Source organism: Erithacus rubecula (genome assembly GCF_903797595.1).
Source record: "Erithacus rubecula genome assembly, chromosome: 2".
NCBI classification, from domain to species: Eukaryota; Metazoa; Chordata; class Aves; order Passeriformes; family Muscicapidae; genus Erithacus; species Erithacus rubecula.
The window spans coordinates 54,313,820-54,457,998 of NC_136685.1; the positions used below are offsets into that span (position 1 = coordinate 54,313,820).

The 144,179-nt window shown below is 38.3% G+C and overlaps 2 protein-coding genes and 1 long non-coding RNA gene across 4 annotated transcripts; 1 reads left to right on the plus strand and 2 right to left on the minus strand.

Annotated features, from left to right (window-relative positions):
- Window positions 1-29,062: 29,062 nt before the first annotated feature.
- Window positions 29,063-40,255, minus strand: ALDH8A1 (aldehyde dehydrogenase 8 family member A1). The gene is made up of 7 exons (XM_079330241.1): window positions 39,981-40,255; window positions 35,853-36,000; window positions 35,328-35,483; window positions 33,417-33,566; window positions 32,579-32,835; window positions 31,654-31,815; window positions 29,063-30,228 (listed from the first exon to the last, which is right to left on the minus strand). Exons 1-7 carry the CDS (start codon window positions 40,116-40,118, stop codon window positions 29,776-29,778), a joined length of 1,464 nt encoding a protein of 487 aa, XP_079186367.1. The 5' UTR covers window positions 40,119-40,255; the 3' UTR covers window positions 29,063-29,775.
- Window positions 40,256-42,515: 2,260 nt separating this feature from the next.
- Window positions 42,516-106,206, minus strand: HBS1L (HBS1 like translational GTPase). Of its 2 annotated transcripts, XM_079297955.1 has the most exons (18): window positions 106,035-106,192; window positions 103,568-103,633; window positions 101,669-101,806; window positions 99,341-99,535; window positions 73,536-73,644; window positions 66,043-66,299; window positions 65,421-65,586; window positions 64,281-64,398; window positions 61,620-61,766; window positions 60,901-60,975; window positions 60,025-60,142; window positions 59,774-59,842; window positions 49,594-49,698; window positions 47,511-47,601; window positions 45,765-45,873; window positions 45,196-45,296; window positions 44,140-44,284; window positions 42,516-43,180 (listed from the first exon to the last, which is right to left on the minus strand). In XM_079297955.1, the coding sequence occupies exons 1-18, from the start codon at window positions 106,075-106,077 to the stop codon at window positions 43,169-43,171; spliced, it is 2,064 nt and encodes a 687-aa protein (XP_079154081.1). In that variant the 5' UTR covers window positions 106,078-106,192; the 3' UTR covers window positions 42,516-43,168. The 2 variants fall into 2 exon arrangements, with proteins under 2 accessions (XP_079154081.1, XP_079154082.1); XM_079297956.1 differs by lacking the exons at window positions 42,516-43,180; window positions 44,140-44,284; window positions 45,196-45,296; ... (9 more) ...; window positions 66,043-66,299; window positions 73,536-73,644 and adding an exon at window positions 95,716-98,670 and having other exon boundaries at window positions 106,035-106,206.
- A 231-nt stretch (window positions 106,207-106,437) lies between these two features.
- Window positions 106,438-110,886, plus strand: LOC306798444. Its single transcript, XR_013773354.1, has 3 exons — window positions 106,438-106,569; window positions 108,299-108,434; window positions 110,730-110,886. It is a non-coding gene; the product is annotated as an uncharacterized lncRNA (long non-coding RNA).
- The last annotated feature ends 33,293 nt before the right edge of the window (window positions 110,887-144,179 follow it).

Consider the following 144,179-nt stretch of genomic DNA (forward strand, 5'->3'; position numbering starts at 1 on the left):
CTCCAGAGCTAGTCAGGAGAGAAAAATGTCACTTAATTTAGAAAGCAGATTCTGCAAGAGGACTGTGTGATCCACACAAAAGACAAATAAAAGATCCCCTAATCCCAGTATGTGACAACAGAAGTGAGGAATACAGTGCTGTTACAAGAGCTGAGTTCAGACAGTGACCAAACAGAAAAGCAGAAGAATAAATGGGCAAAATCTACTCTGTCTTCATGCAAAATCTGCATAAATAAAAACAAAAAAGCAGCAGGAAGGACTGTGAAGATATTTAGGCAAAATTGTTCAACAGGAGTGCATTTGACAGACTCAGCAAGTCTTTGATAACAGCACTCTCACTCTTCAGGACGTATGTCGAGTGAATGGCAAAGTTCGATGTAGCCTTTTCTAGAACTTCTCAGTCCCTTCATCCACTTGAGCAATGAGTAGCATTACTCATTCATATGCTATCATGTCAATAATTCAGTGTGGGTATTATTACAACTGCTGGGCAACTTCCCAACAAAATAGGGTTTTTTTTGAGACTATTGACCAGACAAAATCAAGACATTTTAGGCAAATTGTAGTGAAAGACAGAAGCTTGTCCAGAATTTGTCTGCCACTTTTCCTTTGGGGCATCTAATGATATTAAAAGTTCCAGTATCTCAACTTCCTGAGCATTTTGCCATAACCAGCACTACCTCACCCACCAGGTCTCAAGCTTTCAGTCTCCTTGAATTGATTTTGGATTGTAAGAGCCTCAACTACCAGATCTCTATCAATTTTTCTTCCCCTGCCTGTTTCCCTTGCATAGTCTATAAAAAAGGTATCCCAGATGATCACCTTTACTTATTTCACAATGCATTTCACATTGTATTTCACTTTTTCAGGTCTGCATTTTAGTTTTAGGAACAACCTATGCTGCTAAAATAACAGAGACACTACAATTTGTATAAAGCAAGGAGCTTTCTACTTGAGAGCAAGTTGCCTCCCAAGACATTGAAGGACAAAAATTGAGAAGGCTTCTCATTTCACTTTATGACAGTGTAATCTTAGTTGCAAATATCTGAAGAAACAATTTCCTCTTCTCAAGATGAACACTAAAACCTGATGGGCAATATTCTGACCAAAATAAAACCACACAGCCATATAAAGCACTCTAAAGGCAAATGAGCTCTGCTTGTTAGGCATGCTGTTGAAAGAACTAGAATGAGAATTAGAAGTGTTTTAAGACATTCCCTCAGGGCTAAAAAGAACAAGCTGAATTGAATTTGACTTGTACCATGAAAAGTATACACTACCTAGAGCCCTAGAAGCAGAAAGTCAGTAAATGAAAGCCATGCTACGTTTGGGCACTACAGGAGAAACAGAAAAAATGTGGAGCAGATTAATTATGTCTGTGTAATTGATCATTAATTGAAAAGAGAGAAGTGATGTTCATCATTCATCTACTTCAACATATGACAATAGAATAAATCAACAGTTTCATAAGCTTGACAAATCTGGGGAAGAAAACATTGTGTTCTCAAACAGAGAAAGCCTGCAGATTCTAATCCAACCCATACCAGTGAGTGACAGAGGACAAACACAAGTGTTTGATGCCCTGAGAATTGGAATAAATCAAGGGCATAACGGGAAAAACAAGGAGGGCTTCAGCATTCTTCACTGTGTTTAGATTACAACAGGAGGAAAAAAGACATCTGAGTTTTGATCTTAAGGAAAAATTGACAACTTCATCCAACTATGCACTTTGCAATATTATTATTATTATTATTATTATTATTATTATTATTATTATTATTATTATTATTATTATTATTATTTATATTATTATTTATATTATTAGTTTTATTCCTGTTCTCAGGTGTTGATATAAAACAGAAAGAGAAGAATAGAAAATCAAAGTTATCATCCTGGAGTCAAGAAAGTTGGCTCCAACTGTCACCACGTTTTACTACACATACAACTATGACACAGTAAAAATCAATTGCTTGTTAATAGCATCACTGTATAAAAACAGAGTGACTACAAGCCTCTTGGTAAATCTTCTGAGGATTATAGTTCTCCTCATGTAAGTTGTTAAGATGTGAAGCTGAAACCTACAAGCCAAAGCTCTTAAGGAGGCTCCTACTTATTTGTCAGGTGGCATCAAATAAACAATCAACACTTCAAATTATTTCCCCATATTCTAAGGGAATATCAGTGTGAAAAAAAACTCAACATTGGATTTCTTTTCAAATACTGACCAATTCAGACCTCTCTTCGTATGTGCATCCCCAAAAAGAAGGAAATTAAAGTTTTAAAATCCCAGCCTTTGAATATAAGTTTGCCATTAAAAAAAAAAAAAAAAGGAAAGGAAAGGAAAAAAACCCAGTAGTTTCAGCTAGAGAGAAGTGCTGGTTTTCAAAAGATGAAAGTTATTTTGGTATTTCTGTTATGAAGAGATGTGTTTTCAAGACATCATCAATATTGCAGTTCTTAACAGGAGGAGACCTTTCATTGTTCTGCTGCCAGTTTACTGATCCTAACTTCTTCCATAGCCCCCATCACACATCTCTGTACACTACAAAATCTTTTAATCTATTTATCCTTATGGCACCCCTAAGAAACAGCAAAGCACTGTTATCCCCATCTGCCAGGTGAGCTGATGAAGGGAATCCAGTCCCTTGTGAACTCACCATGAGCAGACCAAAGTCCAAGGGCAGAGCACTATCTGAAGTGGCAGGAGATTTAATTCACGGCTAAGATACCCCACCAGATGAGGAAGATTTTGAGTCTTTGCTCCAAGTTACACAAAGAACTGAATTCTTTTCTTTGCTTGGAGGGGCCCTGAAGGACTCAGATCTTGTAGCACTGAGGAGAAAACCTGAGTACAGCACCACTGAGTCATCTGCCAATAGTAATAGGAAAAAGGTGGTTGAACATGAAGTGGAGATATAAATTTATGCATTCCTGACTTCACTTGTAAATTCTGGTGTTCCAACCCCTGGACTATCCTCACTGCTGGTCCACATAGATTTTTGAAAGATGAGAAACATTCCTTCCCTGACCAACCAGAACTTTTATCCAGGAATACATTAAAAATCTCTTGACCATCTGTCAACAAGATGAGCACACATGGGTTGGGAATGTTAATCCATGGCATTATCTTCCTTCACCTCCTCCAACTGACACCTGGAGTATACAGCTATGTGAGTCTGATTTATGCAGAAAGAATAAAATCATTATGCACAGTTAACTTGACTGAAAAACTTCTAAGATCAAGGTAAATGTAAGTATTTGGAAGACATAAAAATTAAGTAAGGAAGTTAACTGGGTAAATTAATCTGAAGGAGTGGAAATTATTATATATGGTGAAGGTTAAGTACTGTCTATTTTTATACTAGATTAATATGAGATTAAAATTGCAAAAAACCCTGTTTTCACGTATAGGTCCCAATAAGACGTACTGCTGGAGTAAGAGTGCTGTCTGAGTTTCAGTATCTGGCTCAAAAAGTGCATAAATAAAGGACAAGTGTATGGCAGAGATGAAGGGATTTGACCTCTGGACCAATATACTAAAGTCCCAAATTGCTGCCTGCAAGTTTTCCACCTAAAGGCAAAAAGGGCTGTAGCCATCCCTATTTGCTACTTTGCCACATTTCACAGCTCAGTCAGCATAAACCCCACAGGCTCCTGCATTTACATTGAAGCAAACACTTCTGTCTATCTCACCACAATATTACAGATTTGCTTTCCTCCTTCTTCATTCTATTCTCTGTTGTTTCTGTTGTATTTCACAGAATCACAGGCTGGTCAAGGTTGAATGGAAACTCTGGAAGTGATTTTGTCCAAGCCCTCTGTTTAAACAGGGTCATCTAGAGTTGGTTGCCTAAGTCTACACCCAGATGTCTTTTGAATAAATTTATTTATATGGTCTAAGATCTTTAATCAGCAGTAAAGTCTAAAACAAATTAAAACAAGTTGCAGATGTCCTTGGAGAGCCCACATTTGGAAACTATCCACCTACACAAATTTGAATATTGACTGTTACTGACTGTCATCTAAGTTAGATTCCCTTCATGTTCAGTCTAAAACAATATAGTGGATGAACAGAAGATCTGCCCCTGTGGAAGTCATTTGAGATTTTAGGTAATATTGATGGATTGGACCTGAATCTCTGTCCCAAGATGTTACAGTGTAAACAAAGCTAACAAACATGAAAAGGGAGAGCCAAGAGTAGGAAGAGCACAACAGGCCACAGGTTTCCATCAGGTTTCTACATAACACGCACTGCTTGCTTTATGAAAGATTGACTGATAAGACAAATGTGCCTCCTGAGCCAGAGGAGAACATTTGCAATAAACTTTCTGTGCAAGCACAGGCAGTGGCTATAAAGTGCACACTAATGGAACAGAGTCAACAGGGATCTCACAATCCATGAACTGACTAAGCAAATGTCCTCTGATGATTTACTTGAGCCATTCTAAGCACAGCCTAAACACAAAGCACGTGGAGTTTTCCAGATGTGAATGAGACTCTACTAAACATCTAGACACTTTCTTCTTGGGGGTGTTTTTCTCCAGCACATTTGACTTTCTCAAACCAGTCTAAGTTAAAGGTGCAATTGCCACTGGAATGAGGAGCCAGCTAGTTGGTATCCTTTAGAAACAATGCTTTTCTTCAAATATGACAGAAAGGAAAAAACAAGTGCATTATGAAGCTTGGAGGGTAGCTATTGTAAATATTGATGCTGAAAAGGATCATTTCAAGCTACAGATTCATGCACCTATAAAAGATTACAATTTGGCTTTTTTGTTGTTTTTGTTTTGGGTTGTGGTGACTTTTTGGGTTTTTTTGGGGGAGGGGGTTGTTTGTTTTCTTGTTTGTTTGTTTGTTTGTTTTTGGGGTCCCAGACAGTTAGTTTTAAATGTAGAATCATGCATAGTACATAAAGCTAATATAATGCTAGAAATTGTGAGGCAGAAGTACATTACTGTGGATGCCCAGTTCACATTCCTGCAGCTTATGTACAAACCCTCCTTCCCTCTTTAACCAAGCATATATTCTTTTGCAGCATATGCAGACACTCCACAGCATGTACCTGTCCAGTTAAAGCCCCAGTCCTTCAGTATTTCTGGCACTCACATAACAGATGGCAAGGTCTGAGCTTTGCCATCCATGGTCTGCATGCAACAAATGGTATCAAAAATTCTTCCATGGTGAATTTGAGGCAAGTGGCAGCAACAGTTCTTGACACTGGCTGCACAGATGTTTCCTCAGGAGCTGCTGGATAAATCACCCATGTTTCTCACAGAGCAACTGGAGTTGAAATAATTGGCAACCAGCACAACCATGCCTTTAATGCAAATGCCAAGAACTTGGTAGAATAAGGTAGGGATCATTGGATTAGGATGGAAGGAAGGCTAGATCATATCTATCCCTGAGGTGAAAGAAGAAGAGCAATTAAGAAAGAAGGATAGGATTGGATTCCTTATTTTGGCAGACAGGAAAAGAAGGGAAGGAAGAAGCCAGAGAGTGAACTGCTGCTTAAGGGTGTGTAAAAGGAAGGAAAGAGCTTAAAATTGAGAAGGGAAGATAGGTGGGAGTGAAGTCCTGTTTTGGAAAGCAAGCAGGACATGCAACTTGCCCTGAAAGCTAGGACTACCTGGAGTAGTGCTTCCCAGACAGAGTAGGAAGTGAATTTCAGGACAAAAGATTCATGGCAGAGAACCCACTGCCCATTCTCCCATCCCTTCTCTTTTGAAGGAAGAGGAATCAAGAGAAGAGCTCAGCTTTGGAAACATGGCTCCACTCCCAGTCCAACTAGTGTCAGGACCAACACCCCAAAGTGCACTCCACTCCAGGGAACCAGAACAGCTCTGGACAGGGTATCTATCCCAAATTCCCTCTTAGGTTTGTTGCCTGCTGACATGAGGATTTTCCAATGACACCGAACTACTAAGAGAGTACTGTGGAGCAGCTTCCAGGTGTATGACAGCAGAGATAACATTTGCAGTAAAAAAACCAACCAACCAAAAAAACACCACAAAAACCAAAACCCAAACTCACAACATGTGTACACTAGAAATAATGGCAGGGAATGGCAGTCCTCAATTTTTTTCCTTTTTTTTTTTTTTTTCATTGATCAGTAATGCACATTACAAAAATTTTATAATACTGAAGAAAAACTCTCCCACAAATTTTTAGATGTAATTTGGCCTAGTTAAGCAGGCTGTTTTTAGCCCTGACTTCAACAGAAATCATTGATTAAAGTTAAACTTACCCGTAAACATCTGCAGGATCAGAGACTCTGCCCTTTTAGGCAGCTTTTCCCAGTACAATTCATAGCATTGCTAGAGAATCATATTCAAGACTCTATTTTAGTATATCCCATCTATTTAGCTGATAAGTTGTGCATCTCAGAATAGATATTTTCCACTAAATATTGTTGAAGACTTGCTTTTCTGACTCCCAGTTGTCCTGGTAGTCTGCTTTCTTTTTTGTCAAGATGTGATTCATTAAACTGATTTAAATGCACTTTGATTTTTTAATGTTTACATCAATCACATTCACTGAATTCCATATTTGCATTATTTGTGATATGCATAACGTTTAGAAACACATGAACAATGCACCCACTAAGGATGGAAATTACCAGCTCCAAAGGCAAGAAAATTGAGCTCATTCCATTATCTTGATTCACCAACAGAAATCTCATAGATGAACTCTATTCTAATACACAGCCAGATAAGCAATCTTCTTATCTCATAATGATTTTTTCTCATTTAGATTTCCATTACTTCTGCCATCTCACTTTCATGTAATTTCCTTTTTACAGATGCTTTTATGTTAAATTTCCCCAAGCAGACAATAGATATTACATTTTCTTGATATCTATTTCAAAGCCTTTTATGTGCAATGAAAATAAGTGTAGAGAAGTTACAGGAAGGTTTTGTGTTCTCCTACACTCCCAAACTGCATATATTCTACACTCCAAACTCCCTCTAGATGGAAACCACACTCCTCCTTCTTAGAAACAATCCCATTCCCAAAGGTAAGGATTAGGAAGCTAAGTTCCAGACTTAAAAAAGTTTTAATTTGATATAATATTATTGCTTATAATACTGGGGAAAAAAATAAAAAAAATCCAGAATGTCCCTACAGCTTATCAGCTGAATCATATTCCACAGATCTGATGCAACAATATCATCCTTGAATTCATTACTACCCTCCAGTAAAAATTTTTCCTCTAACAATCCTATGAACCTCACCACCTTTGTCTTATCAAGGTACAGGTTCTGGAATCTGTCTCTAAAAGATGGAGTGAAACCAAACCTGAATTAAGTGCAACTTGTCATTGGAACTACACATCAACCAGACTAAACTGATAATTTTTCTCTGTGAACTGGCTGAGGCTGGACTTGATGCCCTCATCCAGACCATCAGTAAAGATGTTAAACAGGGCTGGGCCAATTCCTGAGCCTTGGGGAACCCACACTGGTGATCAGTCCCCAGCTGGATGCAGCCCCACTCACCACCACTCTCTGAGCCCAGCCATCCAGCCAGTTCCTAGCCCAGCACAGAGTGCTGCTATCCAAGCCAGGGGCTAACAGCCTCTCAGGAGAGTGCTGTGGTGACAGTACTGGATTACAGGTAGACAGCATCCACAGCCTTTCCTTCATCCACCAGGTGGGTCACCTGCTCATAGAAGATCAGGTTGGTAAAGAAGGACCTGCTTTCCTAAACTCATGCTGGCTGGGTCTGATCCCCTGCTCGTCCTGTATGTGCCACATGAGAGCACTCAGCCTGTTCCATAACCTTCCCTAGCACCAAGGTCAGGGTCACACCCTGTAATTCTTTGGATCCTCCTTCCAGCCCTTCTTGTGGATGGGTGTCACACTGGCCAGATTCCAGTCATCTGGGACCTCCCTGGTTAGCCAGAACTGATGATAAATGATGGACAGGGACTTGGCAAACTCTTCCACCACTTCCCTCAATACCGCCACATGGATCCCATCCAACCCTGGAGACTTTTGAGTGCCTAAGTGGCCCAGCAGGTCACTGAGTACCTCCTCCTGGATCACAGGAGGTCCATTCTGCTCTCCATCTCTGCCTACCCTCTCAGGGGCCAGTTGCCCTAAGGATAACTGGTCTTTCTGTTAAAAACTGAGGCAAAGAAGGTATTAAGCACTTTAGTCTTTTCCTCATCCATGGAGACAATGTCCCACCCCCTGCTTCCAATAAAGAATGGAAGTTTTCCTTGGCCCTCCTTTTTTGTTAATGTATTTATAAAAGCATTTTTATTGTCTTTCATAAAGTGCTCTGTGATCCAAAAACACCTTTGTACTCTTCCTGAGTTGCCTGCCCTTTCCTCTAAAGGTCAGAAACTCTCTTTTTTTCCCCCTAAGTTCCTGTGAAAATTCCCTGTTCAACCAGGGCAATCTTCCCTGGTGTCTTCTCTTACAGCACATAGGGATGGGCTGCCTCTGCCCCTCTTAAAATACGCCTGGCCTTCCTAAACCACTTCATTATTAAGAGCTGTTTCCTAGGGGACTCTCTGAATTAGTGTCCTGAACAGGCCAAAATCCACAAATCCAAGGTAGAGGCTTTGTTGACCACTTCCTCAATCCATCAAGAACCAAAAAGTCCTATACCTTTGTGGGAACTCTGCCTCTTCTTCCTTGCCTGTCCCCTCTGAAGAGGGGCACCCCAGCCATGACAGTAACCCCACACATTCCCTGATGGTGACTACATCACAGCTTTCCTGTTGCACAATGGCCTCCAGATCTCCTGTTTGTTACTGCAGGCACTGGGGTAGATGCAATTGTGACTGCTCCACTCTCCTCCAAAATCAGCTTCTTTGTGTCTCAGCTTCTGCACCCAAAGGGAATTGGAAGCATTTGAAATAATGGTTCTTAACTCAATGAATAATTCTAACCACTGCATGCTGCTGAAAAACAAGAGTGTGTATGACTCAGATAAGTTCATGTATGTATCTTGAGACTCAGAAGAGAAGGGGTTTTGAACTAACAGGTTAGAGAAACGGTATGAAGAACATCCTGAGGGCAAATGATCTAACCATTGTGTCATGTCATGTATTTTAGTAGGAAAAATTATTAACTGCCATGGTGAACTAAGTGATCATTTAGACATTTGCAGACAAAAGAACTACTGTACAGCTGAATTTTTAATGACTTGAGAACAAAAGCATCTCCATTTAGACACCAGAAGCATCTGACCCTCACAACCCACTGTTCCTGTGGTCACTGGGTTGTGCCAATACTTCCCTTCTGGTTCAGTGTTCAAGTGAAACCTTGACTGTCCTAATTCACCATCTGTCAGTTGGATTTGCAGTGTGGTTTTAGCATATTCAAGCTAGATTATCCAAGCAAGGAACTCATCCAAAAGCTCTTCTCCATTCACCCATGCACTATATTTGCCCCCGTCTGTAATGGAGACCATAGGCGGCTACATCAATGACTTGTCCTTCAAGCCTCAAACTACTGAATGATCAAGGCTGCTGTGAGAATTAAAAGATATCAAAACTTACAAGGACAAGAGACCAGGTTTGAGTTGCCCATCCCAGTTTGCACAGGCAGATGTTCAGAAATGTAGGTTGCATTTCAGCCTTGGGAATTGTTCTCAGTGTTCCTATTATAAAATTCTAATGGATGTCTCCATCTCATCTGTCTAGCACTTACTATAACTTTATAGCTAGACATGCCTGGGTTTTCTCCCTCAACAGTCAGTCTAGAATTACTCTTGCAGTAGTGCAAAGTTGGGTCATTTCTGATTCCTGTTCCATCCTGTCCATTTCAGCTGCAGCACAGAATCATGCCAGCTGCAGACCATGTAACTGCTTATCCACATGGAAGGTGAGTAACCTCACAAAACACATAATGCAGGATCCAAATGGGGCTGCCTAATGCCAAGGTACCCCTGCACCAAAGTACTAGGACACCTTTCCTTGCTGCTGCTTCTCTGTGTGCCTCTATTCTGAGCTCTTCCTGCACCCCAATGTGCTCAGTATGACTATACTTTGCAACTGAGCAAAGCTTGAACTCCTTGTGCCCATAGCTCTCCTTCCTTTCTTGTGCTCAACATGACAGTCTCATCATCATCCATTTTTCCCCTGAATACTTCTCCAGACTGCCTTAGCCCAGACTCTCTTGGCTTGGGTCTGGGACAGCTTGGGACAGGCTGTGCCCTGGAATGGGAAAGCACCATAATGCACCTGCAGCAATCACACAGACACAAAGCACAGGTCTCTGCAGCACCAGGTGTCCAACACAACCTGTAGCAGTTCCAGGCATGCTCAAAGCTTAGTGACCACTGAAAAAGCCCTCTTCCATGATAATTCTTGGCTGCAGCCCTAGGAAGTACCATCCATGGGAGCTCCAGGTGAGAATAATGCAGGGCATTGTGAGGGCAGACTACTGCAGCTGCCTTCCCAGCTGCTGTGTGCCAGGCTGCACCTTGCTTGACCCATTTACAGTTGCCATGGAGAGAATGAACCGTATAGAATCACCACTCCTCCAACTGCAATGAGTTCTCATAGAAATAAACATCTATTTGTGAATTTAAGGGGGAAATACAATAAAATAATTATGAAAATCTATATCTGGTGACTGCAGACAAGCATGCATTATTTGACAAAGCTAATCTATGATCCTTTGTTGTCAGCAGGCTGCAGCTCTAGCCTAACCAACCCTCTTAATAAGAGACGAAATTGGGCACTGTTGTGGTACCATTCTTTCAAGACTTTCACATTCAAAACTCAAATACTTTTCATCTTAATGGTCTTGTAACACAAAAATGGATTGAAATAGCATTAAGCCAGGAATCACACTTTTATATGCAGTGCAATTTCTTGCAAATTCCATGAATAGGTTGGTCTCCCTCCCAACAATTAGATTTCTTCCCTCTGTAATTTTGTTGCAGCTACAGCAGCTACTAAAGAGAACAGCACAGTGTGACAGATTCTCTGATTGCAAAGAAGAGCTGCTTCCAAGTGCTACTACTCAGCAAGATTTCTTAAAGGAAGAAACACCTCTATATAAAGGTTCATTGAGTTGATAGGAAATGACCAAAAATATTTCATTTAGACTTCAGTAAACATTTTATACATCTTAATGATTTTTTCATTAGTTTATTCTCTTTTTCTGCTAAACTGTGAGTTTATGAATTTCAAGGATGTATAAAAATGTTAAGCTGTTGCAAGCAACTCTGCAGTCATGAGACAGCTCAATTTTGCAAGCTTGGTGGTTGAAGGTAATTTTGGCCAAGCCTCTGGTTAAGGTTATTTTGCAGCACATTTATTGAAACTACGGCTCAGTGAACAATGTTATCTACACTCATGTGTCAGTGGATGGCCCTTGATTAGCCATTTAAACACATGTAGTTAAGCACATTTATTAGTTTTTATTTTCATTTGTTTAAAGAACTTGGAAGCCTAGCTGGGGATCAGCATTCCCAAGCATCAATCGTATTTGGAGGAGATTAGTTTTATATTAGATATCTGATCCCCCTTTTTTTCAGTGGGCCTTCTGATTATTTTACATTTGTGGTAGCAGGGAGAGAAAAACGAGCTAAAAGAACAGAGTACAAAAATAAAGGCATATAAAGTCTGTTATTCTAACCAGAATGTCCCACAGAGAAATGATTCAGGGCTAGCAACCCTGAAGACAGAGGAGGGGAAACCGTGCTAAAGCACATTTTAGTGACACAGACTCGAGCTGTGGGTTTGTGGGGGTTTGGGTTTGGTATTTTTTTAGTTTGTTTCCTGGCAAAGATTAAAGCAGACAGCTGAAAACTCAGAGGTAGGCAATATCTTTCATCCATCTTAAAGACAGAGGGAGCTGGATTGTCCCACGGTAACACAGTGCCATCTACTGATTCCTTTATTTAGGGAAAAAAAAAGGGCAAAAAGAAAACCACACTAAATTATATCTACATGTTAAAAAAAAAACAAAAACACAAAACCTAAATTGCCCCTCGTGGTAGGGCAGATATAATCAGTAGCTGCAGTGCCAAATGACAACTGTCCTGACTCTTACTGGGAGGTTTGCATCACTGCAGCTTACCTGTCTCGACTCCCCATAGTTAACTACAGCTAAGCCCAAAATATTTATTTCACAGGTGTCAAAAACCACAAAAATGGGAAGGAAACCTTTTTTTAAAGAAAATAAACCCAGGATTTCTCATCACAGAAGACTTCATGACATGCAGGGATCTCTGGATGCTGGCAGTTACTCTAAATCTGATTTATGCCCATTCTGTGAGTTGAGGTTCAGGTGCAGGTGCCTTCCAGAAGCCACACATTCCCATGAGCTAAGTGCTGGGCTACACGCCGGGAAATTCCACGTATTTCATTTCTGCTCCCATTTGGCCTCTAGAAACCCATCCCTCTGTATTGCTGTGTAGCTGCCCTTGGCCAGGAGAAGCTGCAGGCTGCACATAAAGGTGAGGAATGGGATGCAGCTGCATGGTCAGGACTTTGGCATGTGACCACCACGTGTGTCCACTGCTCAAGTAGGTGCTATATGGGACTGCTACCTTTCCCTCACCAGCAAATCTATGTTTTATCTTCTTTATTCCTAACCGAGAGAAGACCAGACAACAAGCCTGGGGTTTAGAAGTGCCAAATACAGCCCATAGCTTCTCACAGATGGGTTTTTTTCCATTTTCTTTCAGTAAGAAGGAGCAATTCCTAATGCAAAACCAAAGAGAAACTTTTGCACATTTTTGATTGAACAAGTTTTTATGCACTGGTGCAGTGTTTACCTTTCCTCCAAAATAATTTTTTTCCCCATCAACTCAAAATACTATCCTGAAAAATTATTGTTTGCATATTGGGCCTTAACAACACGATGAACATACAAAGTCTGAGATGGTGTATTAAAAACATTGCTGAGCAGGCTTCTAGAATAGTAGAACAGATCCTGAGAGCTTTAATAGTTCAAAGCTGATCTAAATTCACCACTAACGTAATTTCCAACTTACATGGCATGTAGGAAGTAGTTCTTTTTCCCTATTTTGCCCTGACAAGCTCTCACTTGGATAGCATAGCCAGGATTTGGTGCCACCTTCACAATGTGTGCGAAGAGATCCAGTAGGAAGCAGTGAACAATGAGAGATCCAGAAAGCATGGCATGCAAGGAAGGCTTGCATGAGGTAACATCACCTAAAAATATATCAAAAGCTACTGAAAAGAGAAGTAAGAAAATTTTCCTGCCCATCAGATGGGAGGAAGATGTAATGGCCTTCACTCATAGGTAGGAATGTGAATGCAGGTTGCTGCTAGCAAAAAACACTTCAGCAGCAGAGGTGGAGAAAAGGGAGTAGGGTGCCTGAGAGGCTGTGCACTCCCTTCAACCACAGGTCCTTGCTGACAACCTTAATAAAAATACAGGTATAATTAGTCTGGCCAAATGCAAAGCCTAGACAAGTTCATGAGATTCTCAAACCCTCCTGGCTCCTATATTAAAATTCTAACCTAGTAAAAAAATGAGCTTCCTTCCAACCACTATCACAAAGTCAAAATACAAGTACAGCCTGATTTCACACATACTGGTGTAAATCAGGAGGTACTAAACTAGGGGCAGTGGAATTATGATGTTGTAAAGCCAAAAAAGATGGCCTTTAAGATCATTAAGCTGTTTTACTGTAACAAAAGGCAATTTCTAGAATTTTTGTATCTATTCTGGTTCCTTTGTTATGTTCTATTCTAGGTTTTATAGCAATAATGATATCATCACCTCATTGCCCTAGGTAGGGTAACAGGTGAAAAAAATATTAGCCAGGAGAAAGATAAATTGATTTTATGCCCCTGCACCATATTTTAAACCTACCAAAAGAAGAATGGAAATTAATATATTCTTTATATTAAACCCTACTTAGTAAACCAGTTTCTCTGCCTTTGTGGCTAACAGTTTCACACAACTTTCTTTTTTAAGCTGGCTAATTTTGAACAGGAAAAGTCTTAATTAAAAAATAAACAAAGGGCTTAACTAAATCTTTGATTTTCTCTATGCCCTAGTTGCTCACCTGTAACAGAGAGATCGAAGTTTCCTCTCCCCAGACATCTGCTGTGTGATTCATTAAGATTTGTAGGGTGGTTTGTACATTCCCAAGTTTTTAAAATAGATCACAGTAGACAATGCAAACACTACATCAGAAATTAATTCCCCTTGACTGGACTTTTGACAGAATTCAGAAAATGACTGGAAGATCTGTGTTTTTTCTTCCAAAATATACAGTCAGCCAGTGTGACTGCCCACGCTGAGCCCAGCAAATAAATCTCTCAGCAGTTTCAGTGGAAATGAGATCATCTCATAATTTCCCCACTTTTTCTCCAGGAAGCCTGACACCTTACTGACACAATGAGCACCCTCCAAGAGGGACCTCTACTTCTACATTTGCATCCTCTCCCAGTGAATCGCCCTTTCTAGCACCTCCCAAAAAGCTGGTCCACTACTTTGTACCTGGACAAACAGTTTTTATTGCACACAAGAGTATTTAAATGTCCTTTCTATTTAGCATGAAGAGCAAGCAGTCAGTACAACTTTGGTTTTGAGGTAATTTACTCATTGACAAGGATCAGCCTAATATAATCTATTGCTGCAGTGAAATAAGTTCTCTTTGGGGTAAAGGAGATGTTCTTCATGGCTGGCTGCATGAAGAGCATCATCCCTTGTGGTTGTGATAACATTTAACTCCCCATGTGTGGACACTCTTATCATGGGAGTAACAAGTGTATTTTCATGTTTAATCCACTTCTGAAGATAAATGCTGAGTGTGAGTAAACTAAGACACTCATGTGCCAGGAGCTGATAAAGCCAAGTTTAGCAGACTCAACACAAAAAGACACACCTGAAGCTGTGGATATCAAAAGCCCAGGTTACAGACATGAACAAATCACCTTAAAACATTTGACCATACAAGAGTAGCAGCAAACCAGGAAATAGGTATTTGGAAATGTGAGGCAATGGCCACTAATTTGCCAAGGGTATCTGGGACAAAGTGTCCTCACTTTCAACTCTTTCAACTCTTGATGCCATTGACCTCAGACAGCGTGTCATGGGTGAAGCTGTTCACTTCCCCATAGCTGAGAGGGTACCAAGCAAGGACAGCTTCCACTGAACACTACAGCAATGCTCTTGCTATAGCAATATCTTTGCTATTTCTCACATTATTTGATAATTGTGTCCTATAGTTTTGCTCTAGTAACGCTCCTTATTTTCCACTGTTTCCACATATAATTCTGAAATAAGGAAGCCTTAACTTTGTGTTATTAACTTTGAATGCCAAATTACGATTTCCTTTATTTATTACCACAACAGAGGCATCTCCACCTATCTAAAGGTAAAATTTTGTCGTCAGGCATAATAATATCTCTGGGAGCTGCTAAGCTCTAGTAAGTATTTACATATATATTTAAATTAAAGTATGCAAGTTGTCCTCTGATGTCAGCCAGAATTTTGTTTAAAAGTAAATTTGTTATTAACTCACTACAGACTTTTTTCTTCTTTCCCTCAATATAACACAGTTGCTATAGCAATGATCGGCAGCAGAGCACTTGTGGTGAAATGTTTTGATTGTCAAGTGAAGATTCACACCTTTAGAATTAAATTCTTTTGCTAGCTGCTTCTGTTCCTCCTGCTGGCTCAACAGACTGCAGTGAGTCTTTATAACCTCAGATAAGCAGCACCAAGACAATGATTGTCCAGCTTGCTCTGAAAGGCCACTTAGCACTGAAGAATCAACAAGGCATTCATTCCCTGTACAAACAAACATCCCAGAGATGTTACTACAGAACAGGTGTGCAATCTACAAGGAAACTTCCTTTTGCTTGGTAAGGAAATCTTTTAATTAACTTCCTCTATAAAGAACACCTGATGGACTCTATTACGCAAATGCTAATCATGATCAAAGCAGTTATAAGAAGGGATATCCAATCCATGATCATAAATCTATAGTCTTCTTGTGTGTGCAGAGTATATTTGATTTTTATCAGTTTCTTGAAGCAAAGAACAAATATAGCACCAACTTGTCCACCAAGAACAGAAAAATATCCTCAGCTAGTTAGATGGAAAAACAGATACGTGGGAAAGAATGAATGAAAAGGTGTCAAAGCAAAAAGAATAGGAAGACAGAAAGTGCTGGTTAGCTTTGAGGTTACACACTTTGTAACAATTTCTGAAATTATTTGTATGCTGAAAAACCTGAGACCTCTTAAAACACTTGCTTTTATAAAGTGCTCTCAAGGCTGGTCCTGAACAAATTCTTGGGAATTTCAGGAGGAAAACTCCATTCCTCAACAGCATCATCATGACTGAAGCTGAAGCACAGTTGGGTTTTTGCTACTTCCAGCTATTCCCTCTGCCCTTTCAGCTACCATGCCCAGAATAAAGAAGTTAGATGTCTTTCCTTGAGGTCACTGTAGGATAATCAAGGACCCAGTGCCTTGCTACCACTTTCCACAAAGGTGCATGGCCTTCATGTGCAATATAAATACAAGCTGCTACAAAAGGCAACATCCACACTGAGGTCCCAAGGGTGTCCTGGGATTAAGCAGGCTCTGATGCTCTCTTTCCAAAGTAGAGCACAGACAGCATCCCTGAAATTCATTGCAAATAGTTCTCTGATAGCAAGAAACACACTAAGACTTTGAGACTATAGCTGGGGGAAGGCAGGTACTTTCCATAGCATTTTCCTGCAGAATCTGTATTTATTCTAGCAGTTTTCATGTAAAAGAATGGTCACATGTTAATATAGGAAAGTAAATAAGTAAAAAGACTGAACATTAAGTAAGAGCTACTTTGCAGTGGATCTGAAAAGCTACTTTATTTGCTTAACTCTGAAGTGGAAACACACCAGTGGAAATTTTTTTTTGCCTCTGCTACCTATTTTTGGACTTGTCAATAACATATCACCTAGATTTTTCTAGTTTTCAGCTGATAAAATGCTTGTTACTTTTCCCTATATACTTTCATACCTCTGTGCTTTTTCATGCACAGTAACTGAGCTTGCCTTACCCCAGCCAAACCCTGTCTTATAAAGCCTGATGCCTATGATCCATTTCATAATGTTAGTCAGGTCTTACACAGCTCTAAATGTCCTACACCCTTCCATTTAAAAGCTACTAGTTTAAAGTCTCATCATAGAAAGTGGAATCTGAAAGGAAACCCAACAGAATCTGCCACTAGAAGTGGCTGGACCTTTTCACAGGCACAGGCTGACATCAATTTCAGGCAAATATCAAAATATTTGATATTTCAAAGTATATCACATCTGGATCTAGTCTAGTACCTGAGTCTGAAACCTTAAGTACATGGGTTTGTCACAGGAACAACTTTTCTTCTACCTTTTTAGTGCTTTGTCTTTTTGATGTATTGTACTTCAAAATTGCAGAGGCAAAGGTAAAACAGTCACTTAAAAAAGGTGAGAGCAAAGGGAGTTTTTAATAATCAGAACAAAATTTAATTTTCAGAAGTTGGTGAGCTTTAGTGATTAATTTTTTTAAATTCTTATTTATGATTTTGAAATATGTTTGAAGACTTTCACTGTCTTTAACACTGGACACTGACCCCAGTGATAAAGACAAATAAGCTTTGAGATGGAAACCAATATCTTCTCCTTGTTCAGAGAAATGCCTGAGAACTACTTGCTGGGAAATCATCTGTGACAGGCACATAGGAAAGCCCTGTGAAGATGCTCTTCACAAATGAGTATCTCACTCAAAAGTAGGGAGGCCCTCCAGCCATACACCTTCCACAGTTTGAAATGAGTGACCCAGTATGAGAACTTGATGTTCCTTTTGTTTAAACATTAACCAGCTTTTGCAGAAATAGCAGAGCAGTTTCATTCATTCTCTTTTCAATTTATATAAATATTAGATTTGTAAATACATAAAAAATCACTTTGCCCTTATAAAACTTAAATTACTACAAACCTGAAGTGTAGTTTCATAAAGTACTTGAAAAAAAAATAACAAAAGCAGGAGGGAAATACCTGAGAATATTTTCCTCTCCTAATATATATGATCAGTCAGATAGGATTTCTACACCTATCAACAAATTTGCTTCAAGATTTCATTTGCAGTTCAGCACTATTAAAATGCCCCTAAACTTAGTTCTCCTCACTATGTATTTCCACAGAAGCTTACAAGTGTCAGAGTTTTTGCTCAAGCAAAAATCATGAAAATACATATACCACCATCACTCCCTGCAAATTATTATTTTCATAAATTTTTTGTTGTGCTTAAGGTAAGGGATATAAAAACACCTTAATTCTCCAGACTAAATCAAACCATTCCTCCAGTAAAGAAGAAAGGAAAATTCCTTTCTTGGCTCAGAAGTTTGTGAATGCTGAGAAGGAGAGAAGACCTCTGTGAGCAGGGTAGTTCCTCAGCCTCCTCCCATCCCATCCAAATCAATCAGCAGGACAGCTCTACACACCCTTCAGGGCTGGTTTATATTTAGAACTTAATAAAGAATAAAAAATAGCAAATCATACACCCACTCTGCTTTGGGGAAACAACTGTGCTAGTCAAGGGAAGATATAAATAATAGCATGATGACACAACGAAACGCCTCATCCGGTGGCTTCAGCACAAGCTGCTGTCCAGGGCCAGCTGAGCTGCTGGATGGACTCCATTCATCTCTTTTGCAAAGTGATGAATTTCTTTTTTGGGAGCAAGCCTAGTTCACAGAGGAGTCATTTTTTCCCCCTCAGCTGAGATCAGCCATCAGTAAGTCATCACTTCTCATCCAACCCGTGCTCTTCACTTGTAGCTGAGACTTTCCAGCAATGATTCCACAGCTGGCCTCCAGGAAACAGCCCTGAACTCCCTATTCATAGTCTGGGAAGGGCAGAGGAAGGAGAGAGCAGGCAATCAGATACAGAGAGATAGGAAAAGTGTGACCTTCCTTTCCCTCCATAGGGACACCATTTTCTCCCTCAGCTTTAACCTTTTAAAAACATTCAAGAAGCCATGTGGAAAGTCACAACCTCAATACATTCTAGACATAGCAACTGCAAATTTTAGGATTCAAAAGAAAGTGTTAGGTATAGATACTAGTTCACCAGAGAAGGTGAACATGATCAACAGCTCCAGGGAAGAGCCATTCTGGGTTATTACTCCACCAACTAGAGGCACTTCTATTTAAAAATGGTTTTATGTTTCATTAAATAAGTTGGACATGCTGTTCTGGGAGCAAGAAAACAGGAGTTCTGTGTACCTAGCTCTCCCACTGTGACAGTTTACCTTTAGGGAATGTATGAAAAATAAATCTTTATTAAGGACTTCCATGCCCCCTCCCTGCCAGCTGCAGTCATGATTGTTCTAGATACTCACATGAAGGGATTGAGAACCCTGGAACATTCAGATGCTAAATGCAGAGAGGATGCAAGGATGCACAGAGGATGGCAAGTTTATAGGGTGGTTAAGCAGGGGCCTGGGAAATTGCAGTGAAAGTTACCGAGTGTCTTGCCTTGTCCATCCAAAGCTGGCTCTGTAAGTCTACTCGACTGCACAAGAACTTGCAGGCAGACATGACTGGAGGTGTACAGGGACAGAAGAGCAAAAAAATTGGGATGAGCTTATAGGGAGGGAACTAGATGTTTACAGCTTTCCAGCTGCCTTACAAGAAAAGAGTGCTTGATGGCAGGCTTGTGCTCTCAGGGTGGTCCACAGCAGGGTGCAAAATTGTTGGGGAGTTTATTTACATGCTCAGTCACTCTCTCTGACCTCTAATAGGAGCAAAAGCAGCGTGAAATGAGGTCCCAGCTACTGTGAAGAATTGCCAGATAATGGGATTTATGGAAGAGTAAACATGTTTATACACATCCCTCGGCAGTTAACCACTGTATCAAGCAAAAGACACGCTTCCACTTCAAGAGTTAAAACAGATTCATAATTAGAAGGGAGGCTACAAGACCCTGGTGCAATCCTGCTGTGCAGGACAAGGAGGAGGTTGGTGAGTGTGTACACACACCTCCTTCTGCTCACAGCAACAATATTTTTATTTGCTTTCCCAGATAACAGAATCCAAGAATCATAGAGTAGTTTGGGTTTGGAAGGAACCTTTAGAGGTCATCTAGTCCAATCCCCCTATCATGAGCAGGGACACCTGCATTTAGATCAGGTTGCTCAGAACCCCTTTCAACCTGGCCTTGAATGTTCCCAAGGACCTTAGAGCAGCTATAAATCACAGAATTGTTAGCTGGGCTATCACTGCAGTACTGATTCAAGTTAGTGCTGTAGCTCAAAGCCTGTGCTGCCCAGTGCCTCTTTAAGGAGCAGCACCAAGTGAATGAGTTTGATCCAACCCTTGGCCTTAACACAGCTGCCAGCACCTTTGCTGGCAGTTTCTGGGAACACAAAATGAGTTTCTTCTTCTTGGTCCTAACAGGGCAGAGCTGAGGCACTACTACAGAAGACATTGCTTGATCTGTCTCCATTTGGGGAGGAATGAATGTCAGTCTCTTGGGCTGTAAATTCTACCAGCATTTCTCTGTATTTCACCTATGGTTTTCTCAGAATTAGGGGTGGTGGAGGAAACAACTCTAAATGACCACAATATAAATATTTTACAGTAGAAAGCACCACCCTAAAAATGGCACAGAGCCATCATTTAAAATTACACAGGGCAAAAGCAATGCCCCTTTGGAAATTGTCATTTCAAGGAAACAGGGTGTTGAGGAAAGAGTGTGTGACCCTGCCCATAACTATCCTTATGAGTAGTTGGGGACGTGTCACGAATCCTTGTTACCAGCCTGAGCTTCTCCTCATTCCCACATGGCAAGCTCTGCATTGCCACCAAGGGACAAAGCACAGCTGCCACCACAGCTGCTATGCAGGAGCAGCTCACAGCCAGGTTATCACTGTGAACCTGCAGCAGGGAGCCAGCAGTGCCAAAATACAGGAATAGCAGCACTCCTTTTATCACCCAAGGTTTCACAACGCACAATACAGAGCCAAAAGGTCCATGGATAGGGTGGGGAGATTCCCCTCACCTTTTCCCAGGGCTCATCACTCAGTCTTGACACTTAAAAGAACTGTAAGAAAAGGTTTCTCATTTCCAGGTGTAGCAACATGACCCTCACCTCTCAGTTCAGGCTCTGGTCTTTACAAAGACTGGACTGCACAGGATGCATCCTGAGGAAAGGGTGCAGTGCCACCCTGTGTGACTGCTGCCTGAGACATGAACTGTATTAACCTTCTGGGGGAAAGGGGGAAAACGAGCCTGAGATACACAGTCACCTTTAAACAATACTTTGGCCACACAGCCTAATGACTGTCTCTTTACCTTTGTTCCACCCCACTCCAGGGAGAATTGCAGCTCTAAGTGGAAAGTTAAGAGCTGGAGCTGTGCTTGGCCAAACTTCTGTTGTGATGACCAGTAGCCAAATAATGAGAATAAGCTGAGTCCTCCCAGCTCTGCAGGGCTGGTCTGAGCTCACACTCACGCTTACCCATTCAGAGCAAAACTGTCCTTAATGGTAAAAAGGGATTCATTGAAGTTGGAAGAACAAAAGGCTGCATTCAACATCTTCCCTAGGTTTAGAGAGCACTCTCCTCATTCACATTCTTCCATCAACAAAATATGCATCAGTCTGCCCTATGGAGAAATAAGAGTTATTACCATTCTGATGCTTCAGATACCAAGTGTTCTGCATGGAGATCTGCAGGACCACAAATCTTATCTATTCAAAGCATGGCAAATTGTTCAGGGCCACATAGAAAAAAAAACCAACCAAATTTCACATGAGGTTTGTGAAACCTCAGGCAGCTTCCTGTTTAGTTAAGACAGTCCTGATTTGGCATGCCTAATGCACCTGCTGCTCTGATCATGCTGGGCTTAGTCCATGCACAATCACTGCTTTGAGTGTTCACATTTCTTAAGTTTAACTCAGAGGTAGCTAAGTAGCCACATGTGGAAAGAGTGCTGTGAATTAATCATAAAAATTACCTGACTAGCTTCAAGTTGCAGAGCTCTTTCAAGAGCACTCAAAATCTGACAGCATCTCAGTGACAACTGAGTACAACTCTAGCCCTTAATGGCTGTTTCATAAAAACAAGTTAAGTTCCTATACTACTTCATGGCGGTGAAATCCAAAAGAAAATTTTGCATTGTTCAGAATAATAAATTGCCGTAGATTTATTATTTTCCTGTGCACAGATTAGTGTCAACAATGGCTTTTTCTCTTTGTACATGACTGGAATGACCTCAAATGCAAAAGCCAACACCTCCTATAGAAGTTATTTGATTTTTTTTCTTTTCTGAGCTTCACCTGGGTCCAGTCCTCACTTATACTCAGCTTCTTTACATCTGCTGTTACTTTAAGTATCTCTGTTATTTAGAGGTATATAAATTGATTTGCAAGACTCATCTATAGTGAAACAAGAACTAACCAGCCTTCCCAAATTAAAGAGTCTGACCTCCCAGTGATGCACACTGAAATCTTTCACACTTCCTACTTCAGCTCTACTCTAAGTCAACTTACCAGACACCCACCACCCAGAGTACACACTAGATGACACCTTTCTCCTGGAGTTCCAGCAGTTAGTTTTCCAGGATGCCTAAAGAGAACATAAATCCTATTACCAACAAAGAAAGGAACAAGCAAGAAAATTTCAGCCAGGAACATTCTGCCTCTCCCTTACACAGCAACTTTCCTCTCTGGTGAGATTAGTCAAACCATTCAGAACATGGAGGGAAAGTTGAGGTAAAGGTTTACCCTCAACTCACTTTGAAGAAATGTCTTGCAGGCATTACAGTATAGTCTGTCCTTAAATTGCCTCAGCAGCAAGAGGAAAAATGCTTCACATTTCCAGATGCAAGATGTGCAAAGAAGGTTAATTAACTAAAGTTCATATACTGCTTTGAAGGTGGAAAGAGCTCTAAAGGAAGCGTTAAGAACAGATAACCAGAATCCATCTTTTCCCGCCCCATAAAAAGCAGATTGATGGTCCACAGAACATGTATAACAGAGAAATTGTCCAAATGTAGGATTATTAATCTAAGTTTTACTTGGAGCCTAAGGTGTTGCTTAGAAATTGCTGTTTCCCAATGGTATTTCAGTCAGAGCTGTGATTTCACTACTTCTTTTGACAGGTAACCCAAATGGGACATTAGAGTAAATCTGGCTGGAACATTATGACATTTTCTTCAGCATTCAGGGCTCATAGTTTTGATGTTTAAAAAGCAGATTTCTGACAGCTCCCTCAAAAAGTATTTTTTTTTCCCTGTATCTGTCCAAGCACATGACAGGTCAGCTAAAAATGCTGTTTCTGCAGCACAGTATGCCCATTAAATAATTCAGATCACTGACTAACACCAGTGAGAAGTGGTATGTAGTAGCAAAACAACAAGTGAATCTGAGTACATGACAGCACATTTCTAAATATTAACTAGGAAAGAAAGAATGAGCATATTTAAAAATCAAACCCAAATGTACTTCTTGCTGCATTTAGTCCTTAGAACATTATCATCCTTACATCCAAGCTTCATGAACTGCAATAACTTAGCCAAACCTCAGGGAGAACAATAGGAGGAATTACTTTCCTCCCCCAATGGTGAACAGCTACATCTCTGAGGCAAAGAAGCACAATTTGCTTTGGCAAACAATGTTCTAATTCCACTGTGGAAAAGAGGCATTGGTCAGACCCTGGGAAGAAAAATAAGTCTTAGGCAGGATGACAGCAAAACCAGAACCAAACCATCAGTTGACTATGAAAAGTAGACATTGATTTGTATCAGCTGAGAGGAATGTGACCTCCCCTGAACCCTTGTTCCCAAAATAATGTGGTTCTATTATTTAGATAAGTGGATGTTGTTAAACACTACAAATACATAGCATGTTGTGCTATAAAGAGCTCAGGAATCTAAAAAACTTGTTTTCTTTCTGGCTGCTCGTGGAAATAAACTGAACAGGAAAGTAAGGTCTCACACCAAATGAGATTTTCTTTGGAAGCTCTTGGACCAATGTCTCAGCTTGCCCTTCTAACTGAAGGACACAGTATAGAAACTGCAGATCTAAACAGTTATGCATACACATATTTATTTTTTAAACATAAAGCAAAGGTTTCAAAACATATCACCAACAGAGGAAGCAGCCTGATGCTCCTTGCAGGGGTCAACTGATTAGAAGAATCTCACAGTGCTGTAACAGCAAATTTCCCTCTGAATCACCAACAAACTCTGGTGCATGTGGCTATTGCAGGATGCTGTTTTTCACCCCTGTCCCATATGACTCAAAGCCACAAAGGCCAGGGATACATTTGCCCTTCCAAAAAAATCTCTCCACACTATGCATTTGAATAGGCAAAACTGACAACTCTGGGAAAAAATGATTAACTGTAGGAATATAATTATGGGTTACAAAAGTATCCTTTCCATCCTCAAAAAGCTTAGTGCAGGTCTGGAAGCAAACCAGCACAGGAAGGAGGTAATTTCCTAATCAAACTTCTAAGGCTATCTTATCATACCTACTCAATGTCCTTTACTTGGAAAACTGGCTACAGTGTCTCCTTGGAAAAGGGTGACTGAAATACAGCCATTCAGCAGGAGTGAAATCACCCACCTTCAGCAAACAAGTGCTCATGTGAAAATATGGACATTTCACCACAAGAATCCCAGAGAGAGTCCCAGACAGACATTCTGCTGTTTCCACCAACAAACATTTTGGCATTCATCCTGTGCACAAAAGTGCGTATCTTCATCTGTTAAACACTGTCAATTCACTGCAGTGCAGCCAAGTAAGTGTAAACAAACCAGTTTTTAAAAATTAAGGCAACATTAGGAAATGTTCCTTTTCATTTATTTTTTATGTTTTGTTATAAGTCAACCCTTGAAAATGCCATTTTACAGCTGCAGAAAATGTAACTTTGCCTGACTTTTTTGTTGGGTCAGCCAAACTTGAAGAAAAACATGAAATCTCTCTGTAACCAAGGATAGACCATTACTTTAATAGGAACTGTTCCCAAAGGAAGAGAAAATCCAATTACTGAAATGGTAGCATAATCTTTTCATTATTATTTCAGGAACTCAAAGTTAATTGGACAAGTTTAGCACCCTGTGAATGAATGTGTGTCCTCACTTCACAAAAAATAGTCTGTAATTGCTTCCATTTCTGTGAAACCAGGAGATAGCTCTCATTAGCAATACCCTGGAAAAAGCCTTTTGCAGGTTTGGGCACTATTACAAACCTCATCATTATCATATCTGGGCTCCACAGAAGCTCTTATACAGAGGGAAATGTTCCTATTTCATTTTTCTTGTAACTGCACAAAGTCCCCACATGCCTACACAGGGGAAGCTGCACAAGAGCTTTTGCCTCAGCCTCCACTGCAGCCCAGCATCTTTCTGTCACCTCCTGTCCCAGTGCACTCCTTGGACCAGGCACTGCCTTCACTTGAGCCAAGCTGAAAGGTCCAGCACATCTTCCCAAAGCTCAGGACAAAAACACATCCAGGTGAGAAACCCTGGCCTGATCTACCTGACAGGTCACAACTCCCTCTTTCCACCTTAAACAACTGCCCATCCAGAACCCCTGTGCTGCCTTCAGTGGGATCTTCTACAGTTTCTAGGATATTATTAAGGACACCTGGTGCCAGAGAGAAACTCCAAAAGGCAGGCTGTGTTGTGGTTAACTCATCACCCACCAGAGAACACACCTGTCAGGTGTGCTCCACCACCTCCTGTGTTTTAAGAGACAAAACTTGCTTTTCAACACAGCAATCCAAGAGTGTGCATCTGCCCCTCTGGACCCATCACTTGCAACTGCTCCCCTGCATATGAACATGAACACACACACACACACACACCAGTTGTCTTGGCAAAACAGGCATTTGTGAAGCCAAAAGGTGTTGCAACACATCATCCAAGTCCCACACTAGAAGGACTTTTTTCAGAATTCAGAGTAATTTCCCTCTCTCCAAATCTCTATGTTAAAGAAAACAGAAATAGATGCACAACATGACAGTAATATTACATACAAAGGTAAAAATTATTTGCAGATTTAGCACAGTTCTGCTTATTCTCTCCAGGATCCTGCCGGCTCTCTTGTTAATTGCAATGATGTAGCAAAGCTCAGGCTGAGCCCTACACTGTTGGGCTGCTTTGGCTGAACTGTTATTCTCACACTGATTGAGCTTTCCCTCATAATCTCGAAATCCATTTCAGCTGCTCATTTTCAGGAGGCACATAGCTTCTGGCTGCATAACTAGCCCTCAGTTGCAATAAGATGCATAACACTGCAAGGCTTCCCTCTTTTTCTCTTTATACCCCTATCTTCACCTAAATTACACTGTTACCAACAGAGATTTGATGCATTCTAGAAAAAAAACCTTGTGCATTGTTATCCCTTAAGTACAAACATCACCCTCCAGGCACAAAAACAAATGCTTGGAAAGGAGTGGAACAGAATTCAATGAAGAAAATGTCCCAGAATTTCCTGCAACTGTTGTTGGTTTCCTTTATTCATTATATTTAGCTTTCTATAGCATATTTAATTACCATTTAGGGTGGAAAGTGAGACCCTGTTCTTACTCTAAGACTAACAATATTTCATTCCATTTCCATTTTTCACTCTCCCACCACACAGAAAATCCATTAATTTAGTAAGAAGCTTGAGGACAAGTACTTGGACACTTCAGCCAGCATGCCTTCTAGAGCTGAGATAGGTGTTGAGCTCAAGCTTCAAGCCTCAGCAAAAACTTAAACCTCAGCCCTGAAGATAAGCCTGGAAAGAAACTCCTCACAGTTTCCTCCCTCACAATCCCACTATAGGTTTTTTTTTTTTTCTTTTTCCTTTTTCTGTTGTTGTTATTAAGAGGAAAGTCGTAAGTATCTGACTCTACCTGTGAAGTTGAATATTAAGGTATAGCTTTCTGAAGTTTGAAAATTCAAAGCTTGAGTTTTAAAACCAGTCTAGCTTACATTCCTGTTCTGCACATTTAAGTTAGGCACAAAACTTTCTCTGACCCAAAAAGTCAAGTCTGTTTTCATCCCTGAGAGTTTTACAAATACGTCTTGCTTTTCCTAAGTTACAAACACTGTAGGAACATGGACATAGCCTGATTTGAGTATAAACATTAGAGCTGATGTGTCCCCTCTCTAAACTACATGCAGAGTCTCCCTAAGCAAAGCTGCTTTCAGGCATTATACAGTAACAGGGTACAGACATAAATAGGCTGAGAAAAGATCTGAAATAGAACAAAAATATCCCTATGCTAATTGAGAGCTGCAAAGGATGGCAAATATATTAATACCTCCCCCATGTAATCATCTCACACCAGTGAGATAATCTTCTAGTGTTAAACAGGACTGTACTCGCTCCATCAGTAAGAATTAACAGATGGAGCAACTCTTTGAGATTTACGTAACAGTAATTAAACAAATCCTCACAATGGCCACATGATTCCATGCACAAGCCAGGGCAGTCTGCAAAAAGAAAAGCTTTTCTGTCATGTTGGAAAATTCCAGGAGGCACAGCCTGAAGAGCTCTGCAAGAGCTGTCAGCCCCATAACTTGGATCAGCCTGCTTCATCCTCCAGGATATCTCTTCACTGTCCACTTAGAGTGAGAGCAGAAAACTGAGAAATAAAGCAGCTGTAATAGACAACGTCATTATCTGTAAGAACTCCTTGGACTGCTTCATCTGTAAGAGGAGAAAGTTATCCATACATATTGCTACACTGAATAAAAAACATGGGAAAGCTCATAGCTCTTAGTATGTAGGAAAATTCTGTGTGCCCACAGAGAGCTCCATGGCACCTGTTTCACTGCCACAAACACCAGTAGTTCCCTTTGGGGCTAGGACCTGAGGCTGGAGGCAGGCATGGGAAATGCAGAATTACCCATTACCCCAGCAGGAAATTTCCCCACTGAGAAACATCCTCACATCTGTACATGTGTGATTGTCTAGTAATCTAAAAGGGCAAGAAATAACAGATTAAGCAAGTTACTTGAACTGCACATTTACCAGAGAAGGAAGGAATCCACCCATAAGAGATGGAAAATGCAGAAAGGGACAATATTTTGTATCTTCACATGGGCTCTCCCTCCTGCCCAAAAGTCAGCAGCATCATTAGCACCAGCAGACCTCCCTTACTGCTCTGAGATGCTGGACACAGGGATGATGGAATGGGGCTCTCCAGAAGCTCAACTCTGAGAAACCTCCATAGCCATGCTGGACACAGAGCTGCCACCTCCATACTCCACACCTGGGGGTCCTGCAGAGGTCTGTCCCCACCCCGCTCACTACTCCACCTCTGATGTCTTGGGCCAGAATCACATAGATGACACACAGACCTTTGTCTGTGTGAAATACATCCAGAAATCTCCCATCACATCTAATGCAAAGATAAAACCAACCCCTGAAAGCAAATTCATCTCATTAAACCCTAACCTAGACCAGATCCAGGTGGGGGAAGGTAGCCACTGATTTCTACAATTGTGCAATATTCCATCTGCTGCTGCTGAAAATGTCTGTCTCCCCACATCCCCCATCACCCTGCAACTAATAACTGTTTCACAGCTTTTGGGTTCTTGTGCTCTTCCAAACAGGATGTGTAAATAGAACAGAAATTGGTAGAATGAAACATGCACTGATATGGTTGTTCATTCCCTTCCCAACTGAGTGACTGAGGATTAAAACACCAAAGCAGGTGTTCTGCTGCCACCATATGGTCATTAATAGATCTAGGCATTTTTAAAATAAAATGTTCATGCTTCTTCAGAATACATCAATTCACTAAGCCTATCTTTTTTTTATGTATTTCCTTAACATGCCTTAAACTTCTTGTACCAAATAAATCCATCAAATGCCCACAAGTTCCAACCTGACTCCTAGGTCTGCCCTGCAACCAGGTGGGATCCAGAGATGTGGAGGTGTATCCAGGTCTATTTCTCTTTTTTCTGAAAGCAAAAAAGTTTGTGAGATACCCAATTAAAAAATCTCTGCAAATAAATGAAGAATAGTTGGAAGTGGTTTTATATTTTGGTGACAGACATTTGCAACAGTTTGCTCTCAGGAATAAATTCTAGGTTTTATTAATGAAGAGTGACACTGTGATGCAGCCATAATTTTGTGCAGGGATGTAAAAACCACCACCACTGAGGTCTCAAAGTGACAGAAGGCTTTAATTTCAAAATAGTCAGAGAACAGGTATTAGGATGATTCAGCTCTTTCCCATGAAGAAGGTTATAATGAAAACATTGATTATCTCTGTGAATACCAAGAGAGTATAATGACCCCATGGTTTAAAACCACTTAGTAGGTTAAAGATAGTTCCTCAGGCTTTCAGTGTAGTGTAGTATCAATCTTTGGCCACTATCAGTGAAGTGCAATATGGGCAGATGTGTGGACCCCACACTGTTTAGAGTGGAAATTTGCTGATTCCCCTTCACAATATCAGTCTCACCACATGCTTGCTACTTTGTCCTTCAAGGTAATTCACCAACCAGAGCAACTGTCATATATTACTCCTTCTCCAATCTGCCTTAGAGGGACAGATTTTTGAGGCAGGAATATCAAAAATATCAAAAATACTTAGGATCTGTAAGACAGGCAAGTCATCTGGCTTGGAATGGGTTGACTGTGGAGTCCACACTGATTTCATTCAACATGAAAGCTGACTTTAACATTAGCATTTGGGATGATAATTTTCAGCTGTCATCAATATTACTTGACCAAAGTCCAAGAAAGGATTGGCCACACTAGCAGTCTGTGTTCTAAGGAGCCATTTTTCAAATTGCTCAAATAGTTGTCATTTATTTCACTCTAAAATACTTCCATTGACATACATCAGTGCTTTATTGTGATGGTTTTGACCTCAGTGAAGAACTCGTAGGAATCCTTTGCTCCCTCCCTGCCTATGCCTGAGGCCTTCATCCCACCAAAAGGCAAGTTCAGGTCTCTCACAAGCCAGCAGTTTGTCCACACCAGCCCAGACTGCAGCCTGTGTGCCACCCTGTGAACACGCCCCACGTTGCTGGACCACACTGTGGCTGCCAAGCCGTATTTCACACTGTTGGCTCTTCTGATCACCTCTTCTTCTGTATCAAATGGTACCACACATGTCACAGGACCAAAGATCTCTTCTTGCATGCAACAGGATTCATCCTTGACTTCAGCAATAACTGTGGGCAACATGAAATAGCCTTTCTGGTTGCCAGGTGGGAGAGCTAAAGGATCCACTCCCTCTCCACAGAGGACTCTGGCTCCTTCAGCCTGGGCTTTCTTCACATAGTTCCTTACCTAGGGAAGCAGCAGAAGAACACCATTGCTAAAGGACATCAAATCCCAGGGGTTCACACACCAGCAGGAGCCCCTGAATACCTCCAGCTGGAACATGCTGCCCTCCTACAACAGAGGGCAGCATTCCCCAACTTTTGGTGTTAGGTTTCTTTGTATGCAAAGCTGTATTCTTCTTGCTGAAAAAAATAATTGTTTTCTCTTTCCTAACACTTACTAGCCTAGCAGACAACACTGCTGGCCCTTCCCACTAAGTATTGTCAAAAGAGTAGAGCCCTTGATGCAAACACAAGTGGTCCCAGAGCCTCTGTCCCTTCTCCCAGGAGCCTGGGCAGTTTGCCATGTATCTCATGCCATGGTTCACTCATTTACTCCAAGGCATCAGTAGTATTTTCCTGCCTCGCAGGCAAGGCTTTTAAAATGTTTACATGCCACTAGGCTGATGAAGCCATGAATGCTGCAGAAAATCTCATCAATAAATGATTAAAGATGTTTCCATAGCTGCAGCTACCATATGCTTGCTACCTTGAACACATAGGAGGTACTGTTGATCTGCTTCTGCTGTTCTGCAATTGCTGCCTGGTTTGCCTCCTTACAGAAAGACCACAGAGATACCACAGGACTTTCTTATCTTTTTCTCCTTTTAGCCACCTTGGTAGGTAAAACTTGGAAGTTCTCTGTGGTGCCACAGACTAAGGATCTCAGGAAGTGGGCGTTTCCACCACTTTACTTCAGAAAAGAGAAGCTGGAGAACCTTCTGAGGCATCAGGAAGCATATCAAAGATCTGGCTTTCTCTCACTCTGTGGTTTTTCGGTCTGCTTCTTGCGTCACAGAGTTCTGGGATATGAGCATCTGCTCTCCCTGAACTCTAACACCACAACTTTCATTTAATATAAGCCACTAAAGCAGGTTGTGTCTAACTGTGCACGATCTCAGCTGCTCTCCACACACAGACCATTACAAATTACTGCAAGCATTCCTAGGAAACTGTTTTGTACAAGCCAGAATTTTCCAGAGTGATAGAAAAATAAAAATTTTACCTTCACAACTAACTTATTAAGCAAATTAGTGATCTTAGCAAATGCACTATTAAAATCCAAGAAAATGTTGTTGAACTCTAAGATTTGTGGGTATAATTTCAGGACTTAGAATTATTAGAATTTTCTCATTCAAACAGGAGGAAATATTCTTTTGTCATTTTAAATTATTTATCCCAGGGAGTTTGGTTTTTTTTCAGAGTAATCACATGATCCCAAGCCACAGGCAACAGAAACCTCATTAGAAAGATACCCTATAATGGCTTTGAGTTATCATCCCTCAGAGCTTATACTGGAGATGATAAGATCCTTTCCCACATACTCCTGAAACTACCTTTTGTAGCCCTCTAAAAGATGAGATTAAATCACATAAACTCTATGTAACATCACCTTTTCTAGATGCTCTTTACTGATTAGTGCTCCCACATTTATTGAAGGATCTGAGGGATTCCCAGTCTTCCACTTCTTGGTCTCTTCCACAAACCTCTTCAAAAACTCACTGTATATTCCCCTCTGAACAAAGATCCTGGAGGTGCAGAGACAGATCTCGCCCTACCAAAAGGAAAGAAACAAGCAAGAAATCACCAATACTGGTTCATATTACATTGCACTATTGACATGTACTGGGAATTACAACCCAGTTCACTTGTCTCTGCATCCTCGGGAGTGCAAACTACGTTAACCAGCACTGCAAAGTGGGATTTTTTTCCAGATAAAAATCAAAAGAAGAAAAGGCAAAACAGTATCAGTATCATTCAATGAATATCATAAGTAAATTTGATTTTATCAATTACATGTTTTCTTCTCCAACATTTCTCTCTCTTCATTTCCTGATAAGCTCTCTCTGATACCAAACTATTTTTCTCACATTTGCCCAGATACAATTTTCTGGCTTTGGTGCTCTCTCCTGAGGGTGGTGATGAGGGAAGAATAATCTTGGTAAAATTTTGGGGTAAGTCCCCTAATTTAATTCTAACAAATCAACAAGCTTCCCACTTACTTGTGCAGTGTGACTTAAAGCTGTTGCTTCCCTGAGAGATAAGAAATGTATCTATTCTGAGAGGAGTAATAACACCTTGTTATCTTCTGATGGAGTGTGTGAAGAAGAGCCTTTTATTACTTAGTTTCCCTCCTTGGGGAATAAAGAAACCTTTTCATATCTTTCTGCTTAGGGTTTTCTCAAACAGGATCTTGAAATAGACCTGAATGGCTTGAGATTCAGATCCAAAGGTAGGCGCACGCATGCACCCATGCCCTCAAACATGTGTCCCTCCTGCTGCCAGTGGGGTTTATGTGTTACAGGGGTGGGAGGCACCTGGTTGGCAAAGCTGGACCTCACGGTGGTGGGGATGCAGTGGCCCAGGTCGGCATCATCGAAGACGATGGCGGGGTTTTTGCCTCCCAGCTCCAGCGAAAGGCGCTTGCAGTGGGGAGCGCTTTTCTCCGTGATGCGCTGGGCTGTCAGCGTGCTGCCCGTGAAGGAGATCAGAGGCACGGCGGGGTGGCACACCAGGGCCTCTCCTGCCTTGGCACCCGTTCCAAACACCACATTCACCACCCCAGGAGGCACTCCTGATGGGAACAAAGACAGTCATTGTACCCTCCTGTCGCCGGAGGGTGTCACTTCACTTTGTTTTGTCCCTGAAGTTAAGAAAGTTACCAGCAGCTCCAGGGTGAAAAACACTTACCCTTAACTTCAGTAGAAGTGGAAATCCACAATGTTACCCATCTTTATGGGACACGGGTTAAATGATAAAACCAGTTCCACTAATCAAGCTTGTCTGACATGCATCATCAGAGATGCAGTGTACAGTCATTTAGGGAACAAGCAACTGTTCTCCCAGTTTTAATTAATAGTGCACCAAATACAGCTGTGACACAGTTACCAAGAGCCCATTCTCACTCCTTCATTCTCTCATGGCTCCTTTGCTTGCACCACAGACTTAGGCAATCCTTAAGTAGAGTACAGGAACGGCAAAACTTTTCATCAGAAGATGGTTGAAAAAAAATGAGCAATAGCTGGACTGGGGATACAGGATAGTATGAGGGCAGAGAAAGCCTTTTACCCTCTGATTTCTGCAGCTGAATAAAAGCTGATGCACAGACAAGCATTTCCACTCTGTTCCTGCTCTGTAGCATGCTACAGGACTTACCTGCTTTATCCAAGAGCTTGCACATCATCCAGGCTGTGACAGATGTCATCTCACTTGGCTTGGCAACCACAGTATTTCCACATGCAATAGCAGGAGCTATTTTCCAGGTCAACAAATACAGTGGCAAATTCCAAGGACTGATTAAACCAGCTACAAAGCAAAACCACAAAGACAAGAGGTCAGTCTGCTGGGACACAAAACTCATTTCTCTGACCTCAAGAAGTTACATGCTAATTCAAATCTGTGAAGGGAATTCAGCCATGGGTTTTATTTCCAGACAAATGTACAAGAAATTTGCACCAATTTTCACAATAATAACCTCTTAAAACATCTGTGCAAATGATTTTAAAACTGATCAGCTGAACTCTCAGAATAAGTTTTGCTGCTTCTTCAGAGCAGAATCTTATATTCTCAGGAAGTTTTTTAGTGTTTTGCAGGAACATTAGTGCAAGGTTAGCCATAACAATAATTTACAATTGGTCTGCAGAAATACTTGGTGTTAGCACAAAGCAAGTGAAAGTAATTATGGAATAGTTTGGGTTGAGAGGGTCCTAAAGATCATCTGGTTCCAACCCTCCAGGGATACCTTTCACTAGACCAGGTTGCTGAAAGCCCCATCCAACCTGCCCTTGAACACTGCCAGGGTCAGGGCATTGTCCATTTCTTCAGGCAACCTCAGCACCTCATCACCCTCACACTAAATAATTTCTTCCTAACATCTAATCTAAACCTCCCCTCATTCGGTTTGAAGCCATCACTCCTTGTCCAACATCTAATCTAAACCTCCCCTCATTCAATTTGAAGCCATCATCCCTTGTCCTATCACTACATGTCCTTGTAAAAATCCCTCTTAGGCTCTCTTGTAGGTCTCCCAAGAGCTTTCTCTTCCCCAGGCTGAATGTGCTGGTTCAGACCATAGTGCTGCTTTCTCTTGCCCTTTAAAGCAGTTTTTTAGTTTTCAATTTTAATATTAAACAAATCCTGTATAACATGTAGTAGAGTTCCCAGATAAATTTTAGTCTATCATATGAGTGCCAAAATTTATCACTGCATAAACTGTTGTTCCCATGAATCGCTGAATGACCAGTAATTTTCAGTAATTGCCTGTAGGAATATTTTCACTTTGCATATTAATAGAAAATTATGAAAAAAATCTGTCATTGCTGCATGTGACTCCTTACAAAAGTCACGGAATTTCTTTCTGTTTGATGGAGTAGGTTCAGCAAGGGACTTTTCCTTATGAATATAATTTTAACAGGAAAAGTCATGCTCTCCACTGCTCAAGAAAAACTTTAAAGAGGCCCTCTAAGTTAGCCACTTCTGTGTTTTAAGTAATTCAAGTGTAAATGTGGAGAACTCACATATATTTAATGTTATATGTTATTTTTATTATATATATAACATAAACTAATAATGAAATCATTACAACATTATTACTTGTCAGCTCAGGACAACTGCTTTATTTTCTGAAGCAGCAGCAGCAGCATCTAGTGGCCTAGCTCAGAATTCCCCAGCTAGAGTGGTTTATTAACTCAGATCACCAACTACCACTGCTTTTACAAAGAAGAGGAGGATCCTGCTCTTGCCCCTGCAGCAGGAGCTCAGTTCTCTGCACATCTCACTGATGCACATCTGTAATGCTCACCCACAGACACACATGGAAAAAACACAAGAGAGACTGTGAAGGTGAGAGCAACAGATTAAACCTTTCAGGCATGCAATTTTTTTTTTCCCATGAAGTAGTATAACTGATTTTACATAGAGCTGCTGATGCTTTAGAAGACAAACCCATGTTTAGCACATGACTCAGAGACAATAAACACTAAAAAAAAAATATAAATATTTTCTTTGCTGAGCCCCTACTGAGGCAGACATTCTGAAAAGCTTTTCAGGATGTGAGGATCATCATACCAACTCCCACAGGTGCCCTGGAGGTGTAGTGCACACAGCCCATGGTTGGCATTTCAGTGCACTCTGTGACATGATGAAGGATGGAAGAGGCAAAGAATCGAAAGTTGTGCACGGCCCGAGGGATGTCCACCGTTCTGGCAAATGTAATAGTTTTTCCTGAAACAAAAACAAACATCATGGAAAGAAACAGTGCTTTATAGTCTGCTGTGAAAGTTGATTTGCTGCCTTTTGGGAAATGTCTTTTATTCTGTGCCCAAGTAATCCCCAGCACAGTGCAGCCACAGTCAAAGACAACAGCTCTTCTCTAGTAATGCTTCCAAATATCTGACAACTGAAGTCAAAGTCAGCAATTCTGAAAAGCAAGAATGCCCCAGGAATCCCAAACCCAAAATCTCCTAAAGGATCATGCACATCAACTCCAATTTGCTCCAACAGTTCATACCATACAAAAAATTTAATCCAAATCCTCCATTTCAATATTCAGCAAGGCACACTATGTTTGAGATCAACAGTTCCCGTTCATACCCTGATCCTTTGACTCTGCTTGTGCAAATGCTTCCAGGTCATGTTCAATCAGGTCTGCCAATTTGTTCAGTATCTGAGATCTTTCCAATGGACTTTTTGAGGACCAAATTGGGAAGGCTTCTTTGGCAGCTTTGACAGCAGCTTCCACCTAAAAAATCAAATTAGGGATGATGAATGCTAATGAAAGGCTTAAGAAAATATTAAACATTCAGCATTTGAATTCGTATTTCAGAGACTAATGATCTAGACCACATTGCTGGGAAGATAACTCCTCAGAGCTTCACCCTTGTTATCAAAACACTACCCCATAGCTCAAGAAGTCTTTCTGAAAGAGAATACCTAGAAAAGAAACTTCCACTGGAACTCTTGTTTTCCTCCAAATTACAGCAACTAGTGGGCCACCCTCCAGGCCTGGAAGAAATGCTGGACCAGCAGGTGCCAGTGGCCAAAACAAAAAAGAATGTTTCTCATGGAGGAAAGAGCAAGAATCTCCCCAGAGCAAATGCAGCTTTAGTCTAAACATGCACAACCCTTGCAACACAAGACTTCAGCCACACCAGGTAATGATGAAAGTAAGGGGTTGAGGAAGAAATGGATTGGATGCTCTGCTAAGCTCTTGATTTCCACCATTTGGTTCAAGCAAGGACTGAGAATATATTTAGGGAACGGACACTCAGAGAAAAAAAAATTATCTTACCTGATCACAGCTAGATTGTCATTAATGCCCTCAGAGGAAAGAAAAAGTTCGTTTTTAAATTCTGGGGGTTTTGTCAGTTCTCTTACCAGACACCTAACAAAGCCTACAGATAAGAATCATTATACACATTTATACAGATGCACTCCACTCCTATCAGTATTTTGCTTGAGATGTACATGACTGCTGCATGGCCCTTCAGCCTGACATTTCTGAACAGTGGCAGATTACCAGCACTTTTCTGAAGCAGACTCATCTTCAAAGGATTAAAATTCAGCAGCAGGGTTTCTGTCCCATCAGTCATTTCATCTGGGCTCTTAAATGGAAGTTACCTGCATCATTCACCTGTTGATTTATAAGCAGTTCCTATTTCATGTTTACCAGTCTCACACTAACTACAGATGGTTATCAATATCCTTCCATATTTTAATTGCCCTCTTTATCAATTTTTGCTTCCTATGTATCACTTATTCAATACTCCCAATGTCTAATATATGCATCAAAGTGGTGTTTTAGTCAAAGCTGTCTTAGCTGAGTTCCTAAAATTCTGCTCATATGATTTCTTCAGTTTTGGAAATCTGCCAAAATCAATAGCTAGGAGGATGCTGATATAATATTAATCAGACCATTATGACCTCTCTGAATGTTGCCATATTGCTAGTTCCCATGAAGTCACTGAAGGCTCCTTTTCACCAATTCCAAATTTATTCCTTCAGACTGTGATGAGTCTTTTAACACCATCACAAAATAATTTGCAGGTACTCTAAAGACATTTTACTAATGAAAGCACAAAAGTTCAAGCAAGCAAAAAAAAAAAAAAATCTATCTACCCCTTCTCCTTCCCCCTCCCACACACATCACAGTTTTTGGGCCCCATAAAAATAGCACCCAGAGTTTGAAAGCCAGAACAGCCCCAGTGCAGGGGGCAAGGTGGGAAATGAACCTGCATGCAGAGGGTCACGTTGATTACTGGCCAAGCTCAGAAACTTCGACTCTTCTAGTTTGAGTGTAGCTCAACAACCTCCTGCTCAAGTGCCTATGGCAACAGGCTGTCAGACACTGAGGCAGGACCAAACCAGGCCTGGGAAAGGGGAACTGCAGCTTCCTGAGTGAGTCCAGGGCAGAAACCATGCCCTGAAAATGTTCACCCTCTGTGAAACCATACCACTCTCACTAATTAACTTGTTCTTCCACCCTCCCATCCTGAGGAGCTGCTGCTGCTCATCTGTCCTCTCCTCTGTGGCCTTTTCCACCAGGTGTTGCCAAGAGAGGAGATAGTTAATATTGTCTGCATTTTTAACCCTTCAGTGTGTTTAGAAGGAGGACAGAAATACTGGGGTTTTTTTTCACAAAATAGCAGAAGAGAAAACTAGCAAATGAAGGAATTAAGTGGCAGTAGATTAATCTAAGAAAAAGTAAGAGGAAAAAAGGAGAGAGATTTGTAGAGAAGAACTAAGCTTACAAAAGTTAAACAGTTAGTTATTCTGACTAGCAAAAACCAGCAAAGAAAGTCAAGCCACAAAGAAAACATGCATAAGAATTCAACTATGAACTCCTGTGTCTGAAATACTTCCTTCTGCTTTCCTCTTCTGCACAAGACAGACACAGAGAAGCAACTCACAATCCAGAGTCATCAAAATACCCTAGGCTGAACTGCCTTGAGGACAAGATGTCTGCTTTTGCAGGGGATGATGTGCCATCACATCAGGAGTCAGGATCTTTAAAGAGAAGAGTTTTTAAAGTAGATATTCACCAGCACTAATTAGTCCTTGTCAGCCTGTCTTTTGGATATACAGGGCACCTGCTCCTCTTGCTGTGGTACCACTATGCAGAACTTAAGATACCTAGCTGGGCAACAAACTAACCCCTAGAAAAAAATACATTCAGTGCTTTTGGCAGAAAGTGGCAAAAATGGCCACAGCAGCTGACCTGGTGTTAAACTGCAGGGTCAGCAACAGATCCACTGTCACCCCTTGTTTCACCTTCTAACTTCCCAGTAAAAATAACCAAGATAATATGCACCTGGACATTGAGCCTTACTAGAAACCAACCAGTCCTTTGCTGAACTCTGGTCCAGATGCTTACTTTGGTATCTCTGGATAACCTCAAGTAGCATGTGATTGCATTTTCTTCAGCATATTCCATCAGTCACCAGTGCATGCCAGCTCTGTAGAGCACAACCTTCTTGTACAGTTGTCTAAAGGCAGGACTAAAGCATTCACCAAATTTACAGGTCTTTAAACTGGGTTCCCATTGCTACACACAAACACTGACTCAGAAAGCTGAAAGAGAAAAGCATTGCTCTTAGGATATTTCAATTGTATCTCTGGAGTGGCCAGTAGCCTGTCATTCTCAGATCTCTCTGGTTTTAATTATTTTGCAAATGAATGGACAGGAAGATTTGCACCAGCACATCAAAGAGCAAACTTTTCAGGCATAATTAGGATTGGAATGAACTTACATAGATGTATTCCAACAAATTCAAGCTGTTACTCTTTAACCCTTGGTCATCAGCATCTAGCAAATATTTACCCAGTTGAAATTACAGTGCAAAGGTTTCTGCTGAGAGAAGCTGTCAATAAGGCTAAAATGCAAGAGAAGGGAACAGCTACACATTGTAGCAGTTTGTTTCAAAAAACATTTTCAACATGCTGTTCACTATTTGACAATATTTTCCAAGCCCTCTGTGCTATCCAAGCTTTTCCAGTGACATCCCACTTCAATAAGTCTGAAACACTGTTTTAGACACAGACGTGTAGGTCCCCTATAAAGCAGTATCAATGAAACTACAGCTCCCCTAATGAACATCATTGCCCATCCACACCTGAATATGTACAAGGTTCCAGGAAACATTCACCCCAGCAGAGAGCACAAGACCAGGAAACCCTATGGATGCAGAGGATAGGGTAGGTTATAAGGAAACACATTTATCACAGCCACTCATTATCCAACTGCTAATATCGAAACCAGAGAGGTCTGAAGGCTTTTTACCATCCCCAGAGAAGAGACACCAAGCCAAAAACCCTTTTCAATGAAAATTGCAAATCATCAAAACACTAAGGGAGAGCACAGTTGCATATGATGCCTCTATATCTATTTACAGAAGAGATCAATAAACACTGTTCTCACTTACAGATTGTTTATATTTACAGCCTGTCTGGGTGTTATTGTTTCATGCAAGTTACTGAAGCTTTGTTGATTCACACGTTTAGAATCCAGGCCATAACTTTCTAATAGCAAAATGTAAAAAAATGATAGCATTTGCTGCCGCAGCAGTGGATTACACAATACTACAATATAATCAAGAATTTACTTGTTTAAGCATTGAAGTGATCATTTTTCTGTTCTCTCACCTCCTGCCTCTCTCACTCAAAAGGTTATTGTTACATGCATTTAACTATTTTCTCTTTTTTGTTCATGGGGATAGTACTCACCTCTTCTTTGCCACTGTCTGGAACCCTGCAATAAACATCTCCAGTGGATGGATTATAGGAGTCTATGTAGGAGGAACAAGGAACAAATTTGCCACCTATGAAGTTTTCCAGCACTAATAGAGCTTTTGAGTGAGCCATTGCTGGCTGCTTGCTTCACCTGTGATTTTTTTTCAATGAGGCATCAATTGAGATTAGTATGTCTGTGTGTATTTGCACAGTGAGTCCGAACTCCTCCCCCGCCTCTCCGTCTTCCCTGCACCACTTGTTTACAAGTGGGAACAAACCCTGGCAACAACAGCAGGAAAGAGGAAAGGGGAAAAAATTGGCATTTCTCTGACACTTGGCTCCTTTTTAGGAGTTGAAGCAAGGAGGGAAGAACAGCACAGTTGCTGGAAACCAGCTTTTCTCTGTCTGTAGGAAACAAAACACTGGAAAAAAAAAGAGAGAAAAAAAATGGTTTGACAAGGGAATTTATACCTGTAACAATTTTTGAAGTTACAGTTTGAAGACATTTTGTGACAACTAAAAAAAACAATTAACCACTCAAACACCTAGCCAGGAACCTACTTCTAAGTGTCAGCAGATAAAAGGAAAGACACTTAAGATCAGCATGTTTACAGCTCATGTTCATTGTTTTGTCATTATCAATACTTTTCCTTGTATCCCCAAAACCAATGCACCTATCAAACCAAAAGATTTTAAGCACTAAAAAACTTTTCCACCATTATCCATAAACATCAAACAATACAAGCAGCTGAGTGACTCCTCAATTCAAACAATTGATGAGCACAATCCTACCTGGTACATTGTTACACGTTGATAGAAATTCATCAGATTCCCCCCCACCCAAAAAAGAGCAAGACCCTGGCTGTCATGCTTTCCCTTCTGTAGATATGCCAGAGGAAGCCACCTTAATACAGAGAAAGCTGTTACTGCAAGTTTTTCATTAACTTCCCAAGACCCTGAACTGCCAGTAAGAGCTGTGTAAAAGATATTTTCCTCAAGACAATGCTGAGGACTATCAAATTGCTTTAAGAGTGCATGCCACCTCCTTGTTCTCCAGAGATATTCAAAACACTACACCCAGAGAGCAGTATGTTCTCACCAAGAGATTGTGAATATTTCAATCAGCAGTTCAGGAAGGCTTTGCATCCTAGACAGCTGCCAAGACATCAAGTTTCACATGGATCAACATGCAATCATATTTTGATTGAAGAAAGGTGATATGCTTCTATTGCACAACAACAGATCATTTATGTTTCAACCAAGTGGCACCTCTGGGCAGAGTTCAAATCCGTGCTGAAAGGTAGTACAGTCACATTGAAACTGGATTATGTAATACCTCTGCTTCTCCCAAGCTGCAAACTGGGAAAGCATGCAAGTAGCTTTTCTGTCATCACAGAAAAGTGATCCTCAAAATTTAATCAGAAACTATTAATGAGAAGAATTATCAGAGGTTTACCCTGTATCACACTTCCTTGTCCATAAACAGTAAGGAATTTATGTAAGTCCTAGAACTGAAGACCATAACTGTCCCCTGACTTAAGGACAACCTAATCAAAGCTTGAAGGCAATCTCAAGTGGAAGAGTTTAAATGGAGGAGCTTGGCAGTATAAACCTCTGGAACCCAGAGGGCACCTAAACCTTCACAGTGGCATGTTGAAACTGGCAAATATTTACGTGCAATTTTTGGTCTATAAAAAGACATAAGAAATAATGGTAATTCATAAACTTGACAGTAACAGTTTTCCAGTATTCCAGATTCATAAGCTTTTACAAAAGTAATTTCCACAATCCATGGACTGTACACGTACAAATGCAGTCAGCAGTACAATTCACCTATGTGGTCAAGTGCAGATACCTGCTGAAATGGGGCTAAAGCACCCAAGTGCAAAAAAAGTTATGTAGGAGGAGTAGACCATACAGGACTGTGAACTAAATAACAACCAGAGCATTTTTGTGTTCTTCACTACTCTGGACACAGCTTTACTTCAGTTAACCCCATAGATTGATGCTCTGGAGCAAGTGCTTCAGTTCTTGCCTCCCACTACTAACTCTGGGCAAAGGTGAATTGTCTCCACTCTGCACTCACATACAGGTCCTGAAATAACTGAGGTCCTCTCAAAATTCCTACTGAAAAAAATTCCAAGTTATAGTAAAGTGTGTCTGTCCTGGGCTGGAGGTGGCAGAAGGACCCTCCTTCAGCTGGGAGGTATAATCTGCCTCATTACTGAAAAGCAGGAAAGAGTTACAGGCCTAAGTCAGCACAATTTGTCTTTAGCAGACACCACAAGATTAAACTGTCAGCCTTTGTTCAAAAGAGCAGTAAGTATGGATGAAAGAGATGTGTATGTGCAGTGGCTGCACTGAGTTACATGAGAAAAACTGAAATTATTTCTTCAGAAAGCCAAGTTGGATGCCAGTTTCGCATTTTAACTCATAAGTTTACTCTGAAACTTCTCAGTTATGATAAGTGAAGAATGATTTAACACAATTTAGGAGTGTTTAAATAACAAAAGATGAGAGAGACAAAAATGCTCAGACAAGTTTATTTTATTATTCTTACTGTTTAAAAATAAAATTAGCCAAAGTTGGCACAGCTTCCACTACACAGCAAAAGAAAATTTCTTTTTTCTTAAATAAATTTTGGGACAGGGAAAACAATTCCATGATAATACTACATGCCATTCTCCTGAAAACAAGGTAAATAGTTCTTTTTTCTCCCTGAATATGCATTAAACTCAAAACTAAAAATATTTCAGACCAATAAAGTTACTTTACTGAACTAATGTGCAGCAAAAAAGCAATCAAAGAAAATATGTAAACAATTTATATCTGGAAGTAAGGGGTTTGTTTCATGATAATTCATCATCTTTTCCTCCAATGCAACTTTCTAATATTTTCCCATCAACTTCTCTAAGGGCTAAATTCCACATGGAGGAACTGATGAGATTTGTGAGATCAAGAAGTGCAACACTTGCAGTTCCTTGTCAGTTGGCATATTGTTCTGCAGCAGGAGAGACTGATGAAGGGATCCCCAGATGTCTCACACAATTTGACTTTTGTCACCACCATCTTCTCCCCTGTTAATTGCACTTGTTCCTTCAACTGAAATTATTGGATTCTTAAATAGAAGATTGGATATCTGATAGAGTTTTGCTTGGACGGTGGAAATTCTGTCACCACTGTCATTCTTTAATCTAAAAATACAAGCAAACAGAAAAAACTCTATGGTGAAAAATTAAGTATTAAGTAAAATGATCTCAGTGTTTTTCAGTATTATATAGTTGTGGAAAAAATAATTGCTTTTCCACTTAAATTCTTGGAACAAGAAAACAATACTAAAATAACAATTCACAAATAACATATCAAAAAGATTATTTAGTCCCAATTCCACAAACATCAGTTTATCTCTAAACATTGCAAATCTAAATAAAATCCCACTCGCCTCAATTTAAATTTAATGAAAAATGGGTGCAATCCATCCTATTTCTGGATCTTATTTAAGACCAGAAAGATTTTTAGGAGCATTATACATCCTTAAGGCCTCTGGCTGACCTAGGACATCATTCCTATGCATACACAGAGAAACCAGAAATGCTCATGCTCTAATTCTAGGTTTTGACATTAAATGACTCAGCCTTAAGTTCTCAGTACCAGAACTTGGTTAAGTTCTTGTGCAAGATTTTTTAAAGGGACAGATAGAGGGACATTCATATTTTTTGCTTCCAGTAGAAGATACAACATTTATGTTTAGCCCCACAGTCTTTGCTTCCTCTTACAGAGGACCAGAAAATGTTTTTAGGCATCAGGAATAATCAAATGTACAATTGTCTTTAATTTTAACAGAAAAATACATTGGACTCAACCTAGACAGTTAAAATGGCCAACACTTTTTATTTACAAACTGCTTCCAGTATATGCACACAGGCAGATTTTGAAAAGACTGATTTATATTAAGTAAAGGAGAAAGAGGCAAAATCCTAAACAGGGTGATTTTTGCTCCTAATAAATTAAACAGAATCACAAGTTTTCTTTGCATCTTGCTGAAGCACTGCCTCTTTTTTTAGAAGAAAAAATTCACTTTTTGGGCTAGAGGGTGTAAAACCATAACATCATTTCTCTGCAGTACAGACAGTCTATTATGAAGATGCCATACCTCTGTAACAACTCCTGCAGCAATAGTGGAGCCACTGTAGCGTAACATAAACCTTCCCAGCTCTTTAAAATCTTTGTACAACTCTAGAGCAACAGGTCTTTGAGTCTGCAGTTCTATTAGAGCATTCTGGCCTTTAGCCAAGAACCTGCCGGTAAAAAAGCAGAAAACTCTATTAGAAATGTATGCATGGATAAATGAAGAAAAGAACACTGAATACATGGAAAAAATCATTTTGGATGGCCCAGAGTATAATTATCAAGCTTGATTTCAAGTATAACCCAAGCCATGAGACAGAAAACTGATTTGCCTGGAGTATACATTTTAATAAGGCATCTAAGTTTTCTTCAAAAATTTCTTGGCACTCACCACAGTATTTAATAAATTACTTTAAATCTAATTATCTCATTAACACCTGGTTTTTTTTTACTATGTCAAGTGGAAATCAAGTCTTGTTTCAATCCCACAACTAAAGAGCCAATTCATTATTTTGCAGAAGTCTGCAACAGTTTCAGCCATGAAATTTCTGGAAAAGGACTACTCTGAAAATGTTGTATGTATCAAATACCATTTCTAGCCAAATCCAGCTTTAAGTAACTAGAGGGATGTTATTGTAATTGTATGGGAAGACTCCCTAAATTTCTTTTGCACTGACACACTGTCTAGTCAAGTGTGTTTTAGACAGTTAGCCATCTCCACAATTATGTAAGGATCCCACGCTTTAAGAGTAAGAGAAGAAACACTTTAAAAAAAAAAAAAAGGAAGAGAGAGAGAAAAAAAGTCCTTTAAGTGAAGGGCTGGTGAGTTAGGATACATTCCCAATTCTGCAAGTGACCTTAGGCCTAAGTCATTGTACTTCTCAGGTGCTCTGCATTTATCAAGAGGGCAGGAGGTTTTTCGGTTTGTAAAGCACATTGAAATCCAAACACGAAACCAACTAAAACAATAAAAGCATATTCTTATAACATACAATTGATTCATAGTAGAACCTGTTTGATATAATGTGTATTAAACATCAACCCACTTCTTGAGTAATTATTAACTATTCATAACACTTACTTAGGTTTTTTCTTTGTCACTTCACCAGTGCTTTTGTGCAGGACACTCAACAGTCTTGTAATAGTAGCAGGTTCACTTACTGTTTGATAGTGTAAAAGCACCTGAAAATATTTTCTGCAGTTATTAAACATCCTACAATAATCAGCAATCCTAGGTGTTAAGAGTTGAAAACAGATTAAGACTGATTTTTTTAAACAAATAGTTATAAAACTTCTGCTTTTGCCACATCTGTGCAGTTCTGTAGCATGAACTGATATTTAATTTCTTTTAAAAGGTATCTTATACTTAAGTGTATCATTCTATTTCCACAAGATGTAAGCTTCTAAAGCCTAGCTGTGGTGGAACTCACATTCTTTGAAATGGTTCAGCTATATATAAACAGCCAAAAAGAATAAGCACAAACAGTCACAGTAGCCCCATCTAACCACCAAAAAATTACAGAAGAATCTGTTTCCTCTGGAGACAGAACCACTTCTGGCTTCGAAATGTGTCTCGTATTCAGGAAGTCAAATAGTGAGAGGAAAAGCCCTGAGTAACTTGCCATGAACACAGTTTTTACAGAGACTTACAGGAAATCCTTTAGTGATTGGAACCTCAATATTGAAGATGAGAACCCGAGCTCTGAACCGAGTGCAAACTTTAATGGGTTCCTTGGGATCACAAAATACACAGCCCACACTACAAGAGAACAGGAAAAAAAAAAAAATCAAACAAACACATATCTCTTCACATAGAAGTGTTAAATAATTATCCTTTCCCAATGCAGTGAGTAGGACAAGCAAAGGAAAAGCAACATCACTTTAATATAACCTGGGTTGTGTGGGGGGGAGAGTAGGTGCATGGACGTCCAGGAACACTGTATTAAAACCTGTAACAAAAAGCGTTCCTAGACAATGTCTACCTTGTTTTGTGTGTATGCATGAAGGGCTCTGTCTAGTTCAGTGAACAATTACGTCCACTGCTAATCAGTTTCTGAAAATGTCATTGTTTCCTGTGTGTAGATATTTTTAAGAATTAGACTTTCATTCAGAGATTCAGGGTTTCCGTTCAACAGCATAAAATACTGCAGGGTGCCCAAAATTGCAGTACTGCCGCCTGCAGCTCAAATATTTTCTGGATAATAAGGGATTATCATGATCAGGACTCAAAACCTGAGCTTCCAGCAATACTCATTTCCAAAAAATTCTACATGGAGTCACAAGAATGCTGCTTGTTACAAATTGTTAAGTAGACTAGACACAGCTTTTTCACAGGGGCTAGTTTTAGCCATCTGAAATGAAAGGAAAATTATTTCCACACAGGAAAACACAATGGAAGAGAAAAAACATCATATATATAAAAACATATATATGTATATAAACACATAGATCAAATTTCATCAATATCAAGAGGACTTGAAAAATTCATAGCTTTTCTTGACAACTCTAAGAGAACTCCAAAGATGAATGATATCAAGGTAACAAATTGACTCAAGACATCATACAACAACTAGAGTGAGACTTCCCTCAGCCTTTCAACCTCTGAGAATCCCACCCCATTATGAAATGGCAACACAGTATACCTGTACTTTTCCCTTAAATCAGAGCATAGATTTGAAAAACTATCAATGCAAGGAGATCTTCAAAGAGTAGCTTGAAAGTTTTCTGTCTGAAGTCCAACTGGAATGTAAAAAAAGGTGAACAAATTGTGGATCCAATTATCTGGCTTGAACAACAACTGACACTTAAAAGCTTGAGGCTAATGAATCCTATGGACTGGAAAAGACACAAAGAGATTTGCTGTGCCTCTGCACCCCTATCAGAGTATCAGACCACTCCTTAGCAAAACACTTAATAAAATAAATCTTACAAGCAGCTAAATGTGTTGAATAAACAGTTTCCATCAATCTCACTTGTACAGATTTATTTATTAGTACAAAATGGCAGTTGTTTGCATGTGTCCTGTTAGATTGATTGATAATTTGAGAAGCTCTTTAAAAATGTTCTGTTTTATTTTGCAACATGGGTTGAATTTATTTGGCAACTAAAATGTCCAAGGAGTAGTCTAAAAGCAAAGGGCTTGGAAGGTTACTGGTGTCAGCACTAGGGCAAAGGATGAAAACTGACAGTATTCTTCTGAGGCTGCCGTTGCACATGCTGCAGATGTTTCCAACGTTTGTACATGCAAGCCAGGTGATATGCATCACTTTGGTTTTAAATATCCTGGTAGCCACATCATTCTTCAAGTAAACCGCTGTAATATAGCCCAGTGTAAGAGTTATACAGCTTTTCATTAAAAACAAACCGTTACTTAGACTGAAACCCAGTTTTGCTCACTTGATTTTGATGATATCCATGCCGGTCAAAGTGAGACTAACGTGATCTCCTGCTGCAGCCCAATCAACTGGTTCATCGTGCAGTGTGATTCCTGGAAATGAGTAAGAACAGAACCTCACAGTGAAGTACCTAGGTTCTGAGCTACAAACAAACAGCTCTGTTTGGGCCATTTGTGCTTCATCAACCATTACTCATCAATTTTCAGTATGAATGGGTTAAGAGTAAAAGCTTTTTAACTGAGAAGACTGAGGAAGCTTTTTTTTCCCCTTGGTGAGGATTCACTATTCTCTCTCACCGCACCCTGCACCATAACATGGCCTTATTCAAGCCAGAGGAGGGGACCTGGCCCTTGTCACCAGCGCAGATGACGCAATCCTGAAAACGCTGTAGTACTAATATCTCCATATCTGCCCCACCCATCCTTTGAGGCACACGCACACCCTAGACCGCATCTTTCATATACTTTAATGGTACTGTGTCAACTTTCATTTACCTTAAGTGGCTTTGCTGACTCTTTCATAAAAAAGCATAACTGAAGCCTTTCAGACGCAACATCATGTCTATTAGAAAGCACCTTTACAAGCAATTTAATTATGATTTGTATATATTTTAATTTGTTTAAAAGACAACCTGGTTGATGGGTGATGACAAGACTAGTTAGCTTTGATTGAACATCCTGAGGTTTCCGGTGGACGCCAAGAGAGAAAGAAAAAAAACCTCTTTTTTTAGAAATACTGCATGTATTTATAGGATCTAGTTCTCTTTTGCTGCAGATTGTTCCCCTACACTTGTAGATTTGTTCCCAAAACCACTGGCCAAAAACATGCCAGAAAGCATGATTCAACTATTTTTAAGCAGTGCTGATAATTATCTGATATATCTGCCATTATCACAAAAGGAAAGAAATTTAGCCTCTTGAAATGAACAACTTGAATCCTAATGTGCACACCACCTTAAGTAAATACTGTATGCTGTATTAAATTATCACTTCTTTACATTAAATATAAATGGTATATGCTTAATGAACTTTTGTGCCCAACCTACATATGCATTTCAGTCATAGGAGGGGCAGCACAAGTGAAAAACCATAGAATCATGCTGCTGGAGATACTCAGATAAAATACATCTTTTTCCATGGCACTTCCTCCACCCTCCACACAGAGGAGTGACTACAGTGGTCTGCTACCCAAATTCATCCACATTACTGTAACATTCCTATGCATGTGAATAATGTGCATAGAACTGTAGAAGTTGACAGACTGAAGAGCTTCCCAAATTAGCACTGAACAAGCTGGGTTTGGAATAGAACAGACAACTAAACCAACACATGGCTGAATTCAGTCTAAATACTTAGATGCAAAAAGCTATTCATATCTCAAGGACTCCGTTTTTTATTTACTGGCCAATGTAAGAAAATCATGATTTTATCTTTCTATCTGCATATGAAACAAAACCAACTCTGCAGTACAAAGACAGCAAGCTTAAGCAGGAAACAGCTAAGCACTTAATGTCTAGCTATTCCTTTTCAGAAATCAAATACATTGAAATTTAAATCAAATTTTCTTCTCTTTTCCAGTTCCTCAAGACAACTATATCCTGAAAGTTTGATACTATGAAAGGATCAGTGACAAACCTTCCAACATCAAACAGGAGCGATGACTGAATTCTCAAGCTTTTTCAAAACCAATTTGTAAGATTAATTTCTAAAGGTTGTTCAACATCCTCACACTTCCTAAAAGCAGAAACACTCCACAGTAAATCTGAATACTAATGATTCCTGTAGTGAATATCTTTATAGACATTGCTGGAATTCAAATGCTTTTACAGGCTCTTCATAAAACAATGTAAAAAGCCACAAGGCTATAACTTTTGGATTATCTGGTAAGGTAAAAAAAGCATGTAAGATTTCACATACTCCTCACAGACATATTTATACAGACACAGTCACATCTAAAGAAATTCGTTTTATGCTTTCACAATTTATGTTTGACAGTTAGTATCAGTTTGACAGTCTGTTACCATTTCAGTAACTGTTTCTAGCCCAGTATTGACCTGAAAGTAAACATACTTCTGAAGACTGTACCTTTTGCAGTGCAAGTTTCATTGGGAGGCATTGCCAGAAGTCGTTCTCCAACCTGAATATAGCCTGCTTCAATTTTACCAGTCACACAAAATCCTGAACCTTGGTCTGTAATAAACACAAAAACAATTTAAAAAACCTTCATAATACAGTCAGTTCCCCATCACAAGTTAGTCCTTCACCAATACACAGACAAGTTTTTAATATAATGAAGATTTTTTTTTCCCTTCTCAGCAGTGTTCAGTACTTGCAAGTTAGCCAGCTGTGCATCATAATGAAAATGAAATATTGAATTCAAAACCCCTAGATCTTTTGTTTATCACAACTAAGGAAGAAATATTCTTCTTTAAACAAATGTAGGTACATAAAAAATATTTTTTAGTTTTTTTCAGTATTAGACTAAGCCCCTTAATTTCTAGCAATATTATTTAATTCAGGACTTTCTCACTATAATTACAGATAATAGGAATATGACAGACCTCTCATAATAATTCTCATGCATACAGGTGCAAATTCTTATGCCATTTACTGTTTAACTGAATCAGAATCCTAAGACTCTGTCTGCACATTACTTTTTACTCCTGGAAAAGTCAAAGATTTATTCAGTTTTATTTACTATGAGAAACAATTATAACAGGAGATTATTTAACTATTTCTGTATAAAAGATTGGTAAAGTTTTTGTCTTCAATGTCCTAAAAGTCTGTTCATCATTTGAATAATATGACAATTATTTTCTCACATATGCTACACATGTACTTTCATGCACATACACCTTAACAAATGCCTCATACTCTTAGCATGTGTTTGCAGGTGTGCTTAAAAAGAACTCTCTGAACTGATTCTACAATGTCATTTTCAATATCCACACAAACAGTAAATAATCTTTTGCTGAACATCAGAATTCAGTTATATAAGCAAGCATCTTAGTATTTTGTGTCTCACATTAAATTAAAAGCTAAATTTAAAGCTGTATTTGAAAGAACAAGTTGATCTCAAATCTTGAGGTCACTTACTACCAACTTGCTCTTTGCATTAATCGCAGCTATTGATGAAGGCTTCTGTGTAATGAATGCTTCCACCTTTCTATCTGGAAAAATATTAGCAGTATGTCTGCATGCTAATTTCCCTCTATTCATTCCAGAAAATGAGATGAAACACAGACAATTAACAGATTGTGGGAGTCCAGGGTTTTTCCCTGGCTCCTTTGGGGGTGCAAAAACCTCCCTGGCAGACCCCTCAGAGACCCCTGAGTGCTGCCCAGGAGCTGCAGGGGCTGGATTTGGCTCCTTGGGAGAACCTGCCCACATTGAGAGAAGAGACACAGAAAATAATGATGAGTAGAGTGCAAATTAGAATGTTAGAACGTAGATAAATAGGTTTTCTTGAATGTTTATGATAAGGGACACGTGGCCAAGATGGAGAATTTGGGGGGTGGACACCTTTTCCTCCTTCTTCTCCATGTCATCCATGTTGGGTGACACATTGGCCTCTTGGATTGGTTGGGGTCAGGGCTGGACCATTTAATAAAATTGTATTGTATTGGTAAAATTTTGTAAACATATAATACGTAGTACTAACTATATAAGATAAGCCCTGCCTTGACCAGGCAGATTCCACCATGGATGCCAGGCTGAGCAGACCGCTGCTGGCCAGGCAAAGTGTCCCAGAGATAAGAAACAATAAACTGTCCTTGGAAAAAGAGAAAACTGTCTCCGGCAGTCTCTCTCCAGTCTCTTCGGGGAAAACCAGGTTTTGAACCACCTTCGTGTCCCTCTGGGGTGATCTCGGGGCAGAGGAGGAACCCCAGACTGGGACACCTGGCGTCCCTGGCTGAGCATTGACATCTGGCATCCCCCTGGCTGGGCAGTGACATCTGACGTCTCTGGATGCACCGCAGCCCACAAAGGTGGGTGCGGACCCCCAGAAGGGCAAGCTCAAGAAGACGCACAGAGATGGAGGAGACCCCCCCAGGCAGAGACATTTGGCACGGACCCTGGTGGATCCTTGTAGCCTGCAAAGGCAGGTACAGACCCCCAAAAGACAGAACTTCAGAAGAGGCACGCTGTTGAAAAGGACTTTGGAGGAGATTTATGGCCCTCTGCCAAGAAAAGCCGAGTTCCAGACGCGAGTCGGAGAGGAGGTGTCCCGGGAAGCCTCGCTCCTGTGCACTGCTGGTCGGTTTCAGGAACCTCCGAATCGATTTTGGACGGATTGCTTTTGGGTAAGATGGTTCAGAATCAGACACATCATAGGATTCCCACCTAGCCATGAGCAGGGGGTGGGAGGTTTACGGCTGCCTTGCTATCAGCAGGCGGAGAAAGCAATTAAAGTTCCTCAGAGACTGGGGAAGGATTCTCACCTAGCTATGAGCTGGGGGAGGGAAGTTTATGACTGCCTTGCCAGCAGCAGGTGGTTCAGCAAGGGCCTTGCCATCAGCAAGGCCAGGGGAAAAATTAAGTTAGAAATATTTCCAAGTGAGTTGCAGGACATACATTTTTGCTATTTCACCCCTTCAGAAACCCTGACCCCAGAAGGCGGGAGGGCGCTGCAGGCGACTCCCCGGGCGTGGGGGACAGAGGGGAGGGGGACGGGACCACGGAAAAATGCGGGCTCAGTGCCGCAGGGATGTCCAGGGAGGGGCAACCTGCGGGAACTGGGACGCAGAAGGACAGGACCATGCGGGCGGCTCTCAGCCCAAAAGGGGGAGGGAGCGGCAGCCTTCACACTGACCGGGACAAAAACAGGAAAAAAGCTCGAGTTCGGTGCATTTAGCTGCAAGGGATGTCCAGGGAGGGGCAACCTGTGGCAATGGCTGGGACGCAGGAAAGCGAGAATTGTGAAAAGACACAGACAGACCTGTCTCCAGCTGTCAGAAATGCTGGGGGAGGAGATGAATGCCCTGTTTCAGGGAAACCTGAGTTGTCCACATTAGAACTGGCAGATTCTAATGGGGAGAGAAATTTATGCTTTTTAATTCAAAGATGAAAAAATTAACAACTTTGAAGCAATTGCAGGCAGCTGCCCGGACAGAGCCGGACAGAGCAAACCCAGGCACAGCAGCGTGAGGTCACAGCCCAGGCTCACCGAGAGAGGGGGGGGAGGCACAGCCACCCTGCTCCAGAGGCTCCAGCAGCACCCCCACTGCTCCCCCTGTGCCTGCACAGACCCAGTGCTGCAGACGGGAGGGGAATGGGGCATGGAGAGAGGCCAAGAGCTGCTTTTTATCTATACTGTGGAGAACAAACAGAACAAGGGAACAGGACAAGAGAGTCAGTTTTATTTTCAGTTCTTGTATGTTAAACTAAAGGTGTTTGTTTTTGCAATTTTGTTAAAAAAAATAGCTGAAACTTTAAGAATGGTAAAGGTATTTTAATAGTATTAGGTATTTTAATAATTGAAGGTATAATAAGGTATTTTGTATTTTATTTGAATATATATCATCTATATTTAGTGATTTGTTATTGGTCAGATATGAGTGGACATTTATTTAAATGTCAACATTGAGTTTTAATTTTCCTATAGTTAATGGTTTTAGAGAAGCCAGTTTATAAGTATTTGCAATATTGTCAATATAAATCAATAGATTTTGAGTTGGATTTTAAAATTTAAATTTAGTTTCTGTATTTAATTTTAAAAACACTGTAATAAGATTGTATGAATTCTATATTATAGAATGATTTTGTTTTCTGTTTCATTGTTTAATTTGAAATCTTTCAATACTTTAAGTAAGTTTTGGAAAGCCTCCAGATACGTCCTTGAATCAAATGTATGAAGATAATCAACTAAGTTGTGAACTTAATGTTTCTTTATTTTCCTTTTATTAATTCTCTCTTTTATTTTGGCAGGTCTTTTGTGACCTGACACTTTGATATCTTATGGTTTTGAATATTTTGCAGAATTCCAGAAAATTATTTGAGCTTCATTCTCAGAAAAAAAATTTTAATGTTATGGTTTTCCTAAGTTGTTATCATAGAAGCACTGCAGTGTCTTGCCATGTTCAAAGTATCTTACTCTAAAGATGAATTTTAGAGAAAATGAGTTGCCAGAGGAGTTTGATTTCTTTTTGAAATGTTTAATTGCAACTTTGTTGTTAAGAGTTGTGGTTTATTTCTTTAATAAGAAGATGTCAGGGAGTTCTCTTCCAATTAGAGTTTAGGCTCTGGCCAAGCCTTAATTCTGACTGAAAGAGAAATTGTGTAAACCCAGGTGTTTTCTGCATCAAAATAATATTCCAATCGTTTGGATTGACAATTTGACTTATCAATATAACAGCTGAAGCTGACTTTGAAGTGAATTTGGTGTTCATTTTCCGGAGATGACCATCTAATTCCTCATTGAATCAAGGTTTGTCAGCTGTCTGCAGACCCTGAGGTGATGACACAGTTTGTTTTTTTTAAATTGATAATCATCTAATCTTGTAAATGTATGCCTGTTGTTTAAAGTACTGTTAATTATTGTATTGTGATTACTTGCAGAAGATTGTAAACATTGGGTTTGTTTTTTTGTTAGATAATAGTTGAAATAATAATTGAGGGAAAATTTTCCAGTTTTGATCAAAAATATAGAGACAGAGAAAGTTGAAAAGCTTACAAAGTAAGCATTTGGGGGAAGGGTTCTGTTTTTGTCTCCACAGAGAGAGGACGGAGATGGTTGAAGCCTGCAGCAAGATTGGAACACCACAACATATAGCTTCAGTTGTCAAGGAGCAAATGACGGAAGTTCTTCAAGAACAACATGAAAAGATTTTTGCAAATTTTAAGAAGAAAAAGAATCCATCTAAAGGACAATGCTACGACTGTGGAATTTTTGGACATTTTAGGAAAAATTGTCCTCAATCCAGAAAGACTTCCAAGCCAACAGAACTTTACCCTAGATGTCGCAGAGGAAGACATCTGGCAAGTGAATGTTATTCTCTGACGGATGTGGACAGAAAACCATTGCCACTGCCAAAAAACACGAAGTGCAGGATCATCTTGTGCTACGACAGAAATGATGGCAGTGCAACAAGGAACAGCAACAACACCGGCACAGACAATACAGTTGTCGGGGAGCGTCAATCTGACTCCCTCAGCAGGGCGTTAGGGGACATCCCCTGTGACAGAGATTTGCTGCCCAGGAACGCAGTACATCCTGTCAGCTTCAAAAATGACTTGTTTTTTTGAATGAAGAACCTGCATCTATACGTACAGGACTGAAAGCACCGTGCCGAAAGAGACAAGATTTTTTGATAATGGGCAGAGACCGGTGCAGCAATTTTGGACTGACAATGTATCCTACTGTTGTTTCAGTAGACTGTTTCGAAGAGATGACAATTTTAGCAAGGGCTCTTCGACCCCCATTGACAATTCCACAAAATACTCAACTGGCAAAAGCGAGTTGCATCCATTGGAGCATCAAGCAATGCTGGTGATGGGCGAAGGGCATCCACACTACAATGACCATGTCGAAGTACACACGTTATGGTTGAAGTACATAACCCGTGAACAGCCAACTATTACTTGGGACTTGATAGACCATAACAGGAAAACATCCATCACAGGGATGGTGAACACCGGACGTGACAGTGATTTCATATATTTTCTGACCTCGAGAATGGAACTTGATTGTACCTTTGGATCAAATCACAGGCATTGGAGGAAGTTCTGTATGCCTCCAAAGTGAAAATTCAATAACATTCACAGGACCCGGACAGAAGACAGCTATTACTCGTGTAAAAGCCATTCACTGTATGGGGAAGAGATCTCCTTTCACAGTGGAACATGTACCTGACAATGGATTTTTAGTAGGACTTACTGTGGCACTCGCCACTCCACACCAATACGTGGACTTTTTACCATTCCATTTAGTAGTGTTGGGAGAAGAAACACAGCTATATGGTTTGATTTTTCATTGGGACGAACACAAAAAAGACACTCTTTTAATTATAGAATGGGTTTTCCTACCTTACAGATCTCCAAGGACAATTCTTACAGATTCAGAAATGACAGTACAAGTGATAATAAAGGGAAGAACAAGGTTGATGACAATAATGGGCAAGGACTTTTCAATGAATAATGCGGCAAGGACCACAGATTTCTACAATACCAATGAATCAAAAAATGGATGAGGCAGCAGCTTGGCCTCAATCTCAACAAGTAATACCTTTGAACAGACAAATTCCTACAGAGACACACAGACCTGCAACAGCAGCTCAAGATACTTTAGTTGATTGGACAAATATTCGAATGGACTTGACAAGAAGCAGAAAATGTCCTGCAATTGGGACTGGTGAAATAGCCATGCCAGTGAATTATGACTCACAAGGACAAAACCAAAGATGGCAAAAATTAAATAATGATTTAGTTAAAGATTCAATTAAGACAATTAGAGACTATGGACTGCAATCTTCATATTTTAAACAGTTTTTAAAAGGTATTCTCAATGAATATGACTTGACTTCATGTGACATGAAATCTCTTGTGTCATTGATACTTACTGACACACAAGGACTTATATGGGAGCGCAGATGGAGAAGAGCTTTGAAGGAGCTGCGAAAGAAATACCAAGGTGGTGCTCATGCTAACCTCACCATGGCAGAATTAGCAGGAGACCCTCCTCACAATGATCCAGTACAACAAGCCGCCAAGATTCCAAGGGGAGTGTTGGCAGACATCAAGAAAAAAGGATGTGAACTTCTCTTCAAACAAGATTTAAAAGACTTAAGGACTGACAGTGAAAAATGATTGTTTATATGCTGTTGTATCTTATTTTTTGTCAACTGTATTAGGTGAAAAAGAGGATTTACCAGTGATGCAGCCAAGGGAGAATGTTTGGGAAAGTTTAGTATGAACAGTGGGGTTGGAAACAATTTGTTTGAGGCATTCCAGGCAAAAAAGCTATTTTCAACATGTCTGGTGGGATTGACAGTGAAAGAATGGTCCATTCCGGAGGGCATCCCTTCATGGGTGATGTGAGTTGTGACAACTCCTGTGAATGGATGACATGTGTGGGTTCAATTTGTCCCTGTGGCTGTTTTCAAACCAAAAGAATTAGAAATTTTTGCTTCAACAATGGATTTTGGAATTGTATGTGATGTTTTAGGGGTGAAAAAGAACCAAACAATGGATGTTACTCCGAATTAGAATGTATATAGCAATTATATTGTAGTCTCAAACAAACCATCCTTCTGAGTTCTAGCACAGTTATTGTGCCTGGATGGTCTGTTTGACCTTTTTGATCTTTTACGTTTGTAAAAAGAAATTTTGAAAGTAGGTTTTTATATATTAGTGGAGCTTGTTACTATTCTCGTTGCTTTGCCATGCATCATCCCATGCACCCAGCACGCCTTGAACAAAGCTGTGAAAAGGGCTCTGGACAAAACCATGAAGGAGGTCTTTTTGCTGCAAACAGAGGGGGGAGATGTGGGAGTCCAGGGTTTTTCCCTGGCTCCTTTGGGGGTGCAAAAACCTCCCTGGCAGACCCCTCAGAGACCCCTGAGTGCTGCCCAGGAGCTGCAGGGGCTGGATTTGGCTCCTTGGGAGAACCTGCCCACATTGAGAGAAGAGACACAGAAAATAATGATGAGTAGAGTGCAAATTAGAATGTTAGAACGTAGATAAATAGGTTTTCTTGAATGTTTATGATAAGGGACACGTGGCCAAGATGGAGAATTTGGGGGGTGGACACCTTTTCCTCCTTCTTCTCCATGTCATCCATGTTGGGTGACACATTGGCCTCTTGGATTGGTTGGGGTCAGGGCTGGACCATTTAATAAAATTGTATTGTATTGGTAAAATTTTGTAAACATATAATACGTAGTACTAACTATATAAGATAAGCCCTGCCTTGACCAGGCAGATTCCACCATGGATGCCAGGCTGAGCAGACCGCTGCTGGCCAGGCAAAGTGTCCCAGAGATAAGAAACAATAAACTGTCCTTGGAAAAAGAGAAAACTGTCTCCGGCAGTCTCTCTCCAGTCTCTTCGGGGAAAACCAGGTTTTGAACCACCTTCGTGTCCCTCTGGGGTGATCTCGGGGCAGAGGAGGAACCCCAGACTGGGACAACAGATGACATCAAATGTCAAACAGGAAACTGTCAAAGCTGGTACTGGCTAGAAAAGAAGACCGAAGTCACGTTACAGACACCACCAGAATACAGCACACAAAACAACCTGAAGTTGGCTTTGCAAGCACTTGTGGCAACCAGAAACATGAACTGATTCCACATTCTCAACCACTCCCAAGTACAATAAAGCCATTTATCTTTTGTTCAAATCATCACCAGGTCTGGCTTGGTAAACCAATGTGGTCTTTGAAGCCTCAACTCCCATGCTGACTGCTTCCTTAAAAGTGTCAAGTCCCATCAGTTCCCCCTGGAATCAGTGCAAGTGCAAAATGGACAGTGGGGGACAGAATCAGGACATAAAAAGTGGCCCCATTTCTGTGCATCTGGTATTTGGGTTCTGCCAGGACATGTTCTTTGTCCTCAGGATTTGGCTGGGAGACAAGGCATTTTAGGGTCAGATCAGTCATAGCCTAGACAGAATTATAATATCATGAGGACTGATTCAGCAGACAAGGATCAGATCAGGAAACAGTTTGCCTGGAGAGAATGAGTATTAGGAGGACAGTGGAGAATAACAGCTAAAAGCTGGCTGAGGCAGCTGAATCATATATGTGAGCAGCCTTAACAGAGAAAGGGGTTTTCCAGTCTATGTAGGAGTACACTCAGCACTCTCACTTCTTACATACTTCTATGGACAGCTCCTCCTCAGCATGCACAGGTTCTAGAACAGAGCTGAGAACAACTGTTGTTTCATGTACTTGTATCTGCAGCTACTTCCTCTGGTGGCATCAAAGTTAATTAAGTTTTGATATCATAATGTAAGAAAAAATAGCCTAAAAAACCACCTAAAAGGCCACATTTAGTGATAAACCCTCTATATGTAAATTGAGTACCTTCCAAAGTCATTATTTTTTTGCATACTTTAGCAAAATAGATGTAGTCAAAAATGCTCATTCTGTGAAATTTTGCTCAACCCAAAAATTATTATTGCTGCTAAAAAGCTGTGATATTATTTTACAAGATCTCAATCAATAATCCTAACACATTTTCCCACAGCTAATGAAATGAAAAAACAAAAAAAAAATACAGAGATGGCATAGATGACAAAACCAGTGGTTTCACTCTAGGGTATGTTCCCATGCAAGTTTTCAATATTTAGCATTATGGCTTCAGTTAAATCAGCTAACCAAAGGCATGTACAATATCTACTGTTTTCTTGAAGGTCCACATGAAAATTGCACAAACCTGGTATTTCCAGGCTTAGACTACTTACAATCAGAATTTTGATCTGTTTTGTTTTTTGAACTTCCCCTATAAACACCTTAAATAGAAAACAGAATTTCTTAAAATATGAATTTTAATGATCATATTTGATTACAAATATTTACAACAGTTCAAATAATGCTGTCATTTAGTTTGCAACATTTTTCAAGGGACCTACAAAATGTTTCACATGGAATGAGTCTAGAAGCTTTATTTCTTCTAAGTTACCTGTAATTGCAAATGACTATGTGGAAAAAAAAAACCCCTCAAGTTTACCATGAAGATCTTACAGGTTCAAGGCAGTCTATTTTCACCAGATAATGAAAATAAGAACGTGTTATAGTTCTTGCTGTTCCTATCTTTATTGATGCTAGGGAATAGCTCACTTCCTTAAATCCTTGGCTGGTTGTAATAGTTTCACCACCACCACCATTTTCTTCCACCTCACCTGTCCAAACTTTTTATAAAAATTAGGGAATGTACCATTTTTCACAACTACAACACTGAACAAAAAAGGAACAAGACAAACTTGTTTAAAATCTAAAACTGGAAAGCAAAAGAGCCCAAAGCCACATGAATAAAAAGTTTGAGAAATATTGATTTAGTCCAGCAGAACCAGTTTGGGAAAGTCCCACAGAACCATGAATTCATTACACAGACAAATAACTGGTCATGCAGATTAGCTTCCTCAATTTCTTTTCTAGTCTCATCTTCAGCAGTACTATTTAAAATTTGGCAAGGTACTTGAAAATATACTATTCTGGTCCAGGACTACGCATGAAGTTCCAATTTGAAGTCTTATTTTGACAGCATTTTTTAACACTTGTGTTAAATATCAGTGAAATGATGGCAAAAATATCATAAAAACAACCAACCTTTAAAAACATCAGCAACACACAGTCTAAATGGTTTATCCACTGATCTCTGCGGTGGCTTGAAAGAATCTGCAAATAAATTGATAAAATCTTTGAGAATGTCTATATGCAATAACTATCTCAGCAACTTCTCAGTTCCAGAAATTAATTATGTTGCATTCCAATAACTTTGTCTCATGTTTTCCCCAAAATGAAAGTTTTAAAACACTGGACTAAGATGCAGTATTTTAAATGAACAAAATTGCACTTACCAATTTGCTCTAACAAACAGTTTCCTTTATACCATTGTGTGAGGTCACTTGACTGACCCCTTGTGACTAGATTTTCACCACCAAGGCCACTTGTTGGGATATAAGCCACATCTGATTCCTAATAAAACAAACAGATGTGAAGCATACATTAACAACAGAATCTCCTAGCAGAAGAAAGAGGTATATTTTTCCAATGTTATGCACCTAAACTTTAAAAGAATAGTTGTCACATTCATATTTCCCCTGGAGAAGGCAGGTTACTCAGTGGATCCATTTCCTTTGTGGTCACCTCTTGCCTGATCACTCTGCTCCAACAAAGAGCTGGAGATACTTAAATATGATGGTATCAATGCTGACAACAAGAAACTGAGCTCAGGAAACAAACTCCTCTGTGTTTGACAAGTAAAACTTCGGTTTAAATTGCAGCTTTATACTTAAGAGATTGCAGGAAGATCACAGCCAGTCCAAATGAATAGTAGTTGCAACTGAGAAAACATGAGAGGAGGGCTCTCATGAGCTCATAATCCACACTGACACCTGCTCCAGTATAGAACTCTATACTGTCATTCACATAATCCTGAACATTAAGATAGACCATTCTTGGTCTCTTCTGCTTTGCAGACAGCGATCCAAAGAAACTACAAGTGGTCTGAATATCCCAAAGATACAGCAGACCTAAACAAAGATGATGATACAAAGAGTATTAAAGAACTGACTGCAAGACTCAGTATCACCCTACCAGGAAGAAAGGAAATGTGCTGCATTATGGGCACATAGCAGCAGCAGGAAAAGTGACACAAAATAACTTGACTGTAGGAAAAGCTCATCCCACCCAAATGCTTGAACAAGGCAACAAAGGCCTCACAAACACTTTACCTTAAAGCCAGCTTGCTTAAGAAATTGGCCAAGCTTACTCGTAATTTCCTGAAATCGTTCCTGTTGCCAATTGACCTAAAATAAAGCACAGATTATGATATGATAATAAAATGATAGATTTTTAACTGTGATTTGAACATACAGCTGCATGTCATCAATTCTGTAGTAGAAACAGATGTGTATTTATAAACATGAGATTTCCAGGTGCATTCATACTTAAATATATAAGAGCATACACACTAGCAATTACTGATCACAAACAACACACCACTAAAATTGCAAGCCCTTTTAACAGTAGCTTTTTTTTTAAGTTTACACAAAATTCAGATTCAGCAAGACATATTCAACACAGTAGTAACTTCAAATATAAATTGTAATCTTTAACAAACTTTACACATGTAAATAAAATTACTGAGTTCTTGGCCTGAATGACCACAAAAATGATCTTACAGATACCAGTGAGATCAACTGTTATGTGCTATTTCCACAAGTAAAAAAGGGACCCCTGCTCATTTTAGCACCAAAATTAATCTTCTGTGTGCTTTGAAAATACACCCATTTATAAAAAGAATGGCATCATAAAGTCTAAACATAAGGGACAGAGCAGGGAAGCAAAGAAACAGTGCTTTCTTATTAGTTTCACAATACTGATCCTTAAACTTAATATCCACAAATCTAGACAGTAGCCCTTCATTTAAATGAAGAAATTAAATGTGTACCTGATCCATTTTATTGACTGCAACAGCCAACTGTGTCACTCCAAGAGAGCGCACTAATAATCCATGCTCTCGAGTTTGTCCACCCGTCTCAAATCCTGCCTCAAACTCTCCTCTGCTGGCATCCACAACCAAAATTGCCACATCAGCCTACATTACGAAAAAAAAAAAAAAAATCAAAAGAGGTTAAGAGGTGGAAATAATCTGAGTAAATACCTCAATCAGTACCATTTCACACAAAATGTACTTTACACAGGAGGAATCCTGATGTGCTCCAAATGTAATTGAAACTGCTCAGTCCCATCTGTATCATACCCACTTTGGTGAGATATTATGGCATTATGTCATCTTAGATCATGAACCAGCACCTCCTGGTTAAACACAGGACAGCTGCTGTTTTGGGGAACCTGTCCCCTTCAATCTATCTACTGTGGATGCTGCACAGATCTAAACAAAAGCAGCCTATGCCCAGAAGCTTTAGAACACAATGTAGGAGTGAATGTCCAGTTCTCCCTGCCTCAGTCTATATGCCTTCTTAGTGAGAAGCTGCAAAAATGACAAGCAAATCACCACACTATAAAACTGGGATTACCAGTTGTACTGTACAGGTGACTCTATGCTGGATGTGAATGCTTCCCAGTCCACTCAAGACACTAGAGCATTAAGAGCAAATAGTCTACAGCACTGCACAAAAGTCAGCATGTAAACACAGGGAAAAACAGATCTTGCTGTTAGCCTCAAAGCTGCTAATATTTCTTGTACTTTCCTACTTTGGTAAATAATTGCCAGTTAGATCATCATTATGTACTAAGTGATGGCAACAGATGTGAACAACAAAGGTACTGGTGTCAGCAGGCAGGTGTAAGACAATTCCAGAGGACTGAGGAGATGGGCATAATGGCAAGAGAGAAGAAAAAGTGGCACTTTCTCCCTTTCCTTAAATGCTTATGCTTCTGAATTCCAGGAAAAGGAACAAAGTCCTGACTCTGAACTTCCCTTGTTCCCTCTTAGGCATGAAACCCTCACAGCTCAGAGACAGCAGGAGTGTGAGAATGGGAAAAGGATGACTGATGAATTTCCTCAGAGCTCCCAGCCTGAGAAGTGCATTGCAGTGAGCATCTTGTTTAAAAAAAAAAGACATCCTGCATTTTCTAAATTATAAATTATAAAAACAGTACCTCAGGACTTACTGAATGTGTATCAAAGGCCAGATGCTGGCCTTGATAAGGCTGATTTGCATTTTGCATAACAGCAGTTGGGGATTCACCTCCTAACAGCATTCTCCACAATAAAAAGGCACTAAAGCCATTTCCAGCCATTGCTTCAGCACTGAGCCTACTCTAATAGGCAACAGAAAGTTGCAAAGTTTCAGTGATTCCTTAACAGGCTCCAGAACAGACCAGCCCATCCACCCTGAGAGCTAGAACAGAGATATCAAGCTTTATTTGGTCAGCCCTGTCTTCTGCTGAACTGATAAAATTGCTGGGGTATCTGCAACTCTTCTCTTAATATTTCTGCCTGGTTACCTTTTTCCCCAAAGAAAATGCTATTTTAACAAAATTGTAAAGAAATAGCACATCTGAGTCAACATTTTCCACTGCTCTGAAACTAAAGATTCACTTCTAATTCTAACTCATAAAATTGCTACAACACATATTCTGCCATATAGATGGCTGTATAAGCACTGCACCATAGTTTGCAAACTTCTGACTATTCTGCAGCCTAACCACTGGGTCACAAGGTCTGAATTCTCACCCAGGCTCTGCTTCAGAGCTAAAACAGAACTTGGAACAAACCAGTCTTCCTGCATTGAAGTTCTCTATCAAGTAAGATCATACTAGCAGTACTCATCCAAGTACTCAACAAAGATCTTAAGATATAACCCATATTTCAGAGAGGCATGACACACTCCACAGCTTAGCTTCGGAGAAAAAAATTGATTAAATCTCTACTTCGAAGAATCAATTTAATTGTTTAAAGAAGGGTACCTTTAAGTGAAAAAAAAAAAAAAAAAATCACTCTTTTTATATCACATAACCATATTATTTTTGCTCCACCTCTGAGATATTGTTTCCACAAATAACTTATCTACAGGAGACTGTCAAGTGCCATACTGAATTCAATGGGTAGTGTCCAACGCTTTTGACTTCACCTACTGTTCCTAAAACAAGTGGCATGCAGTCTCTGCAAATATCCTCTTGACAATATGCATGCATTCTCTATGGACTTTATCTGTCTTCCCATCCCCTAAAAATACACTATAAAGCAGAAAAATGTGTTTTGCTTGACCCATAAATCCTTTTTCTTTAAGCTCAAAATCACTTAAGATCAACCTATAACAAGGCTTTCAGAGAACTACTCATTGAGTAGCCATATACCACATCTGAGTAGCTTTCAAAGCTCAAATGTGATTTTATCAAACTTCAATTTATTATTAAATTACTTGCATAATAAAACCCTCCTCCCAAATGCTGGCATTAAAAAAAAGCAACTACCTTTAATGTTAATCAAACAAATTTTTTTTAAGTTTAAAAAATGCAAAGATATGCTAACACCATCAATGATTCCATTCCATCTTAGATTTTAAAAGAAAAAAAAAAAACAATTTAAGAAGAAGTTAAAAATAACACTGATACTGGAAAAAGCATTTTAGACCAAATTTACCTGTGCAGCTCCTGTGATCATATTTGGAATGAAGTCTTTGTGGCCCGGAGCATCCATCAGTGTAATTACTTTAGTTGGTGTCTCGAATTTGGTCATACCCACATCCATTGTCACTCCCCTTTAACAAAGCATACATGTAATGCACCATTAAAACTGCTTTAAAACTTCTCAGACATATAAAGTAAGGTGTTAAGAAGACAATAATCAAATTATGCACTTAATATCTCTCACATTTAGCCTTCAACATAGGGATATCTGCATGTTGGAAGAGAAGACCTCTGGAGCTGCCTTTTAGTAAATCCAGGGGTGAAGAAAAATACCCAGAATTCCAGACTACCATGCACCCATAGACTGTGTCCCAACAATCACAGCAGGAACATGAAAATTGAACTGTATATTTAAATCATTACTGATTATATTTTTGATATTATTTCTTCATAAAAAGGTATCAGAGAAACATAGCTAAGTTTATGAAAAATAGGCAGCATAAGACTGTAGAGATACAGTTACACATTTGCAAAGATCCACAGACAGATTTCCTGATTACCAAGGAAGGATTGCTACACACTTGGACACAGTTCCACATCTCACTAACCTCCACATGTTCTGTATGACACATAGGATAGGATCCATCCCATCAAATGCAAACACCTACCACACACATCTGTATCTGGGCTAGTCATCTGCATCTCCCTTTACTGACAGTCAAGACAGACAGGAACTTTCAAGGGACAAAACATCTTGTAGTAGCAGATACTTTTAGTATGCTACTTCTAAAAAACAACAAAAAAGTCCCCCAAAATCCCAAATATTTACAGATGACTCCAGAAAGTTTTTCTTTTTTTTTAATAAAAAACTCAGAGCAAAGAGAAAATAGAATCAATCAAAAACAGTAATTTGGAAAACTCAGTTCAATATAAAAATTTAATTTTATATGTCATATTTCAGATTAATAAAGACCTTTTATAAAGCATACAAATAAATTGTTAATTTAATTAATTTGTACATTTTATTGTAAAAGTAATGTAAGCCACATGTGATGAACTGACACTTCAATGCTTAGTTTATTACACTAATATTTTCTAACAAATTGTGTTCTTACACAGAAAAAAGGTAATTCCCATCAAAATGCATTTCTACCTTTCTCTTTCTTCACCAGTTTCATCCAAGACCCATGCATAGGCAAATGAAGCTTTACCAGCCTTTTTAGATTCCTGTTCATATTTGTGCATAGTTCTTTTGTTCACATTTCCCAAAAGGTAGAGCAAATGACCCATTAAAGTACTTTTGCCTGCATCAACATGTCCTGTGGAAGAAAATAAATATTACAACAATTTTATTCATTTATGCAATTTAGGTATAGCTCAAGAAATGTACTAAACATATGAACATCACATGCACTGATAATGCTTCTGTAATCCATAGAACTTCATAATCCTGTGAGACAGATACACAGGAAGACAATTTATTGTAACACCCAGTTAGCACAACAGTCATAGAGCATTTCAAATTCATGCTAAAAAGTGCACTCTGCAGCAATGAAACCAAACCAAACATGTTGTGTATGTTCAAAGGGATGCTAAGTCAACCAAGTCAAAGACATCGGAATGCAATCCCTCCAAAAAAGGCAGATACAACTGAAAAGAGTATGAGATTTCCCTTCCATAGACTCAGGACAGTTTTGCTTCTACATCACTTCCAGATTCAATAAAGGCAGTCTTTAAACTTTATGTTTGTCAGAAATGTAACTTAACAGTATTACCTATTACCACCAAATTCAGCAGTTGCTTTCCTCCTTGTCTCTTCTCCAACTCTGCTTTCACATCTATTTGTGGTTTTGCCTTGTTTGACTTTTTTGCTGGAGTAGGCACCATATTCTGCTCTTCTGAAACCTGCACCACTTGGGGTGAAAGAGTGGATTTTGAGACAGCCTCAAGTACCCCAGAAGCTGCAGTGGCATCTTCAGGTAACAGTCCTTTCTGAGGTGTATTAGTGTGGCCATTTTCCTCAGCAATTGCACTAGGGAAAAAAGAAAACAAAGAATGCAAATGGCAAAGAAGACACAGGAAGAGGGGGGAGAAATTAAGTTTTCCCTTCACTATCATGTAAACTCCAAGGAATATGTGATAAGCACATTAAGGTGGAAGCAGCTGGATAAAAACTGCACAGATACTAGCTCTGAACATCTTGTCTGAAAAGCAGCACTGTTTACAAAAGCAAGATAAAAAGAAATCTTGCAAAATATAAGAAAAATATAAACAAGCTTTCCATAGACCCCTCCTTTAACAGGAAAGGACAATTATGCAGAACTACCACAGAGCAGGTTTCCTCTGAACTAAGAGCCCAAGTCAACTTTGAAGCACAGATCGTGAAACAGTTTCCACGTACAGTACCATTACTACAGTTGAACATAGTAATGCTTTATTCTGAGAAAAGCAATATAACATAAAGAGCTTATATTAAGCACATGTAAACTGCAATTTAAAGTGCAATGCTTATATAGAACTATAACAGATGAGTAAAGATTTATCAATACTGAAAAAAAATTTCTTTCATGCATCAAACAAGGCACCTAGAGATCTGGACTCTCAGACTCCCTTTTTTCTAACACCCTGTTAACCCACAAATCACCACACTAATCCTAATGATAAATAATCCTAAATATATTCTTTTCTTACACTCTTTTTTTATCTGCATTTTGAAATGAATGCATTTTCCTGATTTACACAAGTTTTCTGAGATATTATATTATTCTTTACCTATCATAGCAAAGATGATCACTAAAAACAAACTAAGCAACATTTTAAAGACAGCAAAAATTTTCTCATTGCCTGACAGAGCTGCATGGTGAGGCATTAATATAAGAAACAAGATCAGTACCATCATGCTGCAGACTGCTTTCTCTGGAACAGGTTCATGCAGGCTCTCAGAGTCAATTATTTCCACATCCACAGCAAAATCTTCACTTTCCACTTTCTGTTTATATGCCACAATTACCTATCCAGTTTTAATCTTTTCAACTTCCACAAACAAAATTGTTTGTTTTGGTACTTTAGAATCCCACATTGTGATATCTCAGCTTTTACTTGACATTACTTCTCATTTTCTGTCTGTGTAGGAGTATTTGCACTGCATTAGTCCCTTTCCATTACACAGATCTCATGGAACAATAGTCTTAACACGTTAGTCTCCTAAATAAAGCTGATGAAGAGTTATGAGCTAAAAAATTGAACATTATAAATGTTCAGATCAAATGCAAACTTAAGCCTCTCATTAGAGCACTAAGTAACATGGGACATTTTATGGCTTCCCCTTCTTCCCCATGTTTCAGAACCCACCTCTGTTATCAGTACTGCAGCAGACTGACTGATTTTGACACCTTTTCATAAGGCCCAAAGCCAAGTTTTTCTCTTGATTGTTGAGACCAAAGTAGAAATTCCAACACTCATTTTTTTGGCTGCAGTTCCAAAAACCCAAGGTCAGGTTCTTGCCTCAAGGCTGGATACCCAGGCATGCTTCCCAAATTAGCTAAACAAACAACCTACTTTGTGCCAGCCATGGTGGTTGCAGGGGTATAGATGGTACCTGTGCTTCTGCATAATGGATAGACAATTCTGTATAAAATCTATTTGATATTAAATAAATTATAGATGCATAAAGTCTTATTTATATTTTTGTATTAAAATATTTTCTAAAAATAAGTTAGTCTATCAAAATATTCTAACCCACTTGTAGGAGAAGGACAAGTTTCTATCAAACTACTGCCTTGGGTCACACAGTCTTGACATTCTAGAATTCACACTACAAAGTCAACTATTCTGTATCACCAACTATCACTCCAATGTTACAGATAGCATTGCAGCTTGACAAGCTGAATAACATTTACAACACTTGATTCTCTAAACCAAAACAATAGCTGGTCATCATTGCTTTACATGTAGCCATGAAAAAAGTTGATTACACATTAATTATTCCACAGAGAAAAAAAGTCACTACAACTATTCATGCTTTCTTTTACTGGAAAAGGTAAGTGCATTTCTGTAAGGTTGAACAGAAGCCTCCGTCTTTAAAATTCCCTAAATAGTATATTAAGTTTTAGCTGAAAATTTACTTTGGAATGGCAAACCAATTATTTTCTGAAATGGCTCTGCAGGGAAATTTTACTTCATGCAAACAGACTGGAAACAAGTTGATGGAGGGTAAATATACAGAGAATTGTGGTATTAAAGTTTTCTACATATTTTAATGAAGTATTAAAATCATCTGAATGATGTAAAGTATACCAAATAATTTTTGTTATTTAATCAAATATTATATTAATAAGATATCAATCATTTAAGAGAGCCTCATATATTTACAATTAATTTGCATTAGACAATTTTCATCAGGATTAAGACTCTTCCATCTTCTTCCCTTTTTTCAGGCAAACTTCAGTTCAGTCTCAGTATAATATCTAGCATGTTCACATTGAAGTACCAGGACTAGTGCCAATATGCAAAGGTCACACTGAAATGCAAATATGGTATTTTACATTGGTATCAAGTTTTCTTCCTTGAAAGTCTAATATTTGAAGTTGTGGAGAAAGTTATTTGTATAAGAAGTCCTATCAAAGCAGCTTTTACAGCTGGCAATAGTTTTCTCCCATTTTCAGTATCTGCATTTCTTTCCAAATCAAATTTTCAAAAGTGAAATAAAAAAACAAAACAGTTATTTAGATAAAGCTGAAAGTAATGGGACCAAAAAACATAACTCTCATATTTTTATATAGCTTTCCAAAATATATTCAGGCATTGTCACATCAGCCTATTAACAGACAAGAATGTATTTTCAAAGAGAGGTTATTTGTAAGCCTCTAAATTTTATTTTGTTAAACTAGGTAATGATCATTTTTCCAATCCCAGATGCTAAGATCTTCCTGCAGGCCAAACCCTATGACAGTAAGGATTCTCCAAAACAGGATGGATTTTGTGTGGTGGAATTCAAACTGATTATAGCACCTGAAAGAACCATGGTTATTGCCAGAGGCAGTAAGTACTCTCTCACTTCTTACACAGCCTTTATTGTAACCACCACTGTCTAAGGCTGCCAAATAGCTTTTATTTTGGGTGGTGCAAAGGAAAAGTGCTAGATACAAATGAAATGAGACTGAGACTGCTTTTGATATGAAGGACAACTTACATTGGAAGAAGACCACTTCCCTAAAATATTGCTTGCATTGTTGTTTGAGAACATGAGGGAACTATCAAAAGCAGTTTCAGTTTGCCAACCACTGTTATGTGGCAACATGGAGACATTGACTGATTATGCAACTCAACTTATTTGAAAGGACAGAACTATCATGAACCTTGCATGCACACTGAGATGATGTACTCAGGAAAGCTTGACCCTCAGCAATTCAGGCACAAATGTCAAAACAGCCTGTCACAGCTGCTTTGGAAATCAGCAGACAAACTAAAGCCTGGCAAGGACCAACACTTAGTCAAAACTGCCAGGCCAGAAACTTCCTATGCTGTCTTGCCAACAAGGACTACAACAGTAAACTGAATAAAATGTTATGGTTACATTACTGTTTTCTGGGTAATATTAATAAACACAACATATATTGCCATAAGATGTGTTAGAAGGCATTCAATCTCCCACAAGTACTGAAAGGTTCAAACCACCAAACGTTCAAAGAGGAACCTGAAAGCCCAGCTGCTCAACATTAACTCTTCAGAATTTAGCTTTAAAACATTATTTTCAATCTTCTAGTCTGGATACTGGGTGAATTATTTTTACACAACCGACTCTTTCGGAGTACTTACAGTCATTACAGAAATGTCTACATTTATTTCCCCTTTCAAAATTATTAATTACAAAATATTGGTCAGACTAGTTAAAATAATCAACCCTTTTTTGGTCACAACTTCTAGCTTCCTTTATTACTTAACAGAAAGAAAAAGCCCAGTAAACAGTTTTGCTAGAGCATCAGTTTACCAGCAAATTCCATTTTCCATTGACAATCCCACTAAGAATACCCAACAACAAAGGCAATCAATGCCCAAAGCAATTAAAGACTGCTAATAATCCATCCATTTCAAATAGGATTGACTGATTAATATGAGGTTATACCTCTTAACAAGACTGAATCATTGAATAGTTAGTCAAAGAATGGGGTTTTTTGCTAATGCAAGGCTGCTGCTTTTAAAAACATGGTCCAAAAATTAACTTCAAGACCCCATATGTGCAACAACAAAAACTAGTTCATATGTACCATACAATTACCTTCTAATGGTATCTGCACCAGCACCATATAAGTATTTTGGGGTAAAAGTAGGGGCACAGTTACAGATGTTTCAGAATCCATTTAGATTGCTTTGAGTAATTTCTACTGGTGCTTTTGGTCAGTGACAAAAACTAAGTACTTAAAAACCTGTACTATTATGAACACCCTGCAGTAAATAAACAATGAAACAAGAAGCTAGAGAAGTTATGCAAAGGGTCAAAGGAACAAGACTTTCTTAGCTGTTAATATACACAGATTTCTTCTGTTCCTTAATAGGGTATCCTTATCCTGCCATTAATCCAGAAGGTAACTGCAGAAGAAAAAAAACCAATCCTAACACTCATTGAATTGAGGTGGAGGTTTATGTTTTGTTTTGTTTAGCAAGTTTAGAAATAGATGAGTCTCTGCTTCTATAAAGTCAAGGTCATAGGCCTTGGCAGCACCTCCACAGCAGTCTGCTAGACAAAAGAAGAAAGGAGGCCCTCATCAGACACCTTGAAGAAGGGGTCTTTAAGACAAGAAGGTAACTTTACCATTTAAATTGTATTTTCTTCCATATTTTCTTCCATATCTTCTTCCATTGATTGGCTATGCTCCAAATCTCATGCTCTTTTACAAATCATTCCACTTCTTACCTATTTCTCCCACTTAAAGCTAAATACCTAATGTATATCCAATTTCTACAGCAAAAAGAAGTTTCTTTTCAATTAGTATTTCAGCAGTACCACTAAGTGAGATGAATAAAAACCATCTTCACAATCACAGAATGACAGAATAGTTTAGGTTAGAAGGGGTCTTTAAAAGCCATCCAGTCCAACCCCCCTGCAATGTGCAGGGACATCTTCAACTAGATCAGGTTGTTCAGAGTCTGGTCCAGTCTGATTTTGAAATTTCCATGGGTGGGGCATCCACCACTTCTTTGGGGAACCTGCTCAAGTATTTTAACACCCTCACTGCAAAAAATTTCTTCCTTATATATGATCTAGACTCTATTGCAGTTTAAAACCATTACACCCTTTGTCCTGTCCAAACAAGCCCTCCTAAAATGTCTGTTCTCATCTTTCTTATATACCCCTTTTAGGTACTGGAAAGCTGCAATAAGCTCACCCCAAAGCATTCTCTTCTTCAGGTTGAGCAACCCCAGCTTTCTCACGCTGTCTTCACACAAGAGGTGCTTCATCCCTCTAATAATTTTGGTGGGCTCCTCTAGGCCCACTCCAACAGGTCCATGTCTTTCCTGTGCTGAAAACCCCAGAAGTGAATGCAGCACTCCAGATGAGGTCTCACAAGAGCAATATTAAGGATTTATCTAAAGGATTTACCCACAGTCCTGAAGGCTTAATCTCTTTTTTGCCACTGAACTGTAAGCAAGCATGGTACAAACTATGTCAGTGTCCCTGGAAAAAAGCAGAATGGCTGAGAATCATGTTGGAGACAATCACCTTTCATCAGAGAATGAGTGATCACTAGCCTATCCAAGGATTACTTTAGTCTACAGGAAGCATTCTTCTTATCTCCTCCTTCCCCGAGGAATAGGCACACATGCTAAGTAAGTATGAGATACAAAATTCTGTATTTGGTCTTTTCTAGAAACAAACATTTTTAAATAGTTATTATAACAGTTAATTTTTAAAAATCAATCACAACTACTTAAAATTAGCTGGCAGATCTTCCTCACTCACTTAATATGCTTTTCTTTTTCTAAACTTCTTTCCAAATTAAATTACTACACAAAAGTCCCCATGAAAAACTCCAACGTTTAAGAAGTTTAATATGAACATAAGAGATGAAGGTACCTGGAACTACATAAGTCCAGTTATATTTGAGATTTTGCAAATCTCAAGCAGTACAGAGAAAATATTTTGGAAATCCCAGAAATTTTTCATATGGAGCTTATTGCATCTAAGGAGATTGAATAAAGGTGGTATCTATCAGCAATTACATTTAGCAGCCCAAAGGAATAATGACATTGGCTTCACATCTTGTATTAAATGTGCTTAAGTAGATAAAACTGCTTTCTACTCAGTTATCAAACATGCACAAGATACTGCAAGATAAAGACTGTGCCGCCCCCTTACTCCTCAAAATGCTTTCCAGATCAGAACTACAAGCACTGCAAGATGAGTTTGGGATGTTGATGCACTTGAGAATTTTTTGACCTCAGGATGAATTATGGAATTTCTTGCCACACATTAGATGGCTATTATAGGACTGGGTTCAAAAACAGAATAAGGGGGGCCTAAGCAAGTAAAGTACATTAACCATTTTTAATACAAATAGACAAAAACAAAAAATAAATAAAAATTGTGGGGAGCCACAGAATACTACACAATGATATTTCATGGACCATCTTTCTGATATACATGCCCTGCCCTTATATATTTCATTAGCTATTCAATGCTGGCTATTGCTGTAGGTAGACTCTGATTCAGATGTCTGTCTTCTTGCTCAACAGTTCCAAGTCAGGATAAAATTAGAACCACTCTAGTTATACAGCACAAGTAGAACTGAACTCTACAACAGTTGTACCCTGCACACCTGTTAAAGTTAATAAAAGCTGCAGAGGAAGGCAAGGTTTAGCCATAAGTGATTGTTTTCCCCATCAACTATTCTTAAATGTATAACTTCCTTTGAAGAACAAGCAATTACAGTTAAGATTTATTGATTTCATAATTCCACTTAGAGAACTAAATTTAAAATAAACGAACACCAAGAAAGTTCAGTATTCTATGAAGCGGATGTTTAAATAATCTGACTACCTGATATCTCTATGCACTATTCATAGTGAAAGGATTTGTTAAACTCAAAACGTGAGGTACCATATTCTGAAAGTAATTCTGAGTCAAACAAGAAGCTGAGATGGTTAGTTCTGAAGAGTGACACTAAAACTGCTATGAAAAATAGAAAAAATAAGAAGAAAACTTGCTACAGGTGCATCAGTCTGAAAGAAAAGCTGCTGATGTACCTTGATGTATGAGGGCTTGGCTTACCATGGAACTTCAAATCCCATAGATTGTTTCTTTCCAGACACTGTCATTTTGGTAATTTTTGGCACAATTTCAGATTCCATTCTGGCTGACTGGGAATCCCTTGTTTTTCCTAGTAATAGACAAAAAGTAAGTTTGAACTTAAGGTTGTGACTAACAGGTGTTAAAGTTTAACAAGTCCCATTACCTCTCTCCAACCCAACAATACCAGTCCTTCATGACCAACTCTCACATTTCAGTGTCTTATTACATAATTAATCAAAATAATCTACAGTTAGATCTATTGCGAAAATATCACCTCTATCTCCAAGCAGTCACATGACACCTACACTGTGCATTTATCAGAGCTTTACTAGAAGCAGCTCTGCAGAACATCAGAAGCATTTCAATGCAATGTGAAATAAGGAAACAGTTTGCAGGTGCTCACTAGATGATTGGATTAATTCTGCTTTAGAGCTTTTCTTTTGCCTTAACATTGTTAACACTGTAAAGCAACAAAATATGTCCATCTCATGGAATGCTAGGAGCAGCACCAGCTATGTGTGGGCTGCAAAGCCTTCCCTAAAACCTGAAAACAGTGTTTTCTCATACTGATTTACACTCAAGAAGCCAAGCAAAACTCCAAAGCTAGCTAATTTGAAGGTTACTTAGAAATAAGTACCTTGAAACTTAATTACTTAAAATGCATTAACTTTTACCATATCTTAAATTAAAACAGAATTCAAGTTCATTTTTAATTTTGTGAAAACAGCTGCAGAACTAATAGCCCTACAGCGCTATCAGTTTCTTATCAAGCTGTAAAAAAAAATACTATTTACTCTGCAGAGGAGGAGTTTATATAAAAGAAGCAAACTAGTAATTTTCTTTACACAGTTCCCTTGTTATTATGTTAGGATCCCTTCTTCCTTCAAGGAAAAAGACTTCCTGCTTTACAGCATTTGTGACAGCTGCTGCACTTTGTGTTCTGAAGGATGTTACACATGTGACAAAGCAAAACAATAGCCCAAATTCAGAATTAAGTTGCAATTTTTAAACACGCTTTACCTACAAGTGTATCTGAAAACTAGAAAAATGCCACTACACTTCCAGTATTAGACCAATTTGGATATTCAAGAGTCAAATGAATACCAAGTTATTCTTTCAAGTACTTCAGATATACTACATTTGGATGAACTGCTGGAGCCATTTGGCCCTACTCATTTATGTTAATGCTGCACTTCCTTCTAAAGCACAACGGCTACACCTTTAAACCACAAGATCATATTGGTTTGCAGGTTACATAAATGGTTGCGGTCAAGGCTGCTGAAGATTTCAGGCAAGGAAACAGAATACCACAGACATGTCTACAACAGCAAACCAAAAAAATCAAACAATCACAATACAGATGGAGACATTTATCTGATGACTTGGTCTTCACATCCCTCATTTGTCTTATCTGCTGATACTCATTTATTTACATGCCACTTGCAGATCTGTGGAAGAAGTAGTCTGTATGTGGTTTATTAATAGTTGCATACAAATAAGAAACCAAAGTAAGAGAAATAAAGGCAACAACAGAAAGCACAGCTTACAGGAATCTCAAATAATGTAACAAACAAATATAAATATTCGGAATATAAAATTCTCACTGGACAGGGACTATTAATGATGCACAAAGATTGTGTTTCCTCTTCAAATTCTTAAAGAGATCGCCTACAACTTTTTTTAAATAAGTAAACACTTCAGTTACAGTAAAAATTTCTACATCAATTCTAACATTTTCAAGCAGACATAATTTTCAACTGACAGGTAAACATGAATGCTTTACATGTCATTTCAAAGCTGAATTCTCAGAAAATACAATGTTCGAAATCTGGCTACAAGGAACTAATAATTACTAAAAGCACAATTAAATTGAAATGAGATTAGTTGAAAGAAAAGACAAAAATTAGTATTATATGACTTGAAAATAACTTGCAATCTATTCGTTCAAAAGTCACAGGTTTTACAAAATATACCTTCTCTAATCAATTTCAAAATTAAGCTTTACTCTGTACAAATAATACTGCAGTGTTTGACACAGACTCCAAGTTAAATTGTACAAGGAGACTAAATACATTCAACAAATGGAGTATTTGAGAGAGAAAAAACCTTAAAACTAGAATTTAGGAACCACCACAAGTTGAAAGATACAAAACTAAAATCACAACACGAGAAAGTGAAATAATAGTCCATTTAAAGCTGACAGTTTGGATGGTTCTTGTCTTTATTTATATATATAATTTAGTTTTATAACAATAACAATAATTATATAAATAAATAATGCTAAAATACAGGTGGAGCAAGGAAGCAGACTGGGATCATATAAAGACAAATTAAACCATAGAAGTAATCCCAGAATGGCGACATTCAAACAGATGAAAAGGCAAGGCAAGAATTATTAGTAACACTACTGATAGAAGCATCAAATACAATTTTCTGCCTTCAGTGTTTTTATAACCAAGTACAATAAAATCAAGCAGCACATTTGAGATAAGGACCAAGTCTGTCTTTTATGCATTGCAGGCGCCATTAAAGATTAATAATTATGGCTTCATTACAAAGGACAGAAGGCTGGGAAAGGAGTATACTTTACTATCTAATCTATAGGGAACCGGAGAAAACTACATGATAAATTCTTATCTGCTCTAGCAGGCAAAGCAAAAGCTATTTGGCACTTTAAAGACTGCATGCAAATCCTTAAGCTGCACCTTGGAACTAAAAGGAAGTCAATGCACAAAGCTGATACAATTCTTAAAACACTTCTTAATCTACAAGCAGGGTACCCTATGGGAACTGAGCTGTACTACAAACCCAGAAAAAAATGTGGAAACAGTAATCCCAATCTGATTATGACAAAAGCGGCTGTGGAAAATAAGCTTCTGAAGGGAAAGGATTACAAGCATATACAGACTTTTGCCAAGGCCTTCATAAAGTTCTCCATGCCTACTGCCATTTGGACATTCTCAAACACATACCTAGGTAATTCAATGGCAATACATTTCCTAAATCATAAAAACAGATATATCATTCACAAACTCCAAAAGAAGTCCCAATACCTCATTACATTTCACTACTCTAAACACTGGAAGAAGTAAATTTAAGTGTGCATTCCTACAAGTAAATGCACTGATTGACTTAACATCAGGAAAATTTAAAAACCTTCCTTCCATGGAAACATATAATATACATTTATAAATTATAAAAATCAAAACTGAAAATTAAGAAGTAAAACCTTAAAGGCTTATCAGCATGATAGTTCTCACAATTCATAATGTTCAGAACCCCACACTTCTAGCCTATTTTAAGCAATGTAGCTTCCAGAGAGGTATTTGGTATTTAGACTGCAGTGACATCAGAGCACCTAGGCTAAAGCAGACTGCAGCTACAAGTCAAACACTACTATAAAACTAAAATTGTGCTGATGAACCTTGTCCCAGTATTAAACTGAGATCAGCCTAACACCAAAGGGAACAGACCTGCACTGCCATTACTCCAATACAACCTTGGCAAAGTACTCTTCTATTGTTCTTGGCTTTGGCTGTGTTTTTACCTTTGCTGTGCCTGCCAGTTGGTCTTCTGACTTAACAGACATTTGACTTAGTCAAAAAGTATTACTAATGACACCTGATATAATTTCAAAATTGTTAGCAGTATAATCCCAAAATCAGATGGCACAATAAAATACCTGCAGGTTGATATACATAGATGATGATGATGACGACATAGACAAATACACATGCAGGAAGGAAGCAAAACATTGGGACTGTCTTTAACACAGATGTTCAAGATGGAATAGCAAAAGTATACAGATTTAGTCAACCACCTCCCTTTACAGTGAGCAACTCCCTCTGGATTTCTTTTCTAAAATTGGTTGTAAGTAGTACCTGTTGAAGATCTGCACAAACAAATCAAAAGATTACTCTTGCGACATTATCAAACATAACAGGCTTGATAAGTCCTTTTTTCACTTTTGGTTCATATACATACTTAACAGTGAAAGCAACAGAAAGATAAAAATTAAGCTTTTCTCTAATTCTGTTGGAGTTATGGAAGACTTCAGCAAATGGAAGCGTTGACTGACAGTCTAGTCTGTTCCCAGGTAGTTTAGAGGTAAATGAAGAGTCTGTTAAACAGCTGTTCTCCCAAGGACAGGGTGATCAAATGGATATTGGTATATTTGGAGAAATGCACACTAGCACTGGGTATTTAAATCCACATTGACTTTGTTCAAATGACCATATCTTTCTAACAGCAGTAACAAAATGCCACTGCTTTCAATTCCTATACACAGGAGCTTCTCCTACCAAGTAGACTTTCACTCAAATTCTAAACTGGTACTGAAACTTTGCATTGAACAACCCCATTGCACAGAGAATCATGTTTCTCATACAATGAACCAGAATATTTAATGTGCCTGAATTAAGCTTGAAAAACAAAGACAAATGTCAATTCAGGCATGCCTTGATCCTATGCTTTTTCAGATGGCAATCCCATTTAAATAAATCCATGTCTTACAAACCAACTTACCAATGGTATATAAGCACTAGCAAAGAATCATACCTTCGAGGGAATTATGTTCCAATTAACTGTAGGCAGTTTGCATTGAATGCTTTTGACATTTTTATTGGTTATACTGAATCTTCTCTTTTCAAAAACAGATGTGCACTTGAAAGCAGCTGCATACTATTTCAATTTTGAATGGGGCTGAGGATCTTACATTTAACTGACACTTGAGAGACAGAATAAAGTTACTTAAGCAGGTCCTCCTAATGCTGCTTAAACCAGGACTGCCATGAAAAAAAACCACACATGCAACACCACCCTTTCTAATCTATAAGATACAGTTTGCATCCCTTCCTCTTCTACAGACTTTCTATATAACCACAAACAAGCCACTGTCTGCTAATTATACAGCAACAGCCACCAATTACATAAAAAAAAACCAGGGCACTGTTTTTGTGCACCATATCATGAGCTTGGTACACATGCCATGAGAAGACACTGTTCTGTCTGAAAAGCAGAATTAATAACTGAGGCTCCTCTCAAGATAGTACTTCCCCTTCCTATATGCTGTGCTATGATTTTAAACTATTTTTAAAATCCTATAATTGTGAAAATATTTCAAATATTGACTACACATGAGTGAGTAAAACACATGTAGATACCACACAATTTCATGCGCAGAAGCATGTATCACCTGTTTGCCCACATATATCTGGGTTTATATTAATATCTAATAAATCATGTCACACAACCCAAAAAACTTCTGCAAAGTCTGCATGTGTGAGAACTTCAACTTACAGAATTCCTTCTATATGCAAACTTCAATATTTAAGCTGGTTCAAAATACCCAGTTTTAGGAAACCATATGACATGATGCTACTATGAACCATAATATACAAGTGGATGCTACTGAACATCCACAGCACTTCCAAAACTAATGCAATAGCCCAAAACAATAGAAAAGGCAACTTGCTAAGTCACTACCCAGTGATGAGACAAAGCCATTCTAAAGATATTACTGAAAACAATTCTCCAAACAAGAACTCTGAACTTTTTCTTTTAAAAGAAAGGTTATTTCCTAATAGAAACCACAATCAGGGGCTTTCCAGGTAACTTGGTCTCATTGTTATAACTATTACCTTCTCTGCAAAGTTTCAGATGGTGAATATGATTTTTTTTCACTAAACTGGGAGTAGGCATTTTCACTGAAAAATGCAGAAAATAAAAATTTTCATTTGCACCCAACTACAAGAAATTTTTTTGCTTGTTCTTAAGGTTTGATACAGCAAGAAAGAAGAGAGATACAGCAGGTTCCTGAGTGGTGATATTCCTGAGTCTCTCCACCATGGGCCAGTTTTCTGGGATCCACAACACACAAATGGACAACTTGCTACCCCAAGACTGAAGTTCCAGAACCAGTTTGTTTCACTACATGCAGCTGCAACAACTGGGTGCGCAGCAGCCACAGTCAGAAGGGCTGGCAGCCTGCTACAGACAGCTGGCACTCCTCACCTCTTTTTCAATGTTTGCTCTACTTTCAATGTTTGCAGCTTTCAGCAAATTGACATCTCTAGTCTAAAACTTAATTTGTTCAAGTGAGAGTCCTGCTTGGGGCTGATCTTTTTTTTTTTTTTTTTAACTTCCAAACAGGGAGAACAAACAAACTGGAAGATAAAAGATACAGCAGTTTTTTTTTTTAAATGGCACCTAAGGAAAGTATTATTTGCATAAACTAAATTCTTCAAGTGATCTTTCCACATTCTGAAAACTCACTTGATGTTGCCTCACCAAACAGTTTGCACATGTTCTTATGGCTTAAGTTTTAAAAACTAAATCCCTGAAACACTTGATCAACATTCAGTATGTAGCTGCTACAACCATTTTTGTCCAGGATGCTCACAACTGTGTCACCTGAACTCAAATTCTACCTCTCCTGTGGTCTCCATAGTTTCCTACCACATCAACAAACTGAAGGCATACATTTGTCCTAGATAAATCATAAAAACCAAACAAAACTGAAGGGCAAGAGAAGAAAACAGTATAGTGAGAACTGGCAAGTAGCAAGACACACAGATTATCAAGGACAGACAAAGACTAGAAGAATGAAAATCAGTCAAGCAGAGAAGATGAAATGAGAGAATGAGTGACCATGGAAGGAAAAAAAAAAAAAAAAAAGTATTAGTGAACAACCTAACTTGGGGAAAAACTATGTATAAGGAGAAGGAGAAAGAAAGAGTTCACATACTCAATGACAAGTTACTTGCAGAGATAAACATAAAGAAAAGAAACAGAAAATGAACAGAACTGAAAGCAAATGCCAGCTATGAAAAAGAGCAAACATGAAAAATAATAACAGCCAATGATTGGAAAAATAGGTAGGAAGCTGCAAATGGCTAGATAAAAGAGTATGAAACTATGAAGTACAAAAATTAAACTGCAATAAAAAATCTAGAATGACATGAAGAAATTAATATTGTGTTTAGGGCACAAAGGCTAATTCAACAAAAAAACTGAACACAACTGAATAAGTTAGAGGATTAGAAGGACACAGACACAGATGTTCAATCAGGTTGAGTGGATGAAGTGGAATGTGTTAGAACAAGGCAACAACACATTTTCCTTCCTGTCTGAAACATAGCCAAAATTTCTGGAGTTTCACCATGTCTCTTGCCATAAATACCACCTCCCTGAATGAAGCCAAATGATACAGAATCCAGCAGCCAGTTACAGCTGCATTCTCTTGCTCTTCTCACCTGAAACAAACATCTTCCTGTGAGAATTTTCTAGGCATCAGGACTTATTTAAATTACACATGGCCAAGTCTGCAAGCAAAAATTAAGGCTACCTATTAAAACTACTTTTCCAGCAAGGCCTTACTGCAATTATTCCACTGAATGATGTACATTTCATTTAGGTTATCTAATGTTGCCACAGAAACACGTCTCAGAGAACATGATTCTACTCATGTCTATTACAAGTGGGAGCATTCAGCATTTTCACAACTTAAACTTGTATGTCTCAATATCTGGATGCTTAATACAACATTCCAACATTTATGAAATTATGTTTAAGCAACACACAGAGCAGTTCCATATGTAGACCATCAATACAGTCCTTCCAGAAACATGGATAATTAGTCTGGTTTGCATTCATGGTTAATCTGTTAGAGGAAAGACAGGCACTGATGCTGCAGCAAAACTCTTAAGATTTCCAGTTTCACTAAGCCAACACCTCCCCTGTAGAAGAGCGGAGATCTCCTGTACAGAAAGGCAGACTGGGGGGTGGTGCGTGTTTTATTTTTGAGAGCACCCAAACATCAGCTGTCTCCTTTTGATGTTTCCGATACAGAAAATGCATAAAGGTCCAATAGGAACTCAGCAATCAAACAGCAACTTGCTCATCCACCAAGTTTTTCAAAAGGATGTCCCTGTGATATTTCTCATACCTACTGCTTATAGTTCAATGGACTCATATTCAGCCCTTCACACGACTGTAACTCAGCACAACTCATCCTGTAACTACTGAAACCTAATTTGTGGGAGGTGTATTGCTCTGCATTCTAGCAATGCCAACAATACCCATTCTCAATCCGTAACTGAACCTAAGCTCTCCTATAAAAATAATTCATTAGACATTTGCAGTTGTTCTGTAGCAGCACCTTTGCTCTCCCCCAGATACACAACTGTAAGTCGTTGGTGGTGTTTTCTAACTCAACGAATTTTTCCTAAATGACTGTGAATTGTCTTTCACTGAGATTTACAAAAAGCTCAGTCTGATATTTCTGAAGTGCAACTTCCTACCATAAATGGTCATGCAAAGAGCAGAGTCAGCACTATGGGAGGATAACCCTAAAAAGATATTCCCTTTAGCCAGTCACTTAATTGAACAGAACTCAGAGCCCATGCAAATAACCAGAATTTCTGTTAAACCTTGGCCCAAAATGAGTATGTAAAACCGAAAGTACAATATGTACGTTCTATTAGAATTATATCAAATTTCCAAAAATAACAAATAGCAATTTCAGGTTCAATTTATTATTAATGTTATAATACCAGAGGATGGTGCTATTTGCCTGCACATCATCCAGACAATTCAGAAACAACATCATGCCCTATACAGGTCAACATTATTTATGCAAGTACATTCCTATTGGATTGCACTGAAGGAGTGCAAAGCACTTTGCAAAAAGAAAGCTTTCCTGGTCCACAACTTTTGTGCACCAAAACTACTTCAATATGAAACAGAAGTTTAAGAACAGCGAACATGAATAACATAGAAGTAAACTGACAATATTTAAAGAGCAAAATTATCTTACATCTGTTCAACTTCACCACAATCATTCTGCAAACTTTCTCCAGAAACATAGCAAGGTAGCCCTTTAAAGTTGCAGAAGAAAATGTTTTTATCAGCCCTACCTGACAGTTAAAACTGCAAATATTTCTAGCATTTTTAAGTTCCAGAAAATTGCAAGAAACTTGTGTGGTAAGAACTTCCAGGTAGATCAGCTAAAGCCTTATCTAAATTTAGGTTTTGTGAATCCTCAGTCTTCTCTGTTGGTGACATTACAATCTCAATAGATCCTTTCCATGACTTTAGGGATGGCAATGCAGACAGCATAAGGCAATGCCACAGCAGAAGGCACATTTCAGAGTGGAAGACTGGTGGTTTCAGAAGGCCAAAATCCTAATCACGTATCAAAAATTTATCAGTTAGTGAAAAAGCAGTTCAGTGGCTTATGTAAGATATGATTTTAAAGAAGCAAGTGTTCAACAGGTTGAGTATAGGTTAACAAAAAAAAAAAAAAAAAAAATTAAGGTCCAGCAGTACAACAATTACTGATAATACTGTGTATACACAAACACCCATCCCTTACTGTAAATTGAAATACAAATGCATTTAATAAAAAAACCTAGGAGTTGTAACTGAGTACAAGGGAGAAACTCACTGACTGATATTGACTTTTGTATTTCTGTTAGCAGGGTAATCAAACAGCAAATCCTCAGATGTCCCCTTTCAGTTTGTGTGTTTTTCCCTTAAAAAGACAAAAATTAGACATATTCTACTTACATATTTTACAAAAAAGTCAGCCAAATATTCCCAATTTGAAAGCTTTACCTATAACGAAGATAAAGGAAGAGACAGTATTTACTAGAATTTCATAAAAGGTAAAGACAGTAGGAGTGGAGGTATAGGATTGCCAGCAAAAATGGAACTGAAAAATGGAAGTACATTATGAGGAACAGTTAGTATTTCAAGGATTTTTGCTTTGGTTCAATGAAACTTCTTGATCATTCTTGCCATGCCAACGACCTTCTACCCAACATAGATGGAGACTTCTTCCTAAGTCAGTAGTTAGGGTACTTCTTTGGGATCTGGCAAAACTAAGTACAAAGTCCTTACTTTGACAGAAACTCTGGATGATATGGGTATCACCCACAGCACAGTAAATGTTCAGACTCTTGATGTTTCAAGGGGCTCTTCTACTTAGGCAAGAGACAACCCTCCCCTAAAAACCATCCCACTATAACTACTAACCAACTTTGGGTGTTAGCCTCAGTTCAAAACCATCTTTGTGTTCAGTATTTGTTCATATACAGAACTCAAAGCAGACTTGAGTAACATTTTTGCTACAAATACTTAAATGCCTCTTGAATTCCACAGTCCATGTCCATAATGGAGATTTGAACTCAAAAAGCATTGCTTCAGGACATTGTGCTGCTTTCATGAAGAAAGAAAACTGCTACAGAAGAAAGAGATACTAAGGTACAAAGATGAACAAAGTTCCAGTACTACTTCTTCTGAAACATACATATAGATAGTACTCTAAATAGTCGTAATATAAAAAAAATGAACCCAAGAATATTATGGTTCTCTGTACTGAAAACTACAATTAGATATAAGAACACAAAAAAATCATTGCCAACAAAAAACTTCTCTCTAATACAGTGAAAACAAGTGTGCTATTTTAAATCACAAAATAAAAATCATTAAAATTATTATTTTGACCAAATAAATTAGACACAGTCACTGTGAAAACACTTAACAGTGGATGTTTGGGTTTCTTAATCAGGAACAATTTTAATAATTTGAGGAAACTGACAAGGAAAAAGCTGACAGTATTAACCAGACTGGAAGTAATTACGCTGGAAAACAGGCTCCAGTGAAGACAAAACAAGTAAAACGCAAGACTGACATTCTAACAGGCTCGCCTTCAGAAAGAGTTGTGTTCTATGCAAAGCTGCTAGCTCAGTGAACTCAAGAACAAGAAGTGAAATAGGAACTAAGATGTTACACCTAATACTTGCTCTCACTTTTTAAAAGCAATCTAGAAGAGGGCCTGCCTGTGTGCCTCCATGAAAATGGCAATTTTTTTCAGAGCAGGCATTTGTAGCAGTGCACACAGAGACACTGCACAAGGTAAATATCTAACTACGGTAAATAACTCACATGAACCAATAATACACATGAACGATGGAAAAGGTACCTCTGAGAGGTGACAGGTTCCAATACATAAATCCCAGACCTAGGAGCTGATAGACACCTAATTACCAGAGGTATAACCAAATATTATAGAGTAGGAGAGATGATATTTACAATTTTGCAAAACAGATTAGCTCAAAGGCACTACAACTTGAAAATCCTACCTCTTTTGCTATTCCAACTGATGTCTTAATACCCAAAACTTAAGTAGCTACTGAAAATGTATAACCTGTAAAAAGTTAAGTAATAGATTAACTGAGTTTACCAAAAAATAAACTGAGTTTATTTTTTAAAATTGAATCTTTAGCAGTAAAATGCATACACTTAAAAGCCACCTGAACAATTACTTTAACGATAACAATTTTAAATGTTCAAATTTATAGCATTCAGAAAGATTAAATGTTAAGAAACGATAAATCGGAAACAAAAGGAATTAAAAATACATTGATCTTTGCACATGTAAATTAGGTCAAGTTAAACATTTCACACAATCTGTTCAAAGGAAACATGCTGAGTGAACATACCCCCTTCAACAGCACTTCTTGTACTAGGATTAAATGTAAAATAATGAAGCAAAAACACCTAAGAGAACCAAGAAAAGTAATTAACAAGGTGATGTTTTTCCTTTGCATTTTTCTTCAAATAAGACTAATACTGTTCAACCTACTCTTCCCCACTTAAACTGTTTCAAAATTTCAGATGAAAGGATGATGCTTCATGCTATTGGTTCAATTTTGCATTATTACTCAACATCAACATGTTAAGTGGGGGCGTTTAAAAAAATAACTGCAAGATCGCAATTCTTTCCTAGAAATTTCCAAAAAGCTACTAACACTTTCTTATACCAGATTCAGCCTAAAAGAATTCTATAAAATTAGATTTACAAATTATTTCTATGTAGACGGGACAGTTTAAGTACTCTAGAGGCATTCGATTTTAAAAACAATGGCAGGAGAAAAAAACTCAGGATCTCCTCCTTTTAGCATAATTTTCAGTTCTTACATCATGAAACCAAAGGTTGTAGGTGCAACATCAATACACTACAATACGCTCAAAACCTACAATTCAATACTAGAGATTACATTCACCATGTGCTTCTACTTAGCAGACTGTTTTCCCTATTTTTTATCCAATACCACTTTAAATATTTTTCTGTCTCAATACTATTTGCCACTCATAGTGGAACATCAGAAGAGAAACAAAGGGAAATGAGACTCAAAGTCCAGCCACACTCATATCTAATAGTTCTCGGTAATTTGTCCATAACATAACAGGATATGTGAAGTTGTGTTATCCCACATGACTGCTCACAACTGGAAGAGAGCTTGAGTGCTCATAACTATGCTGGTGAACCACTATTTTACTCTACCTTACTACTGCCATTCAAAGATCATCATTTCTGTTATAACTAGCTATATCACCACCAGTATCTCTTGCTGCTAGACTTTCCAGATATTCTTGTGTTATAAAGGATGCTATTCTTTTTGTAGGTACCTCCTAAACTAGAGCAACTCCTACCTTTTGGAAAGAAAGTGCAATCTCAGTTTTGTCCTCAGTACTACACAGATGAAAGTTCAATTATCACACACACAAACCTACTCAACAGCAGCTATCTTTAACAAAAGACAAGTAATAACCAAATACGTCTACAGGAGAGGACGACCACATTCTCAAAGCTTGAGATAGAAACTCTTAGATAAAGAAGTTTGATGCTACTAAGTCATGCTATACTGTCACATTTTATTCTAGTTTGTTTTTGTGGTATTTTCTGTTTTCTTCACTGTAAGATCAACAGGCTTTAATCAAGAACTACTTTTGCTGCTTCCTTTAATTCTAATGGAAGGCACCCTACTCATTTCCTAAATAAACAGAATTAGCTTGCCACACTGTCATCTTGTCCTGTTCATAAATAGAGTACATTTGAGGAAGGGTAGAAATGAAAAGGAAGCAATGGCTACTAAAAGTACAAAGGAAAAAAACCAGAATTTTAGAATTCTTTCTTATTTAAGTATCTTACTGGTAATCCAAAGAATATTTGAATGCTAGCTGTGAAATTGCTAAGATCTCTGAATCTAACTTGCAAAACAAGCTGCATCAATGCAGTAGGCTGATCAAAGCTACTTAATTCATCTGCAATCAAGAATCTCCACAGAATCAAAACCAAAATATTTGCAGAAAAAAAAAATATAACTGAAAGAAGTTCACACAACTATTACCACAAATCTAGAAACTAATCTTAAGCTATCTGAAAACCCATGAAGTCTTCCTGGACCACTGCGGTGAAGTTTGTGCAAACATCTAATTACAACAGATTATACACCAGAAAGACATATTTCCCTAAGGAATACATTATGGATGATACCAGCAACCACTGACATTGCTAAGGATTAGAGAACCTACCATTCATTTGGTGATTTATTTGACAGCAGGCCTTTGAGTGGCTAACTGTTATAAAATCCTAGAACTAAGCTCTAACTGTATTTATCAGGGAAACCATTGCTAGGAAGAGCACAGATCGTGGCCAAGCTGAAGTAAGGTACAATCGATGCCAGAAAAATGTCATTTGCCAGCCTGAAGCAGTGCATTTCACTCTATCATGACTTTAGAAGGGAACTCGCACGGACTCAAGCTGATTGCTTCATTTTTTCTTTACTCTTCACATTTACAGTCACACATGTAAGCACACAGATAGCATCTATAGTCTTGTAATAGCTTTTTGCATTCATGTTATCATAAAAATGGCATTAAAAAGCATAAATTTAAAGCACATTTCTGCTTTGAAAAATGTTTATGTAAGATGTTTGGATAGCACGTTTTTTTCCTTTTTTTCAAATCAAGCACAGAACTTGGTGTATACACAGTTATGCCATCTTGCCTAGGGGACAAGCAAAATTAGTCATTTTCCTGTCTATGTGGGTCAGCAACAGGGAAGAGGAAAACATTAAAAATAGGAAAATGTGATTCTCAAACCACAAAGTTGCAGCAGGGACTTAAACAAGGAGTACCCAAAATAACTTCAACTCATATTTTGGAATTATTAGATAGAAAATTTCCACTTAGGGTAAGCTTCTATAGGCAGTAAAAACATAGAAAAAGAACTGAAGCAACAACCACTTAAAGCTCTTTCATGTCTTTGACAATATGGCATTACTACTTCTGCAGACACAAGTATTTTCCACAATAAAGTCAGCTAGTTTTCCAAGCTTCTGGCATTTTAAGCATTAATTTCTGACAGTAGACTCGTGAGTTTTAATTTTAATGGCCATTTCAATCATCACAAGTATAACAGAAGGAAGGAAACTGATACTTCACGTATTTGTAGGTGTCCTTGCTGAAGACCAAAAGGCTGCGAACACAGAAGCTGCAATGACGAAAAAATGGGTCATCTCTTGTTACCCAAGAAGAAAACAGTTCAAGTGTAACTAGAGGCACTTCTAGTGATTTCTGTTATGTCTGATATGTATGCACCATAATACACTAGGACTATGCAACTGCAGCTACTAATACGCCTTGTAACAATTCCAAATCAATACTGCAGAAATACATCCACAAGACTGCACAGAGATGAAGTTTGCATTAATGACACGAATTTTCTAGGGAAGGAACAGTATTGCTTGAAAAACACAATGAAAAACATTTTGCATAAACAGACATTGTGAAGTAATTTTCCATTTAAAGCTTGCACTTTTACACCATCCTGGCTTTTACTTTTTAACTTATTTTCTGAATTTTCCCAGGTTTCCTGTTAGCACACAAGCTCCTTTTTACCAGTAGGTAATGTATTTTAATGTTTCCTTTGCTCCCACTATTTTGGATTGGATATGCCACTTCTAGCACTTAGACAGCTTGCTAGTATCTAGAGCAGAAATGCACCATGCCATTAGTTTTCCACTGCAAAACACTACCATGTCAGCATTCCCAATAGCCTTGCTTTAAGTACTCAAGTGCAAACTTCAGGTAGGATTTACAATCTTTAAACTGATACATTATAGCACTAGAGCAGCAGTGATTCACACATCCTTAAGATAAACTTCTTTAAAAAAAAAATCTGACTCCAATCATACCTTCCTGGCAATCCAGCAACCCCATCTGAGAATTTAGTAAATTCTTCACTTTACCTTCTAAAGACACTGAGAAAACCAAGAGATTGTTGATCTTTATCGTGACCTGAATGGACTGAGATAGAAGGACACTGTAAGAACAAGTGGTGCTACAATTTCCCTTGTTTCTCTGGTTCTTCTGGAATCCCAATGCTCTAAAAAGGACACAGCCATTTCTAGTTTCATGTAAGTTCTCTTAGCATCCAAGCAAAACACTCAATTTTCATACATGATACAGTCATCTACAAAAATGACTGACTTTGTTTTGGTTTACACTTTGTCCTAACAAAAGTAAACCAAACCAGTGTTAGGGGACCATAAAGGAAAACTCAGAAAAGCCTGGAGTGTCACTTTTTCCAGTGTAGGTGTACAGTATGTATGAGGAGAATCTCAAAAATGTATTTCAAAGGATTTTAAAAAGCTTTTCATTGCTTGTGACACATTTTTCCCTGAAATAAGCCACTTCCTTCCTAAAACCCACACAGTACCTCCGTGTCAAGATTCAGTAACTTCACAGACTCTGTATATATTTTTCTTAACCAAAACACGGAAGTCTTAAATTCTCTTAAATTTACTTTCCATGATTTAAGATATATCATGCCAGATTTCAAACATTTCCACTGAGAAAAGACATTTTCTTTGTCACAGATGGAATGCATAACATATCTGAGTATAATTAAGTACAACACGTCCTCAGCTCTATAGCAGGCATTTGAGAATCATAATATTACAGAACAGTTACTGCAGGCAACTGAAGTTGGGAATAGAAGTTTCTTATGAGCTACCAATGCATAAATAATGGATTTTCAAATGAGCAAAATCAAAGCATCAGAGCCTGATATTATAAATTGCAGGCAGTAAAACCTGAGGAACTCTAAATCTAATGGAAATATATTGCACATTATCACTTCAGAAAGTTTCCTCTTCTTTAGAATTCTCCCGATAAATAAAAACCAAAAGTATCAGTTTGTCTGGTTTCAGTTGGGGTTTTTTGTCACTGAAGGCTCCCAACTTCATTTGTCCATTAACCACAACCAACAGTGATAAAAGTTATCTGTTAAAGCACAATAATCTGCATTCTGAGACTTTGCAAAAAGGAAGTAACTGCTACCACAATGTCCACCAGCAACATAAAAAGACAGAAGTAAGTATTTGTCCATGGAAGGAGAAACAGCTATCATTCTGAACTAAAGCCAAATCTTGCTGCATTCAAGCAGCAAAAAACCAGCAAATTACATCAACCCACACTGTGGTGTGATGTTTGTGTGATTTTTTCATTTTTAACTGCTACTGCTGTAAAGCAAAAATGAAGGAAGATACTTATCCAGGAGAGACAAGAAAAAGTTCAGAAAACGAAAAGAAACATTAATAAAATGCCAGGTAAGCACCTGCCAATTTTATTTCTGCTTTTCTTGAAACTGCCCACACTGTATTCACAGTTACATCAAAATCCTGAGTACATGCTGAATTAATAAAAAGCATAAACCAAAAATGCATGCCAGTGAAAAAAATATCTTTTTCTCTATTAACATCTATTAACTGTTTCTCTATTAGAGAAAGAAAGAAGTAAAGCTCAATATCTACAAACGTAGACTTAAATGTGAGCCGTGCTCTATTCCTAGACTATCTGGCATGTCATGAGTAAGGCTTTTCAGCTTCCTGAGCCTTACTTTCGACTTTGACTCTTTACTGTGAAGTTTGTTTCTTATTAAATATTTACAAAAATAGACCTGTTCTTGGTGTTATTCTTGAGAAATTACCATAAAGCAAAATAGACACTGCCACCACAAAGACAGCTCAACTCTAGATTCCTTTCTGTCCCTAGATCAAACCAAACACTCAGTTTGCAGGACTTTTTATTTCCTGCAAGGACTGCATATTCACAGACATCTGACCTCCTTCTTGCTCAAGCATCACTAAAATCAAAAATCTTAATGTCAGAAAGTGGTAAAAAATTCCGTTAATTGTGCCCGAAATAGAATAGAACCTTGCTCAATCACTAGTATCTGTTTGTTCTGTAACACTAACACAACCAAAAGAAATGAAAAACTAGTTTAGCTACAAAAAAAAAAAAAAAGTAGAAATTAAATGAAAATGCAGAAAACTCATGTTTTTTTCACTGAGAGTACCATTTTCACACAAATACTTCTTAGAAGTTTGAATTTTAAGGAAGATTTCTCAGAGACCCCATAAATACCAGCTATGTTTCATTTCCTGAAACAAAAATCTTTGCTTGTCTTGACTATAATGAGACTACAAGACTACAACTTACTACAAGACTGTGTTTCAAACTGCACTCTCTGGAATATCACTAATACTAGGACAAGGACACCTGAGAGATGTGACACATGTCAAGAACATATGACACCAGTCAAAAAAGAGAAATCTGTATTATGCTTTCAATCTTTCATATTATGGATAAAAAGACTCAAAATATCAAAATAATGTCTGTCTTCATCAACTATTACCTCTATACATTGACAAAATCACAAAATTACAGCATATTCTGAGTTGGAAGGGAGCCACAAGGACCAAGTCCTGCTCCTGGCCCTGCACAGCACCATCCTCAAGAGTTACACCACTTGCCTGAGAGCATTGTCCAAACACCTCCTGAACTCTGTCAGGCTGGTGCTGTGATCACACCTTCTAGGAAAAGAACCTTTTTCTTATATCCAACTTAAACCTCCCCTGAAACAACTTCAGGACATTCTCTTGAGTCTGGTTACTGCTCACCATCAGTGCCTGCCCCTACTCTTCCCTTCATAAAGAAGCTGCAGACTGTGGTGAAGTCTTCCCTGTCTCCTCCAGGCTGAACAGACCAAGTGACCTCAGCTGCTCCTCACAGGGCTGCCCCTCAAGGCTTCACCATCCTCATGAGCCTTCTCTAGATGCTCTCCAATAATTTAATGTTGTTATACTGCAGCATCCAAAATTGCCCCCAGCACTGGAGGTGAGGCTGCCCCAGCTCAGAGCAGAGCAGGACAATCCCCTCCCTTGCCTGGCTGTGATGCTGTCCCTGAATCCCCCAGGACAGGGATGGCCCTCCTGGCTCCAGGGCACTGCTGGCTCATTGCCATGGACCAGGAACACCAGGTCCCTTTCCATGGCACTGCTCTCCAGCCTCTCATTCCCCAGACTGTCTGTACACCCAGGGTTGTCCCACCCCTGTGCAGAATCTGACATTTTCCTTGTTGACCTTCACTTGGTTGGTGACTGCTCAACCCTCCAATTCATTGAGGCCTCTCTGCAGCGCCTCCCTGCCCTCAAGGGAGTCAGCACCTCCTCACAGTTTTCCATCATCTATGAAATTGCTCAGTATTCCTTCCAGTCCTGCATCCAAGTCACTTATGAAGATGTGGAAGAGCACAGGACCGAGGATGGAGCCTCTCTAGAGATGTCTGATGTCATCACACTCACTATAAATTCACTATAAACTGTGCCCAATCCATGAGCCAAGAATCATCTCACGATGTGTTTATCCAGCTGTGTGATGGCCATTTTGTCTGGAAGGATCCTGTGAGAGACAGTAATGAAAGCTTTACCGAAATCCAAAAAGATTACATCAACTGGATTCCCTTGGTCAACTAGGCGGGTTACCTTGTCATAAAACAAAATCAGACAGGACTTTCCTCTCATGAAGCCATACTGGCTGTGACTGCTGACAGTGTTGTCTTTCTGATGTTTTTCAATACCTCCCAGAATAATCTCCTCCATAACTATCAGATGCTGAAGTGAGACTGACAGGCCTGTAATTTCTGGGGTCCTCCGTAATGCCCATCTTGAAAACCATGACAATGCTCACCAGCTTCCAGTCAGCTGGGACCTCAATGATGACAAGTAAATACTTCACAAGCAAGTCTTCTCTAAAATCTCCATAATTGCATTATAAATAGAGTAAAATAATTTTCACAATGTTTTCATAAGTCTAATTCTTAAGAAATGGTTCAAGGATTCTCTTTCAAATATAATTTTAATCTCTACAGACTACAACCAATTTTAGAGGTTCTAGTCATCTTCTGGTCTTATTATGGGTTATTTTCTAAAGGAATCCTATTAACACTAAGCATTCTAATCAATTATTTGAGCAACAAACTACTGACATACCTGAGAAGTCACTGACAATTGTTTCTAATGTTTCTAATTTTTAAGTATGCAATGTAACGAATCCACAAACCAGATAAAGAACATTTCCATTGTGCTAGAAGCTGATGAGCAATTTCATACATATTGTTCATCTGAAGAATTACCTAAAATCACAAACTGCAATCAGCTTTTACTTTTTGGTAAAATGGTGTACTTGAATAGACTACACAAAGGAGCAACTGCTGCATAATACAGCAATACTGAAACAAGACTCATTCCCATTGAACTGCATTGAGAGAGCAATTTCAGAAGAGTGCACTTAAATAAATAAAACAAATCACCATTGTTTTTTTGTTTCCTCACACTGTTCTCCAGTGCAGACCAGTAACTTGGACTAATGACATTTCTTTGTCATCTAATTAGAAGTCTGGATGCAGGAAATTGAACATAAAGTTTATCAGGTGTCTACATTTCAACAAAATGAAACAAACAAAAAAATCCAAATATGTAAGATATCTGTAAAAATTCAACTCAATTAAAAAATAAAAATAAAAGATAAAAGAAGAAAAAAAAAATCCTGACTTTACTACACGAATTACAATGTTATGAAATATGTGCTTGAAATATTGATCTATAATCAAACCTAACATTTTAAATATTTTAAAAATTTGAGCTGTTGAGTACTTTAGATTTGAAAAAGATGCCATTGTATAACCCTAGTCTACAGCTCTTATATAAAGGTAAACTAGTGCTCTTGTATAATGGCACTGTAATAAACTAGATATGCTTCATAAAACATCAAGCCATATCCTACCTTCATACAAATTTTTTGTCCAGACATTCATTTTTGCAGTAGTAGTTGTTGCTGCTCAACTTTTTGCATAAATGCAGATTTTCAGAAATTGCTGATTACAGAAAAATGTTTTTGAATGGCACAATAAGGAAATAGGGCAAAACATGGGACTGTAAAGACTATCTCCCTGCACCAATCAGTCTCTTAGAAATAACATTTTGAAATACTACTGTGCAAAGTTCTAGAAATTCAAGCAGCTTGCTGCATGTGAAACTTAAAATCTTGAAAACTGTCCAAATGGATTTACTTTCTCCACAGGAACCTTCTGTGCAAAGAATGCCCATGCAAACCTAGACAAGAACTGGAGTCTTTCCACAACAGATACAAACCTTATAGAACATTCAACTCTATTTCTATCAGGTAAGTTAACAAGAAATGGTAATTAACTCAGTCCTTTAATAATACGCATTTTATTTACATACATAAAGCAACATCCAGAAGTCAACTTTGTATTAAAAATAGTCAGCAGCCATTTAAAAATTATGCACAAAACAAATTTTATGTACTAAATGCCTTAGGAGTATACAGTAGTGGTATGCCTATGCAGTTTAATATTATCTTTTTCTGTTTATATGCAAACATGAACAAGTATTTTGCAACGTTAATATGTGAATTGCAAACAAGTAACACAATTTACTCATATTACCCAAAGATAGACAGTAGCTGCAAAATGGGGGAGGGGGGGATTACATACATAAATTAAGAAAATAAGCTCACCATGTCAAGCATAAAACAGGCAGATTTAGTTTACTAGAATTCTAACACTCATTAGGCACAAACCCTTCAGTGCAAAGGCCAAACAAAGTTGTTACATAAAAATGCCAAATACCATATCATGCAGTATTCTAACACAATTAAACATGTCCTTGATACCGTAAACCTCATTCGCAGTAAAGAATTAAAGGAATAATTAAGGAAAATATTAAAATACCTGCTTAATTTAAAAAGCAAATATAGTGACACAATACTTTTTGTTTAGAAAAACAAAACTATAAAATTGTCTAGGCATGAAAACAAATCTCTGCTGAAAATTAATTATAATTCAGGTTTATCTACCACTTAGGTACCTTCTCCAATGTTGAGCCTGCAGGTCTGTATTAATTCAGGGCTCACTTCAGGATTCAGGATTGCAAACTGAAGAAAAATCCCTCCCCTACTGTTTACACACTGAACAGCATATACTGCTCCTTCATGACCACTAACACCACAGTCAAATGCCAATGAAAAAGTAATTATATATGAAAATCTAGCTACCTAACAAGATCCAAAGTTGTTTACTAAGGTAACAATCCCACAGAAAAATCCATGATAAACACACAGTGCTGATGCTCTTTGGCTTCAGTCACTTGTCTAAGCTTTAATCTGCATGAAAACTATGTCAAAACTGAGCTTCAAGTATTACACATTACTCCCTACTACTTGTTCCAATGGTATCCACAGGACTTATATTTAGTTGCGTGTCCAGTTCATGCTCTAAAATTACTACAAATGCTAAGAAGTTTTATGCAAATAAGGCAAGTCAGGATGAATGGGGAAGCAGATCAAAACCAAAAAGAAAACAAGAGAAGATTTAGATGGGAAAGCAAGCTATTAAATTTTAAAAGATCCACATATATTAATTAATGTCAGTAGAGACTTCTAAGTCCTCTGGAGTATCTGAAACACAGGAAAGCAAAACCACCCCCAAATGTAACAGGCATGACAATGCCAAACTTTGCACTCTTATTTAATGTTTGAAAATTAGAATTTCTCTTCTAGAACAATACACACAATTTTGGAAAAAGAGAACTTTAATTACAAACTCTGCTAATAGGACCCTTTGGTCAGTAGGAAAAACAGACTTGGATTTTTAAGCAGGGATAAGTTAAAGCTTGGACTAGCTGCAGAGAAACAGATCACTGAAAAGCATATCATATTCTTGACACAGTAGAATTTGCTATTATGACTAATCAATAAAACAATCAGTATTACAATCAGTATCCATCAGACTTCTATAGAAAGTCTTCTCAGGAAAACAATTATGCTCCTGCTAATGAACTTATCAATCATTATGTATAGTGGATTGTATTATTTAATTCTTTAAAGGAACTCCAAATAGGTTAGGATAGATTAACACGTCAACTGAATATAAACACTGCAGCACTGTCATTATATAAAACTTTTATTAATTAGGGCAAGAAACATTATTTCATTCACAAGGTCAAAGATCACACTGCTCTTAGTCCTGAATGACAAATGCATCAACTAGACAAACAAGCAAAATATACAGACCATTAAATTTGTACCTGAGAGAATTGGAACATATTTTATTTTATTTAGAAACAAAATCGTAGTGCAACCTGAAGTCAGGAATAAACCCAAAGGTTTTGTCTTCTTTCTGATGTAATATCAACAAGAATTAGATTAAAACTAGATGAAAGTCATTCCTACTGTTTCATACTAGCTGCCAAGTTCAGCATAAGTGTATGGACATATATTTTTCTAGTTGCAGCAGTATCTCTATTGAACTTATTGCTGTTCTGAATCTAAAATATTGACAATGACTTGAAATATATTAAAGGTCATAATGTGTACTAAAAGAAAAGTTAAAACATACATGCAGCCACTAATTTGAATAACAGGGCACCATAGTAAGTCCAGAATCTTCCGATTTGGATCTTTCATCTAAAGATTCAAAGTAACAGCAATGGGTGCAAACAACAGAAGAGAATGCATTTCCATTTCTAAAGAAAGTTTTCTTCAAAAAAGACAAGAGGCAGACACAAATAGCACTTAGGCTTTGCCTTAATTTTTTTTTCCATTGAGCAAAGACTCTCATGCTACAGTTGAAAGAACTGATACTACTCTGTAAGACTTGAGAATAAACAATAGAATCCTAGGGAAATTTCTTATGAAATACATGCAGAATGTACATACCTATAAAATTGCTGGTTTAAAATGCTGGATATCACATTTTGACAGCTAACAGGAGTCAGGGGGCACAACAGCAATTTAATTGGTTGCTCCCCTAAAATTTGGTCCTATCAAAAACTATAGTATATACTATCACAACCAGAACTGTCAAAACCTGAGGTCCTTGAGGCTTTTAAAAACTAAAGGCATTTCTGCTGTAATAGTGCGGTCAGTATAAAGACAGAATAATGACATTGACTGGAAACATCAATTACAAGACTGGCAGTTTAATAACATACCTTTATCAGAAAATCTAACCTTAAGAACATTTAATAAAACAGTTGTAATATAAACTGAGTTTCCTGCTCCCCAAACTATACACCATATAGCAAAAGTAAATTACTTTGCAAAATAATAATTCACTGTTCTTCCCAATGAACTGTACCTTCAACAACTAGAGCAACAGTTCAAGAAGTCTAATGGTGTTTACAGAATTTTGTACACATAGTATCTGTATAGTAAAGTTCAAGACCTTGCAAAAGTTAAAAATGTTAAACTGTCAGTGAAAATTATGGAAAAATTAAGATATTCAGTGCAACACTTTAAAAGTTCACATACAAATTTCTACCTATCAACAAGAACTGCAATATGTCCACTTAAAAAATTTAAAAAAAAAAATCACTTCCAGATCATAAATAGGTCCCATATAAATTTTTTTTTTAATATAATGCAGTATCAACATTGATGCTTTTTTTTCTTCATTACTGCCTTGTAAAAGCTTTTCTTTGGTTAGCTTTCACAATATCATCAGGAGATGCTGATTTGAAGTCAAATGGTGTTATGGCTACTGTAGGACCAGTTTCCTTGGGTTTTACATCTTGCACTTGTCTACTGTATAGGAAAGTTTTATGTATCCCAACTGCACGCCGCTTATACCCTTTGGGAGGATAACGGAGGCACAAGGTTAAAGCAAAAGCTGAAGGTCTTGCACGCAGCGCCTTTATCCATGACACGGACAAATCCTGCCTCTTAAGACCATGCCCTTTTTTGGGTTTTCTGTTTGTTTTGGCAAAACCAGAACATTTTCCCTGTTTTTCTTTTACAAGTTTTGTTTCAGGACTGAAGATACTTGACTGTCCTACCACACTTTTCTCTGTAGATACATCTGCATTTTTTACAAGGACACTTAAATCAATGTTGGTACCTTGGGAGGGCCTCAATTCAATTACGTCGCACAAAGGTAAGTCCGTTCTTTCCTGAGTTTTATCTATTTCAATAGTCTCTGCTATTAAATCTGAGAGTGATAAATTCTCAACCTCCTTTACTGGAGAAACTTTAGAAAGGGCTAGAGAAGACAAAGATCCTGTTAACTCTGGCATCCCACCTGAAGCTTGGGGTTGACTTACTAGTTGTGATAATGATGAGGTTCCCAATTTCCTATCAGTGAGACTTGCTGTTGACTGGGTGTAGAGATCAGCCAAAGAGTAACAGTGGCTAGCACTGCTTTCCTGGTGCTCCTGAAGCAAGTCAGCCAATGATGTACTTCCCAATTTTAACAATGGCAAAGCACCCATGTCTGAAGAGGGGCCTTCTTTCTCTCTACTTTGTGCAAGTAAAGAAAAATTTTCAAGAAGTTCATTCTTTTTATTTATAGTATGACTGACTTCATTATCAAGAGCCAAGTTTCCTAAAGCACTTGCTAAACATGGAGGACTATAAAAATTTGCATTACTATTACAGTCAGAAGTTTTTGAGGATACAAGAGGAATGCTGTGTTCAGGACTCAGAGAATCACAAACCACATCCTGCACCAGCAAGGACTGCAAGTCCTGTGTTTTCTTGCATTTCAATGGGTTACTTCCTATGCTAGAGTAAACATCTTGACCATCAGGAACCAGACTTACTGCATTATCACTTTCTGGTTGTTGCTGCTCTGCCTGTTTGTTCATAAGTTCACAAAATGATCCTTTACACAAATCATCACTGAACGCAGACGACAGAGCAAGTGAAGAGGATTTCAATCCTTTCCTTTCACATGAAGGTATATTGGATTTTTCAAAATTTGCAGTTAAAGAATAAAGAGCTGAATCACTTTTGGCTGTCAAGTTTCCAAACCCAGTTTTGTTGGTGTTGTCAGCAAAATTGTCTACTGCACAAGAGAAATTGTCTGTATCAACACACATTTCTGGACAACAATGTAAGTCTCCTTACCTTACAATAGCCAATAATTTTCAGATGGAAGTCCAGTCACAATGAAATATCCCATTTTTTAAAAGTTGACAGCAGCAACAAAAAAAAAAAAATCAAGAAACATGAAAAGGCATTTAATTACTAAGTGTCATCCACAGATAAGGAATGTTCTACAATGAAATTACAGGTATCTACTGAATACAAAAAGAATTTTAAGAATCAGCAATGAATGTCAGGAAAGACTACAAATATTTAAGTAAAAATCAAAATAAGAAAGCTACTGTATAAACACTATCCAAAAAGGAGCTACTAGGGATGGGAGATGTCAGAGGGATGGGAGATGTCAGTTTACCAAATAAATAAAAGAATTACTAAAAATGTAAAGATGCTTTCCAAATTTAAGGACATGCATTAATTCAGTTAAGTCATATATTACAAATCAAAACTCTATCATGAACTGCAGATAGTTGCAGCTTAAATTTAAACTGACACTGAGGTATTATCTTGACTTCTAGCTCAAGAAAAGCTCTTTCCTTTAAATGTTTTAGAATAGACATATAATAAGTCAGTCTTCTTTCATTTTCCAAGAAATTGCTATAGCAATGATAAGTGTCCTTGTAAAGCCCAAATTAAACCACAGATAGAAATTAATCACCTTGAATGTAAACAATTAAATATAAGTATACCTTTTGTAGTCTTTGCTAAAATCTCGGCATTCTTATTCTTGGTCTTCATGTTTTGCTTACTGCCTTGTGAAAGCACAAGATCCAAAGCCTTTTGTACATCAAATTCAGTATCCAGTACTGCTTGCACCATTGCTTGTTCTGGTATGGACTCTGCCAAAACTTCTCTCATTTGATCAAGGCATGAATTAAGACGGGCTGAAATAAACACATTACAGTTACAAGCCTCCCAAAAATATGTCTTCAATGGCCTAACCATTAGTACCACACTTCTGATTAGTGAGCAGAAGAGAAAAACATTACAATAAAGGGTTAAAACCTTTAGATATTAATTTCAATCTCATTTATTGCTCTGATAGACTTTGTTCTCACACCCTGCAGAATATGTCACCTATTTCAGATATTGCAATAAAGAACACTACTATTTATTAATCTAGAAAGTCTCAGTACTTTGGTGAGTATATTTTGAGAATATTTTGGTGTTGTAAAATAACTACCTTCACTGCAGAGAAGAAATATAAATAACCACCTTATCCAAAGTATTATAGTAAGTCAACACAGAACCCCACTGAGGAGCACATTTTAAGTGTTTACAGATGGTACAATTAACACCCAAAGTAAAATGGCATTTTCACGATCCTCAGGCCTTTACAACTGAAAACCCAGATCAACATGACAGGTTTCAAACTACCTGTAATCCTTTATCTTTTCTAAAACTGTAATGTATTTTTGGCTGATAAAACAAATTTTCTTTGGAGCATATTTCTGCAACTACTGTAAGTCTTTACTAAGATACCCACTGCACAACAAGAGACTGAAAATTCACCAGGCTGCCACTCACTGGAAGTTTACAAACAAAGAGTCTACAAACACCAAAGAGCAGAAGGAAATCTTCCTGAAATCCCAGTTTCTGATTCCAATTTTAGAAAATAGGACTGATGAACAGAAAGACAGCTACATATTTTTATTTGAACACTTCCTGGAAGATGTTTAAAGAAGTTTGCTTAAGGGAATTCAATACTACAGAATTCCAGTTTCCACAAGGTAACTTGTATTAGCACCCTTTACCTGTAATTCAAATAGCAAGTGAATCTTCCCCAGACATTTGCCCTGCAAAACTAGTGCAAAGCCTTGCACAATGTGCTGCTTACCATTTTACTAATTCTCAACCAGAACATCCTTGTGAAACTCTTTGCAGCCACCCTGCCTATATCAATGATTTTGTATTAATGGCCAACACTACATACTATATCAAATACAAGAGGACTTGTGAGACCACTGCTGTTTTTACAGTACAAGTGGATACTTTGAGGTTTCTTTTCCCTCCTTAGTCAGTCCAAAATGTTACTTTCCTTCCTGCTCCAATACCAGTTCTTAACTGATTGAGTCTGTCAAAAGCATTCTGCAAAGCCAGAGGACTGAATTGTCTAGATCACCTGTACCATTACACTGGCTCATTCTTTCAAATTGCCCTCCACAGCTTTACTTCCTGCTGTAAAATATGTATATTATGCCCCAATGTACCATATTCAACCATATCTCTAAGCAGTAGCTTAACTTCTACCAATTTACTTGACATGGAATCAAAATTCTTTCTAATTCACTGTTCTGAATTTTCTGCAACTTTTTAAAGTACCAAATTTCAAAACACTTTAGTCTGATCTTTTCAACATTTTAAAAATAACCCTGATTATTTCCAAAACATTAAAAACTATATTATCTATTCATACTTAGGAAAGAGACTTGTGAATCTTTTACACAAAGCAAGTAATTAGATGATTAGGCAGCAAGTTTAAAAAACAAAAGCAAGTATTTTTCCCCAGCCACTCAGCTCAGAACTCAGCAACACTGAGCGGAAACAAAAGTCTTATTAACTCAAAACAGTGTAAGAAAAAGCCTGTACAGAATATTGGTTACTCTTTCAAGGAAATGCAAGACTTTGAAAACTCTTAAATACTGCTAATTGTTGTCATTTGGAATACAAAACAAAAAGAAATCATTCTAATACTAATACTCAGTTGTTAATATTCAGAGTCAAGATTTGAGCTGTCAGTGCAGCTGTTCTAATGTCTCCACATAAAATTTCATTATTTCTAGTAAGAAACTAAGAACATATTTCAATGCATGCATCCAAATTACAAAAATTACATAAAAGGTTGTTACAAACCTGAAGAATGACCACTGAAGGTAGCTCCCTGAGGAGCATTGCTTTATAACAAGATTCCAAAATTGTCAGCAATGTCAGTCAAGTAATAAAAATTAATTTAAGATTATTCTAGTAAAACTTTAATTCATATAAGAGATTATTCTGATAGTTTTTTCTATAATTACCTCTATCAACTTCAGTCAACTGATGAGTGGGTGTAAAACAATCAGCAGCAGAATCGGTACCTTCATAGCCATATTCTTCTTCTAACGGCTCAGCAAATGTGGCTGGTTTGTCTCGTCTGGAGTAAATGAATTGGGCTGCTGCATTAGATAAAAAAACAAAATATCAAAAAAAAAAGTAAAGTGATTTTTCTCCTTTAAAAGTAAAACATAACGACAGGTAAAGTAAGTTAGAATGCTGAATAGTTGCAGTGGTTTCAAGGGGGTGGTGAGCCACTACTGTGTAATAACTACCTGAGGACTGCAGAGAGCATACAACAGCTCCTGCTAGAATATAATTAAGTTGCCATCACAGTGAGACTTACGGGTTAGACAATACTTCTGTATTCATGGAACACAATAATTCTGCAAAGTTCATCATTACAAAAGAGATTATACCCCAGGTATGAAAAACAGTATTTTCTATACAAATCTATGGCCTCATGTTTTCAGAACCTTACACGACCACTTTTAAACTCAGTTCGAATTTTAAAAAGTTAGCATGAAATTAACATTGCTTTTATAGTATGTTAAATTACTGATAAGAATTTAATGGAGTTCAACACATCCTTGCTTTCTTGGAATTTCATTAGAAATACAGCCCATGAGTAAAAATACATATTCACACAAAAATTTAAACAAGTGTGTGGTTTCACACTGGTTTAGCAACATTAAGGCATGTACAGATAAAACTCCTTGCTGAACAAGAGCCCCACTCTCTCAGAAATGTGCAAAGTATAATGTAAACAAACTGCCTTATGTGATGTAATCTTCTCCCCAGCTCTGAAATCCACACTGAAAGCAGGTGTATGTACAGAAGTACCAACTTCTAGCAACTGTTTCCCAAATGCATACATACCATTTTATATTCAATCACCATAACTGAAGCAACTATTAAGATTGTACAACAATCTTGATCAGATTATTTAATAATAGAAGCATCCCCTCAAAGAGTTCTTACAAAAATTACTGTGTACAGGCAGGAATTAATTTTGCCATTTATAAGTCTATACTTGAGCAGAAGTACACACTGCACATTTTCCTCACTGAAATCAAAAGCATGGGAGAGGACTTTAAAATAGGTTTAAAGACCTATTTATCTCAAGTTCCTGCAGCCAGAGGTCACACACTACATCACAGTCACAGGGATCCAGATCAGTTACCTGCAGTAGCACAGCTTCATGTCAACACCAGCTGTGCTATTTCCAGGGACTATTCAGCTCTAGAAACACTGCCACCAAATTCGGGGAAACCCTCAATTGATAATCTTGCCAGAGACTTGACTGGAGAACACAACCTAATGGTTCTAGAGCCAGGCTGAACTCAGCTGGGCTGAGCCACTCCAATTATGCCTTACCTGAGCACACAGCCATCACTATTTTTAAACCTACTTTGCAACATTCCAGATGCTGGAAGGTTGATTAGCTCCACATGATCTTGCATGAGGACCAACACTGCAACCCACTATGAGACTCCCTGCCCCACATTTACTCAAAGTTTCATAAAAGACATCAACTACCAGGTGCACAATAACAACTGTTAAGGCCAGGTAGATCCTACTAACCATATGAAAAGAGACCAAATGTTTCAAGATTATCAACACACTCCCACAGAGCAGATTTTTACTTTACCAAGTACATTCCAACCATCTAGGATAATATACATGTAGGATTCAAGATGTGGCCAGCTGTCTAATGGGACTTTCAAAAGTCCAATGCCTAACACTACATAACTGACTGTAACAGGATTATGTCCACTAGGCACTTTTCAAAAGTGTCACTGGCTTTTCAAAGTTGTTTTAATTTAGAAATAAGTATCAGAACAGGTATCAGTGAACAATACTTGATAATTATTTGAACTAACCTGTTGAAGGAGAAATGCAGTAATCATCTTCTACCGACTGGCCATACACATCATCATCTTCAAAGTCTACGAAGCAAAAACAACAAGATTAATCTCCACAATTTCTAAATAATATTATAATTCAAAGCACAGGTTTTTCACAAGGTTTTACAAAACAATGTATTTCCTGTATTCCAGGAGTACAGTTAGGTTCTATTTATTTCCTAGGTGAGAAGTAATCTTCTAAGTTCCAATAACAGATTTTCATTACAGTAACATAATTAAACATTTAATACTCTATTCATTAGGCTGAAGTTTTTTAAGAGCTACCATACTTCACACCTCCTCCATCAGCATCTCATTTGCCTCCACAGACTAAATTCAACTTCCTACAGCTCCACAAATCTTCAGCCCTGGCAAAAGAAACACCAATTCACAATTTCCTTTGAAAAAATTTTTTCAGGTGAAAAGAAAGTATCTTATACAGTTACTGAAAAATATTCTTTCATCATGAAAAAAAGGCACTAAGATACAAAAAGTAAGTTATTCACCTTTCCCTCCAAAACCCATGTCAAACTATATGTCAAAATTTAAAAACAGCGTAATTTCCATTAAATAATAATGAAATACACGAGAAAAGTAACAAACTATTTTTAAAGACACTACTACACTTGGCAGTTTCACAAGTAACATCTACTCTTTATCATTCTGAAAAGACAGACCACAGCATGCACTGACCATAAAAATTAGTATTTAAAAATTTCACAGATTACAGAGAGTGGAGTAGAAGCTGCTAAAGCATTCCAGCTGTATTTCCAAGATATTTGCTGGTGGAATATTATGTTATGATCATAACATCTCAGACGGGAGAGGGGAAAAAAATGAAACATGGTCAAATAAAGACTAGATCTAAGGCCTCAGAAGTCTTCCTATAAAAGAAAGCCAAAAAATACTGCAAATATTTAGTTTAGAAATGCAACTCATATTTGGGCATTACAGAATCACATGCAGCATAAAAAGAACATATTGCTTTTACTAGAGAAGAAGACACCAAGTTTATTTCATTTGGTTTATACATTATTCTGTGTGACTACAGAAGAAACATATGGTAGAAGGGTAAAGACCTGACATGTAATCTCACAGTCATGTTTCCAAGAGCAATAGCAACTTAATGACTACAGCAAATTACAGGGTATCTCAGCAAACTCATTAGAAGACACTGATGAGTGTACAGACAATGAAATTAACTCCATAGACACACACTCAACTTCTCAAAACCCAGAGATTCAGCTGAAATCAACATTTCAACCAGTCTGTTATGAAAAATGGTCTCTAGAGGATGAAAAAATCAAGCAGTAAAATTCCTTATCTAGTTCACGATTTTTCCTATATTACGTAAATTTACACTAGCATAAACTGCAAGGTGGGAACACACAACCATCACAACTGACACGAATTTACAACTACCAAGAAATTCCAAGATCACAGTACAAAACCCAGTTTGCACTACTATAATACATTAAAACCGTGTAGTCTGTTCACTCAACAGGAGACCAGAAGCAGGCTTAGGCATTCCTGCATTTTTTAATAATCTCACTAAGAGAAGCAACAAAATTGCTGCTCTCTTACTAAAGGGCTCTTTAAAATATTGGTGTGAACTGAAGTCTGTCCATTTCTCCCCAGCCCAAGCCAAAAAAAAACCAAGACTTTGAGGGGGAACAAAAAGACTCTGATTTACACTTTGCCTAAGTTAATGGGGCCAGGGCACAAAGAAAGCTGCACTACTGTAGGCACAAGAAGCTTAAGTAAAATGAGACAGGTGCCTAAAAAAGATATTATTCCCTAGATGCACAACTCCACCTTTAAGAATTAAGTTTCTTCCTCAAGCAACAGCTGTTGCCTCTTATCTATTAACATCAGCAATACTTTGCCAGAGTTTGGCCGTGAATACAAATTTTTAAGTCTTTCAAGACTAAAGACAGATGGATTCAACCGTACTGAGGCTTTTTTCAAGTCTGTGTCTAAGAAGTCAGCTACTAAAAAGCAGCATCAGTCTGGGCAGCTCAACGCAGGTAGAACGCAGCTGTGGCTCGGACACGAGCCAAGGGCACGCTGTCCCCGCGCAGAAACTCCCGGGAAGCCCCGGCAGCAGGAGGAGGGCCGGGATGGCGGAGCGGCCACGTGTGCCCGACCCCCCGCACTCGGGCGGGAACGGGGCGGGAACGGGGCGGGGAGAGGCCTGGCCCGGAGCCCCGGCCAACCCCGGCCGAGGGGAGGTGAGGGGCGGCTTGTCCCCTCCCACCGCCCCCGACAGCCCCCCGGGCCCTCCCCTGCCGCCGAGCGGGCCCCGCCACACCCTCTGCCCGCGGCCACCGGCACGGGAAGCCGGCCAGTGGCTGGGGCACGGGCCGGGGGGAGCGCGGAGGGACCGACAGCTGCGACGGGCCCCGCAGCTCTGCCGCCAGCGTCTGCTCGCCATAACCGCTACCTTCATCGTAGTTATATCCTCGGACGTTCCTGTGCCGCGACATGACGGCGGCGGCCTCGCTCGCCCGCCCGCGGTGGCGCTGGCGCGGCCGGCCTAGGTCGCCATGTTGGAGTCCGGCGGCGCCTGGCGGAATCCCCTCTTGCGCAGGCGCGCGGGGCGCCGCTTCCGCGCTGGCGCGGCGCTGGGCATGCGCGCGGCCCGTCCCGCCCCGGCTCGCGGGGCCGGGGGCGGTGCCCGGCGGCGCTCGCGCCCGCCCCGCTCCGGGCCCGGCTGGGGCGGCCGCGGGGCGGAGGGAGCGGGGAAGCGCCGGGCACGGGCACGGGGAGTGAGGGCGGCGCGGATGGTGGCGCTTGGAGCCCTGGTGTGGCTGTCGTGGTGGGACCAGCCCGTTTGGTCTCGGTGGTCTCTTCCAGCCTGGATAAACATGCTGTGATTCTGCAGGGCCTAGTAACACAGTCTATTTGTAGTAGTTGTCTGTTTAATAATGTGAGTTACAACTAAAAGCTAGATACGATATGCCCATTTTCTGTCAATAGTGAGTTTGATCAAGCCAAAAATGGCAAGTTTTACATGGACACATGTAAGCAAGTTTTTTAAAGCTATTCAAAAAATAGTTGCCATCACTGGTGGAAAGGGAGTAATTCGGATAGGCCTAAATTCCACTGAGGATATGCTTATTTAAACACACTGAAGTGTCTGTGAAATGTCTACCGCCAGAGGAACAGGGTGTGAAAGGCTTTGAATTTAAGTACAAGGCCTTCTCAGTTCGGATCTGAAACAGCTCCAGCTGACCTGTTTTTTGTGTGACAAGTAGCCATTACTCCTTCATTGCAATCCAGGACTGACTAGTGCCCAGGCTTAAATGAGCTGCTGTAGGAATGCAAACTGTAATAATTAGCATTGCTGTTGGCAGTGTTAGGAAGCAAAATGTCAAAGCATTATGCTCCAAGGAGCCTTGATCTGATTACATTGGCACATTACTGTGACACTTTACAATGCCGAGTTTCAGCCCGCAGCAGCAGTTTCACTGCCAAGGATTCGGATAACTGAGGAATGTCCCTGCAGCTACTCCTGCTTCTGGAGCAGACAAGACACAAGCAGACAAGACCTTAAGCTCTGGTGAGAAAGGGAGTTGGGACAGAGATCCCATTTCACGAGCTCCAGCTCTGACAGAATCTGTTTCTATATCTGCCAGCCCAGTTGTTCCTCAGATACCTGCATTTGTCTATGGGCTTGGGACCTGCTGGGCAGACGATGCCATTAATATTTCTGAAGTCAGATGTCTTCATCTTTGAGACCTTCAGTAATTTATATACCATCTTCTCATCCAGTCTTGACAATACCAAAAACCGAGCCCCCTCCAGGCACCTGCATGCTCCAGGTGTCCTCCAATACCCCAGCACACAGCCACACATCTCTGCAAACACACAAGCACTGCATCTGTACCTGCCACCTAACTATTGTCTTGACCTTGCCCACATGCCAAAATTGTAACTGTCTACCATTCCCCATCCTTCCTGGTCACCACCAGAGGTAGGGAGTATTAATCATAAGCTAGAAGTTTGTGTTCATATATAAGTAGCATGCAAAGGTGCAGATTGTTTCCTTATGTTATTTGCATATTTCTAACTAATTTCCACAGGGAAGCACATGCAGCTGAACAGGCTTAGGCTCTTTATAAGGACTTTCATAGTAGGACTAAAGCAGAATTGGAAACAAAGATTTCTGAATAATACTAGTATCCTGTTCTCATTAGTGTCCCAAGTGTTCTCTGCAGCAGAGGTTTGTCAGTAGTTTTTCTTATCCATATCTGTCCCAATCACTTGACATGAGTCAAAGATACAAAAGTGAAGATTTGCTATGTTCCATTGTTACTATGGCCAGGGTAGCACATCAAAACCTGATTCCAGCATCTGCTTTCTGAGCCTTCAGTGAAGTAACTTGAGACACTATCACTGCAACTATGGAGCATCCTGCCAGTCTGCCTCCAACAGCGGTACTTTGGAAAAGTCACACTTTCCAGCCTCAGAAATTACTTCCATCCCATTCTTCAAATATTAAAAATGCCAATAAATATTAATAATGTAAATTTAGCTTTTTTTTTTTCTTTCAGGTAGTGACAGTTCTCATTTCTCACACCATTATGTTGCAAAGATATTTCTTTTATCTTTCTTATTGATGCTTTTTACATAAATCACCAGCAGCTTATCAAATAATAAATTTTTCATGTTTGAATTTTTTTTATTACATCTCTTGATTTTCAGTGGCTGTGACCTCTGCAGATATGATGCTCATTTCATTTGCTTGATAGTCAAATGTAACATTGTTTTCAAGATTCCACAATTAGTTCAAAGCAGGAAAATAAGTAACAGTTGTAAAAATATAAAGGTGAATATAAGGGTGAGCCAAATGGAGATGATACACTATGTAGTTTTTCCATGGCATTAACAGTGAACTTGAAATGTTGCTGTTTTTCTTCATTTAAAGTGTGATAGGTTATGTCATACAAGACCTAAGGAAAAAGAACCCAAAGACAACAATTTCTTACAGGAGCACAACTATTTCATATTATACTAGTATAATCTCAAAGAGTCATAAGACTGTGATTATTCCTTTCCTTTTTTAATTCTGAGACCTATATAAATATCTTAGGAAAAGGTGTTAAGGAAATAATAAGCTTTATTCCTCAAGCCCTAGCTCTACCTCAGATGGTGCTACCTGTATGTTAATCCAAGGTTCATAACAAGTATTCATCTGATAGAAAAGCAGTCTATAACTAAACATTATTCCTTCAGCAGCAATTAAAGCACCATCAGAGAACCTCGTTAGTCTGGCTCCAGCAGCTCTGACTGAGGAATGACTGAATGACTGAATGTCACTTCTGGCATTAATTTCCTTCCTGTCCACTGAGATTATATATTACTTTAAGGTGTGTGCCTTAAGAAGTGAACTAAGATCACCAGTCTCAATCCAGGTGGCAGCATTTCTGGTAATCCTCTTTTTTTCAGCAATCTGCTGGGCACTCCCAGCCCCAGCACTGTAATTTTTTTTTTGTAACTGTAAGAATCAGTTAATAAAATATTCAATAATTTCATTTTAGCTAAGTGGAAAGTCTGTCATAAGATGTTATTTCTTTTAAAAGTGAAACTGCCAAGTTTTAGTAGTTTAGTAGTCTTAGTTACACAATATTCAGTCTATTTCAATATTGTATTGTCCTTTTAAACCAAAGTCAAGCAAGGCCTGGTCTAGGAAAAACCAGCTGTTTTTCCACACTACCAGTGTGGATGTTAAGCTATTATCAATGTTAAGATATTATCAATGTCACTAAACACATTTCCAGCTGCTCAATTATCTGACTAGCTTAGAAGAACTATAGTCAGTAAATGCATCTTTTTTTTTTTTTTTTTTTTTTTTTTGGTCTAAAATGATGCTGTGTAGTCAGAAGCTGATTTAAAAGTTAGAAAACAAAGAGTATTAATAAATTATCATTTTGTACATATGGTAAATAGCAACTGTCCAGTGCTCCACAGTATGAATAAGCTTGTTAAATATATTTATTATTTCTTTGGGAATGGATCAGTGCAGAACAACAAGTTTCACATATGAGTGATTTATGTTAAGCATAAGCTATGTTAAGCATAAGTTATGTTAAGGCAAGACCTTACACAGTTTCAAGAGGATCTATTAACAGCTAAATTAGGTGGCAGCTGATTGCAAGCAGTAATGTAAAGGCAATTCAATCTGGAAAAGTGACCTATTTGTGTAGTTTAACATAGAATCATTAAGACTAGGAAAAACCTTTAGGATTATGGAGTCAAATCCAACCATAAACCTAACACTGCCACATTGACCACATTTGTTTTCCTCACAAGTGTGTAAACTTCCTTATTACAATAAGGAATAAAATATTTCAGTGGCTTTAGGTACAGCTATACTTTCTGAAACACTTTGATTTCAATCCCCAATTCCTCTGTCACTCTGCTGCTCCCTGCTCGCTTTCAGACTGCTCTCATCTGCAGGGACCAAAATATTGCCCAGAAAGGGAAGTTCAATCTCTGCAAGGAGGGAAACTGCCTTGAACCATGCAGGGGGAAGAAGGAGTTCAGATTTGAGCATGGTTGCCAAGAGCATGGTAGCTAAGGCCAGTGTGAAGCTCAGTGAAGACCTGTTATCTATTGGCTTTACCCCTGATAAAAACAGTGTTTATTACAACAGAGTGGCATTCGCTTAGTTGATCTATGAAGTTATTGTTTATAGAGAGAGATAAGAGATTAAATGATCAGTGGTATGGGAAACTTCTATATGAAGAAGATGAAAAAGATTAAGAACTTTGTCTTAACAGAGATGTATAAAATGAACATGACCAAAGTCTATACTAGGAGTGGCCTCAGAAATAACCATTGGAGTTTTTTCCTCATAGTAACAGCTTTTTCTCAATTTCCTTTAACACTGAAAGAAGACAAATTTTAGATGCTAAAAGTAGACAATTTTGATTCAGCACAGAATTAGACTACAACAGTTCAGAGGAAAACAAATTATCATGGCTAAAAAAATTAGCAAGATTCAAACTGTTTAGATCCTCCTGTAGATGACAAGAATACTTAAACATGATTACAGTAAATATTTAAAGTCTATATAAATTCTGCAAGGTATGAAAATTTTCACATTAGATTCCATCTACTTTTCTTCTTACAGGTGACTGACAGGAGTAACTAAGGGAGGTGCAGACCTAAGGAAGAGGCAAACCATAAGGCTGTCACTATGACTGGTTGAGTATGATGCACGTGTCTACACTAAAGCAGATTATAATGACACATATATTTAATTATAGTGCATATGAAGCAGCATTCCATTGTGGATTTATCAAGCACTTTTAAAAGTTTGTCAGAATCTTGGCTATTGCCCTGACCTGTGACATTCATCAATTTGTCTGTAATGATTGGCCATAGAGATGCAACTCAAGCTTTCAGTAACAGCAGTGAGACCTTTTTCTACTGTACTGTGTAGAAAAAAAATCAAAGGAACTTACATCCACGAAAATATCTTTTTGAGAGATGTACAAAGTATCATAGCTGCAAATCAAAGCAGGGCTATATAGTTGAGAAAACATCACTTTTCTATATAGAGTAATTAATGCACACATCTGACTGGGACATTGCACTACTGATCTCTTTTTATACACCTTAATGAAAAACAAATGCTGACACATGTATGCTTCTGGGATACACAATAATACTTAGCTTGTTGGGAAGAGAGCTTGTTAAAGTCTAAGAATTGTGTTAGAATTACTCTGATTTTGTTTTCTGTGTTTTGCACTTTTATATTTTTGGGACCTGCGTTTGACAAACCCAACTACATATTCTGGGCCACTGAGTCAGGGAAACCCCCTGTATTTGCCTCCCTCAGAAATCTACTACCTCCGTGGTTATTCTGAGTCACATTTCTTCGCTATGTGAGACTCAGAACTGAATCTTTAAACTGGGATACCTCAGGTTGAAAATATATTAATGGTGTTACTGAGGTGTGTCAGGAAGCCTCATTTGATGCATGAGAAACGTGGCTTCATTCAGACTGATACTATACATCAGTCTTTGACTAAAGTTTTTTGTTTCCTCTCCCCCCAAAAAATTTCACTTTCAAAGGGTGATTCTTCAAGAAATTATCAAGTCTCGTTTCATCTCTCAAACAATTCTTCACTGCACACTGAAGAATCCCATAGAAGGTGTTGCTAATTCATCCTGCAATCAGATGATATAATGCACCTCAGATGCTCTTTTATTTTGCATTTTTTGCTTTGTCACCGGGTTATATTTGGTGTATCCCAAAGTCAAATGCAGTCCTGCAGCACAGGGCAGTGACTCCATCAGGGAATGGAAATCTTGTGCAATAATATCCTTTTAGTTCCATTTTTTTCTTTTTATCTGATAACCAGAAACTACTTAACAAGATGTTCATTTACTATCTAGTTTGTTTCACATGTTCAAAGTGTAAAATTCTATCACTTGCTATTAGAAAAACGTCCTATCTTCCATGAGCTAATCTTTTATGGCAGATGCACTGTCTTAAATGTATAAATCTATTAGAAAACCAATCTGATAAAAATTTATGCCTGCAAAATGATGATTCACTTATATCAATGTACTTGTCACTCAGACCTTAAAAAAATACATAATACCACAGAATTGGGTGGGTGCTTAAAATATGCAAGACCTCGATAATAGGAAAACATTAGCCACAAAGTGTAAAGGAGAAACACCAATTAAAAAATAAAATAACCAGTCCAAAGTTTCCAAGTTCATATACCATATATTATGAACAGCAGCATGTGAGCTGTTGTCTTAAGGTGCTGCAGCAGCTAACTCATGGGTGACAGCATGATTTCAGTTTAACTAGAGATATCTTACTCATCTCCCCAATTTTCCTATCTGTGCTTTATAAAAGCAAACATGGCTTAGGCCTTATGAATCAATATTTTAATACTTTGTCCAAAGCTGAACTAATGTGGCTGTTCTAATTAAACATCATGCTACCTCCAAAAACACCCATCAGAAAAGAATACTGTCTCACTTTCTAAGCTATCTCTGGTGAACTATAAAAAATGTTTGCTTAATGTGCTTAAAATCATAATTATTTTATGTGATTTTGTGGCTGATTGCAGATGTCGTTAGCTTTTATCTTTGTATTGAAGTCCACATGTATTTTATGTTTGTATCCATGGAATTAATTCCCTGAAAGACAACAGCATTGCAGTGTAAGCCAAATTCAGTTAGCATTAAAGTTTTTTTTTTCTCCAAACCATGCATGGACACAATGGTTCTTTCTGTCTCTCTGCTATGAATAAAATATTTTCCCACAATACTTCATACTGGTAATTTTGCGCCAATCCTTCCTGCAGCCAATACCTGTCTAACACCTCTGACTTAAAATATCAACTACATAATTTTTGAATGGAGGGGATCCCTGCAGCAGCAAAGTCTCTCTTGGGCCCGCACTCATGGAAATAAAGAATGAACTTAATTTTCCTTCTATGTTAGTAATTTCTATGGAGGCTTTGGCATGGGGGAGGGGGCAGGGGGAGGGATGTGCAAACTTTTATAGAAGCAAAATTTATGAAAATAACAATTTCCATCTATTTAATCATCATCCATTCAGTGGCAAGATGAAAGAGGGGGACTCAAATTAGTGCTCCCTCTGATGGAAAAAACATGTAAAAAGTGAATGTTGATGCATGTTCACTCTCATACAATGTTACATGTTCTGTGTATATGCAGTTTCACATTAGTCATAGTGTGGGCCCATGATGATTCGCAGAGATCTGGTTACAGCTGTGAAGATTAGTTAGGGGACAACAGATACAGTGCAAAGAATTTGCATTTCATCCCTTCTGTGTGTGGAATACTCTTTTATTTGACATAAACTCTTCCTGTAGTCTGAAGTATTTAATAGAAATCGACAAAAACTATCCACTTGATGGTAGGATGAATATAGGACTTACTGAAATACTTCTATCATTGTTTAATAATTGACACTCTGCGGAATTTAGAGTGAGTGATTTAAGTCATTATCATCTACTTGCAAGGTATAATAGTGTATTAAGTGGAATTTAATCAAGAATACATTTTAATTCTGTAGCCATAAATTTCATAATAAAATGTCTACTTTCACCTTATTATGGTGAAGCATTAGATAGATTCATCAGTAATTTGTGATTTCAAAATTTTGAGGTTATGATTTACAGCTATGATGCAATGCCAGCCCCCTGTATTGGTCATATAATTCTGTTAGAGGAAAGTTTAGAATGATTTGAAGTGTTACCATCAGGAGAGTAAGGGCATCCTTTGTAATGGTAAAAGAAAATATTCCTACTTCATTTCAGTTTGTTTGTGATCATGAGGAATTCCACATTTCATTCCAAATAAAAGCTACAGCAGAATGCTATTAATACTGTTGAGCTACAAGATACTGGTCATCTTTTTGTACAAATTCATTTGGGGCTGGTCCAAACCTTCAGGAAGTCAGTAGAGATAATTGCATTTGCTTTCATGAATCAATTTCACACCAACCAGACCGAGAAAATATATAAATAAGAGGATTTTGGTAGAACAAAAGCACAAAATTTTACATTGAGTTCCAGTGGAGTAAATTGCATTAGACACCCTATTACTGCCAGAGAAACCATGGGTTGAGCAACAAAAGACAATAATAGGTATAGCAAATTTCTTATCTTTGTTCTCAGGCAGTGAGAAAATGTTAATGGATTTTATCTGTGGAAACACAAGATCGTATTAAAAAAAAAAAGTGAAATATAGCAAAGAGGAGGCAAATAACCCAGGGCCCCTTTGAACCTGAGGAGATGGGAAAGTAGCACTGGAACCTGCCAGTCCTGAGCCTTTATTTGACCAAAGAGGAAGGCACCAAGTGAGTTCTGCTAAGGACCGAGAAACTCAACTGGGCTTGTGTTTTGCTGCCTGGTAGGTTTGCATTTCAGGTAATGAACTGTGATGTGAACTGAGGGAAGGGCCCTAAAGAGGCCTGGGCGTGGTACTGGGGTTTTTTCCTTGGCAGGTGAGGAAGCCAGTTTACAAAAATACAGGGACTTGTATGCTTGTATGCTTGTATGAGCACTTCACCTTGCAATAAAGACATGACCATTTCCAGTATTTTAAAGCACACTTGACATATTATATTTGTGTGCATATCAAGAAAAAAATCAGCTCTCAAAACAAAGAGTGAAAAAGAGGTATTTTGTGATAAATTTATTTGAATTTTATAAGAAAACTTCTTGTTTGTTAAAAAGTCACTACTTTTCAACCAGAAAAAAAAGTGTTTGTCTCAAGCTCTAAGCTGTTTGGAAAAAGGATTATCTGTATTTTTTCCTGTATTTTTACCCTATTGAGAAAGGCATTATTCTTCTCCAGAAATTACACACAAGAGCAATAGCAATAAAACATTGGTATCTCAAAGATGAAAATAATATTTATGACCAGTGAAAATACTGTCCAAGCCCACTTGTAAGTCTTACAGCAGAGTTGCCTTTGTACACATTACATGACTTCTGTAGGCTGAAATAATTAATGTTGTCCAAATGAGCATCATTGCTTGACTCTGCAAATGCCTTCAATGTGATTACACATTAAGTTTACAGGACTAAAAACTTTCACTTTCTAACCTGTATGCAAGTACCATACCTTTCTGGAAAAAAATCTGTTCAAGTATAGAATCAGAGGAGCTGATTTTTCTCTTTTGTGTCATGCTGTCCTTCTGAAAAGAATCCTAAGCTATAAGTGAAATAGGAGAAAACTGTATTACTTACCAATGTAAATTCAAGAACCCATGTTTAGTCACATTAGTTCCAAGCTTCCAAGGCACAAAATGAGCTCTTGAAATCTTGTTGAGGTGTTTTTCTATTGTAAATAACAAGGGAGAAATCAACCAATTGAGAATGGAGGAAAAAATATAGCCATAATAAAGATAAATACATGAAGAAAGGAAAATAATAATTGAGGAAAGTCAAAATGATTACATATATTTCATTCAGCAAGGGCAAAATCTGTAAAACTAGGCCTACATTCAGTTTTACCCAAACAGATTGCTAATTTTTATTCTATCCTGTCTCTCTGGAAGCTAAATTTGTCTCTTACAGCACTTTACATCAGCAAAAAAAAAGCTAAACACACACAGACATTCAGTATGGTTTAAATGTAATCTCTGCATCAGCAGTATTGAGGAGAAAGTTTTAGCTGGTGAAAGGGTGAATGTGTTGCTTTGATGTAAAAAGTTTTATTTCATGAGAATGCTCAAACAAACAATCTGTTCCAGTTTTAAGCTATGTGACTATTTATAGCCTGAGCGTAATACAGACATAACACACTTGACTTTGTGAACAGTAAATACTTTGTGAGAATTAGAAAGTGAAAAAAAGAGCTGCTTGCAGGCACTGCCACATAGTGTACAGTGTTTGCTGAGAACGACAATGCAACATCTGCAGATTCCCACAGGATGTGTAATTCTTGCTATTTCAGGGTCTCATCCAATTTATTTGACATTATTGTAGGATTCACATAAAGATGAATTGATTTTAGTCCTAAGCTTGTCATGTAAAATACTGGCTAAATACAGAGTTTGTATTTGGATAAGTGAAATAAAACCTTCCTATTCCCACACCCTGAATAAGCACTTTCACCTTGTTTAAGATCATTCCAAAAATAACAGGAAGCAGGCAGGTAATAGGTACTATCTGGCCTAACATTATAATTGCAGCCCCAGGCAAGAAGGGAATAATGGATTCTTCTATATACATTTTCTCTACAACTAGATCTTCAAGGAAAAGGGGAAATTGTAATAATAAAGAACACAAATCTTTAAAAAGGTTTTAAAAGCAAATTGATTAAATCATTACTTTAAAAATCAATCATTTCTACCAGTTCTATGCACAGAGATAGATGTTTACTATTTACTCTGTTTCCCTTCTTGAGGGATAAATGTCTAATGAAATTAACTTGTATAACAATTCAGCAGATGAGTGAAGAAAAATAAGCTTGTGCTTAAAAAATGTAGATCTCTGTTGTCAGAGTGTGCAAATGCTAGATTTCAACTCTTCTTTATTAGGCTTTCTGATGGTAGGAGTTAGGGAAGGCATGAGCTGGGAAGGCATGAGCAGCAAAGGAAGCTGTGCTGCCATGGGGATTGTGTCGTACATTAATCCATCCATCCATCCATCCATCCATCCATCCATCCATCCATCCATCCATCCATCCACCCATCCTCTGCAAGTATAAACAGCCACAGGTACATTCCCATACGTTGCAAAGCTCTTATATAAATGGTGTTTGTGACTTCAGCTGTCAATTTCCTGCTGTTTGTCAGTGACCTTGGCTTCACCCTTAACAACTGCAGTGAGCTCCAGTTCCATGGTACCTGTTTGTACTTCAGCAGCCTTCATGAACTAAACTTAGCCCGGAAAAGCAAGAAATGAAGCCCACACTTAGCCTTTCAAGTGGCAAAGTGGTTGGAGGTGGAACAATGTTGACATGACTCAGTGACAGGAGAGGCAGATGGGATCACGGGAAGAAGCAAGTGTGGCCTTCAGTATCAGTTTGTCAGTGTGGGTGATCTGAGGCAGCTGTGTAACACCATCACCTTAATGGTGCAATCAGGACAGTCTCTTCTGATAAAGGAGCATAGCTGAGCCACCATCAGTAAATTAAAAAAAAAAATCTTAAGCTGTATGCAATATTTCTTTTCATTTTTGATTCATGGACATGAGAATTCACATAACAATATTTCTCAAAGAGTGCTTTCATTCATTAGTGTAAATTTTTTCTACTGAGCATGAAGTGGTTGGTTGTGCAATATTAGTGTGGCAATTCCTAGGGGATTTGTACACCATCAACAATAAGGGCTCTATGCTCATCAAATACATGGCCTGCAGATGATCAGTGTATATGTCTGAGCTCTTAGCTCACATTATCTTGCTAAACTTGTCTGGGCTGAGGAAACTTGTTTTTGCTCTTTCCGGTGGGCCTCCCACTAAGAAACAAAAATGAGTTGATTTCAGTATTTCCATCTCTGCTCTCAAAACCCCACCTGATTCTGAAAAATCAAAATGTGTCCCCCTAAAAAAATCACAACATGTTACATTGATCTCTGCCAAAACAAGAAAACATTTACAAAAAAATGTGAATGAAACCTCCGGCCTGTGTGCAAAAGACAATGAGTAATTACCAAGGATAACATGATTTGTTTAACATGAAATACTGCACTTCATTATGCTTCTTTCAACAGCCAGTGAAGACTAAGGTTTTTCCTGGTATCAGCAGTGAGAGCTGGAAGACAATACTTTATGTTCATTTATAAGCCACACACGAGTTCCTGCTGATTTACAACTTATTTCCAGCATTCAATAATAATGGAACTACCTTTAACCTTGAGACAGGTTTCATCTTCACACAGATTACTTACCTGGTTTCTGTGTGAGTTAATTGTTCTGTTCTGACAATCTTTTCTGTCTTGTCCAGAAACGCAGATAATTTTAAAGATTATAAATGGAGAAGAGTCTGATATTATCACATAACTTGGCTTCCTACATAAACTATCTGAAGAAGTCCTTATTTGAATTGATTCATGGCTTTTAGATGTACTATTTTATACTGATCTCTTCAGTAAATGCTTGAAAGACAGAAAAAAGGTCTAGACCTGCAGCCAACAACCCCTGACCACTCTCTTCTGGCTCCTTTTCTACAACAGGTCCTTTGGACTGCATTTATAGGTAAACCAGACTGAAAACTGTGTATTGACCCAGAAAACACATGCCATGGCTTGAAATGAGATCCAAAAATCCCCACCACCCCATCCCAACCAGATTTATTTTATCCAGAACTAATGGGAAAGGTTTGTGTAACATGCTGCCCACTTAGTGATACCCACACATTTTCTGGGGTAGCAGTACTAGTTGTCAAGGATCAAAGTGTGCTAAAACTGTAGAAATACCAGAAACTGCAAAAGGGTGCATGAGCGTGAGCTCTGACCCTGTTTTACTTGCACATGTAAGAAAAAACTCTGTGACCTTTATCTAAGCTTGCAGCCACTCTCTTAGGTTTCTTCATCTGCAGTTTACTTCTCTTCATTTATGCAAAACTCGCTCTCCAGATACTCCACTCCTCCCATGTATTTGTCTTGACTCCTGAGTATCTAATAAACATAGCTCGTACACCATAGCCTCAGGATCCCCAAGATGTGTATTCTTATATTTTCAACCTGCATCCCAGTCCTTGCATATTTTGTTTCCTGTTTATTCTCCCAAGTAAATATGTGGTGTGGTAGCTATCCTTAAAGCAGGCTAACAGCTAGCTGGACTGGCTGTCATTGCTGAGGAAATGGACAGATGTTGTCCATCCCAGGGAAAGTAACATCGAATGAAACATTCACAACTGGTATAATTAATTGTGGGATTACTGTAATTGTAATAATATGACAAAGTAGCATTTTGAGAATGGAAAATCCTGAGCATTTACTGGAGAATTAATTATTCTGACCTGAATTATTCTGGTCAACTCTATGCAGTTGTCTTCTGAAGCTGTATTAGAAGCAAACTTTCTGAACTGTGAGGTGAGGGGGTGGCATATCAAGGCCTGCTATGTAGCTGCCTGTTCAGTACGAATTCAATATTAGTGTTAATTTTTATGGCATTGAATTGTCTTTGCAGGTTCAGGTGGACAGAGGAGGCCACTTCTTGTTCCCATTCATGTGAAGGGATAATAGAAAGTATTTCTTTAAATAGCCATCCATGCATCTTTTGGACAGATTTGCTTTTTCATTTCTCATGGCTTGGGGGCCTTTTTGGCAGTACCTTTCTTTCAAAAGGTATCATATCCTCTAGGAGAAAGCAGTGATGTGAAAGACCCAGCCCTTCTACCTTAAGAATTTGAATATTGAAAGATACCTACTGGTACCATCATAGTTTTGTCTGGCTCTTTGGGGAGGAAAGAGGGAGTTTTTGACAGTTGCTGCCCAATCATAAGTCTTCCATGGGAGTGGTGAGTTTTCTTCTCAGGTAGGCAGCAAGTGTCACTTCCTTCTTCACTCGATGTGTCTGATGGCAGGGAATGAGGTCTTAGGAAAGAAGATGTTCACAGTACTTGAATAAGGGGCAACTCCAAGCAAAAACACCTTCAGTGTGTACAGCTGCTACTGGGATCACAAGGTAGGATGGGAATGTGGTACAGAGTTTGGGGCTGCTGTATTTGGGAAAGAGCTAGGGAGTAGGAGACATGGTATATGATGATAGGTTAGGGCCTCAAATTATCCTAGTGGAGGTAATTGACTTCAGTGCTTAAAATGTGTTCTTTTTGTGTGCTAGTAACTAACTCCTGTATAAAAGCAACTAGTTTTTAAATTTCTATGCTGGACCTCTGACTCTCATACAAAGTCAGACATGATTCATATTACTTTTGAGAGTACTTCAAATATAGATGCAGGTGGCATCATGATAGTGTTGGATGTCACCCTCTGCAAAATGTGCCCTTCTCAAAACCACAGTCTGCCTTTGTGGTTGTTGTTTTAGAAGCAGCCCTTCAGCTGGTGTTATCACATGATGACACAAACTGTGGGAAATGAGACAGTCAACAGGTGCTAAGAGACCTTCAATACTAGAAACAAGAAAAAAAGTGAAAAAAAGACTAAAGTTAGGCCAAGGAGATACAAAAGTACCAGAAATTTTGAAAATTTTTTCAAGGCAGTAACAACTCAAGCAAAGAGAATTATAGGTCATTCTGGCTAGATCAGAGGAACTACTGTGTGAGAGTACTGAATTTAAAGCCCCTATCATCATATGATTTTAAGATTTCCCTACTCTTACATCAGGCTTTCTCTAGGATCAAGTAGAAAAAAACTTTGATTTACTGCTCTCTATTTGGAAGGTTTTGTTCACAACAGTAATGCCATACAACACTTTGTTGTTTTAGTTGTTGCTTTTTCAGTTGAACTTAGTTTCAGGACATGGATTCCAGGATAACCATAGATCTGGGGCAAACTCTGTCCTAGAGATATTGAAAGGTTGCAATAGATATTGGAAGTCAAACATCATAAATTTTGCTCTTCTTTTCTTAACTTGAATTCCTAAAGAAATGAGCATTTGATTGTGCATTCGATTTTGTCCAGAGGTCTATCTCTTCCTTTGCATGTCTCCTGCCCCATACCTTCTGATTTCACTAGCCTGTTTCTAGACATTGCAAAATGTGGCAAGTATCCCAAAGATAATTATAATTCTAAGTGCTTCTTGGGATTGAACTCCTTAGTGGAATAGTACATTAATACTGCAGAAGAGCAAAAGGAAGAAGAACTCAGCAGATCAAATAAATATTTGCCTTATTATCCAATGAATCGACACATACTGGCTGACCACAGAGCACATTAGTCTTGCCAGGTCATCCATGAAAAAATTATTGTTGAGACAGGTCAAAATGGCTAAGGCATAAAAGATTCCAATCTCTAGGAAGTCGTCAATTTCTTTGCTTATGGAGCCACCTATTAATTACAAATACAAAACCTCCCCATAATCAGAAATATTCAGCATCCAGTAAGATATTCAGTAAGCATATGCATGAATAAATACCCCAAATGCATCTTGAAATGTAATTAGGTATGTGTACAAAGTAGCTAAGGAATATATTGACATGTATATGCATCAGTTCTAAACATTCAAATGTTTACTTCCATAAACAAATATAATATACAGTTACAGCATTTGCAATATAGACACACAGAAAATTTTATTATTATTTCAGTTTGATTAGCATTATCAATTTTATCTAGACTACTGACAAAAATCTCAAGTCCAATTAAAAACTAATAACTGCCACAGAAGCATTACAATGTATTAGTGCAAGACCAAAATTGAGCATAATTAATTGTATGAATATATGTTTCAAAGCAAAGAGTGATAACAAAAGGTATCTTCTGAAACAAAGGCTGAGACAAACTTTTAGTCCAAGACATTGTTTTTTCATTGCTATCACCAGTGGGGCACATGTCCCATCGTGGCTTTTCTGCCAACTCTTTTTTTTTGTGAGTCATCACAGCATCAAAAGCCTGTCAAACAACAGAACAGAGATAACACGTCCATAGACCACACTGTTACAAGTCTCCACAGTTTTGTTCTAGCATACCAGAAGAGGAGTCTCAAAATGACTGCTTCCTCAAATCCAGCCACTTCTTCAAGTGCTGCTCTATGTCAGCTTTGGAGAGTTGAACAAAGGACAAAACTGTAAACAAGACTAGCATTAGCAAGGGCCATGGGAGTCAGCCTGGTCACTGCTGTAGATTAGCCTGACTCCTCTGCCCAGCTGGAACACTGTGCTGCCCCACAAACTGTTTCCAAGACATGTTTACTCTACCTGTGGCAAACCCTCTATTTCTCCCAAAATGCCAGGAGAGAGAAGTGTGGGGGCGACTACTGGCAAAACTACATTACAGCTTTAATTTCTTTTAAGCTGAACATTTTTAAAGGATCAGACCTTCTATGTAGAAGACTGTATTGCTGGTAAATAATATTCTTCCCTGAATCACCAAACAGACAGTAAATTCCTCTAAAAAGAATTCATTACCTGTTGGAGTTTTCATATGCCAAACAGGTATTTTTCTCAAAGAATACCTTCTTGTGTTTCTTTGTTTATATTCAGTTATTCAGCATATTTTTTTGTCTTTAGTCTTCTCCATGAGTCCATACTATGAATACCATTAAAATTAATCAATAATTAATTTCTTAATAAAAAGTTTCTACAGAAGCTTTAAAAAATGGGTTTTTTTAAAGGTTTTAATTTCTACAGAAGTATTCAGAGAAACTGGTCCTTTCATTTTATTATATCATCACATCTTCTAAATGTAGCTGTAAGGAATAACATTAATATATCACATTTATTTGATACAATTCTTCACTAATAATAAGAAAAGGAAAAATTCTGAAGATGGCAATGTTATATACAATACAGAAAAGTATTCTAAAACTCAAGCCAAATAGAAAGTCGTCAAAATAAAAAATGTTACCAAATAATTAACAGGTGTTATTGAAAATGGGGTTTCAGGTGTATATTCTGAAGGAAGTAGCATAGTACCATACTAAAGAATGCATTAGAGGAAAATAAAATCCTACCCACCTAGCTGCTTTCGAACCTCTAAGAACTGCCATTGCACAGGTAGTTAGTAAAGCCAGGAGCTAACGAGGAAGTCTGGAGCACAACTGATCCTTCTTCTTAAAAGTGTCTTAGCATCGCTCCAGACAACTAAAATCATCCTGATGATGTTATTGAGGGCATGTAGAATAACAGTACGGCTGCTGCACTCTAAAGGAGTATCCACGTCCAGAGCTCAGTGAAGTCAAACACCAGTGAGCTTCAGTGGGCACTGGATTTAGGGCCATATTGCAGGAGGTGGAGAATCTGCTCTCAGTGCTTGGGTGGAAGCCCACACAACCCATCCCACAGCAATCTGCAAGAGAGTTCCTCTTGTGTACCCACACACTGTAATCCAAAGGCAAGTTGAGCTGTCTTTGGCTGTCCAAAGCTTACAGCAGGTGAACCAGAAGAGGTACAGAACATAGTGTTGCACAGTTAGCTAGTGTGACAGACTGAAGTGAATGTGTTCATAGCATGGACTCATGGAGAAGACTAAAGACAAAGACATATCCTGAATAACTCAATATAAACAAAGAAATGTGAAAAGGTATTCTTTGAGAAAAATACCTGTTTGACATATGAAAGCTCCAACCACAGTATGAGTCACTGCAAGTGACTTCTGATGATTCATTGCCATTTTTAAAAGTCTGATAACAATCATAACAATTTCTAGTTTTTCAAAAACTTTTTTCTTGTAAGTAAATAGTTTGGGTAAATTTTCATTTTAAAAACTTGTGATTAAGTTTTCTTCTTCTTTTTAAGCCTCTAAACTGCCATACCAGTGGGCTCTACTGGGTAAGATTGCTCACATTACTTGCTCCTTGTATCTTGGAAGGCCATTTCTAGTGCAGAGAATTGATCTTGCCTCCTCTATCTCAGACTGTAAGTTACTTGGAATTCTGGTGGTGACGGTCATCTCTCAGGAAGTAGACCTTGGGAACAGAATCCATGGCAGCAGACCACCAGAATGCCACCAGATTGTGACTCTTGGTTACTTCCATGGCCTTTGAGTTGTGATTCCTGCCTTACTTACACAGGAAGGTCGAGTTGCTCACTTACGCCAGTATCATTGCTCAGATAAAAATAGCTTGAACTTTCTATCAAGTATGAGAAAGTTCTTCCCAGTCAACCATGAATCCCTTTCCAAATGAGGTAATACAAACTGAAAACAAAACAAACAAAAAAAAAAGCTTTTTCATATCAGAAAGACACAGTTGTGGGTCGTTTGAGTTTAGCTAAATCAAAGTAATTTGATGCATTTAGCAGTGTCCATGTTTAACAGTGAAAGACTGGCCTACAATTACTAGTCCTCTTCACTGTTCCACAGTCTTCTGTCCTAAATGTTTTTCTCCCAACTGATCTGAATTTAGGCGAAGTAAGAATGTATCCAAGCAGTATCAAGGTATTAAGACAAATTTTGCAGGTTACACTTTTGAAAATTGACATAATACAGTTCTGTAATAGCTTTGAATAGTTTTGGAAAGTGATTCAAGTTTAATCTGCTTTGCAGAGAAATTATTTGAATAAAATAAACTATACCCTTCCTAGTTTATACCTCAGGAAGAATTTTTTACTCTGTTTGTTCTGTACCTTATTACACACAGGTAACATGAAAATTTTATGTGGGCAGCACCAACAGTCAGATAATTCTTCAGTAATTCTGCTCTGAATTTTTATTCTACTTCAAGGCATACATCAATGATTGCAACCACCTGAAAAACACCATCAGGTTTGGGATTATTTGTTGCTTTTATTACTGCTGTCCCTGTGAAACACTCCTGGTCCCTTTCAGTGCAATATTGAAGAGGCTAATTACTAAGTGAACAAATCTTAGCCAGTCTTGGTCTAATCTGTTTGACTTCATAACAGAATGCTTGTTTATTTAGTTGCCAAGCCTCACCTGGGAATAGCAGCTAAGAGTAAGTTTTTCCCAAAATTGTTAGAAAAATATGGCAGATACAAAACTCATGTCTTAGGAGTGCAAGGATAGACTGTAAAAATATTTGTTCTGGGTGAGACCTAAGACTGATCTAGCTCAGTATTCGTCTGCACTGGCCACTAGCAAATGAGGGGTCTTCTCAGTTTGAAACCTCCTGATGAATCCATCCTGTACTGATTTGACTGATGTCTTTTAATTAATCTACATTTTTACTTTCTTGATGTCCTATGGCACTGGTTTTGACACAGTACACTTGGACATCACATGGAAAAAAAATCTCCTTCTATTAGGCGTGACCATTTTATGGCGTGGCTCAGGTCCATATGTTGCAAGAAATAGAAGTAAAAACCAAGAAAGATTTTACTAAATGAAAAATCATTGTATTGTATTGCATTGTATTAAATATATGGGCAGTGTTGTTTACTTATAGATCAGTCTGGATGTCCAAGCCCCTACTGAATTTTCTATTTAGGAAAATACATGTAGACCTGGCAGTTTATGCCTTTTCGGTTACTGCACAGAGATCAACGCTCTTCTGATTCCTATGGGGACATCTGTTCATTAGCACACAGGGTGGCCAATATTGCTTTAGGTAAAGATCAGCTAGTTCCTCTGTTCTACACACTTTGGAAGAATAGCTTTGCTTATAAAATGTAACAAATGTTTCCTGGACTCTAGCCAATATATTTTTGATCCTTTCTTGATCTTCTTTTCACTAATCCTTTTCTTTTTGTATTCTTGCCTTTTGTTGACATGCCAAAATTCTGTCAGTCTTGTTTCCTCTTTCAAAAAACGTATTTTTGTTAAGTTGAATTAAGCATTCTACCCTGTTGCCAAGAGCAAATTAAGTTCCCCCACACTGAAATCAAATTTCGTAAAGTGTCCGGGCAATTAGCTCTAATATGTGGTTGCTGTAACTCTTAATTTTCCCCCTTTAAGGGTTTTCTTTTTTCTCTTTCTTTGTTTCTGAACAGAAGACATGAGATTCTTTCTTTTCCCTCTGGTTGTCGTCTTTTAGTTCCCCAGCATCCAGCAACCATCCAGTGATACTTAGCCAAACCTCACTTTTAATCTGTAACCCAAAGGTATTTAAGTAACAAATTGTTCATTCTTCAACCAGAAAGCTGAGCTGGTGGACCAGCCTGCTGGAACTGGAACAGGAACAAAACTCGAAGAGCAGACTTCTGAAGAGCTCTCCCAAGCACTACATTTAAGCATATCATATGCACAGCCAGAGATTTCCCATGACAATTTAAAACCAGCACAGCTCACCTACATAGCAACAGAAGTCTTTTACATCAGGACTTATCTGCTATGCATTTGTTGTCAGGGTTTTGATTGCAGGATGTTCAAGGACAAAATAGAGCACGTAATTATTCCAAATAGATGGAAAAGGCTCAGTTTCAGAAGGTTCATGACAAAATTGTGACTGTTTTTATATGATGGAATGTCCCAGCTCTAGCTGAACCTTCTTGCAAAGCTTTAGCATTCTCACATATGCATCAGCCTACCATAGGCTTTCTTCTCCAGGCTCCAGGCTGCTCCTTCAGAGTTTTTTCTTATCCTATTCCTCAAACCGTTTGTCTTGATGCACAGGCAGGATGCATAAGAATAAAACTTCTCTCTGCTTGCCCTACCAAGCACTCTGTGGTAAGGAAGGATGTAATCAGAGCCAAGGAAGCAGTTGTTTCAGTTCCAATAAAAAGTCATCTTATATCAAAAACCCCAAATAATAAAAAAATCCTGGATGGTTTCCCAATGTCAAGTAGATTAGGATCAGCTAATTTGTTCATGAGAAATTTGACAGTTTGAACATTACTCAGTCAGCCACCATCCCTCTCTTTCCTTTATATCCCCATTTATTTTGGCAGACTTAAATAGTGCACATGATAAAGCTGTATTATAGCAACAGCCATGGTGCTATTTTAAACATAACCCTAGAAGTCAGAGAAAAGCTGCTTGGATTTCCAAGGATATCTATATATCCATATATGTATTGATCTATATATCTATATATCTAAATATAGATATAGATATATAGATACACCTATATATTTATATATCTGCAAATTGACTAGCCACACTGCAAACACTCTAATGAAGCAAGAACTGATTTTAATATGTGAAATCTGCAATTACATTAAATAATATTTTGTTTAAAAATTAGTTCTATCCACAGAACCACACGAAGTGTTTTCTTGCATCCATACTTCCCATGGCTGATTGCCAACCCTTGTCAATACAATAGTCCTCTAACGCAAAGACATGGATATGTTCTGCTGTTGCTGTTCTCCCTTTCTTATTCCTACTCACCCCTGAAAAACTCCTTAATCTACCTTTTCCCTGAGCTAGCTTTCTGCCAGTCCTGCAAGTGATGCAGAAGGGAGATGCAGCTGAGTTAAGTGTCTAGTCTTCACTGATATTCACTGGTGACTAGTCACTAACTCCCCTTCAGTGTTTTATCTACTTCCGCCAATTCTATTTCTTCCAGGCCACTTAAAAAATTTTTTTTGTGGCCAAGGCCAAGAAGGTCAGCATGTTTCTCCAGAGAACAGGCAGAGGGATCCTGGGGAGGATGTGGTGACGGGTAGGAGGTGAAGCATCTTTTCTTGCATCTGTAGCACCACTGCTCCATGGAAGTGGAAAGGGTTTGGAGCTAGGTGATGAACCTCCTCTCCTCCACTCTAAGCATCCCTGAACATGTAGGCATTCCAAGCCCAGCACAGGCTCATCTCATGCATGTGATCTCGCCATAGCAACCTCGTGTGACCGCTCCCCATTTCAAGCAGCACACACAGCCACCTTTCTCTGTGTCATCCACACCAAAACTGCAGTGCCTGTACTCACAGTGCCTCGCAGAAAAGCTTGGGATGTCTCAAGGCAAGTCTGATAATTTGTGAATTCCCACAAAATTCACCCATTTCTTTCTTTATTTCATGAGCTACCCCCTAATCTTCTCTCCTCATCATTTCATTTTCCATCTGCCAGACCTGATTCTTGCGCTATTCTGTCCCACATGCTTCAACTTCTTAATCCTTCTTGATTCTTACTCCTGATAAGACTGACTTCTTTGTTATTAATGTTATCAAAAGGATGAATTAAAATTAAAGCAAGACTTGTAATTCAGCTGCATTGTTGAAGTGAAAAGTCAAGCCAGTCAAAACAGCAAATGAAACATGCTCAAAGGCATATCACAGCAGTTTTTAAAAGAAAACACAGACTCTTTATAAAAGCCTAGGCTTCTAAACAGAAGGAGAAAGGTGCATGACCATACAAGGGACAATATGTACTCACAGAATTGTGAACCACATATGATACTTTTCAAAGATTTTAGGTCAGTTATATGATAAGCACAACACATCTCATGATACAGCTACAGCATCTGTATGTCGAACCTAAAACATAATCTTCTGCAGGGAAAAAAATAGAGTCATCTTACACTATTTTCCTTATAACATCAGTCATCTTTCTCCATATTTTCTTGATATTACAAATATTTTATACAATGTATTTGAGTTAATTCCTAGTGTCATATATGCAGCTAATGGTTTTAAGCTTTGAGTGAAAGGAAGAAGTAATTTTCTTTTTGAACAATGACTGTTGCCTGTTTCCCAGTTGCTTTAATTCTCATTCTTTTGGAACTTTATTTTGCAAGCTTGTATTTCCTGGCATTTATGTTAGGATTTCCACTTCTACAACAAGCACTCTTGAAAGGCATATTATTTTATAAGCATTATTTCCAAGTGTAATTAAGTGGGGGAAAATCAGAAAAATCTCAGATGGAAAATATATTTAAATCATCATGAGGCATAAAATGCAAGATAAAAAAGTAGCTATGAATGTATTAGAAAGAGGAGGAAAACAATGTCTAACTTCATTACATAATGTAGGAAGCAAGCAAGCATGGCTTCACATACACACAAACATGAAAGATACTTTGCAATCAGACGTGGAAAAAATATATTTTAAGAAGGACTGACGACTGAGTACCAGACAGAGTACAGAAAATGCAGGTTAAAGAACAAATTTAAATTAATGTTTTAGCCAAAAGAGGTAAATGACATTTACTGCAGACAAAATGAGAGAAAGTTTGAAGTGGCCAAACTAGCTGATTTTGGAACTAACCAAGATATTTTCCCAAATATTAGTGATTGTGTGTGTGAATCTGGGGAGGTCAAGGGAAGCTTTAGAAAATGAGAAAAGGCAGAAGTCTTTTACAGAGGGAGAAATAAAGATGTGAAGATTCCGAGCATCACAAACTAATCAGTCTATAAAAATACTGTAATGAATTACTGAACAATCCACGTTAACAGCCTTAAAGATAATAAAGTGATTTAAAAAAGGGAACAGGGGTGTGTTGAGAACAGCCCACTTCACACCAAACTAATTCATTTCTTTGGCAGGTAATAGACATAAGAAGCACAGAAGGAAGAAGCAGAAGAAGGCTGTATTTCTGCCACAGTAAAGGCTTGTCATTGTCCACGTGGTGTTCTTGGAGGGAAGCAGAAACTTGATATGGTCACCATCAGGTAGATAAGGTTGGCTGAATTGGTTTTAAATCTGCTTATCAGTGACTTTCCACCAAAAAACCCCAGTATCTCAAGTGGATGTGATTCTGCCCTGAGTCTGCTGAATCCAGATGAATTTAATGTTTCCATAGTGACTAGCACAATACAATAGAAATTGCCCAGTACAGCAGAGAGATGACATATCACATAGCTAGGGGAAAAAATGGGAATACTGATTTATTCTGGGCCTGGGAATATTTCTGATGGTGCCTTCACCACCTGTGTTAATACTATGGGCCCCCAGAAATACTCTAGTCACATCTATATTGCATTTTAGATGTATTCTGCTTCTCAACCCTCTTGCCAAGCCTGGGATCCATTCTGGTTCCCTTGTTAAATCAGAGGTGGAAGGATATTGCATGTGCTGCATAGTTTTGAAAATGCATATGGTATTGTGAAGTTGATAAATGGATCTACGGATTTGACTCAGAGACCCCCTCAGATAGTACAAATGGTAGTGGTATGCAGATGGGTGATGAAGGACTTTCGGACAGATTCTGGAAGACTCTACTCACTTCCCTAGAAGAATGACTGAAGTATTTAAAGATCAGGTTGAACTATAATCTGAAAACTGCGCTTGTTTTTACTTTAGTGGCAGTAGTCTTCCAGGAGCAGCTCCACACTTCCATCATTAATTTACCTCAATGACCCTCAATGAGGGAAAACTGGCTGCAGTACTCCTTGGAAAAAGTAAGTTTGTCTGATATATGAGATCATGGATCTTGCCCTATTTGTTCAAATGTTAATATATCCATCCGTGTTGTGTGAATATTGTTCCCAGGAGTATTAAGGGAATTTATAGGAATTTTAAAAATATATATACATATACCCATTTCTGATTTATATGGCATCTTTTATTGTAAAAAAAAAAAAAAAAAAAAAAAAAAAAAAAAAAAAAAAAAAATTCAATATAATTGGGTTTACTGTTGTTTTTACTGAACATTGGTATATATAATATACTCAGGATTTTATATCAAAGGCCAATAACCACTAAGGTCAAGTTTAGGGGCAGGATTTCTTTTAGTTACTGAATCATACCTACACTTTTTGTTAACTTCAAAGTCAAATCACCCTTACTTCTTCTCTTTATTTTTAAATCACAGACTGCCCAGAAAAAAGGCCAGGCTTGTTCACAGGCACCAAGACACAAGAAGGTTTGATCAAACATTACAAACTAAAATTGCAAGCATGTGGTTTCAGAATCAAAGATTCAAAAGCCTGCTCAGACAAAACGCCACCTCTCCATCTTAGCTGACTACAGGAGCTTCCCAAAAAAGCAAAAATACTGGCTTTAAGTACAAGAGCTGATGAGCTGAACCTTAAAAACTGGTCTCATTAGTTTTGACCAAAAGCTTGGGCAACTGAACAAAATAAGTGAGCCTAGGTTAACTTCCAGGTTAGCTGACTGAGTGTTGTGAAGACTCTGTGAATATTGCTTCAGAAAATGTAATTTCTTCTTCATAGCAACCCTTTTCATAGGTACAAGAACAGGATAAAAGGAAGGAAAAAGAAAGCAGTATTTACAGTTGGTCTTTTCTTCACTTAGCTCTGACACACAGTTGTGATTCATTTTTACCAATAAGGGAAAGTAAGAGCATACCTTTCATGAGTCATATTATTTTTTTTCTTGTGGATTTCTCAGTTTTCAATGTTTTGTTTATTGATTATCCCTTTAATTCCTTGTGATAGAGATAAGTTTAGCAGTAAAAAGGTCACCACCAGATGTGTTTTCTTCTCATACTACCTTTCTTTGCATTTTTGAACTAAGTTGCAGATCATGTCTTCTTGTTGGCAATAACACTGGAGTGAGAAGTTCAGCTCAGTCTTAAGTGCCTAAAGTTATGGAATCCGAATACACATTGGTTTTGTCTTTGATCAAGAGATATATCTCATTAAGCAGGCCCTATTGCATAGACAGGTATGCAAGTAGACTGGGGACTTACAGTCTTTACAATATGAAGATCTTGATCAGTTTTTGGGGGGAAAACAAACCAAAGCAAATTAAAACACCAAACAAAAAACCTCACAAAAAAACCCCCAACAAATTTTATACATAAAAACATAAATTTCACAATTAAACCCTGATATAACTCATCTGGGCCTCCCAAATCACACCAGAAATTATTCAGCCATACAGAGGAAAGGCTGAGAGGGCTCAAAAGTATTCACTGACTTTGCATGCCTCTGTTTACGGTTGTCTGGCTTTGAAGACTTACCAGCAGGTGTCTAATTTAGGCTATCTTAAAAAAAAAGAAGAACTCAAAATGTGGGGGACTTTTTAGAAAATATTTCCCCAAGTGTCTTGTACAAGGATTTTGAGTGAGCTAGTGCTCAATTCATAAAGGACAGCCAAGGGCCCAATCCAAAACTGACTGAAGGACACAGTTGGCTTGCATTACTCTTGTGCTCTTGTGCTCCTGAAAGTGGTAATCATAACACACACCAGATTAAGAAGTGTGATGCATATGTTACAGGATTCTGAGGCACAGAGGTGATAGTTTTCATACTGAAACTATATACTGCTTTTGTATGTACCTAGTATGTGCTCCATAGACTGACCTTGTCTTCTCTAAAATGAGGAAGGGAAAAATAGTGAGAACTGGTTTTGATCCATTTCATTCATGATCTATGCAACAGTCCTGAAACCAAGGAAAAAACCCAATCTTTAATCTTTCTCATCTAGTCAAGAGTGCCTGAGGAACATTATTTTGACTAGTACATTGAAACTGTACCTAGGTTTTTAATTTTCTTGAACTTTCTGAAAAATCATTGTCCCTTGGATACCAGTTGTTGAAGTATTCTAGACTTCTACTTCAGTTTTCATCTCCTTCAAAGACTGATTACACAAGATTTAAAAACTCAAAATATTTTAGCCTTTTTTTGTGTGTGTTTCCAACTCTCGTTCACCTCTCCTCACTGGCCAATGGGGCTTAAAAACTGCAGTTCTCTTGTCTTCCTCTAGATTTTGTCAAAGATTGATTAACATGGCTTGCAATGCATCCCTTTACTTAATGAAAGAAAGTCTGTATTTTTTTTTTTTCAAGTTACCACCAGGAGAGTCAGGATATGAAAATAAAAGATTTTAACAATATAGACAGAAAGACATTTTTGCAGAAGTTAGACTAATCACCTGACACTGGTGGAATCCAAACAGAGAGGAGAAAGGAGGTCAAATGTACATCAGTTTCTCACACCTGTGAGAAAGTAGGTGTGGGGAAGAGTTCACTTGAGAAAAAATAGGGAAATGTAAAAGTCTGTAAGACACTGAAAACAGGTTGTTGAACTCCCATCCTTCCCAATCCATTTTGTTAAAATAATACAGGACAGTATCTGTCTGACTTTTAGTAAAGGAAATCAGGGCAGATTAAGGGGTTCTCTGACTCTTCTACAAAGACAGAGGAAGGAAATTCCCAAGTTCTTGTTTATTATATATATTCAACTAAGCACAGGATTTGGCCTAATATTTTTCATTGCAGGAGAGAATTATTTATATATATATATTTTAAATGAAATTTTTGCTCAAGCAAGATAATACCCAGCTTAAAGCGAGTTTGAAATCCTCCCTTCTGGGTGGGGATCTGTGCTGCAGAGTCCCGGGAGGTAAGGCACAAGAAGGGTGCCATGGAGCATCTCTGCTCTTCATTCCCACTCTTGCATCTGTGTGAGCAGGCAGGGCAGCCCAACAGGCATGGATGCACTGCTTGGCACGTTGATGTTGATGATCCAATGTCCACCCACTGGATGTCAGTGGGGTTTCATTGTCAGCAGCCAGAGTCTGACACCAGGTGCTGAAAGCTCCTGCCAGGCACTCCCAGCTTACTTCCACCTGAGAGAACACCCAGGCTCTGCATTCCCCGGCCACAGGGCAAGTGGGGCAGGATGAGCAGGGCATTCCCTTGGAAGGTGTGACAGTGATGTGCAGTGAAAGCCCCGCGTGTCCCCTCACCTGGGGCACAGTCAGATGGGATGGGAGCAGGGGTACACACCAGCCTGGCCCTGTCCCAGCAGGAGGAGCAGGTGGAGAAGAACCAAAGATCTTTAGCCAGGCAAGCTCAGGCATGAGCCAGGCCCCCAGCTGTTCAGCCATGTCCTCACTGAGGCATTTTTCACACAGGCAGAAAGATGCAGAATTTTAGGTTACAGCCATCACTGTTTTCAGGCCTGTGCCTTTTAAAGCATCATTCTGCTGCCTAAGCAACATTTTAGGGACCTGTGTACTACTTAGAGTCATTTGCCTGAAGCCACGACAGCCATTTGTGGCAGAACAGGGAAATACACCTTCATCCCCAGAGGCTCTGGCTAACACCATAACCGCACCGACGTCCTTCCTCTTTTCTCCTTCCTCCCAGCTGTCAGAACCGGCTTGAATCACACAAGAAGAATAGATTTTGATCACAGAGAGATGGGGCTGTGAGAGGTATTGCAATTAGACAGCTCTCCCTGAAATATACAATTTGATCACAAAAAGTCCATGCGGCACAGAACCAGCAGGACTGAGCCCACAGTGGTTTGTCAGAGATGAAATGGCTGCAGCCATATGAAATAAGAGATAGTTGTGGGGATGCAAGAGGAAAAAGCTGGTACTGAGGCGAAGAGAAATGCTGCAAAAGACATGTATTCAAAAGAAAGTAAAAGTCTTAGCTGTCATCCTATTTTTCTCAGTGGCAAAGTTTCCACCGATTTCAAGACAAAAGAGTGGCAAACCATGCACACAATTGCAGAAAGCGGCCACCAGTGTGCACCTCAGTGTCACTCCCTGAGCAGCTTTGAGATACCAACACTTCATTCCATCACAAATCAGCAGGACAAGTTTTGGATTTTTATTTTTCCAAACTGAAACATTCTGTTATATTCTGAAGTATACTTTGTTTTCAGTATATGACAAGATTTATTTTAGGCCTTGAGGTTTTGGCTAATGCTATGATAGAAAAAGCTGCAATAGTAAGTATAGAATGCCCTGCCAGTTTACAAAATCACAGAATACTCAGGGTTGGAAGAGACATTCAAGATCATCTAGTTCAGCTATCAACCCAGCACCACCATAATCACACCTAAACCATATCCCCAAGTGCCACATCCTGACACCTCTTGAACATTTGCAGAGAGAGTGACTCCACCACCTTCCTGTGCAATTTATTCCAGTGTCTGACAACTCTTCCAGGGAAAAAATATTTTTCTAATATTTAATCTGAACATCAGTTTAGTGTATAGTATACAGAATGTGAAAATTGAAATGACCAACCTTTTTTGTAGTTTCTTGCCAAAGTATTACAAAATTCAATAATTCACATTATTCTTTCCTTGATTAATTGAACAAGCACTTCCAGATTTCCACCCTACTTTCTGTTCATTACTTTTTACAGGCTGTACTTGTATAAACAGGAATTTTAATCTCAAAACATAAAGCTTGAATTTTCAAAATTCAGGCAAGTTACCATGTGCAACATCTTGCTCCTTCTAGTGAAGGAGACTTGCCAATTAATTATAATGAAATTGTGATTGTACCTGCTACCTTTCACAAGTTTTGGATCAGGCCTTTGTTAAAAATTGTTTAATTATATGTCTTATCACACTAAAAATCTAAAGATATGGAAATTGATCAAAAGTAATGAAAAAGTTTTTTTCTCAAGGCTTGTTCTAACTTGTTGCTTAAATTGCTCTAGTCAAATATTTAATTTATAACACTTTATTGAGTGCAAAAAACAGTGAAAACTAATAATGATTAAAAATAAAATTAATGGAATATTTCTCTCTATGTATAATAATCTCTTCAACAATTCACATTTTCTAAACTATAGTGCCATTCTTTGTTTTCATTGCACATATAGAAGTAGTAATGCATATGTGAATTGTTATCAAATATTCTGAGGTGTACATTTTATTGTGGTATGTTTGCAAAATTAATACAAGATGTATTCATCTCCCATTCTGTCCTTTATACTAATAAATCATAAAAAAATTAAAAAGACAGTAAGATGTGGAACAATATGTGGCCCTGTTTTTTTTCCAGTTCTCTAGGTTTATTAGGGTCCCAGAGTGTGTACTCCTACAGGAAGGGAAAAATGTCTCAGCTCTAGCCCCAGGTGGTTGGGTGAGTGCACAGGGAAGAGGACTAGTACTGATTTTATGGCTCTGCAGTCAGGGTGGGAATGAGCATGGACAAGAATATCTGATTTCATATGCACTCCATGAAAACTGAGAAAAGAATGGCACTGATGATCAGCCTAGTGCCAGGTAAGAAGAAACTGCATTTCCAAATTTGGGGTGAAGTGTCAAAATATTGTGATATGCTTCATTTAAAAAAAATAATTTCCAAAAGATTTCTGGTAAAACATTAAAGCAACTGTATCAAAGGACTATACATTGAAATGGTTCTGCTACATGATGTCAACTCAGAAGCACAAAGTGTTATTTTTCTCTCTAATGTTTAACAGAATATAGACATCATAGTAGCACTAATGTAGAAGTTCTAAAAAACTTTGAAATTAAAAAAAATTAAATAGCACAAGAAAAATAAAATAACATATAAAAGCTGATAATGATCATAAGATTCAAACTACTTAAAAGTTGAGTAAAGTCTTGTGCAATATTTGTTTTTTAACAGTGTCTTCTGATAATTTTTCAATATTTTAAAAGAATCTGATGATCTTAGGGAAATTATACATTTGGGTCATGCTAGTCCTTTTATTTTTTCATCATTTTGGCTTTTGAACAATAAATGTGCAACAATGGTATAAGAATCTAGTTCTGTTTGCATAACGATGACAGGATATGATAGGATATGGTTTCAAAGGTCTTTTCCCCCATGAATCATCTTTATTTTGAAATAAAATAAAACAAATTATCATCACACCTACAGTCAACACTTCCCTACTGAAATGCAACACCCCATAAGAGGAAAGCATATTTTGTTAGGAAGTATAGGAATAAGTACTCAGAGGAAGACCAATTATAACAAACAACTCAAGCTGGCCCCTGCTCTGCTAAACCCACAGGGCTGCCAGCATCTCTCCAGAACCCCACTGCCAGAGATGCTGTGCAAGCTGATGTGATTTCATCCATATGCCATAACCTGCAGGGTCTTAATTCCTGTTGCCTCGCTGTGGTTTGAAAAGCAGAAGAAAAGGACAGCAGGTAGGAAGTTGCTTACAGTCATTCTGCTACATTGTATGAGATTAAATGAGGGGATTTCCCATCAAGGTGAAAGAGAAAGCACACCTGTAAAGACTGAACATCAGCAATAATTTGGCATGATATCCTTCCTGCTCCAAAACCTGCTGGAACATTTTTCACTTTTTTCAAACTCTCTTTTGTGCTACAGATGAAAAACAATCTACAATTTTAAAGCTGCAAAGCTGTACTTTCCCACCTGTTCACGTCTTAACACGACTGGACTATTTTTGGTAGAAATACTGAAGAAAAAACTGCTTTTATACTTTTTCTACATCTTTGCCTTCCAGTCTTGTCCTATGATTTATTTTGTTTCACTCTCCCTTTCTCTCTCATGTGTCATCATGTTGACACTCTAAAAACTTCCACACCCTCTGTACTTCACCACCAGGACAGCCTGGACTTTTCTCGTGCTTGGATCCCTCACTTGGATGTCACTCTGCTGATAGAAGCCCAGAGTGCAGAAGGGAGATAAACCTCCTTTCTCCTATGTGAAATAACGGTTGGGCATGAGTTGACCAAAATATGTCCTGAAAGGGCCTGATCTAATATTCCTGCAATCAATGGAAGGCCTTCAACTGACTTCAGCAGGTCTCAGATAAGGACCCACATTAATATTGCCATTATCATTTGTAACGGAGGCTCTGAGCACTGATGTTTTTAAGAGTAGGAAACAACTATGGCACGGCATGTTTGTCTCTGCTGGTTCAAAAGAACATTATTTTCATACAAATTTTTATTTGCTTTGTTTTCTTTGCTGTTTTTATGTATCAGATGTGCCCTTGTTAGAGGTTCTCCCCATGTTTTGAAATCTCTCAAGCCTCAACAGAAAGATAAGAATATTAAAAACCAACAAGGAAGTTTTTCTCACAAATAGTTTAGGCATTTGGGATGATTAAGCTGTAAAGGAAAAAAAAAATAGTTTAGAATGATCCAGATAGAAGAATAAGTCCCACCATATTTAATCAGGTCTCACTTGTATGGGTGACAGTGGTACCATTACCCTTCAATGTTGTGTTGTGTTCCAGAATGAAACAGATCCTAGCATCTGACAGAAGAACCCAAACTGAAATTTCTCAGGCCGCAGATGCGAAAGACTATAAAAAAAGGCATAAATACTTATTTTCTTTTAGAAAATTGCCTAAATACTGTGTAATAAAAATCTGCAGATATCAGAAAAATTAATATCTCTGTTGACTGCCATTGTGTGGAAAAAAGAAAGAAGTGGGACAGAAAAAAAACTGTTTTAAAAGAGGGATATCTCTCAGAGTTCTTTTGCTTCAGTAAATTTCCATTTGATTTACATCACAATAATTTCAGTGACTGTCATGAACTTTAATAGATTAACTTTTGTAATGTCCTCTAAAGAATGGAGATGTTATTAACTCTTGTAAGAGTCCTTAAGGTGGACCTGCTGAAGATAGATTATATGTTTTGGATCATGCAGCATATCAATTGCAGCATGCAGTCATGCAGTCTTTTTGTCTGAAGCTCTGGCAAGTGAGCTCAGCAGCTCCAAGATTACACTGAGCACCTGAGGAAGTTGTACCTGTGTGAATTTCTGCTGGTCATTGCTCTTGCAGTCATTGCATCTGGGACTGACCTTCATGTGGTATGTTCTGGGCTTTGTCCTTTTCTCATTTAGATGAATAGAAAAATCCTTTGACTCTGCTATGAACAGGAGCAGGAATGTGATGTGCAAAGAGCCTGTTCAAGAACCAAATTCAGGGTTGCATCTGAGCAAGTCTGAATTCTGTCTAAATTGATGTATATACTTATATTTGTACATATCTTTTTCTATTAGTATGTAACAACCTGTTCCTTAGACTACTATACACTTTTACTTCCTCTCACTGATTTCTTACCCTCACCTTCCATCTTTGCCAGTCTAAGAGAGCTTGCCAAAAACTGTTGTTTGTATAGCCAAACCTCAGTACAGGAATGAAGCAGCTAATCAATAAACACTGAGGGCAGTCATGTATTGTCTCTAATAATTATCTAGTAATTTCTCCAATAGCTTCAGATTGCAGGTTTTACTAACTCATTACATCAAGAAGTGTATAGAGCTAGGAAATTTAAATGAAAGTAAATAGTATTATTTGTGTAAAGCTTGTCTGAAAAACAATACAACTTAAAAATAACATTTTCAGTTAAACTGATGAAGTACAAATAATTGAAATGTGTCATTCATACAAATTTTATCCCAAATGGATTGTTAGAGCTAAATTAATATGAGTCAGGCTGAACAAAAAGAATATGCTTTAGACCACATTTCACACTGTTTTCATTCAGTTTCCTGTGTGATTTCAAGATAAACAACCTTAACTTTGGTAAAGATGAAAATCTAAGTTTGGCCTTAGTACTCTGAAGCACTAAAACACTGATGAAGTTACAGAATAGCCAAAATAGAAGGAGTTCTCACAGGCAGCTACCAAGATTTTATACTGACAGTTAGATGTAGGAGAGAAATCCATCAGTTTGCAATTGTGTAGGAAGAGAATATTGGTTTGTCAACCATAGCTTTCCCAATCAAGCAGGGAGGAAAGAAAAAAAGAAAAGAAAATATGAAAGTCTTGAAATTACCAAGAAACTTAGCTATAGCTTAATGTCTAAATAAAGCTTTATGAGATGGTAATACAGCCAAAGGGACAGTGCAAAGTGCTTGTAGATGTAACTGTGAAAGTAATTAAATTTTTGACAAACCTAGTAACTGTTATTTCTGAAAAGGGTTGGTGGATGTCTTTCTAGTCACATGACACTGGCACTCAAGGAACTGAGATGATCCTAAGAAATAGGAAGTTGGCCATTTAACAAAGTATTTGAGACAGATGCTACAAAAGTATTTGCAGCTACTGAAAGGACACAGAAAAGCATAGCAAGCACATGTGATCAAAACCATAGGCAGTACTTAAAGAATGATCTTAATCACAGATGTGCTAGAAATGCAAAATGTAGGAAATGACAGAGGAAGGGTCATTTTTCAGTTGTGTGCTGAACAAAAGGCACCCAGGAGGAGCATGCAGAGCCATTCTTCTCAGGCTCTATTACTTGTGTTGCTAAGTGTGATGAATCCTGGAAAGCAGGTTTCCTACTTCATGGCAAGCACAGGAGCTTTAAAACAGGCTTGGTATTTCTACTGTCAGAGCTAGCACACAACTACCTGCATCACCAATCAGGCTAAAATAAGCCAGTGTTGCCTTCAGTAGCTCAGCAGGAAAACTGGAAGGCAAAGGGCAGTTCACAGAGCAGACAACACAGTGGGGCTGTTGGCCCTGTGCACAGGACAGACAGAGGTTTGCATCATACCAATATGTAGCATCATGCCAATGTATACCAAAGTAAAGGGGACATCTGAAGAATGTGGATCTCTTGAAGGTGCCAAGAAGGACGAGAAACTGGAGAGTGATGCAGCAGTGGTGCAGTGCTCATTTCTCATTTCTCAACATGCAGAAGATCACTGCAACTGGAGAGCATTTTCCTCATACAAAGGGAAGTAGCTGGTGGGCTTTGTGATGTTTTGTGATATGAGACCAGTGCAAGACACATATTCTACAAATGAATATTTGTGAGTTTCACTGCTGACTACAGTAGTGCTGAGGTCATTCTGTACAGTCAGCTCATCTGTATCAGAAAGGAAAGGAATACAGAATGACAGAAATCCTTCTAACACGGATTAAAAAAAATTGTGTAGCATACCAAATTGCCTGAAAATGTTTCTTGTAACACAAAGAATGATATTGGTCCTTTCCACATAAAATTAAAATGGTCCTCTTTCTTTCTGCTTGTTTGTTTGCCTTTCTTTCTTTCTTTCTTTCTTTCTTTCTTTCTTTCTTTCTTTCTTTCTTTCTTTCTTTCTTTCTTTCTTTCTTTCTTTCTTTCTTTCTTTCTTTCTTTCTTTCTTTCTTTCTTTCTTTCTTTCTTTCTTTCTTTCTTCTTGTTTGTTTGCTTCTTTCTCTCTTTTCTCTCTCTTTCTCTCTTTCTCTCTTTCTTTCTCTCTTTCTTTCTTTCTTCTCTTATATGAAAACAAGTGAAGCTTTTGTGACTTGTTCCTTACACAAAATTTTCTGTTAATACAGGATTGGGGTAAATTACTCCAAAGCTTTTCTTATGGAAAGATTTGATAACAATGGATATCCCAACCTGTCACCCAGTTACAGAAACAAAAGTCTTAACATATTTATGCTGTAGAAGAAAGCACAGACACCAGAGGGTCAGGGAACTCTATAGGCCATTGATCTGTGAGAAAGTCAAAACCAACAGAACTACATTTGCCTGACCAGTACCTTACAGAGTAGAGTAAACAATCATGCCTGCCTTTTCAAACAGTAGTGAATTGCTAGCTACAAGCAAAAAAAGCTTATTTTTTGTAGGTTTAGGGTAATCCCTAAAACCTGGAGAGGAAGCTGAAAATAGAAGACAGGATGGCCCTGAGGCCTTCAGAAACTGCTGAAAAACTCACTATTTCTAGAGTGGCCTACAGCGTGTAAAAAAAGCATGAGAATCTCGGAATTATGACACTTTAGTAAGACAGTAAAAAAAAAAGGTGATTTTCTGATAATACCAGCTTTGTCTGAGGGAGACTAGAAGCGTGGATATCAATCTTTGTGTGCTAGAGGGAGAGAAATAGCCAGCTGGGCTAGAATATTAGCCAAAACACTTATGAACTGTGTGATTGTCAAGTATGACTGAAATGTCACTAGGAAGGTTAAGACTGTTTTCTTAATGGGGAATTCCAGAGGAACTATTACTGAGGGAAAAAAAAAAAAAAAAAAAAAAGCCAGGGTTTATAGGGCAAGGTTTCAAAGCTTTGTTGGCAAGATATAATTTCTACTGCATTATCACCAGCCCTCAATGTCCTGAAGCAAAAGCAGAGACTGGAAGAAATGTGCAGACAAGATGATCCTTCCTTGGCACAGTTACGTACAGATCAGCTCCTGTTATGTCAGCTAAATAAAACAGACTTCACAGAGGAGCACTTGCCATCTCAGTGACTGACACTAGAAGAAGCTCTATATATCTGCCTGCCCATTCACAGAAGACAGAGGCTGTACAGACCATGTTGACAATGCCCAGCTGTTTCTGAAACATTTAGATGAGAATTTAGGTGAGGAGCAAAACCAAATTGTTTCAAAATCATGTGAGTACTTTTCTACAAAAAAATGTTGGTCTGTTATTATCAGGAGTACCTGAAACTGTATATTTAACAGAAACAGCAACAATGCCTGTATTTCTTGCAAAGAGGTATCTGAGGTTTAAAAAAATCACGTGATTTGACACCAAAGCAACCTCTGATAGTGTAAAAATAAGTTTCATACATATTTTCTTCAGTCAAATGTGTTTAATTTGAACAGCATGAACTGGTTTATGTCTCTGTTTAAAGCACTCTGAAGAAGCAGCTCCTGTGACAAGCTCATGACATTAATTTGACTAAGTCTGAAAACTAGAGATGGACCATTTAGGCATTGTCATTGAATACTTCAATTGGAAACTTTAAAAATGTTTCTCAGTTCTGTCCAAACTCCTCTAGATTTAGTTTTCTTCTATCCAAGAGTAAATACCTTCAGCTTCATTCTCTACCTCTAGAAAGCACTAGATCCAGGGAAGAGAATTTGTGAGTTTGTGTTAGCTTACCACACTGAGATTTAGGGCATCTGAGGTGAATTTTAATGTCCCTTCCAGTGTAATCAGATAGGTCCTAATAGTGTCTATGGAAATGTCATTTGTCACAGCTCCATAGTGGCACTTAGCTGGTGTGTAGCCATTGTTGAGTTCTAGTGCCTCACCCTAAGAGCTGAGTCTGCTCTCCAGTCATATTTCAGCAGAGAGCAGGGCCATGAGCAGATATTGGCCTCTTCATCAAATTAAAACAACATCTGACAAGTGATAGATCAGTAAGGACAGGTGCTTTATTTATTCATTTGAACCCCTTAGCAATTTAGCTGGTTCCCTAATTGTCTTGTTTAAGGAAAGTGAGTTGTCTCCACTTGCCTTATATTTCTACCCACAAAGCACTAAGGATCTACGTAATTTTATCATTCTCAGAGCTACTAAAGGTGCCTTTACCTACTTTATTTTTTCTTTTCTTTTGCACAGCAATTGCACCCAGTGGAAGACTGCCTCCCTGTTAGTGACCAGTTTAGAGTCAGATATTTGAGAAGATGAAATGGTGCTGTAATTTTGCTTGTGTATTTTTAAAAAATCATTCCCCAGAGGAACTGCAATCCCTTATATTTCTAACTGAGAAAATGGATCATCCCTGAAAACTGCAATTTACCTAAAACTGAAATTAAAAAATTAATGACAGTTTCATGTGAAAAGAGAGACAAACACTGAGAAATAATATGTAATTGCAAGTGGAAAAAAAACCTAACTGAGCATAATAAAATTATTATACTCATGCTTTATTCTTAATGAACCAAGCAGTAAATATTTTATTGCAGAACTAAGACTAATAGGTCACTAAATAAATAAAATTTTTTTCACAAAAGTAATGTTGTATAAGCCCCTCAGAAAGTTTTCATCAGAAGGAAAGGGAGAAATATCCAACTTTGACCTAAAAATACAGACCAGAAAAGCTGTATTTGGGTTCATATGATTCTAATCTAGAAACAGTAACCCCGTCAAAGGGAAGTCCAAACAACTGCTCCCACAGCAAGTTCACCTTAGATAAGATCTTGAGCACTGTCAATGCTCAGTTTCTGTAGCATCTCCAAAAATAGCTGAGGAATCAGAACCCAAGTGCAGACCTGGTGGACAACAAGCAGATGATGGGCTAGCTCCCCTTTCAAGGCTCTTTGTGCTTTACAGTGCTGACAATACTGCAGCTTGCTTTCGTCAGTGTACTATCCAGATATGACTCAGAAGACATATGGAGAACGTGTACTAACAAGATTCAATTTTTAAAGTCACTTTTCTGCTCAAAACCACACTGTAAATAAATTTTTTAAAAAATTAAAAAAAAAAGAAAATAAAAAAGAAAATAAAAAACCCTCAAAGTAAAAAAAAAAAAAAAAAAAAAAAAAAAAAAAAAAAAAAAAAAAAAAACAAACCAAAAAACCCACAACAAAGATCTGCCAAACTGACAAAAACTGTCACTAATAGATATATAAATCAATAGGTGGCCATCTCTTGCCCTCTAACTTCACTGGGGATTGGAAAGAGGAAAGGTACTTGATGTGTAACTATGAAAAATGTTCATTTGAGGAAAAGTTTTAGATTAGCAAACCAGAACACTGAATACTATCTAGATTGCAAAAAAAAAAAACTTGGTTTATGGCAGATGAACATATTGGTTACTATTCAAAAGAAGGAAAAAAGAAATAAGATTTCAGTTTGCTATTGAAACTATTACATCACAATATGCCTGCATAATAAGAAGTGCCAATAAACAGGAGAATAGGCACTTATGAAGCCCAGTTTGGAGCTATATGCATGGCATGGCCATTTGCTGGGGAATCTGTAATCCATACTAGAAAGCAACAGTAGATGGCCTACTTTTCACAAAAAATGAGAGCTAGAGAAAACCACATTGTGCCATAGGGAGGGGAAGCACAGGCATAGCCTTCATTATTAATTGGCATACACAGAAAGAGCAAGCAGAAACAAGACAAGTAAAAGAAAGAAGGGAATTCTCCCCGGAAACATATGGGAAGCACAAAACAGAAGTAATAAAACATTAAAGAATAGGGATACAAACACCATCATGTCCAGAGAGTGCAGTCATTAGTAATGAACATAATGAAAGCACTGGAAGGGTGAATGTGAAAGTTAATGGCTTCTTTTACACGTGTGAGAGAGT

Excerpts from the sequence above, each read along its gene's own strand:
- HBS1L (XM_079297955.1), bottom strand. The coding sequence starts at position 106,077 with ATGTCGCGGCACAGGAACGTCCGAGGATATAACTACGATGAAG. Across the intron at positions 64,399-65,420 it reads ACTGGTGAAGAAAGAGAAAG|GGGAGTGACAATGGATGTGG; the intron begins GTAGAAATGCAT and ends GCTTTGTTAAAG. Across the intron at positions 49,699-59,773 it reads TGTTGCTGATGTTTTTAAAG|ACCAAGGTTCAGGATTTTGT; the intron begins GTTGGTTGTTTT and ends TGTTTATTACAG.
- ALDH8A1 (XM_079330241.1), bottom strand. The coding sequence starts at position 40,118 with ATGGCTCACTCAAAAGCTCTATTAGTGCTGGAAAACTTCATAGGTGGC. Across the intron at positions 36,001-39,980 it reads CAGACAGTGGCAAAGAAGAG|GTGGAAGCTGCTGTCAAAGC; the intron begins GTGAGTACTATC and ends TTGATTTTTTAG. Across the intron at positions 31,816-32,578 it reads GGTCCAGCTTTGCCAACCAG|GGCGAGATCTGTCTCTGCAC; the intron begins GTGCCTCCCACC and ends TCCTTTTGGTAG.